Consider the following 128994-nt stretch of genomic DNA (forward strand, 5'->3'; position numbering starts at 1 on the left):
CAATGTGAGATTTGCCTGGGGACACAGATCCAAATCATGTCACCTTGCTATGCCAGGGCCTGCCTCGTCTTGTCTCCTTCTTTGTAACAGTCTTCCCTGGCTTTTCATGGGACTAGTTCCTTCTCCTCCTTTGGGTTTTAGCTGGGGTCACCTCTTGGGAGGTCTTTTCTCTCTTTTTTTTTTTGAGACGGAGTCTCACTCTGTCACCCAGGCTGGAGTGCAATGGCGTGATCTCAGCTCACTGCAACCTCTGCCTCCCGGGTTCAAGCATTCCCTGCCTCAGCCTCCCAAGTAGCTGCCCGCCACCACTCCTGGCTAATTTTTGTATTTTTAGTAGAGACAGGGTTTCACCATCTTGGCCAGGCTGATCTTGAACTCCTGACCTCGTGATCCACCTGCCTCGGACTCCCAAGGTGCTGGGATTACAGGCTTGAGCCACTGCGCCCCGCCCTGGGAGGTCTTTTCTAATCACCCTCCTCAACCATCCTAGTTGCAAGTTAATCTCAATCGTTTTATTTTCTTTCAACGATTCATTATCATCTGGAATTATTTTGCTTATTGTCCTTCAACAACTCATCACAATTATCTTGTAAAATTATCTCATTTATCAGCCTGCTCCAACCACAACGTAAGTTCCCGTGTCAGTCTGGTTTCCTCGTATATCTTCGTATATTCCCCAGGATTAAACTAATCCAGGGGAACCTCTGGGGTCTGTGGATAGAGTTTGGGCTTTACGAATTTCCATAGAAAAATAAAACCCGCATCTTTATTTTCACTAATCCCTAACTGAAGTTTAGTATTTCCTCTGTCATGAATGTAGGCAACAAACCACAGTCGTATGAACTGGATTTGGGACTGTGTCACACGCTACAGGTTTATAGATATCTTGAAATATCATTTATGCTGATCACTACTATGAGGTTATAGTATTTGTTAGACCTATTGCTAGATCTTGTTATTTACTGCAATAAAGAAATATGTAAGGCCAGGTGCGGTGGCTCAAGTCTGTAATCTCAGCACTTTGGGAGGCCGAGGTGGGTGGATCACCTGAGGACAGAAGCTTGCGACGAGCCTGGCCAACATAGTGAAACCCTGTCTCTTCTAAAAATACAAAAATTAGCTGGGGGTGGTGGTGAGTGCCCATAATTCCAGCTACTTCGGAGGCTGAGGCAAGATAATTGTTTGAACCTGGGAGGCAGAGGTTGCAGTGAGCTGAGCCGAGACCGCTCCATTGCACTCCGGCCTGGGTGACAAGAGCAACACTCCGTCTCAAAAAAAAAAAAGGAAGTTACTATATCACAATTTAAAAATACCTTGGTAACTGTTTCAATACATTTGGCTTCTTTTATAAGCCTCTCTGTTTATTTTATGCATTTATAAAGCCTTAGCCTGAATAAAGGGTCCGTAAGTTTTCACCTGGTTACTAATAGGATTCATGGTACAAAACAGCTTAACTACCTTGGTGGCCTAGAACAGTGTTTGGCACATACTAGGAGCTTGATAAAAATGTTTTTGAGTTGGCTGGATGAAGGGAGGTGGAGAAGGAAAGACCTAGGCTGAGGAAACTGGGGAAAATTCAAAAGCAGAGAATTTTGTCCTGGAAACAGAAAAACTGGTGTGGTTTGTACTTAGAAATCCAGTGAGAGGTTGGGCGCGGTGGCTTATGCCTATAATCTCAGCACTTTGGGAGGCCGAGGTGGGTGGATCACCTGAGGTTGGGAGTTTGAGACCAGCCTGGCCAGCATGGTGAAACCCCGTCTCTACTAAAAATACAAAATTAGCTGGGCATGGTGGCACGCACCTGTAATCCCAGCTACTCGGGAGGCTGAGGCAAGAGAATCGCTTGAACCTGGGAGGTGGAGGTTGCAGTAAGCTGAGATTGCACCACTGCACTCCAGCCTGGGCAATAAGAGCAAAACTCCGTCTTAAAAAAAAAAAAAAGAAAACAGAAAAAAAGAAAAGAAATCCAGTGAGAGTGTTGTAAGCTAAAACTAACCAGGTGGCTGATTGGACTTTGTCCTGACACTGTGGGAAACAATGGAAGCCATCAGGCAGGGACAGGAATGATTACAATTGTGTTTTAAAAAATGTATTTGGCTGCCAAGAGGAGAGAAAAATGAGAGGGCCAATGTGGATACCAATTAAGAGGCTACTGTGGGCGGGTTGAAACAGGCTGGTGGCAGTGGAGGTGGGAAGAAGTAGATGAATTTGAGAGCAATTTTGGAGATGAAATAGACACAACTTGAAAGCTGATTAGACGTAGGGGGTAAGGGAAAACAGGAAGGACAGAATGACTGCGGTTTTCTTGCCTGAATTGCTGAGAGGATAGTGGGTAGCTTACTCAGAAGGGACACGGGGGGAAGGAGCAGGGAGGTATGAGGTAGCCTGAAACTTCAGTATCAGTGTTATTATTTTGTTCTCAATCTGGTTTTGCAAAAATGTCTTGGAACTCAAATGATGGAGACTGTAGTTTTACTTCTCGTTCTGCCACTAACTTGCTATCTCAGGCACTGCTATGGTCTGTTTATACTGGTCCCTGCCAAATTCATAGGTTGAAATCTTCACCTTCCGCCTCATCCCCTTACAGAGGTGGAGGCTTTGGGAGGTGAGGTTCTGCCCTCATGATGGGATTAATGCCCTTATAAAAGATGCCCCAGAGAGACCCTTCACTCTTTCTGCTGATGGGGTTGGATTATGAAGGCAGCTGTCTAGGAGGAAGCAGTTTCACTCCATCTGCTAGTGTCTTGAGCTTGGATTTCCTATTCTCCAGAACTGTGAAAAATAAATTTCTGTTGTTTGTAAGCATCCAGTCTGCAGTATTTTGTTATAGCAGCCTGAATAGACTGACAGGCACCTTTCTCAACTTTGTTTTCTCATCTGAACGATGGAGCTCCAGATCATGTCCTGCACACCTCACATGCTGGATCGAAACCCTCCTGCCCACCCTCCTTCCTCAGGTCAAGTAAGAAACCTTTGAGCATATGACGTTGCCAAAGGAGCCTCAAAGTTGGTGATTTTTGTCTGAGCCTTGAATTATAGCTTGGGTCTTATATGCGTACTAGGATGAAATTCGTTAGCTATCATTAACAATAAAGGTGAATTTTTTCATTATCATGTATCAGGCTGAAACTGCCATTGCAAAATTATAACTGAGACAGTGAAAGCGATCTGACCTAACCAACTTGATATTGCTTCTAACCTCCAAACTGTCCTTGTTCATTCCTGGGTGTAGGCTGAACTAACTTTGGGAGGAACTATAGTTTAAAACAAAGATGATAACAGCCCTTTCTCAGAACAAACCTCCTTTTTGCCTGGGGACTAGACTGCCTTTGTAGGACTAACAAATTAGCCACAAGATTAGAAATTATGGTTTAGGAGTCATGCAGCTGGAGGCTACAAGATTGTGACCCTCCCTAAACTGTTCCTGACATCAGTGCTTGAGATATTTTGCAGACTCTGCACTTGATGGATCAGCTGACATCACCTGGATCCATAAACTGGCTCATCTGATCTTGCGGTCCCCATTCAGGAACTGACTCACTGCAAGAGGACAGCTTCAACTCCCTATAATTTCATCTCTGACCCAAACAATCAGCACTCTCAACTCACCAGCCTTCCCCCACCCACCAAATTATCCTTCAAAACTCTGATCCCCAAATGATCAGGGAGACTGATTTGAATAATAATAAAACTCTGGTCTCCCACACAGCTGGCTCTGAGTGAATTACTGTTTCTCTATTGCAATTCCCCCATCTTGAGAAACTGGCTCTGTCTAGGTAGTAGGGAAGGTGAACCCATTGGGTGGTTACAAGGCATTCTGCTCAGTCAAGCACTCTGCTAAGTGCTTTACATGCTTTATTTATATTCTTCATTTTATTTCTCTATGACAACACTATGAGGTAGATATTATTATTATACCCAATTCACAGACGTTCAAGTAACTTCCCTCAAGTTACATAATTGTAGGTGGTAGTGTAGAGATTGGAACCTCAAGTCCAACTCTAGAATCTGTACTCTTAATTCTTACACATTCCTGCCTTCTTGGATTAATTATTCTGTTTTGGCCCAGGTGTCCATCAGGGTTCTCCTGTCCCCTGTGACTTAGATTGGATTGGAACATTCTTCCATTTCATATTCTGTGCAAAGTCCATGGCCTCCCTGATTTCTGTGAATTCAGGTGAGCTCCTATCATCATGGAAATCTTTGGCTTGGAGCTCCTGCTTCTGTGAAATTATTTCAGTTTCTGGCCCATCCTGCATGTGTCTTCCCCGATCTGTGCTCTGTCAGCCCAGCTGTGGAAACCAGTGTCTTTCCTTCATTTCTACCAAGACTTTCACTTGCATAAAGCCCTTATGTTTGTAACAGATTTTGCCAAAAGTCAAAAGATGGAGGGATTTACCATGCAGATAATGCACATTTTTTAAAACAAATTAGATTTATTTCTGTTTTTCTTTTCTTTCTTTCTTTCTCTTTTTTTTTTTTTTTTTTTTTTGAGATGGAATCTTGCTCTGTCGCCCAGGCTGGAGTGCAGTGGTGCAATCTCGGCTCACTGCAAACTCCACCTCCCAGGTTCAAGCAATTCTCCTGCCTTAGCCTCCTGAGTAGCTGGGACTACAGGCACCCGCCACCACGCCTGGCTAATTTTTGTATTTTTAGTAGAGATGGGGTTTCACCATGTTGGCCAAGATGGTCTCGATCTCTTGACCTTGTGATCCCCCTGCCTCAGCCTCCCAAAGTGCTGGGATTACAGGCTTGAGCCACTGTGCCCGGCCTTATCTCTGTTTTTCAAAAACTCCATAGTGATTTCTGCCATTGTGTTAGTTGAGATTTAGGCTAAGATGTTGAAACAATAATATCCCCCTCCCATTCCCAGCAACGTACAGTGGTTTTATCTCTCTCTCTCAGCCCAGAGCTTAACAGTCCAAGTGAGGGGAAGGTCTACTGCCCACAGTCACTCAAACCACTGTTCCTTCTATCTGGTGTGTCATCATCCCCTAGGAGTGGTTATGTCCTCATCTGCATGGTCAAAGCTGAGTCAAATCACATCCACAAACAGCCCATCAGAAGGGGAGAAAAGGAGGGAATGGAGGCCAAGGATTTCCTTTCTAAGGAAGAGGATGTAGACATCACTTCCATTCTCATTCCATTGTTGCAACATAGTCACATGATCACACTGGCTGCAATGCAGTCTGGGAAGTGGAGTCTTTCACAGAGCCATGGTGTGCCCCGCTGGAAAGCTTTTACTGTGCAGGAAGGGAAGAGAGGGTTTTCGGGGGCACAAAAATCCCTCTTTGCTTCAACCAACTGGATTCCGGGGTTTGCTTAATCTTGTACTTTCTCTTCATTTTCTCTTTCCACTCTAATTTTATCTCAGCTCTCTCCCTCTGCTTCTTGCCCCCGATTCATACTTATTTCCAAAACAGAATGGTTCTCTCAAATCTCAGGGTCTCACTTTCCATCCCAAATGACCTAGAAAGCTATTGTCCTAAACAAAGATATTTCACACTCAAATTGGGAGTCTGGCACCAGCTGTTAAGATATTTTTCGTATCTGGCTACATGGTGAAAATAAAGCAAGACACTATTTTAAGACACTTTTCCCAAAAACAATGAGTTAAAATTCACAGAAATCAATTGGTCTGTCATGTAAACATCCCAAATCTTAAGTGATTTAACAAGCTCTTAAGAAGCACAGGCTGTTTATTGCTTAAAATGAAATAATTTCACACTACAGCAGAGTGTACAATCTAGACTTCCTAGAAAAAGTTTCAGAGGGGGCAGCTGATACTTTTTTTGCCAGAAAAGTAGAAAAATCTTCATGAGTTCTACACTCTTTTCCCCCACCTTGCTAGAGGACACCTGCCCTTTGTTCAGTCAAGCCACACAACCATTTAAAGTTTATGCTAGGATCGGTGTAAGTCACGTCTGATTACATTTTATTGGGCAAAGCAAGTTGTGTGGACAAGCTCTACGTCAATGGAGTAGGAATGTCTAATTCTCCCACGTGGGGCCTGCAAGTAACAGGGCAAAGGATGTGAATGCACAATCTTCTTAGGGGGACACAGTGAACACTGGGGCACAGTAATCAATCTACCAATTGTAAAAGGAGGGACCAGGAATAGAGATTGAATCCAGTGCACAGAGATCTCTGAATGTTAAGCATTATAACTGGAATGTATTTAAAGGTTGGCCGGCACAGTGGCTCACGCCTGTAATCCCAGCACTTTGGGAGGCAGAGGCAGGTGGATCACTTAAGGTCAGTAGTTCAAGACTAGCCTGGCCAACATGGTGAAACCTTGTCTCTACTAAAAATACAAAAATTAGCTGGGCGTGGTGATGCTGGATGGTGATGTTATCAGAGGACTGCCAATTAAGAGCATGGCCTGCTCCACCTTTTGAGCCCATTGTTTGGGGAGGAAGTGTGAGGAGGTTGAATTAGTAAACCATTACAGATCAGCACTTTATTCCTCCCTCTACTCTATCCCCAGCTAACTGGACAATGGGGCAGGCCACTGCATTAGAGCTCACCAGAAAAACAGAACCAATAGGATCTATCTCCATCTCCACCTCCATCTCCACCTCTATCTCCACCTCTCTCTCTCTCTCTCTATCTCCATCTCCACCTCCATTTCTATCTCTATCCCTCTCCCTCTCCATTTCCACTCCCACCCCCACCCCCACCTCCATCTCCATCTCCATCTCCATCTCTATCTCTATCTCCCTCCACCTTCACCTCCATCTTCACTTCCACTTCCATCTCTGCCTCCATCTCCATCTCCATCTCCACTTCCATCTCCATTTCCATCTCTGCCTCCATCTTCATCTCCACCTCCATCTCTATCCCCACCTCTATTTCCATCTCCATCTCCATCTCTATCTGTCTCCATCTCCACCTCCACCTCCATTTCCATCTCCCTCTCTATCTCCACCCCCACCTCCATCTCCATCTCCACCTCCACTTCCATCTCCATTTCCATCTCTGCCTCTATCTCCATCTCCATCTCTGCCTCCATCTCCATTTCCATCTCTGCCTCCATCTCCACCTCAGTCTCCATCTCCACCTCCATCTCCATTTCCATCTCTGCCTCCATCTCCATCTCTGCCTCCGTCTACATCTCTGCCTCAATCTCCATCTCCATCTCTGCCTCCATCTCCATCTCCATCTCTGCCTCCATCTCCATCTCCATCTCTGCCTCCATCTCCATCTCCATTTCTGCCTCCATCTCCATCTCTGCCTCTATCTCCATCTCCATCTGTGCCTCCATCTCCACCTCTATCTCTGCCTCCATCTCCACCTCCATCTCCATCTCCATCTCTGCCTCCATCTCCACCTCCATCTCCATCTCCATCTCTGCCTCCATCTTCATCTCCATCTCTGCCTCCATCTCCATCTCCATCTCTGCCTCCATCTCCATCTCCATTTCTGCCTCCATCTCCATCTCCATCTGTGCCTCCATCTCCATCTCTGCCTCCATTTCCATCTCCACCTCCATCTCCATCTCTGCCTCCATCTCCATCTCTGCCTCCATCTCCATCTCCACCTCCATCTCCATCTCTGCCTCCATCTCCATCTCTGCCTACATCTCCATCTCTGCCTCCATCTCCATCTCCATCTCTGCCTACATCTCCATCTCCATCTCCATCTCTACCTCCATCTCCATCTCCATCTCTGCCTCAATCTCCATCTCTGCCTCCATCTCCATCTCTGCCTCCATTTCCATCTCTGCCTCCATCTCCATCTCCATTTCTGCCTCCATCTCCATCTCCATCTGTGCCTCCATCTCCATCTCTGCCTCCATTTCCATCTCCACCTCCATCTCCATCTCTGCCTCCATCTCCATCTCCATTTCTGCCTCCATCTCCATCTCTGCTTCCATCTCCATCTCCATCTCTGCCTCCATCTCCACCTCCATCTCTGCCTACGTCTCCACCTCCATCTCTGCCTCCAGCTCCACCTCCATCTCTGCCTCCATCTCCATCTCCATCTCTGCCTCCATCTCCATCTCCGCCTCCATCTCCATCTCCACCTCCATCTCCATCTCTGCCTCCATCTCCACCTCCATCTCCATCTCCATCTCTGCCTCCATCTCCATCTCCATCTCTACCACCATCTCCGTCTCCATTTCTGCCTCCATCTCCATCTCCGTCTCTGCTTCCATCTCCATCCCCATCTCTGACTCCATCTCCATCTCCATCTCTGCCTCCATCTCCACCTCCATCTCCATCTCCGTCTCTCGCCACCTCCACCTCCATTTCTATCTCCCTCTCTGTCTCCATCTCCACCTCCACCTCCATCTCCATCTGTCATCTATTCCCATCTCTCTATCATCTACCTATCAATTGATCCATATTAATTTTAAAGAATTGGCTCACATTTTAGGGAGTCTGGCAAATCCAAAGCTTGGGAGCAGGCTAGAAACACAGGAAGAGTTAATGTTTCAGTGCAAGTCTGAAGGCAGTTCGCAGACAGAATTCCCTCTTTCTCAAGGGAGTCAGTCTTTTTTCTCTTAAGGACTTCAACTGATCGAATGAGACCCACTCACATTACAGAGGGTAATCTGCTTTACTCAAAGTCCACACATTTAAATGTCAATCTTATCTAAAAAATACCTTCACAGCAACATCCAAACTGCTGTTTGACCAAATATCTGGGTACCATGGCCTAGCCAAGTGGACAGACAAAATTAACCACAGCTGCATACATTTTTTTTTTTAGGTGAGTTTTGCTCTTGTTGCCCAGGCTGGAGTGCAGTGGTGTGATCTCAACTCACTGCAACCTCTGCCTCATGGGTTCAAGCAATTCTCCTGCCTCAGCCTCCCAAGTAGCTGGGATTACAGGCACCTGCCATCATGCCTAGCTAATTTTGTATTTTTAGTAGAGATGGGGTTTCACCATGTTGGCCAGGCTGGTCTGGAACGCCTAACCTCAAGTGATCTGCCCACCTCGAGCCTCCCAAAGTGCTGGGATTACAGGTGTGGTCCATGGCAGCAGGCCAGCCAACCTAATTTTATCTACTGGGTTCTTGCATATAATTTTTTGTTTGTGGAAAGGATTCTGTGGGGAGGGAAAACATTTGAAGGGTTCTCTTTTGGTAGGTAACTGCTCATAGTTTACTGCATATACCATGTCATTACTCATCCTTTGATGTGGACTGAATGTTTATACCCCCCTAAAATTCATGCTTTGAAGGCCAGGTGTGGTGGCTCATGCCTGTAATTCTAGTACTTTGGGAGGCCGAGGCAGGTGGATCATCTGAGGTCAGGAGTTCGAGACCAGACTGGCCAACATGGTGAAACCTGTCTCTACTAAAAATACAGAAATTAACCAGGTGTGGTGGCATGCACCTGTAATCCCAGCTACTTGGGAGGCTGAGGCAGGAGAATGGCTTGAACCCAGGAGGCGGAGGTTGCAGTGAGCCAAGATTGTGCCATTGCACTCCAGCCTGGGCGACAAGAGTGAAACTCTGTCTCAAAAAAAAAAAAAAAAAAAAAAAAAAAAATTCATACTTTGAAATCCTAATCACAACATGATAATATTAGAGGGGGGATGCCTTCGGGAAGTAATTAGGTCATGAAAATGAAGCCCCATGGTGGGATTAGTGCCCTTTTAAAAAGAGGAAGAGACACCAGAGCTCTATCCCTGGGCTGCTGCCCTGGCACCCCTGCTGTATGAGAGTACAGCAAGAAGGTGGCTGTTTGCAAGCCAGAAAGTGAGCCTTCACCAGATACTGAGTCTACTGGCACCATAATCTTAGACTTCCAACCTTCAGAACTGTGAGAAATAAAAGCTGTTGTTTAAGCCACCCAGTCTATGCTATTTTGCCATAGGAGCCAGAGATGACTAAGAAATTTCTCAATAAATTCCACTTCTAAGAATTAGCCAATCCGAAGGCCAGGGTGGGCTAATATACTGTGCCTGTGCTCCTACTGAGCCACGTGGCTGAGCATTAATGTGTGGCTGGTGCTATACTAAATACTTGCTGTATTAAATTAAAAGGATGCTTGTTTATGTGTGTACTTTGCACATTAGGAAATTCCTCAAGACAGGGATGGTTTCTTTATTGCCTCAGCATCTGGTGTAGTTGGAGATCAAAACAGTGTGAATGTCCATGTATGCATCTGTGTGTGTGTGTGTGTGTGTGTGTGTGTGAGAGAGAGAGAGAGAGAGAGAGAGAGACAAAGAGAGAGAGAGAGACAAAGAGAAAGAGAGAAGAAAAGTGAATGGAACCAGTCCTTGGAAAAGGCAGCTATCCTCCCATGTCTATCTTGAGCACCACCACCCCTAAGAAACCTATCCTGACTGTTGTAGTCCTCACTGATCTCCATCTAACAAACCTCTACAACATCTTGCATCTGTACCACATGGCTGAGCGTTAATTTATCCTCCATCTTTATTTTCCTAGACCTAAAAATCCCACTGATTAAGTCAATTTAAAAAATATTGAACGTTAAAAACTAAATTTAGAGTGTTAAAAAGGTCCCAGAGATAACCACAGTAACTCTTTGGAGTAATTTCTTTCAGTCTCTCTTTTTTCGTTGTTTGTTTTGAAACAGGGTCTTGCTTTGTCACCCAGGCTGTAGTGCACCCTCAACCTCCTGGGCTCAAGTGATCCTCCTGCCTCAGCCTCCTGAGCAGCTGTGACTATAGGCATGCGCCACCACACCTGGCTAATTAAAAACAATTTTTTTTTTGTAGAGATGGCATCTTGTTATATTGCCCAAGCTGATCTCGAACTTTTGGGTTCAAGTGATCCTCCTGCCTTGGCCTCCTAAAATGCTGGGATTACAGGCTTGAGCCACAGTGCCTGGCCTTCAGTCTCTTTTTTATGTGTGTACATATATGTATGGATTATTGTCATAATTTATATTCATTGAGCATGCTCTATTCGATTGCTCTTAGTATTTGAAGTTCATTTACATATCAACACTTGTATGAGGAAAGTATTATTATCTCCACTTTAGACATGAAAAAACCAAGACAAAGAGAGTTTACATAATTTGTTCAAGTCACAGTTAGCAAGGTAGTAGAGCCCTGTGTGCCTGTGTGTTTGTCTGTATATATATGTGTATTAGTCTGTTTTCATACTGCTATAAAGAACTGCTCAAGACTGGGTAGTTTATAAGAAAAGAGGTTTAATTGGCTCAGTTCCACATGGCTGGGGAGGCCTCAGGAAACTTACAATCATGGCGGAAGAGGAAGGGGAAGCAAAGACTTTCTTTACAGGGTGGCAGGAAAGAGAGAGTGAGCAAGAGCAGGGAAAACTGCCTTATAAAACCATCAGATCTCATGAGAACTCACTCACTATCACAAGAACAGCATGGGGGAATCCACCTCTATGATCCAATCACCTCTCACCTGGTGATCTGGAGCTGCTGAGGCTTGCAATGTTCACTTCCACAAGTGTCAAGGGCCAATAACTTTGCTAACACTCCTGGAAAATGCTTGGTGTTGCCTGATGGTTTGCTGACAACCTCTGTGTTAGTATTTACAGCCTGACATGCTGCACCTGCCTAGGGATCAGGCTCTGCTTCTCTATTGGCCCCAGTCTTGCTTCAAAGAGGCCTTCAAGGGTCAATCCATGACAAAGCTTTCCTAGTTTTGATGGCTTAGGGAGCTAAAGAATACTTCTCAGGCTTATTCCAATGGAAGGCTACCTCGCCACTTTTTCCTCAGGAGAAAGCATAAAGTGACTCCTATTTCTAGTTCTTATTACAGTTATTTTTATTTCACTTACTTAATTTATTAAGAGAAAGGGTCTTGCTCTGTTGCCCATGCTAGGGCACAGTGCTGCCATCACGGCTTACTGCAGCCTCAAGTCTCTGGACAAAAGCAAGCCTCCTGCTTCAGCCTCCGGAGTAGCTGGGACCACAGGTGTGTGCCACCACGCGTAGCTAATTTTTTTAAAATTTTTTCTAGAGATGGGGTTCTCTCTATGTTGTTCAGGTGGTCTCAAACTCCTAGGCTCAAGCGATCCTCCTGCCTTGGCCTCCCAACATGTTGGGATTATAGGCATGAGCCACTGCACCCAGCCTATTTTAAAATAAATTAATAAAAATGAGTGTTCCAAGTATTTATTGCAGTATAACAAACGACTCCAAACTTAGAGGCAAACACAATAATTATTTCTTATTGATTGGGTTCAGGAAGTGGTTCTCACTTGGAGCCTCTCATGAGGTGCAGTCAGATCGTGACTGAGGCTGGGGTCATCCCAAAGTCTGGCTTGTTCATTAGGACTTCTCCTGGGACTGAGGACCAGAGCACCTATACCCAACCTCTCCATTGTCACGTGAGTTTCCTCCTACCATGGGAGGCAGAATTGAAAAGCAAGCATCCTGAGAGATAGCCAAGGTAAATATCCTTTGTAATGTAACTTTGGAAGTCACCCAGTGTCACTAAGCCCAGCCCATATTCAAGGGTAAGGGAATTGGACCGCACCTCTCATTGTGGGCAGAGTCAAAGAATTTTGAGACCGGTTTTAAAACCATTATATGTAGAATTTCTGCAAACTTTATGGTTCTCATCAAGGAGTGGGCATTCCTCAGTTCACTGCTCACAGTGAACTCATTCTCTGAAATGTCCTGGGGCACATGTAGATCTTCAGCACACTGACTGGTTCTCAGAGGTCTATGATGCCATCTATCTCCTGGATTTTGTCACTGTCTCCAAACATCCTTGATGGCTCTGAAAGTGTTTTGTAGGGCCCCCTGCACATGCGTGGGGCATGCAGCTTTGAAGGGGAAAGACCACTTGAGGAGGATGAGTTTTTCTCTGTCTTGTGGGCTTCCCCTGCCCAGATCAGCCACAGAGAGGTGGCTGATCCTTTGGGATATGATGATGTTGCTAATAATACTTACCATTTATTGAGCTCTTCCTGCAAGCGGGACACCATGCAAAGCATGGTACCTGCATTACCTCATTTAACTTCTCTTCTTACCAGCCGTAAGTGGTAAGGAATATTTTTATCCATTTTTACATATGAGAAGATGGACATATGTAAAGTGACCATCTGGCCAGAATGGTCAAGGGATTTGCTCAAGACACACATCTCTACTAGTAGATAGAGCCTGGATTTGAATGCAGGTATATTTGCCTCAGACGGCAGCATAGTGATTTTGAGTTTGAACACTGAGGTCAGACTACTTGGGCTTGATTCCTCGCTTTGGGCAATCTTCGACAACCTCTTTGTATTTCAATTTCCTCTTTGGTAGAGGGGAGACGATAAACATATATATATCTCAACCTCATGGGGTTTTAGCATTAAATGGGAGCTATTTAAGGTATTTAGTATTTGGCAAGTATTAATTATTTCTCCTTCTTTACGATTTATGTCAGGTGGGGGTAGTGATTTACTCAAAAGAATAATATGCCAGAAATCCAGAGGTCTAAGGAAATACAGCATAAGGAACTGCCAGAGACCTGCTGTCAGACCTCAGCATTCAGTGACTCATTTCAGCCTCTGAGTTCCCATCTGCAAAATGGGCACAAGACTGGGACCTTTTTTTTTTTTTTTTGAGACCAAGTCTCACTCTGTTGCCTAGGCTGGAGTGCAGTGGCACGATCTTGACTCACTGCGACCTCTGCCTCCTGGGTTCAAGCAATTATCCTGCCTCAGCCTCCCAAGCAGTTGGGATTATAGGTGCCTGCCACCACTCCTGGCTAATTTGTTTATTTATTTTGAGTAGAGATGGGGTTTCACAATGTCGGCCAGGCTGGTCTCGAAGTCCTAATCTCAGCCTCCCAAAGAGCTGGGATTACAGGCATGTGCCACCGCGCCTGGCCTAGACTGGGACTTCTTGTGGATGAACAGAGGAAACACTTCTCCACGTGGCATCCCAGTCCTTTCTCTACTTCCAGAGCCAATTAAATCTGCCGACCACTCAGCAATCCAAATACAAATGATACATCATGGAAACTGACTGAGGAACACAGAGGCAGAAAGGAGGGTTGGTGAGAAACCCTCTCCACCTTCTTATGGGACTCAAAACACTGTCTAATTCACAGAGTGACTAGATATTGGTCTTGTCTTTTGGGGTTAAACCCTGGACAGTGGGGTATGACTTCTTGAAATGTGTCTATACTGCAGCCAAGCTCTGCAATCGGTGCAGTAGGATTTTATCTGTTGTCTATATAAGTAACATGATGGCTGGGGCTGGAAAGGGCCCAGTGCACAGCCAGGCAGGTGGGGTGGCCCACACTTGCCTGTCGCTGTTGCTCAGCTCCGGATCAGCACTGTCTTCCGAACCCAAAGAGGCTGGGAGATATTTTTACAAAGGCCCTGGGTCTATGTGTGTGGTTGAGCCCCCTCCCAGACAGGCTGATTTGTGAATGTGCTGAACTCCAGAGCACCAGTAGCCTAACCACAGAGCGGTGTTTTGTTTCTCTACCGGATACACCTGCCAAAAAGGCAGGGTTCACTTGTGCTGCAGGCTCCGGTTTGTTTTACTTTTAAAAAGATTGCACCCTCTAGATAAACCAGGGTGCACAGTTGTGTTATGGAGAACCAGTTGAGGTTGGAGAGTAATGAAATTGATTTTATTTTCTTTTGGGACAATTCTATACAATTTTTCCTTATTCAAATGAGCATTCTCCATATTCATATCAGTCGTTAGTTCCCAAATTGTACCCCGACAAGAGGATTTTAGGGATACAAAGGATCAAGAGCATTGAGTCACACACTGAGAAAGTTAGTCCCTTTTCAAATGTTTTCAATCTTTCTGGTTTTGTCAAGAAAAAGTCTTCGTTTGAAGCTATCTTTAACACCTAACATCTACTTCTCTCCCTTTATACATAACAAAACCAAAGTGAGTGCAGACCTTGGAATTAGTCTTTAGTTAGATATAGTGTCTAGTTAAATGTTATAATATTGTCTAAATAAAATTTGACAATATTGCTCTCTCTTTGTGATAATTATCTTTAGGATTACCTTAAATGTATGGCAAGGGATAGCAGTCTACCATTTACCTTAGGGCTACTGTGTTTCCTTTTAAAATAAACATGTTCTAGTTTTCAAAATCAATTAATTTAAAGAAAAATAGGAAGTAAATAATTGTATGAGTGCTATTCATAAATAATAAAAGTCATGAGGATAGAGTGTGGTGATAGTTGAAGATAGTAAAAACTGGGAAGGGAGTACATGGATATTTGATGTATGAGTGGCTGGGGAGCCATATTAACTTGGGTTTGAATCACTGCCTACCACCTGTGGGAAGATGAGCAAGTTATTTAACCTAGTTCCACATCTGTAAAATCAGGAGACCAGAAATTCATCACCTACCTGAGGACTTTTGTGAAGACAACTCATGCAGGGCTGAAATACATGGTACTAGAACACAGTATGTGCTCTATAAAGTTAGCCATGATTATTATTCTTGCCAGAGACTCTAGTTCTATTCTCAGAACTGTGCACAGAGTTAGCCCCTAGACGCGCTGCTGCTGTCTTTAGCATCATGTGCTAGTTGGGAGTCTGCTGAGAAGCAGATGCCAAGATGGTATTAGAGGTGCAAGAGATTTATGAGGGACACACCTGTGAAGGATAAAGGAGGAGGCCAGAGAAAGTGGGGAGAGGAGTTCTGACATCTGTACCAGGAAGGAGAGAAGGAGGCCGGGCGTGGTGGCTCATGTCTGTAATCTCAGCACTTTGGGAGGCTGAGGAGGATGGATCACCTGAGGTCAGGAGTTCAAGACCAGCCTGGCCAACATGGCAAAACCCTGTCTCTACTAAAAATACAAAAATTAGCCAGGTGTGGTGGCGGGTGCCTGTAATACCAGCTCCTCAGGAGGCTGAGGCAGGAGGATCGCTTGAACCCGGAAGGTGGAGGTTGCAGTGAGCTGAGATTGCACCACTGCACTCCATCCTGGGCAACAGAGCAAGACTTTGTATCAAAATAAATAAATAAATAAATAAATAAATAAATAAATAAATGGAAGGAGAGAAGGAAGGAGGATTGGGTTGGAGGAGCCTGAGACTGCAGTCAGTTTACAAGAAAGGTTTGGCCAGGCTGGTAAAGAATCCTGGAGCCAAAGTGGACTATTGGAATTGTCCCTCTTCTGTGCTCAGTCATTGGTTGGAGCAGCTGGCAGGAAGTGCAGCCTCCCTGTAGCCATGGTGTTGGATCCAGAAAGGCAGCTTCGGGGTGACCATCAATCACGCTCCCCACAGCAGGAGATCCAGCGGCATTAGCATGGCTGCCATGCATATCATTTCCATCTCACACATGAAACATGTTGAAAAATTGAACTTGAGAGTTTCTTCCAGTTCATTTTCCTGGTTAAGTAACTACTTGGACATTGTGACCCATTCAAAACCAATTTGTGATTTTCTTGTGTTTCAGTGCCCGACTAACAAGCCAAACAAATTAAGTACTTTGAAGGCTTTGTCTTGGTAACAGCTCTTTACTAAGCCTATTTGCCTTTTAACTCTAATTTTGGATTCCCAAAATTTTGCATTTTAGGCAGAGTTAAGCACAATGGACATTTTCATGCAAATCGAATCAATATAGAGCCCCAAATGGCAGCTACTGGGCCATATCCAGTCCACAGATCTGTTGGGCCCACACAGAATCTAAAAAAAAAATTGAACCAACATTCTAAAATGGAAAGATTTTATATTTTTATTTTATATTTTATTTTATTTTATTTTTTTTGAGAAGGAGTCTCGCTCTGTTGCCCAGGCTGGAGTGCAGTGGTGCCATCTCAGCTCATTGCAACCTCTGCCTCCCAGGTTCAAGCAATCCTCCTGCCTCAGCCTCCCGAGTAGTTGGGACTACTGGTGTAAGCCAATGCACCTGGCTAATTTTTTGTATTTTTTTTTTTTTTTTTTTTAGTGGAGATGGGATTTCTCCGTGTTGGCCAAACTGGTCTCGAACTCCTGACCTCAGGTGATCCACCTGCCTTGGCCTCCCAAAGTGCTGGGATTACAGCATGAGCCACCGTGCCTGGCCAAGATTTCATTATTTTTTAAAATGTTGATTCCTGGCTTCTTTTGAAAACAGCAGAGTTGAACATGGAGCCTGAATTTCTGCATGACCACATCATCTAAGGTGAAAGGGGCTGCTGCTTAAAATGGGGCTCTCCCTGTTTGCTCTGTGCTCCACTGCCCACAAAAGATACACATATGTCCTTACACCTGGCAAGAATCACTGGTTTATATTCCTGTCTAGTCCTTTGTGCAGAGTGCTAGCTGTTCCCCAATATTGCATTCTGTTCTTCCATAGTAATGTTCCAGATGGACTCATGATGGTCCCCCTAGGATTACAATTCCAGCTTCCCTTGCAGCTAGGTGTGGGCCAGTTACTAAGTTCTGGCCAAGGAGATGATTGTGGAATTGATGCTTGGAATTTCCAGACTGCCTTTAATGGAAAGCAGGATGTCTTCTCTTGCTCTAGTTCTTCTTCCTGCCTGTTGGAGTGTGGATGGGATAGTGGCAGCTGGGGCAGCCATGTGCTATCACAAGATGGAAGCTGTGTATGGAGCATACTAGAGCAAAAAGACAGGAAGAAACTACATCCCCAACATCATGGAATCACATGGCAGCTCTGGAAGGCTTATGCTCACACTCTTACCTAAGAAAAACAAAGTTCTGTTTTTATCTCTCATTTTTACAGCAGCCTCAGTTATATCTTAAAGAAAACATCTTGTTTGTAAGGGGGCCTGTGGCCCCTGGCTTAGACCAAGAAACTCTGGAACTGTGCAGGCAGCATCAAACCAAATTTCACCGAGAACCAAGATGAGCCATAATCCTTTCTATGGTAAAAGCAATATTGGAAAACCCTTTCTATGTCTCAGAGGCTCTGTTTGCAGGTGGCACATTGCATGTAGCTGTGAACTGGTTTATACAAATGGCTCCTTAGGGGCCGCTATTTCCCACCGCTGCATATCTCAGGTTCACAGACTACTGCACCACATTCTCACCTCTTTTTCTTCTCCACTTTGTCTTTAAAGGCCACACTTGAGCAGGCAGCCCTCCCACCTTTTCTCGGCAGTGCCATCTGAGTAGAAGCGAAGTAGAAACTTCTTGGTTGGTACTGTTCCGGTTTCCAAGGGACCAACGGAGGCTGGTGCTAAGTGCGAAACCATTGAGGATCTTGACAGTTTCGGTCTGAGCCCACCCTGTGGTATTATGTGAGGGCAAAGGGCCAGTTATGAAAATGATCTATGAAAAAATGACGCTATTACTTCCCCAGAGGCAGATGCCAAAAATGACATGTTATTGTGTTCCTTAGAATGATGAATGAAAGTATTGAATGAAATCTGAGTAATAATAATACCAAACTATTTAGTGTAGCCTGTGACAATGAGTCTTCCCAGCCAGGACTATTTTGGGAAATAGAAGCGGGAAAAAAAGAGTTGCTATTTACTGAGCACTTAAGGTGCTGCAAGTCTTATGCACATTTTCTCATTTAGTTATCTCAAAAATCCTACGATTTAGTATTATAGCAACTTTTTTTAAAAAGCAGAAGTGCTAAGAAAAGTTAAGGAACTCAACAAAGCTTGCATCGCTAGGAAGTAAAAAGCCAGAATTTTGATTTAAATCTAATGACCTATGTTTATTCCATATTATGCAGCCTCTTGGATGCTCTAATGCTGGCCTAATCAGGAGAAAGAGGCAAATGAGATCACGGTCAAAACTGCTGGGGAAGTCAGGTGCAGTGGCTCACGCCTGTAAACCCAGCACTTTGGGAGGCTGAGGAAGGAGAATCACTTGAGCCCAGGAGGTCAAGGCTGCAGTGAGCTATGATTGCACCACTGCACTCCAGCCTGGGTGACAGCGTGAAACCCTGTCTCAAACAAACAAGCAAAAACTACCAGGATTGAAAATATCTGAGTGAGGAAGATGGTTTGTAATGGAGGCAAGCTAGCAAGAAAAGAATGTGGGGGAGGGGTTCTATACCTGCATCAGATCATCTGAGGGCCCACAGTGCAGCTCCGTGGGCTCTGAGGGATTGTGTAAGAGGCAGCTGGCAGATATGCATGGGGTGGGCTGATCTGGCAAAAAGACGAGATAAATCTGAAAAATACATTTTACAGTGCTCTTTACACTGAAGAATCTTGCAGAGTAACTGGTAGATATGATAAGGGATAGAGAAGGAATTACTGCTTAATAGCTAGCCAGACACTGGCATTAAGGTTTCTGCATATTTAAATGGGTGTGCTTTTCCCATCCCTGACAGATTCTTTTGTTTTCCCCTACGTCCTTAGGTTCCTCTTTTATACAAATGGCCTCTATGTCCATTCACACTGTTCTGCAAGATCAAAGGAGAAAATAATTCCCAAAGCAATGTTCTGGGACACTGAGGGTCATCAAACATCAAGTGAAATTTGATCAACTTGCATTTTTATGTATTATCTCTTACCTTTTGCATCTTCAGAAAGGCAGTTTATCTTTATTTTCATTTAGTGGTAAAATATTTTCTAATAGCATCAGTGAAATCCTGTTGAAAGTCAATGGCCAGCTTTTTAGACATAAGACAAATGAGAGTTCTGTTGGGCACAACAGAACTGCTAACAGGTCTTTCACTATATTTCTTTCTCTCTCAGCCATTGATGGGTGTCTGACACCTCCAAACTCCCTCTATGCTGGGCTGATTAGAAGTGGAGGAGTTGTCTAAGATGCAACTGTTTGAACTTCAGCGGTGGAAGGTTGGGCAGCTGGGCCCCAGGTGTGTGCATTCAGACTGTAGCAGGAGTGATGCCCTCTCCCCGTGGTCCATCAAGCTCTATCTATAAGATGAGTCTCAGGAGACTGAGTACCAACCTCTAGACAGGAGCAGGGAGGGATATAAAATAGAAATGTTGACAAGGCAAAGAGAATGATGCCCCCAAGGCCACTGTGGTTCTACAGACTTATGTTTGTGCTCGAGTTAGAGCAGGATGAGGTTGGAAATGAAGCTTACAGAGTTACAAGGGACGGCGGTAGTTCCAGAAAGGACAGGGTCATCTGGTTTTTGGAAGGCATCTTGGAGATTTCATCGTACGTAAGCCATCCAGAGCTAGTATGTGGGCTGCATGATGTTGGGGACTTGCTTTCCTCCTGTCTTTTTGCTCTACTGTTCTCGATACAGAACTTCTCCCTGTGAGGTCCGATGGTAGTTAGGGAGCAATGGTGCTAATAGGAGGCTTTGTTAATGAGAACAGGGATGCCTGCTAGATTTGGGGTTAGAAAGGAAAACAAAGAAATGTGATGAGGTCCTAGTGTCGTTGGCAGCTGGCAAATTCATTACATCATCAAGCTCTCTGACTTAAGTCTCTTGCCTACCTTGCGCTGGTTAAAACGAAAATGTAGCCCTCAGCGCCGCAGAAAACAATTCTCCAGGGCTGTGACCATGGGGTGCCAGGGAGGAAGTGAAACTAATTGGGCAAAGACTCTTCCTGTCTGTCCATTCCTCTGTGTGGCCCTCTGGTAGAAGCAAGGATTTATGCATGTTGGGCTAGATATGAGTGAAAAAGGGGAAACATGGTCTGAAGGAGGACTTTGGGGTCAGGAATAGTCTAAAGTTTAGCAATTTTCTTTTGCTTTAGGAATCGCTCTTTGACCTCATTTTTTTTTTCTTTTTAAGTGAAGTTTCCAAGCAGAAAAGGCAGTATTTGCCAAGTGCTACAATTCACTCTAAGCTGATTGGGTTCTGAACACGAAGGCCCTTTTTACTCTCACAATCATTTAAAAACAGTAGTAGTAAGTGGGGTGTTTTCGCACTAATTTACAGGTTCCTCATTTGTTGCTATGATGACCCCCTGAGGCCGGAATTGTTATCCTCTTACAGATGGGGCAGTTGAAGCTCAGAGAGAAGTGGCTTGACCAAGGCCCAACGGCAGGTGAGCAGCAGAGTCTAGGGTTTTATCTTTCTATCACACCTGTCACCGTGGTGCCCGGGGATGAGCAGTCACTTCAGATAAACGTTGAGGTTTCTGTTACCAGCCGTCCTCCGGGCCCAGTGTGATTAGTCTACTTTGCTCAGCTTCCTGTAGGTGTGTTGTGATACTCTGTAGATACTTTATTTCCTCTTCTCCCCTAGTTCGTCCAGAAATACAAACTGTTGAATTTCTTTATCATCATTTTAGAAGTGATAAACATTCCCAAAAGGTATGTTATTTCTGCCATGGAGTTGGCAGTCTTTATTCATGCAGAATGCATTCTGGAGTGTTTTGTTTTAGTGAAAAGAAGACATTCTTAGAAATTGAAGACAAAGAGGAGAGGAAGTGAGCCCGCAGGGGGCATGTTCCCATGGGATTGGGAGTCAGGCATCTTTAGGTATCTCTGCTCCCTTCTCCTCGGGAGAAAGCAAGGACCACTGCCTTCTAAGTCAAGCAGACCTTGGTTCAAATCCCAGCTCTGGCGAAAATTCTTGAGGAAGATATTTAACCTCTCTGAGCCTCAGTTTCCTCATCTAGAAAATGGGGAGAATAATATCACTTTCTTCATTGGGTCATTGGGGGGAATTTAATGAAGTAATGCAACATTTTTCCAAGTGTGATATACATCCTATAGGTGATAGATGATTTTCTGGTGATATAGATATTCTAATGTAATAATTATAACATACACACACCAGCACACCAAAATCATCATTTCACAGGTCTGATTGCTTAGGGTGTGGCTAGGTAAGAAGCATATATAACCCACATTAAAGACTATTTTAATACAATGTTAAATGTGTGATAGAGATGGCATCAGTGGACTAGAGAGGGGGAACGACCATCACCAGGAATCCCTGAAGGAATGTGTATGAAAGTGGGCCCTGCCCACTTTGGTTGAAGTCTTCCACCCTGGTTGACTTTGGACAAAGGAAACCAGGCAGATCCAGGTTGGATGGGAAGGCTGGCTCTCCCTGAGACCTGAAGCCAGGGGCCCTGTGAAGAGTCCCTGTTAATTTCATCTTGCGCTGCTGCCCTCTGGTGTTCACGCGCTGTTCCCAGTGTCTTGAGAGCAAGTCAAAGCCGAGCCAGTGCGATTTAGAGCGTGAGCGCGACCCTGTCTGGCCCTTCTCCCACTTCTTTGTTTCCCTGCTTTCAGGGACTTTCCGAGTCCCATCAATCCCACCACCTTGGCCTATCCTCCCCCAAGTGTCACTTCCTCCTGCAGCCTAGTCGCAACTCCCCTTCCCCCAAACTCCTTACTAATCAGCAGAGGATGCTCTGGTTCTCAGGTGTGAACAACAAATGAGCTTAGTTTACTGAGGGGACATTTGTTTTAAAAGAGAAACCAGTTTAACAAAACAAAAACTCAAGTCAGCAGGAAGTGAAGTGGCTATATTTTTGAAATGAGGGTCTTTCCTTGTCTCCCAAGCTTCCTCTACAGAATGGAACCTGCTCTTTAAGCAGGCAGCCACATCCCGGGAATGAAATCCTTCAAAGGGAATGAATTGCCTTTCTTCCCAGCCAATTCTACAAGAAACTTTCAAATAGTTTCACTTTCTGTGTTCGAACATAATACTTATAACTGAGAACCCCAAATATAAGTGGTTTTTGTTAAATCACTGGATATAATAAAGGCTGGGTGTGATGGCTCATGCCTGCAATCCCAGCACATTGGGAGGCCGAGGTGGGTGGATCACTTGAGGCCAGGAGTTCGAGACCAGCCTAGTCAACATGGTGAAAGCCCATCTCTACCAAAAATACAAAAATTAGCCAGGCCTGGTGGCAGGTACCCATAGTCCCAGCTACTCGGGAGGCTGAGGCAAGCGAATTGCTTAGGTGGAGGTTGTAGTGAGCTGAGATCGTGCCACTGCACTCCAGCCTGGGTGACAGAGCGATACTGCATCTCAAAATAATAATAATAATAATAATAATTTATTTACCTCTCATGTAAACAGAGACAACCCAAGACTGTTATGGCGGCTCCCTGATCACCAGGTTTCTTCCATCTTGTTCCATTCTCTTCAACACATGGCTTCTACCTCGTGGCCCAAAATGGCTGCTCCAGCTCCAAGCTTGGTTCAGCGTTTCAGTCACTGGTCAGGAGGAAAGGAACAGAGAAGGGTACATTCTAGTTCTTTAAAGTGCTCACTGGCCAGGTGCGGTGGCACATGCCTGTAATCTCAGCACTTTCGGAGGCCAAAGTGAGAGGATCACCAGAGGTCAGGAGTTCGAGACCAGCCTGGACAACACAGTGAAACCCCATCTGTACTAAAAATACAAAAATTAGCCAGGCATGGTAACACATACCTGCAGTCCCAGCTACTCAGGAGGCTGAGGCAGGAGAATCACTTGAACCTGGAAGACGGAGGTTGCAGTGAGCTGAGATGGCACCACTGCACCCCAGTCCCCAGCAACAAAGCGAGACTCTGTCTCAAAAAGAAAAAAAAAGAAAAAAGAAAAGAAAGAGAAGTGCTCACCACTCTCCCTTACATCCTGCTGACCAGTCCTCAGACATGAGTTCACTGTCAGGTATACTGGGGAATGAGGCAGAGCAACCATGGGCCTTGGTAACATTTGACATTTTATTACTGAAGAATTAGAGAATGGATTTTGGAGACAATCAGCAATCTCCTCTATAAGCCGATGGCTGGCGTTGTGAAAGATGTTCAGACCCAAGAAGGATCAGATCCCAGAACTAAAAAGAAGCTCTAGCATTTCCCTCCTGTCATCGAGGAAATGCTGCTGGAACAACGGCTAATACTCTAAGCCTCGGCCGGGACGCGGAGATTGTAGTCTGGCTCTGCCTCTCGCCACTATCATGGCCTTGAGAGAGTTACCTAACATTCCAGAGCTCAGTTTCTCTCAGATGAGGTTACTTCCTGCTCTACAATGATGACTATATATACTTGTCATGGCATCAGGCAGTTAAATAGACAATGAATGTATTTTTTCTTCCTTTCAATCGTGAACATTTAATGTTGTGAATAATTAAGAATACACATAACTGGCTGGGCGAGGTGGCTCATGCCTGTAATCCCAGCACTTTGGGAGGCCGGGCGGGGGTGGATTACAAGGTCAGGAGATAGAGACCATCCTGGCTAACACGGTGAAACCCCATCTCTACTAAAAATACAAAAAAATTAGGAGGGTGTGGTGGCGGGCACCTGTAGTCCCAGCTACTCGGGAGGCTGAGGCAGGAGAATTGCTTAAATCTGGAGGTTGCAGTGAGCTGAGATTGCACCACTTCACTCCAGCCTGGGCAACAAGAGTGAAACTCCATCTCAAAAAAAAAAAAAAAAAAAAGGAATATAGATAACCAATTTCTGGCCCCCAGTTATCCTTTTAACCTTGCAAAACTCCTTCCTTTTGGCTAGAAGTGAAGTCTTTGGCTGGGAGATCCACTTTATGTTCCTATTGAGCTTTGGAAGCAGAAGGTCTGAAGGAACCGACAAAGACCCTCACAGTTGTGAAGTCTCTGTTTATACCGAGCAGTAGCGGCTGCCTTCGCCCGTCTCAAACTGCGGGGACAGGAAGCATATGGAGCCAGTTGATAAAGAGGGTATCAGCTGTGAGCACACTAATCTCGAGGAAATGGGGATCCCAAAGGCACCTGGATTAGCCACAGACCAAAGGAGCCCTCTTACAATTCCTTTCAGTTGCTAAGACACGCTATGTTTGAAAGAACACCCCCCAACCACACCCAAGAAAGAAAAACATAACCTGCAATTGCTCAATTCCTTACAGATAGCCAGCAAACCCTAGCATCTGGGCCTTAATAAAGAGCTAAACTGCAAACAGAAAAGCTACTTTGTCTGCTTCTTGCGGCCAGAGAGCGAACCTGTGTGCTAGTTGGTCACCATGGCTACAAGATGTGACTTTTCTAGTTCTGTGTGATAGAGTGGCTGAGCAGGGTGGTGGCAGGAAGAGGACAAATCAAACATCCAACTAGGAAATGGGGCACTGGGTGGCACGTCTCCATCCCAAGCTGAGCCTTGCTCTTGTTTTGACAGAGACTCCCTGGAGACTGGCCTTGTGACGAGGAGGACAGGTACTCCTGGTTGCAGCATCTGGGGTACCATCTTCCCTCTTCCTAGGATGACTTTCAGCTTCAGGCAGACCAAGCCTGAATCAAAGGAGAAGGGATCCAGAAAGTTACGTGATCTGATTTTAAAGCAAGGACACAGGAGCCAGTGTGAAGGGGCTACCCCTGGGCAAATCGGACACAATTTGAGCACCAAAGTAATTAAGGACAGCAATGGGATGTGAACTATTGAAAAATAGGAATCCCCAGCCTAGGCTATATCACTAGACCCCATCTCTACAAAAAATTTAAGAAATTAGCCAGGTGTTGTGGCTCATGCTTGTAGTCCCAGCTACTTGGGGGGCTGAGGTGGGAGGATCACTTGAGCCTGGGAGGTCGAGGCTGCAGTGAGCTGTGATTGTGCCACTGCACTCCAGCCTAGGTGACAGAGGGAGACTCTGTCTCAAAAAAAAAGGGGCAGGGGAAGAAAAATGGAAATCTACATGTGCATACTGATAATAAGTAGATAAGGAGGAGGTGGGGGGATCTTGCTTACAGTAGAATCCTGCAAAGTGCTAACTGGTAAATGTGCAGGGTGAGCTGGAGTTAGAAAATCATCATTTGCCACCATCCAAGTGAAAGCTGGCTCAGGCAAGGATCATTAATAGTTGCTAAATTTAAGTGGAAATTCTGATGAGGAGCAGGATATTTGCATGATTTTTAAAGTACCTATTCACAGATTGCTTATTGGTTACAAGAGAAAAAATAGTAATTCTACAGTGGAGAAGTCAAACAACACGTTGATTGGGTGATCAAAATTTATGTCACCAGTAAGGGGCAGATGGACCTTGTGTGCTTCCAGATGTGATGCTCCAAAAAGGACACAGTATCACCTATTTAATGTGCTGTCCAGGAATGCATAACCTGAATTTAATGATGGGAAACATCAAAAAACCCCAAATGAGAAAATTCTATTTAAAAATAGAAAAGAGGGGACTAGTATTCTCCAAAAATGATAGTATTGTAAAAGACAAAGAAAGGCAGTGTAAAATCTTCCAAATTAAAGTAGACAACAGTTGCGGCAGCTAAATACGGTATGTAACCCTGATCTTAGACTGTATTCTATACTAAAAGGGAAAAAATGATATATAAGACATCATTGGGTCAACCAGAAAATGAGAAAACAGATGGTAGGCTAGATAAAACTACTATATCAATTTTTTTTTTTTTTTAAATATAGAGTCTCTCTCTGTTGCCTAGGCTGGAGTGCAGTGGCACGATCACCGCTCACTCCAACCTCCACCTCCTGGATTCAAGCGATTCTCTTGCCTCAGCCTCCCGAGTAGCTAGGATTATAGGCATGTGCCACCACGCCCAGCTAATTTTTGTATTTTTAAAAGAGAGGGGATTTCACCCTGCTAGCCAGGCTGGTCTTGAACTCCTGACCTCAAGTGATCCACCCGCCTTGGCCTCCCAAAGTGCTGGGAGTACAGGCATGAGCCACTACACCCGGCCTTATCAATGTTACATTTACTGAGGTTTGTAACTGAACTATGGTTATGGAAGAGAATATTCTTAAGAAATACACACTGAAATGTTTAGGAGTAAAGGGCCGTGAAATATTAGTATTTAGAGAGGAGACAGAGAGAGAGAGCTGGGTAGGTAGATAAAAGACATGCAAAATGCTAACTATAGGTGGCTATGGTGTAAGGGAACAGGCTATTTTTTGTAGTATTTTTATTCTTGTAACTTTCTGTAAGTTTAAATCTTTTCCTAATAAAAAATAATTAAAAAGAATACAACTCTTAAAGGACACACACATGCTGCTGTGATGCACAGACCATGGAGGGGAAGGGCAGGAACCGGCCACATGGTCAGGCTGTCATTTCGGTATTTCAGGCGAGAGAAGATGGTGGCTTAGACCAGGACAGTGATAGGAAAAGGGACACGGGGCATTTGGGTTCTGGATATGTCTTGAAGGTACAGCTATTAGGATTTTTTGATTAATTCCATGTGGAGTTGAGAGAAAGGGAAGGGGCAATGGAGAGCCCCAAGTTTTCTGGCCCGAGCAACTGGAGCCTGGAGTTGTCAGTAACTGGGATGAAGTGGAGGGAAATGCAGATTTGAAGTGGGAGATTGAGAGTCCGCTTTTGGATATGGGCCTGGGTAAGTGGATTCAGGGAACATATTATTTAATTTTAATTAAACTAAAGTGCATAAAATGGATACTTAGCTTTAAAAGATTTCTACAAAGTAACCACAAATCAAAGATAAACTGAATACTGTAAGTGAAGGTGAATTTCCAAAATACTGCATTTTTGGTTGGTGAGATTGTAAGATTGGTGAACAATACTCTTCTTTGTTTAGATCTATGTATATTTGTGAGGAGTCTCTTCCTGCGACGACAACCTTACATTGACAATTAAAATATGCTGAATTTAAAATCAGACCTCAGAGTAACTGTAATACAAGATGTTAAACCAATATTTTAAAATATAATGAAGCATATTCAGTCACATTGTGCTTGTCAAAAAGAGCAAAATTCTTTTATTATATTGTATACAATTGTTATTATATAAATAAATAATTTAATATATTTATTTCATCTTTAATTCAAAATGGATATTCACTAAGATATCCTTTTTGGTGTCTGTCCTGTGAGATGAACAATAATTTAGTCATGTCACTTAACGATGTGGACATTTTGTGAGAAATGCATTGTTAGGTGATTTCATCATCATGTGGACATCATAAAGTGTACTTACGCAAACCTAAATGGTATAGCCTTTGCTCCTAGGCTATCAACTTGTACAGTATGTGATCTTACTGAATATTGTAGGCAGTTATAACACAATGGTTACACAGTATATGGGATCACAGTATATGTGGCCACTTCGCGTTGACTGAAATGTTTTGTAGCACGTGACTCTATTTTATAAAGTCATATATATGTATGTAATCTATAAATTTAAAAAATACATAAATAGGGGAGCATGCTCAAAATTTGAATCAGTAAATGGAGAGATCAGAAAAGTTTGGAGACCTCTGGGTTAGAATATAACACTAATTCCAGCCAGATAAGGCAGTTACCTTTGCCATCATCTGTTCCCTTCCAGTAAAGGTGTGGTGTGGATGGAACAGTATAGATTCAGACCCATTGCTAGGGACCCCAGCTCACTGCATATGTGTCCAGTGCATTAAGAGGTTTTGTCTAGGGCAAATAAGTGATAATACATCATCTAATGGAATATTCTGCAAATTCTAAAAAGAATGGATCAATTTGAATTGATATGGAAAGATGTCTGAGATACAATAAGTCAAAAAAGCAAGTGATAGAACAATGTACAGTGTCAAATAGACAAATCATACACATGTGCTGTGTATTCACAGAAACAGGGGCTACCTGTAGAGAGTGGAGAAGGAAATTTGTTTTTAATGTACTGTTTAATAAAAAAAAACATAAACATGTATTTGTTCAATATTTAAAAAGTTTTGAAATGTTTATCCTCTTTGAAACTCCTTTTATGATGTTATCCTGGAGAAATAAAGATATAATAACTATTTTGTATTAAGTTGATCATTGTGACATTATAATGGTGAAAAATTAGAAATAACCTAAACATCTAGCATTTAGAGAATGATTAATATTGGGAAAATGAACTGTAATATAATGCGGTCTTTTAAAAATCAAGTTTCTGAAAATTTCACCAGATGGAGAAATACTGACAATATGCTAATTAAATTCACTATTAATCTTGATGTAAAATCTGTGTTAATCTCCATGATGTTAAAAATGCATAGAAAAATAAAAAGCCTAGAAGAAAATATTCCCAAATGACAACAGAAGTTGCCTCTGGTAGTGAGATTACAGGAGATTCTTTATTTTCTGAACCTTTGTATTTTCATATTCTTTTCACTTTTTTTCTGCAGTAAGCATGCATTATTTTGTAATGTGAAAGAAAAAGAAAGTAAAATACTGAGAAAATTATGACGTGCATTCCTGGCATGAGTCAGGAGCTGAATTTTCATGTTTAAATTAGTTTCAGAAACACAGGAGTGGTTTCTAGGCAACCTGCTTGGGAAATTATGTTCATTTCCATTGTTGCTGGAGTGTGCGTGAGTGTCTGAAAGAAAATGTAAGAGACGAACCTTTGCAAAAGCAGACTCCTGCTAAGGAAAAATAAGCTTTGCCACCCAGTTTTGGTCATGGGGACTTGAGTTACTGTGACCTCAGAGGCCCCTAGGGGCCTGATCATTTTTTTTCTTTCTTTTTTCCTCCATCTTTTCTTTTCTTTTCTTTCTTTCTTCCTTCCTTTTTCTTTGCTTGCTTTTTTTTTTTTCAAATGAGTGATTGATTTTAATGAGGATTGCTATAGGATGCTATAGGATGCTATAGGAATGTCTAATGTACAGTACATTAGACATTCAAGCCTCTGCATAAGGTGTGGGAAACTGAGAGGGGAGAGAGAATCAAGCAAAAACCCCCACTCTGTGCCTCTGCTGAGAATCCAGGGCTGTAATTGAGGCCGTTGCAAGGCTTTACAAGACGGATTGTAGCTCAGGATGTGAAAAGATTGCCTCATCATCATGTGAGTCATTTACCATTATTATAGACAATCCTGCTGTGCCAAAGGGCTTTTAATCAGAAGGAAACACTGAAAAATGGAATCAGGGCTAAGAAACGCTTGGCCCAGCCTGATGGGCTGTGGAGGATGGTCTGAGTTAAGAATATTTTTTAGCCTCAAGGGAGATGCGTTCTTCACTAAGCGTTTGCAGAAGGTGCAGAAGGTATTGTTCTCAGCCCACGGTGTGTGTTTTGTTGACCTTGACTGCGTTTTTCAGCAAGAAGGAAAGGCTATTTGCCTGATAAATGGAATCGGAGCTCAGCGTCTCGCTCCTAGGCCCCCTAGTGGTTGTCTTTTGCAATTAAAAAAATGAAGTGACGTGAGGTCAACAGCAGGCTCTTTGGGTAACGATCGCAGGTGACTAGAGTGTGCTGCCTTTGACGCTGGCTCCCCCAGACTTCATCAAAGCTCAGGGGAGAAGCCTTGAAAATCAGGAGCTCCAGAGGGACAGACGCATTTCCTCACAGAACGCGGGACAGGAAGGCAGGAACCTTCCGTTGTGGATGGTGAAGAGCTTGTTCTGTCTTCAAACTTCTGAACCAATGTCCTGCATTCCATGTATGTGGCTCATGGTTCTGACCACTGCTGCTTTAAAATGACAGACCTCTGGGCCGGGCACGGTGGCTCACGCCTGTCTGTAATCCCAGCACTTTGGGAGGCCGAGGCGGGCAGATTACGAGGTCAGGAGATCGAGACCATCCTGGCTAACACGGTGAAACCCCTGTCTCTACTAAAAATACAAAAAAAAAAAAAAAAAAAAAAAAAAAAAAAAAAATTAGCCGGGCTTGGTGGCGGGCGCCTGTAGTTCCAGTCCCAGCTACTCCGGAGGCTGAGGCAGTAGAATTGCTTGAATCCAGGAGGCGAAGCTTGCAGTGAGCCGAGATCGTGCCACTGCACTCCAGCCTGGATGACAGAGTGAGACTCCATCTCTCACACACACAAAAAACAAAACAAAACAAACAAACAAACAAACAAACAAAAAGACAGACCCCTGGAAGGTAAATGAAGAGAGGGACCAACAGTGACTGCCCCTCCTTCTCTGGCAGCTCTTGAGGGCAGGCCCTTCTCTTTTCATCTTGTACTCCAGGGCTTATCAAAAGGGCTTAGTATAAGTAGACTCCACAGATGCTTGTGGTCTGAATGATATGTGGAGCCCAGTGGGGTAGATAATATTATTCCTTTCACCCATGAGGAAACTGAGGTGCAAAGAAGATTTTTTAAAAATGCCTGAGATCTCTCACTAATAAATGACAGAACAGAAACTCCAGTCCCAAATCCCAAAGGCTTTTTTTCTACCAAGATGCACCCCCACGCCTCCACCATGCACTCCATCTTGCTGGTCCAGTCCGTCAAGTGAGAGCCTCGTTTTTGGTCTCTGCCTCCTATGGATCAGTCCACCCTGGAGGCACAACCTTCTTTCCCTTCTCTGAACTTCTGGTTCAGACCTCTCATTTGGCAGCGAGTCACGCCTTTAAGGAATAGTTGGCAGGGTGCAGTGGCTCACGCCTATAATCCCAGCACTGTGGGAGGCTGATGTGGGCAAATCGCTTGAGCTTAGGAGTTCGGGACTAGCCCGGGCAACATGGTGAAATCCCTGTCTCTACTAAAAATAAAAAAAAAAAGTAGCTGGATGTGGTGGCGGTGCCTGTGGTCCCAGCTCTCTGGAGGCCGAGGTGGGAGGATCGCTTGAGTCCAGGAGGCAGAGGTTGCAATGACCTGAGATTGCACCATTGCACTCCAGTGGGTGACAAAGCAAGACCCTGTCAAAAAAAAAAAAAAAAAGAGTCAGGTGCAGTGGCTCACGCCTGTAATCCCAGCACTTTGGGAGGCCAAGGCAGGTGGATCTCCTGAGGTCAGGAATTTGAGACCAGCCTGGCCAACATGGTGAAACCCCGTCTCTACCAAAAATACAAAAAAATTAGCCGGACCTGGTGGCAGGCGCCTGTAATCCCAGCTACTTGGGAGGCTGAGGCAGGAGAATCTTTTGAACCCGGGAGATGGAGGTTGCAGTGAGCCGAGACTGTGCCATTGAACTCCAGCCTGGGGAACAAGAGTGAGACTTCTCTCAAAAAAAAAAAAAAAATAGTCTTCTTGCTTGCATTACTTATTTAACTTTTATTGTTATTCAGCTTTTCTTAGAAATTTGTCTTTTTCCTCTAAATATTCCATAATCACCTTGAAGGATGAGATGATGTGTAGTTAATTCTTGTGAACTCTCTGCCCAGCATTCAGTAAATATTTGCAGTATGAGTGGATTTTGCAGCACTATTCTGATCAAAACTCACCTCTCAGTGCCTGTTTCTACTGGGAAACTAGGAAATATTTTTTTTGTTTTGTTTTGTGTTGTTTGAGACAGAGTCTCGCTCTGTCACCCAGGCTGGAGTGCAGTGGCCAGATCTTGGCTCACTGCAACTTCTGCATCCCGGGTTCAAGCGATTTTCCTGCCTCAGCTTCCCAAGTAGCCGGGACTACAGGCGCCCACCACCATGCCAGGCTGATGTTTGTATTTTTAGTAGAGATGGGGTTTCACCATTTTGGCCAGGCTGGTCTCGAACTCCTGACCTTGTGATCCACCCACCTTAGCCTCCCAAAGTGCTGGGATTACAGGTGTGAGCCACCATGACCAGCTGGAAGTGGTTTTAATATTTATCTTAAAACATGTATTCTCATCAAAAAGGTGATCCACTCCCCTCTGCTGAGGGGCTTACAACCTAAGTTAAGTTAAATACAGTTCTCTTTTCTCCAGAAGCTTAACTCTTGAGCTTGTACTTATCTTACTTATCTTGGCTATTACTACACTGGATTTAGGTCAAAGGTAGAATTTTTTTTTTTTTTTTGAAACAGAGTCTCACTCTGTCGCCCAGGCTGGACTGCAGTGGTGCGATCTCGGCTCACTGCAACCTCCACCTCCCGGGTTCAAGTGATTCTTTTGCCTCAGCTTCCCGAGAATCTGGGATTATAGGCGCCTGCCACCACGCCCAGCTAATTTTTATATTTTTAGTAGAGGTGGGGTTTTGCCATGTTGGCCAGGCTGGTCTCGAACTCCTGATCTCAAGTGATCTGCCTGCCTCGGCCTCCCAAAGTGCTGGGATTACAGGCATGAGCCTCTGCATCCAGGCTAGGTCAAAGGTGGAATCTAAATTCATTTAGGTCCTTCCATTTTGACTGGAATCTGTCAGCTCCCAAACACAGCACATCCGTTCCGCAACGGGGATCCACTCTGACAAGCTGGGTCACAGTGGGGCTAGTTTCTCTGCCAGGCGCATTTACATCCAAGGTTGTTTCATCTTGCTCTTAAGGCTGCCCTTTAGGGAGCCATGCTTGGCACAGGTGTGTGCACATTAAGGTTAAGACACTCAGCTGCCACCATCCTCTCACCGCGGACACCAGAAGCGTCACTGCCCAGGGAAGGCCAGCCAAGACTGCCTGGGGAATTGTGGCATGGGAGGAGGGTGACTGCCAATCAAGAGATCTCTGTCAGGCCTGGCTCTCACCACTACAATCATGTATTTCATGAGCATTTATTGGACACCTCTTGTATATCAAATACTGGGGATACCAAGACAAATGGAGCATCTGAGAGATGCTCAGTCTGGCCGGGGAGACAATAGGTAAACAGTTGAGTAACGGGATGGGCACTGTGATAGAAGTATGTACCAGAAACCACAAGAACATAGGAGAGGAAGCACGGAATTCTGCCTGGGAGGTTGGAAAGGGCTTTCTCGATTAGGTGATTTTCAAGATGAGACTTGAAAGAGAAGCTGTTCACTGGTTGGGCATGGAGGGGACAACTATTCCAGGCTGAGGGACAACATGGAAACAGCATGGAGGCCCGAGAGAGTGCAGCAAATCACCTTGCTATTAGAGCTATGTGGGGCCGGGTGCGGTGGCTCATGCCTGTAATCCCAGCACTTTGGGAGGCCTAGGTGGGCAGATCACCTGAGGTCAGGAGTTTGAGACTAGCCTGGCCAACATAGGGAAACCCCGTCTCTACTGAAAATACAAAAATTAGCCAGGTGTGGTGATGCATGCCTGTAATCCCAGCTACTCAGGAGGATGAGGCAGGAGAATCACTTGAACCCGGGAAGTGGAGGTTGCAGTGAGCCGAGATCGTGCCACTGTACGCCAGCTTGGGCGACAGAGCCAGACTCCGTCTTAAATAAATAAATAAATAAATAAATAGAGGGGAAAAAAAGAAAAGAAAAGAGAAAAAAAGCTATGTGGGATGGCAGGCGATGCACCTGGTGAGGAAGGCAGGACAGAGAGTTTGAAGGGTCTCCTATGCCATGATTTAGAGCAGGGCCTTCATCCTGTGGGTGATGGGGGACATGGGAGGATTTCATACAGGCAGGGGAGTGTAACATGGTCAGAGTCCAAAACATTGAAGTAACAGCAGTGTGAGTGGGGACTAGAGGAAAAGGAGACTGAAGGAAGAAGGAACAGCCCCAAGATGGTTTTCAATAGTCCAGGAAATACTACCTTGTAGGGGTTTGGGGTGATAAGAGGGATGGCGTGGGCTTAGCAGACAGGATTGATGGAGCCTGGTAGCAGATGGGATGTAGTAGTATGTGAGGGGAATCTGGGACAACTCCCAGTATCTGGCATGGGGGACTGGGAAATGGTGACTTTCTTCATCAAAACCAGGAACCCATGGCAGGCCAGGGGAAGATAGTGAGTTCCACTTGACCACATCTGAAATGCTATGGAATCTCCAAGCAGAGCTGTCCAGGAAGTGGTTGGTATGTGAGAGTCTGAGCTTTGGGTAGATACTGGTTTTGGATGTAAAAAGGCTGGATCAGGTTTCTCTCTCTATAGACATTCAATAAACATTGTTTTGAGTAGCTAATTAAGAATTACAGGGCACTGGGAAAACAGAAGGATGTTGCAATGTAAATGTGGATGCTCTTACAGTAATGGACTGATGGTTGCAGAAAAGCTCAAGCTAAATAACACTAATTTTTCAGCTATAAATAAACCTGCCTCTGCAGTTGGGGTTTTCAATTACGCAGGAAAAAGAAATGCAGCCATGGAAACGAGGAAGAGAGCTACGCAGAGGGCAGCTCGTGCCTGCAGGGCAAAAATGTTAGCACATTCTAGCCAAAATGGATGGTGAAGTATAGTCTGATCCGGTGGAAAAGAAATGCAAGTCTAATGTCCTGGGTTCAAGTATGAGTTGAGCGTCTGTCACAGAGTATCAGACATGAAGCAAATGTTTGCTCTCTACTTTTAGAGATGTCGTCAGTGTTGTAAGCTTTTTATGTGTATCACCTCATTCAATCCTCAGAACAACCTCATGACAGAGTCTTTGTTCTGCCCCCTTTAGAGATGAGTAAACTGAACACAGAGAGTTTAAACAACTTTCCCCAGGCCACCAGCTAAAACGTGGCAATTCGATGATTTGAACCCAGACAGCCTGAACCCAGAATCCTTTCAGGGACTCTTCACTACTCCTAACTATGCTATGCTGCCTTTCCATGCAAAAAGCTAGGAAATATCACTTTGCACAGCCTTCATTTTCTTATCAGTCCATGGATTTTTGTAAAGAGCAAGGGGCATAATTTATATTAAGGCCTAAATGACAGATGTATATTTTCATTGTGTTTTCTATGATTGGCTCTTCAAGGGAGTAGTGTTTAAAGTTTTGCCCCAAATGTTCTTTTCAAGGAGAGCTCTGGGAGGTCCCATAATTCTGTGACTTTGCGTTTGCAGAACACAGCAGATGACCTGAGCAGCATTCAATCAGTGATCACTGTTTATTGAACTCAGTGTCACAATAATGTTCATGGACTCACAAGTAAGAAAGACCTCGGTTCTATCCCAGCACTGCAACTTGGACATGCTACTTAAAACTCTCCAAGCCTGCCTTCTGTAAATGGGATAATACCAGCAACCTTTGCAGAGGTATAAAGATTACCATGGTAAACTGTTTCCATGGTCACAGAATTCACAATCCAAGATAAAAGAGTCATTAAGCACACAGACACACAAATAGGCAAGCAAAGGTTGGAGAAGCACATTCTAGGAGAAAGGAACTGCAGAAATCTTGCGTTGGCAGGAACTTGACACGTTTGATATACTACAAGGTCGGCAAGACCTTCTCATAAATTTGTGAAGCAATTAGCATTCTTTTAGTCAACAGTCAGCATTTCTCTATGTGTGTAGTATATTTATAACTAATAAAGTAAAACTTATGCTTTTAAGAAAATATTTTTTCCCAAACATTTAAGTGTTAATTGCATGCCTAAATTAAGTTCGTTTTTTTGGTTTTTTGCTTGATTAAAATTACAACACAAATCCATTGGATCTTAAATACCTTAAAAGCCTTTAAAAACTGGCAAAACATACTAGTTATCACAAAGATTACAGAAATTATGACATAACATTGCTTTTTTTTTTTTTTTCAGACAGAATCTTGCTCTGTTGCCCAGGCTGGAGTGCAGTGGGGCAATCTCGGCTCACTGCAGCCTCTGCCTCCCGGGTTCAAGCAATTCTCCTGCCTCAGCCTCCTGAGTAGCTGGGATTACGGGCATGCACCACCACGCCTGGTTAATTTTGTATTTTTAGTAGAGACAGGGTTTCTCCATGTTGAGGCTGGTCTTGAACTCCTGACCTCAGGTGATCCGCCCGCCTCGGCCTCCCAAAGTGCTCGGATTACAGGCGTGAGCCATCGCGCCCTGCCACAATCAATCTTTAGGTTGGGCCCTTTGAAAAAACAGAATCTTGTTTCTGATTTCATGGAACTTTTAGGTCCCTTTTCTCTTCGAATAGATTTTGAGTTTTGGAAACCAGAAGCATATATTCTTTAAATTTTTCAAAATCAGCTTCCCTATCCCAGTTCAGCCATTATTATATATTGATTTGATCTGTTGGTGTGATTGATAATTTAGGTATGTTTTATCAATATCTCATTATAATTATATGATCATCTAAACCTTGCTACTCAATGTGTGGTCCATGGGCCAGCAGCATCTATATCACGTGGGATGCAGAATCTCAGCCTCAGTCAGGCCTCCTGACTCAGAATCTGCATTTGAACGAAACCTCCTGTGATCTGATGGCCATTTAAAGCCCAGATGACTCATAGAAAGGATGCAGCTACCTAGATATGAGGGATGGAGCCTGTGGCTGGCAATCCTCTTCAGGACATGCAACTAATTTGGCATCATGGAACCCACTATTACTCCCTCTTTTCTTATAGTTTGAGGTTTCATTATAACTGCTAAGATTTTCTTCTACCTTGACCAAGAGAAGAAGGCTTGGGACTGAATCCTGAGAAATCCAACATTGAGGGAAGAAGCAGATGAGGAGGAATTGCGTAGGAAGTTAAGAGAAAAGCTGGAGTTTTCCTGCCGTGGAAACCCAGAGAAATGACTGTACTAAAATAAGTAGTGAGCACCTCACTGTGAACATTAGCCATGTTCCTATTGGGATTGTTATGAGTAGCAATTTTAAAATGAAGAACAAATGCTATCTTAGACGGGCTAGAGAAGCTCATGGAGTCTCATCACAGAGGTCTCTCCCAAGAGTCATTTTCCCGGACCTTTGGAAGAAGGATCGATGGTCCCCCACGGTGTTGAACGAAGTGCTTATTTGCAGAATTAACTCACAAAAATGTTAAATTCAGAGGAAATGGTCTGTTCACTGAAGTGTTACATTTTCTTCTGAGGGGTGAGGTGAGGATGTGAAGGGAAAGGATGACAACAAGCCGAGGTAAACTTACTTTGAAAGAATAGTACAACCTTCCCACTACTTTGTTTTCTGGGCCTCCCATAGCACTTCATGCACTGATTTTTTTTAAACATAAACAAAAGGTTTAAATATTGTTTTCAAAATTCCCTACCCAGGACTGGGCACGGTGGCTCACACCTGTAATCCCAGCACTTTCGGAGGCCAAGGCGGACGGATCACTTGAGGTCAGGAGTTCAAAACCAGCCTGGCCAACATGGTAAAACCTTGTCTCTACTAAAAATACAAAAAATAAAAAAAATTAGCCTGGCGTGGTGTTGCGCGCCTGCAGTCCTGGCTACTCGGGAGGCTGAAGCAGTAGAATCGCTTGAACCCGGGAGGTGGAGGTTGCAGTGAGCCGAGAGCGTGCCACTGCACTCCAGCCTGGGCGACAGAGTGAGACTCTGCCTCAACAAAAACAAAAACAACAAAAAATTCTCTACCCTAAAGAATTGGGTAAAATCCAGTCCTCCAAACCAGGGGAAGAGTTAGTTCCTGGAATACTCTATTTTGATCTTGCAGAATTATACTCCGTTAGAAATTAATCCAGATAAGATACGAGAAAACAATAAAGCAGGAACATTCTAGAAAGTGTATTGATTAGGACAACTTGACTCTAATAATCTATTTCTTAGCTTAAATCTGTTAATAGATTTGATTATCATAAGCACTTGGCTATTAGCCAGAAATCCTGGATAAATGGACGGATCACTGTAAATTTGGTATTTGAAGCTGTTATATTTCAAGCTGTTTTTTTTTTCTTTGTATGTGCTGTCTCTTTAGAGCTGGTTAAAAACAGCAGATTTCACATATGACGTTATCTGCAGTGCCCTGTGCAGAGGCCTGCAGGGAGTTTACAGAGACACCTGGTGGCTGAGAAGGTGAAGTACCTTGGCTTTGTCAGAAGATAAAGGATTTGAATTGTGTCTAAATTTGGTTTCTTTTTGTGGCTGAGAATTTCACTCCTTTCTTAATTATTTTAGTAGAATTGCACATTTAAAAAAATAGACTTTGATTTTTAAAGATTATTTTTAGAGCTTTCACTCTTTCTTTCTGAAAAAAATCATCAACCAGGTGAATTGACCAGTTCCATCAGCTGGGCTGAATCTCATCAGGGCCAGGACCAGAGTGAGGCAGGAGAGGCACTTGCTTCCAGTGCACATTTAAGGGGGAGCCAAAAATATTAGTAATGAATATAGATAAATTTTTTTGAGACAGGATCTCTATCTGTCACCCAGACCAGAGTGCAGTTGTGTGATCATAGCTTACTACAGCTTTAAACTCCTGGGCTCAAGTGATCCTCCTGCCTCAGCCTCCCCCATGTAGGAGGGACTGCAGGTACGCATCACCATGCCTGGCTAATTTAAAAGAACTTTTCTTTTCTTTTTTTGGTAGAGATGGGGGTCTCATTTTATTGCCCAGGCTGGTCTTGAAGTCCTGGCCTCAAGTGATCCTCCCACCTCGACCTCTCAAAGTGTTGGGATTACAAGCATAAGCCACCATGCTTGGCCTTAATACAATATTTCTAAACATCAAAATTAATGCAAAATATTTCATTATAAATAAAAATACCAAAGTTTAAAAACAGGATTAGTGGCTGGGCATGGTGGCTCATGCCTGTAATCCCAGCACTTTGGGAGGCTGAGGCAGGTGGATCGCCTGGGGTCAGGAGTTCGAGACCAGCCTGGCCAACATGGTGAAACCCCATCTCTACTAAAAATGTAAAAATTAGCTGGGTGTGGTGATGCATGCTTGTAGTCCCAGCTACTTGGGAGGCTAAAGGAGGAGAATTGCTTGAACCCTGGAGGTGGAGGTTGCAGTGAGCTGAGATCATGCCATTGCACTCCAGCCTGGGCGACAGAGAGAAATTCTGTCAAACAAACAAACAAACAAAAAACCAATAACAACAACAACAAAAAAAAACAGGATTAGTATTGCCAATATTCTCTCTCTCTTTTTTTTTTTCAGGCTCCAATATGGCTCAGAAAGGCACTGAGAAAACCTAGCCTTAGCTAGGCTAAGAGCCTAGCTTCTGGCCTGGCTTTTACGTGGTCAGCGGATGTGCGTCCATCCCCCTGCACTGGTTCCCCTTGTCCTTTCTGTGGCTCTCCTGGATTCCTCTCGTTCAGCTCCTTGGTGTACAGAGCCTATGTCAATGGCAATGGTGAGGTAAGTGAGAAGAAGAAACGGAGAAAGTTAAAAAGTGTCTTTGAGGAAAACACTTGGGAATAAAATCTTCCAGTTCTCCTGCTTTACCTTTCAGTACCCTCCCTGCTTCCTTCCAAACATGCTTCCAGAAGCAGGCACCTAGGCCATTCATACCCACGGGGCTGCTCTCGGCTAAGTAGGCCTAGCCGAAGAGACACTGAGGGCAGGTGGGCAGGTGGGGTGGGAGATGGAGCAGCGCGTTGCTGACTGGGAGAAAGCACCTCCTTGCCTCTTTTCAGTTTTAACATGTCCCTTTAGTGCCCACTTTCCAGAACAGGGCAGAGGATGGGGGAGCGGGAGATGAGTGAGGTCTTGGGGCCATGGGGCCATGCTGCTTCTAAGGGGGCAGAAGCTGTGGGAGAGGTTGGGGGCTGGTAGCTCTCAGAATAGCCTGGGAAGGGTATCAGCTGGGTTTGCACAGTGTTGTCTCCGAATCTCCCAGCTCCCCTTCTCTATGATTAGCATCCTTGAAGTAGCGTGCTACTGTTAACAGAAGAGCAGAGTGTGCCCCTTCTGCTTTTTCCCATGCTTGTCATTTGCCTAACTCTTACAATGTTAGCAGAGAGACAGTGTTTGCAACGAGCAGGGAAATATTGCACAATTGTGACTGCAGGGTCTGCTATGAGAAGAGGAAGCAGAGCCAGTGGGGTGAGAACCTCCTGGGATGAGAAGGGGTCGGAAACTCAAGAACAAAGGAAAATGTCTGAGAAGTCCCAAGGAGCAAGTGGGCTACCATTGAGGACAGAAATCTCCCATGGATGAGGTCTCCTCTGTGCAGCAAAGAAAGACCCCAGAAACAGGAGGAAGCCAGGAGATACTCACCCTATACCACACTGTACAGTTTTATAGCTTTCAAATATATTCCCTCAGGGGATTTCAGGGAAAATAGTATGCACCCTCTGACAAAGCACAGACATCAGAGCCCGCTACAGTCCCCAGATCACTCACTTGGACATACTGGATACCCTGGATCATATATCAGCTGCTCTCCTGACCCAGAAAACTGCATGTCTCTTATCACCCACTCATGTCTCTTCATGAACTTGGCTCTTCTGTTGGCAACTTTATGAGTTTCTTTTTACCAGTGGGTGCTTTCTGACTACCGTAGCCTGTGTGGTTTGGCAAGGGGAATCATAGTGGCATTCACTGAGAGTCTTGCTTTGTGCCAGGTGTGTGCTTGGTACTTTATCTGCTTTCTCTTGAATCCTCACAATAACCCTTTTGGGTAAAATATTATAATCTTCCTTTATACAAATGAGAAAATGAGACTCTGAGAAATAATTACTACTAACATGACTAGTAAGTGGTGGTCCTAGGACTTGAACTGGGGCCATAGGACTCCTCCTGTGTCCTTAGGTCCTTTCTGTTGCATTAGGTCAGCAGAGACATGGGGAGATGCCTCCACACCCTCCCCCTGCATCCTTGGCAGATGCTGCTAACTGGATTTGGTGGTTGTTTCCCTTGAGCTAGGACTATGTATAAGGGAAAAATTATGGTCCATGTTCTCAAGGAATTTTGCTTTGACATAGGTTAAAATATAACACAGCAGTAGACTGACAATGTAAGGCTGTAAATAACATCCTGGCCATGAGTGCTAAAAAAATCAGGTAAGCTTATGAATCATAGGAAATATACCCACCATTCTTTGTCTGAAAGCTGGCCTTTCCCTTACTTCTTAATTCCTTAGATTTCTCATTCTAGATATTACTCATTTATGCATCAACAAATATCCTCTAATATCCTCTCTGTATCTGGGAGAATAGCACAGAACATGACAAAGCCCCCACTTTTGTGGAACTTAATTTTAGTAGGGAGACAGACGATAACTACCAAGTGCAATGCATACATGCAGGTCAGCTGGTCCTAAGTGCGAGGAAGGGTGGATCCCAGAGATGGAGAGAGGGCTGGGATGTTACTCTACGTAACATCATCAGGGAAGGGCTTCTGATAAGGAGGCACTAGGCAGAACCCAGGAGGAAGAAGAAGGGGAGTCAGGAGGATATGCTAATGGTGCTCCAGGCAGAGGGAACAGAAGGAGGGGCGCAGTGTGCATGTGGAATGCAAGGAGGCCAGCACGGCTGGAGCTACATGAGCGAGGGGGAGAGTGTTGGAGAAGGAAAGTCGGGGGAGACATCACGTACGGCCTTGTAGTTGCCAGTAAGGATTTTGGCTTTTATTCCAAATAAGGTGAGAATCCACTGGAGAGAATCCACTGGGCAGAGGGGTGACATGATCAGATTTGTGTTTTAAGATGACCACCTGGCTGGGCTTGGTGGCATGTACTTGTAGTCCCAGCTATCTGGGAGGCTGAGATGGGAGGATCTCTTGAGCCCAGGAATTGGAGGCCACAGTGCACAATGATAATGAGGGAGTGCAGTGAATAGCTGCTGCACCCCAACCTGGGCAACACAGTGAGACCCCCATCTTATAAATTATTTAAAAATAGGCTGGTCATGGTGGCTCATGCCTGTAATCCCAGCACTTTGGGACTCTGAGGCAGGTGGATCGCTGGAGCTCAGGAGTTTGTGACCAGCTTGGCCAACATGGTGAAACCCTGTCTCTACTAAAAATACAAAAATTAGCCAGGCATGGTGGCAGGCACCTGTAATCCCAGCTACTTGGGAGGCTGAGGCAGGAGAATTGCTTGAACCTGGGAGGCAGTGAGCTGAGATTGTGCCACTGCACTCCAGCCTGGGTGACAGAGTGAGACTCCGTCTCAAAAAAAAAAAATTAAATTAAAAAAATAAAAATAGAAATAAAAAATAGATGAAATGAAATAAAATGACCGTCTGGCTCTTACCTGGAGAAGGGAATTCAGGGGCACCGTTGGCTGCTAGGAGGCAAGTGTGGTTGGTGCAGATGGCAGTCAGCAATGGCTTAGACCAGGAAGACAATAGGGAAGGTGGGGAGAGGCGGCTGGGTTCCCGATATGTTGTGAAGGTGGAACTGCTGGGATTCATTCACAGATTGGATGTGGGGTGTTCCAGGTTGAATTGCATCCTACAGAATTCACACGCTGAAATCCTAACCCCCAGTACTGAAGAATGTGACCATATTTGGAGATATGGTCTTTAAAGAGGTAATTAAGGTTAAGTGAGGTCACTGGGGCGGGACTAATTTCATCTGAGGAGACAACGGGTTTCGGTACAATCGGGGAATAGGGTCACAACCTAGAAACCAAACAGAACTCTGGGACTCTGTATCTCTTAGGGAAATTGCCAGAGCCCTGCCCTCCAGGCCTGTCCTTATTCATGGGGATCTGAGAAGAAGAGATTAGGACCCAGACATGCACAGAGGAGACCCTGTAAGGACACAAAGAGAAGACAGCCATCTGCAAGCCAAGAAGAAAGGCCTTGGGGGAAACCAGCCCTGCCCACACCTTGGTCTGGACTTCCAGCTGATTCTTGGATGAGCTGGTCCTTAGGCACGGAGGCAGGACTGTGAGAAAATAAATTTCTGTTTTTAATTCACCTGGTCTATGGTATTTTGTTGTGGGAGTCCAAGTAGACTAATACATGGGGTTTGAGAGAGAAGAAGCGAGGATGATGCGCAGGAGTTGGATCTGTTTGAAGTTAGGTTAGGAAAGTTCATTTCCTTCACGATGCCCAGAAGCACCAAGAGAGATTGTCCCGCTGGGTTTCACTCAGAAGAGTTTTCCAGTCCACTACACACCACTGACAGAGCCAGAGTACAGTGGGACAAGAGTGAGACACAGGCACATGCAGTCACAAAAGGAGAATCGGCTCCATGCCCAGTGTGATCACCTTCAGGTGCCCACACCATAATGAGCTCCGGTCCGACGTTCCTGTTGGCCCAGAGGTCCTCCTTCCTCCCCTTCCTGAATCGCTTTTGTTCTGATCTAACCTGCACTTCCCCAGGCCAATGGATTTGAGTACAGCTGGGGAAGGGAGTTGCTAGGATTTCTAGCAATCTAGAAACAAAACTGTGTTCTGGGACTCTGTACTTCTCAGTGAAACTGCCAGAGTTCTGCCCTCCAGTCCTGTCCTTATTCATGGGGACCCCAGAGAGACTCACTTGAACTTCTGACCCATTCCCCTGCTGCTCACCCTGCCAGCCCCTGGCCTGGCTGTAGCCACAGTTCCCACCATCACCTATATCTGGAAACTCTAATTCCTCATCCACGACACTATCACGGTCACCCTGTGGAAGTGAGGAGGCTTGCCCAGCCTCCAGACATCCAACAGGGTTGCTTCCTACTCTTTCCAGTTCTCTTACATTTCTGATTCCTTATTAGAAAGGGTTCTTCCATGCCCAGAGCCTCCGCTGGAAGGCAGTTTGAGTCTCACTGGCTGAGCTGCAGTGGGAGTCAGCCCTGGCCCTGCCATGCGTCTGCGCATGTCAAGCTCTTTTCCCTGCAGGCTTTGCCCCTTCTTCATCTGGAACGCTGTTTCCTATTGCAATTTTCATGAGCAAAGTGGATTTATGGATCTGTTTATCTATGTCAGGGGTCAACAAACTATGCCCTGCCACCTATTTTCGTAAATAAAGTTTTATTGGAACATAGCCACACATTCATTTTGCTATAGGCTGCTTTCATAGTACAATGGCAGAGAAGAGTAGTTGGTACAGAGACCATATGGCCTGCCAAGATGAAAATATTTACTATCTAGCTCTTTGCAGAGAGTTTGCCAATCTCTGTGACGGAGTTAGATTGTGTAACTCTCACAAAATGGATAAGAGGATTAAAAAGACTACTGCAGAAATAAGTAAGTAAATAAATAAATCCACGGTGGACTGACAATAATATTAACATCACAATAAAAAAGGACAACAAGAAAATAGTAGGACTGATATTCTTCCACCCACAGTACAAATTGCTTGTCACATAAAACAATTATCCTCTAACCAGGTCTGTCAAGAAGTTGGGAGAGAGATTGGGTGAGGGAGAGAGATGGAAGGGGGAGAGGAAGAGGGGAGGAAAAATAAATAAATTAAATAAATAAATATATAAATAAACAAATAGTGGCATTGAGCTACAAATGACATGCTTAGCATGTCATTTTCCCCTTTAATGATCATTTATCCAGCAATTTTATGGTCAAGCACTATTTTTAGGGTTCCACATGCATTAACTGATTCAGTCCTCAAAACAACCCCAAGAGGTAGGCACTATTTATAATTGTCCCCATTTTATAGATGAAGAAACTGAGGTCGAATAATCTGGCTGAGCTTACACAGCTAGTAAGTGGTGGGGTTGGACTTGAATCCAAGCAGTTCAACTCCAGGGTCTGTGCTCTTAAACTCTACATTATACTGCTTTTGATCAAGAATACGAAGTGGCTGGGCATGGTGACTCACCTGTAATCCCAGCACTTTGGAAGGCTGAGGCAGGTGAATCACGAGGTCAGGAGTTCAAGACCAGCCTGGCCAAGATGGTGAAACCCCATCTCTACTAAAAATACAAAAAAAAAAAAAAAAAAAAAAAAAAAAAAGCCGGGCGTGATGGCAGGTGCCTGTAATACCAGCTACTTGGGAGGCTGAGGCACAGAATTGCTTGAACCCAGGACGTGGAGGTTGCAGTGAGCTGAGATCACGCCACTGCATTCCAGCCTGGGCAACAGAGCAAGACTCAATCTCAAAAAAAAAAAAAAAAGAAGAAGAAATAGAAAACAAAGACAGAAGTAAACCCTAAAATGTTTGGAGAGTGGTGCCATGGGCAGCCCTTTTGGCATGACTTTGCGTCCTAACTACCAATCTTATCCTAAACTCTGGTGCAAGGTGAAGGAATTCATGTAGCTGTCTTTTAAAGGAGCTTTGAGGGGGTTTTTTTGTTTGTTTGTTTTGTTTGTTTGTTTTTCAAGACACATATCTAGGATAAATCCAGCAAATTTAGAAAGTAGAAGTGAAATAGGTCCTTGGGGATGGCATCCCATTGAGGTATCTCCTGCCATTTCAGTGAGTTGTGAAGCATTGGTTAGCATGCGTCATGGCTCTGAGTGCCTAGGACAGCACTCCTCTGTGAAGAGCCCAGCCTCCTGGGGAGGTTGAGGGTCTCTGGCATGGTTCTTGGTGGAGAGTCAGCATCCTTTACCCACCTTCCTGTGGGGCAGATCGAAGTCCCACCTGCCCTTGGCTGAAAGGAAGTGCATTCCCAAGCCTCCTAAAGGCACACTTGACCTTGATTTCCTCTGAGCTTCCTCACCAGATGAACTGGTGTTGTGTAAGGAGCACTGTATTGAGTCAGGACGATGGGTTATGTCCTTGCGAAGGCTTCTGACCTCTCTAGTCCTCAGTTTCTTTATCTGTAACATGAGTGACCTTAGCTAGATGGTCCTCAAAGAGCTCTTTACAGGTTAGAAGTGCTCTGATCCTGTACTTAATGAAATGGAGAAAATATTCATGCCATATTCATTTGCAGGGAAAAAATCCTTTGCAAAACATGATGTTTGACTCTTGTAATTTTTGTTTTAAAAAACACATGTAGCAGAATGAAGGTATTTGTTCTTCCCATCCCCACTCTGCTGCTGGGCAGAGGATATTTTAGCCATAGAATTCACTAGGATTCTTTGTCAGACAGGACTCTATTCTAAGGAATGGGAGCACTGCCATCATCCTCCTGGAATGGAGTCAGGGATGCCCCCCAGGACACTGGACCCCAATGGGCAAAGGTTCTCAGCAGCTTCAACCTAAAAGAGGCCCCTGAGGGGAGAAGGGACCCTGAAGGGAGGGGAGTGGTATAGGAAGGGAAGGGACACCATTCAAGGTAGGCCCTGTGTCAACTACAATTCAACCCTGTGAGTGCTGTAAGGAATCCAAGACATATGAGGTAAAGATCCTCTACACACAAGGAAGTCACCACCCAGCTGGCATCAAAAGCCATATTGATGAAAGACAACGAGAAGGAAGAGATGCATTGTTAGTGTTGCAGGGAGCACAGTGGATTGGGGCAGGTGGCCTGGATCCTGTCTCTGGCCGATCACTGCTGGAGGGAAGCCACTCTGCATCCCTGGGCCTCAGTTTCCTCATATAGAAGTGAGGCATTAAACTCAATTTCAAAATTACCTTCTGCCTCTGAGATTCTGGAGCGGATGGTTTGCTGAAGGAGGACTGAGCGTGGGCACCCGGAATTGTGTCATTTGATGAATGAGTCAGACTAGGGGCGTCAGAAAAATAATGTCTTCACAATCAACACAATGGGATAGGCAATTAAGAAACACTTTGCCGATGGCTTGAGTGTCTGTTCCACTCAGAGGATACATTCCCGAAGAGGGATGGGGTGACTCATCAGGCGGCTGTAACCTGATGAAACAGAGCTATCCAATTTCCTCGCTCCAATTCCAGGCAACCAAATTATCTTAATATGGTTTTCCAAAGCAGTTTCCCCAGGCAAGAGGAGAGACAGACATGAGTTTCCAGACTAAGCAGCAATTGAAAATTGACATTTTTTTATAGGAGTAAAATTATATCACATATGAGAAATGACTGAAACTTTATATGAAGTAGCATTCAAATGCAAAGGGTGTCATCATTAGCAATATCACCATTGGTTATTATTCTCATGCTGATTTGGTCAGCCTTTGAACCAGTTTTTCTTTTTTTTTTTCGAGCTGGTAAATCCTGGGTGACTTGGTGAGTATAGAAATTCTGGGTATGCAAAGCTGATCAAAGATGATAATTACTGATATTTAGAAAGTGCTTTCACATACAGTTATCTCAGTAGCTCTAGAGAGAGAAAATATTATTTTCCCCAGTCTGTAGTTCTGGAAGGCTCAGAGAGGTTAGGTGACTTTTACAGAATAATAGAGCTCGTCAGGGTTTGGCTGGCAGTCAAACCCAGGTGGTCAAGTCCAAATCCAACTCACAGTGTTGCTGCTTCTTAAGCGAGTGATTATCCGCCCATCCAGCACACCCCCTCACATATATACTCACAAACATTTACTATGCAAGATCCATGCCCAGTGGGACAGCTGCAGGAGGGATCAGAAGCTGAGGCAGAGAAAAAACCAAAATGCCAATATATTCTGGAGATCATAGAACCGTGTCTCTTTCCCTCTTCAAATGCTGCTAAAAGCACGTAGAGTCTTTCTGGACAGCCGTCCCATGGCTCAGTCTTTTAGGCTTCCCTTAGTCCCTGGACTCAGGCTGACTCTGCTCATGGTGGGTGTAGAAATCTCCCATTCTGCTTAGATGGAGTCTCTGGGGTGTCAGGCATACCCCTGTTGCCTGCATCTACCTCCTTTTCTGTCTGGTTGTTTCTGCTGAGGGTGGCTAGGGACCCTCAACTGAGATGGCCCCCCACAACAGCACTGTTGGACCTAACACACCCTGGGTTCCCGGCTTCTCAGCCACTGGAGCTGCCAGTCTCAAATTACCGGAGGGGAGGGAGGGCAGGCCTGGATCTCAGGATCTCGGTCCTGCATGCAATGCAAGCCTGAGCTCTCCCGCCATAAGGCTGCAGCGGTGTGGGCTCCTTGTGCCCAGATCCTTTGTATTCATAGGGGGAAGTGGAAGACCACGCTGCCTGACTGAGACTTTATTATAGAGGCTCAGGAAAAAGATGAACTGGTCCCATTCCTGCATCTCCTTTTGCTGGATCTACTTTGCTGCTTCCAGACTGAGAGGTGAGAGGCTGGTGACACGTAACCTATCTTGTCTCATCTGGGGCTATTGCTTTGGTGGGAGGTGGGGCAGGACAGGGAAGACAAAACAGATGATTCAACCGCATGGAAGTGTTCTGTGCTTCCTACTGACTCTGATCTTGGTAGGGCATGCCAGAAAAACAACTCATCCATCCACCCAAAGCTTGTCCCTCGCCAGTGTTGGGCCATCCCCCATTTTAGACCTCAGTCTTGTGTTGTTTGTCTTGAAATACACACAACACTCTGAATGTTAATCCAGATCCCTCTTGTTGAGTAGCTGCAGAGACGGCAGATGGAAAATATGCTCAGAAGTTGTTTAATGACCTTTTTGAAGATTATTCTAATGCTCTTCGTCCAGTGGAAGATACAGATAAAGTCCTGAATGTGACCCTGCAGATTACGCTCTCTCAGATTAAGGATATGGTGAGTAACACATGGTGCTGACTCTGTGGAATGATTCTTAGAGGATAAACAACCATGCTTTCTGAAGAGAATGTCTTAACTGGGAATTTGAGAGGGAATGATAGCTCCTTAAGCAAGCTGGTGGGAGAAGAGAATGTCGGGAAAAGGAAGCTTTCTACAAAACTAATTAATTTCAAGAAACGTTACCTAATCCTGGTCATTAACTGTAACAGTCTTAGATAATCTAAAGAAAGATGGGGTTACATACTGTATGCAGCCATTTATATAAAATGTCCAAAAGAGGTAAATCCGTAGAGACAGAAAACGGCATAGAGGTTGCCGGGGTCTGTGGGGAGGACGGGGAAAACGGCCAGTGAGTTCTTAATGATTACGGCGTTTCTTTGCGGGGGGAAGAAATGATCTTGAATTAGGCAGTGGTGATGGTTGCACAACGTTGTGAATATATTGGAAGCCGGTGCATTGTTCCCTTCGAAAATGATTAAAATGGTGAGTTTTAATGTGAATTTGATCTTAATTTTTTTTTTGAGACGGAGTCTTGCTGTCACCCAGGCTGGAGTGCAGTGGCATGATCTCCGCTCACTGTAAGCTCTGCCTCCTGGGTTCACACCATTCTCCTGCCTCAGCCTCCTGAGTAGCTGAGACTACAGGCACCCGCCACCACACCCGGCTAATTTTTTTTTTGTATTTTTAGTAGAGACAGGGTTTTACCGTGTTAGTCAGGATGGTCTCAATCTCCTGACCTCATGATTCGCCCGCCTCGGCCTCCCAAAGTGCTGGGATTACAGGCATGAGCCACCGCGCCCGGCCAATCTCAATTTTTTAAAAAAGGTAGTGTTTTAAGATGGCATAGCTTATTAGTGCTTATCTATGTTTAATTACACAATGTTATGAAACTTGAAAGATTTTCCTTCTGCACATTGTTATTTCCTGACTTTTGCTTTCAAGTACATCATTCATTGATCAATTTTCAGGAAATATAGGCAGTTGATCTATGCAAAGATATCAATACTAAAATATTTGTCCACTTTACATTCTGAACACTAAATCTAGGAGGAAAAAAAATATGATCTTGGCAGTCAATCAAGGGGATAGAATAAATAAAGAATAAAGCTCTCACTTTACTTATTGAAATTTGATGAGTGTTTGTGAAATTCCTATTGTGAAGAACAAGTGTCCTATCAGTGGAAAACATTTCAAGTGTCTGCTAGGTAAAGCGACATCTGGATTCATTGTGTAGGATGAAAGAAACCAAATTCTGACTGCTTATTTGTGGATCCGCCAAATCTGGCACGATGCCTATCTCACGTGGGACCGAGATCAGTACGATGGCCTAGACTCCATCAGGATCCCCAGTGACCTCGTGTGGAGGCCAGACATCGTCTTATATAACAAGTAAGTGCAGCTCAGAACTGAGGCTTTTCAGGCATGAACGTGTTGATTTCATAGAATTTAAACATAATGAAAAAGGAATGTTTAAAACATGCATGAAATTAAATATTAATCCATGTTCCTAGGACTTACTGAAATAAGAGACATAGAATCTTAGATCAGGAAATAATATGTCATAAAAGCTTAGAGCTGGAAAGAAACCATCCATCTACATGCCCCTTTTTCAGGTGGGAAAGTGGAGGCTGCATTAGTTTGCTAGGGCTAACTTTGCCATAACAGAGTAGCACAGATTAGATGACTTAACAAAAATGTGTTATCTCACAGTTCTGGAGTTGAGATGCCTGAGATGAAGGGGTTGACAGCGTGGTTTCCTCTGAGGGCTGTGAGGGAGGATCTGTACCAGGCCTCTCTTCTAGCTAATGGTGGTTTGCTGGCAGTCTTTGGTGTTCTTGGCATTATAGAAGCGTCACTCTGAGCTCTGCCTTCATCTTCACATGGCATTCTCCTGTGTGTTCCCTGTGTCCAAATTTCCCCTTTCTATAAGGACACCAGCCATATTGGATTAGATGTCCACCCTACTCCAGCGTGACTTCATCTTAACCTAACTAATTACATCTTCATGATACTATTCTCAAATCAAGTCACATTCTGAGTGTTGGGGGCTAAGACTTCAATATGTGAATTTTTCAGGGACACAATTCAACTCTTAACAGTGACACTCACCATCCAAGATCATGTATCAATAATTAATTAAACCGGAATGGGCCATCTAGAAACTGACCTGTGGATTTGGGGCTTTGTGTGGAGTGGAGGATGAACCAGTTTACGGGATACAAAGTGACGTTTTCCCGGTCTCAGAGCAAGGGGCATTGTATAACGGGTAGGTAAAGTTTATGTTTCGCAAGCTGTAAGGTGCATATGAATCGCCCAGGGAGTTTGTTAAAATACAGATTGTGATTCCATGGGTGTGGGGCGGGCCTGTGATTCTGCATTTCTACAAGCTCCGGAAGACGTGGGCACTGTGGGTCCATGGGCTGCATTTTGAGAAAAATACCAGATCTCTGGTCACAGTTCAAGCTCAGTGGCCCCGCCTGTTGTTGAAAGAGCTTCTCTCTGTTTTTATTCTGGAACCCAAGTTTCTGTGGAGTGGGAAGAGTTCCTCTGTGGCTCAGACCTATGTGAATGAGGGGCAGCTCAGGGGGCTCCCCTGGGTGGAGGCTTCCAGTGGGCATGGATTTCCTTTAAGGAAGCAGCACGGGTGGGTTGCAGCCTGGATTTTAGTCTCACTCCTTACTCAGAGAGCTCATCTAAGGGTCATGAGCTCTGGAATCATAGCCCTGTTTTTCTGTCCATTCCCAACTCTGAGTGGCCAGAGGAATCATCTGTATTCCTTCCCAAGGAATATAACAGGAAGATAACATTCAAATACTGGGCTTTATTCCTCCAGTTTACCCTCCCTCCCCGTGCTCGCTCTCTCTGTCTCTGTCTCTGTCTCTCTCTCTCTCTGTCTCTCTCTCTCCCTCTCTCTCTCACACACACACACACACAGAGCAAGAAAACAAACCACATTGTCCATTACCACACTCTCGTCTGCAGAGTGCAGGAGAGTAATATCTGATAATTTCATTGACACAGGCAGGGCGTGAGGACTAACCCCTGTAATCCCAGCACTTTGGGAGGCCAAGGCAGGTGGATCGCCTGAGGTCAGGAGTTCGAGAACAGCCTTGCTAACATGGTGAAATCCGGTCTTTATTAAAAATACAAAAAATCAGCTGGGTGTGGTGGCGGGCGCCTGTAATCCCAGCTACTTGGGAGGCTGAGGCAGGAAACTCACTTAAACCCGGGAGGCAGGGGTTGCAGTGAGCCAAGATTGCACCACTGCACTCCAGCCTGGGCGACAAGAGCGAGACTCCATCTCAAAAAAAAAAAAAAAAAAAAAAGAAAGAAAAAAGAAAAAGAAAGATAATTTCATTGACACAGATGATCTCTTACAGAATTCTGTAAGTTCTTTTTTTTTTAATTTTAAGACAGGGTCTGGGGGCCAGGCATGGTGGCTCACGCCTGTAATCCCAGCACCTTGGGAGGCCGAGGGGGGCGGATCATGAGGTCAGGAGATCGAGACCATCCTGGCTAACATGGTGAAACCCCGTCTCTACTAAAAATACAAAAAAATTAGCTGGGTATGGTGGCAGGCACCAGGAGGCTGAGGCAGGAGAATGCCGTGAACCCGGGAGGCGGAGCTTGCAGTGAGCCGAGATCGCGCTCCAGTCCAGCCTGGGTGACAGAGCTAGACTCTATCTCAAAAAAAAAAAAAAAAAAAGGCGGGGTCTCACTCCTATCGCCCACGCTAGAGTGCAGTGGTGTGATCATGGCTCACTACAGCCTCAACTTCCCGGGCTCAGGTTATTCTCCCACCTCTGCCTCCTGAGTAGCTGGGACTACAGGTGCATGCCACCATGCCTAGTTATTGTTTTTTTTAATTTTTAGTAGAGACAGAGTCTCATCATGTTGCCCAGGCTGGTTTCGAACTCCTGGGCTCAAGTGATCCACCCAGCTCAGCCTCCCAAAGTGCTGGGATTACAGGCATGAGCTGCTGTGCCCGGCCAGCATTCTGTAAGTTCTAAAAATTCTCTCCAGAAGTCAAACAGAACGGTGGTCCCCCTCTCCCTCCTGTTTTGATAGGCTGAGGTGGTGACCTTGTCTTACTGAAATGCTTCTTTGCAAGCTTACAAGGCATCCTAAGTTAAGCTGACCCCACTGCTCCCTTATTAGAGAAGCCAGTTATGTACTCATGAGTTCACACAAGCCTAGTGTGGCTTTGGCTGGTTCTGTCCACATTGTCCCTTCCCCACTCTCCACCCCTTTACACAGAGCCTTTCACCACACTGATTCATCATCTCCTTTTTGTTCCTCTGGTTGACTCTTTAGTCATCTCTGTGCTCTTGTCATGGACAATTCTGTTTCTGCTCCTCTCTTCTCTTTTGCCTTCTCCTTCTCAGTAAAACTTCTCAGAGTTTTGCTGTGTAGAGGAACCTCTAAATGGAGCTATGGTTGGATGACATCTTCATGCCTTTAACAAATTGAAATGAAAATGGAAGAGTGTTGCAGGATCAGGCAAAGAAGGGCCCTTAGTCATGGCTATTTCCCTGAGCTCAGTCCTTCTTGCTGAATCCCTGACTCTGTAGAATCTTCTGATGCCAGATACAATATCATTGCTTCTCAGAAGCAGGTACAGAACATCATAGGCAACACAATGGGCTTCCTGAGTTGTGGCAAGAAGGAGAAATAGGGTTAGGGGGTAGGTGAGTCAGTCCAGTGTGATAAAGACACTCAGGCAGGAAGATGCTTAGCATCTAGAGTCACCATTGGTGCCCAAATCCATGGGGCTAGACTGGTTAGGGAGTGATCAGGAAGGAGATGGGCCTGGATGCCACTTCACAGAACAGTTGAATTTGCTGATGCTTAGTTTGGAAGAGAGAAGACCTTGAAGACTTGATGATGGTTACCTTAGGTAATCAGAGAGAAAGTAAGGTAGAAAAAAGAGAACAAACAACGTTCCAGAAGACAAAACCCGAGATAATCAGTAGAAGCCAAAGGGAAGATAAGCTCTCCAAAAAAAAAAAAAAAAAAAAGAACATTTCCCTAATAACTTCGGCAATGAATTGTCCCAAGAAATAGTGAGCTTTTTAGCAATGTAACAGTTCAAGTAGATACTGGCTCTTTCAGTAAATCAGTAGAGAAATAAATGAATTGGGGCTCAAAGTTCTGGCAGGAATGTTTAGTATTAGTATATGGTTAGTATAGTGGCTGGTATAAGAGGCTACAAGGATTCCTGACATTTTTAGATTAGGTAAAATGCAGATTACAGAAATTTTAAATTTGAATTCATTATGGCAGGGTTTTCATGGTCAGGTTTTTTTTTTTGTTTTTTGGCGGGGGTGGTGGCGGTAGTTTGCTCTGTCACCTAGGCTAGAGTGCCCTGGTGTGATCGTAGCTTACTGCAGCCTTGACCTCCTGGACTCAAGTTGAGAGAGTATTCTCCTCAGTAGGGTCTGGAGACAGGGAGCCTTCACTTCAGCTTCCAACTCGTCACAGACCAAGTCTTCATTGCATGAGGTGTAACTTCACTTCAGCCTCTGATTGGTTGTAGGTCACATCTTCATTTGCATAGGGTATAACTTCACTTCAGCCTCCAATTGGTTGTGGGCCAAGTTTTTATTTACATAGGGCGCAACCAATGGGAAACGTCTAGAGGGTACTTAAACCCCAGAAGATTTTGTAACTGGTGGTCTTAAGCTGCCTACTCGAGCCCATACCCACTCTGTGGAGTGTGGTTTCGTTTCAATAAATCTGAGCATTTATTGTTTCTTTCATTGTTCTGTACTTTCATTGCTTTATTTGTGCATTTTGTCCAATTCTTTGTTCAAAATGTCAAGAACGTGGACGACCTGTAGTCAAGACCCTCCATGTGTAACAAAGTGATCCTCTCACTTCAGTCTCCTGAGTAGCTGGGACTACAGGTATGCACTACCACACCCAGCTAATTTTTACAAACCTTTTTATAGAGATGAGGTCTCACTATATTGCCTGTTGCCTAGGCTGGTCTTGAATTCCTGGGCTCAAGCAATCCTCCTGCCTTGGCCTTCTAAAGTGCTGGGATTACAGGCATGAGCCACCATGCCTGGCCCCAGTGGTTGGATTTTAATGAGCAGTTTTAATGGTTGGATTTTAGACCTGGTGAGGAACTGGGTGCCCTATTGTATTCAAAAGAATTTGTCTAGAATTTAGCTTTAAGGCCAGCTTATGTATCTATCTTTAGCCATATAAGATGATTTAGAGAATGGCAAGACTTCCAGAAGAGACTGGAAATAAAGGAGGGCGAGGAGAAACAGGTTTGGAAAAAAAGAGGATGAATTTGATGTTCAGTTTGGGGAACCAAAGAAACATCCTCATGGAAATGTCCAATAGTGAGATTGCAAAGGCAAATCTGAAACCTGGAGAAACAGATAGGGCTAATAGAGATGCCAAAAGCCCTTAAAGTCCTATAGAACTACTCATGGAAGGAAAGAAAATGGCTGAGAATAAAGTTGAAAAAACCTCTACATTTAAGGAATTTACAGAGGAAACTTAGAATTAGTAGTTAAAGAGATAGAAGGAGAAGCAAGAGAGTCATGTCATGAAAACCAAGGGAAGAGAGGATGTCTAGGAATAAGCCATAATCCCAATGTTTGGGAAGAGTTGAAGAAGATGAAGACTTAGGAGAAGTCTTGAGATTTGCCTAGTTGTACTTGTCGGAAAGACATCAAAAAGCAGGAGTCAGGAAATAAAAGCAAGAGGAAACGGGACAATAGCAGGTATCAGTTACTTTTGAAAGCAGTGTGTGGAAGGAGATGAGAGAGGTAGAAGGGCCAGGGAGAAAAGGAGTTTGGCAGGAGAGACTTGCGAACAGAGTTGGAAAGTGGCTAGAGGGGCCAGAGAGAAGAAGAGGGACCAAGGGAGGCAAAATCCTGAAGGAGGCATGGGAGGAGAGGACTCACACGACCAGAAGGGAAGTTAGCCAGGAAGAGAGAGGGGGGAACTTCTTTTTGATATGGAAAGGAAGGAAAAGTGAATATGTGAAAGAGACATTGGAGATGGAACGAGGAAGGGATCCTGGGACTGAGTAAACAGACAAGTCTACGCTGAGGTTCCAGGCACTCTGGGGACTGAAAACACTGGGCGACTCTCCCTGCTCCCTCATTTACCAGCCTGCTCCTCTCCAGTTCCCAGGAATGGGCTTCTTACAGCCAAGGCTGGGAAAGTCATTTTCGCTCAATTGCAAAACAACTAAAGTTAGCTCAGTCTTTGATCAGATACAGAAGAGGAGAGGGGGCTGCCTGTATTGGTCTGTTTTCATGTTGCTAATAAAGACATACCCAAGACTGGGTAATTTATAAAGGAATGAGGTTTAATGGACTCACAGTTCACATGGCTGGGGAGGCCTCACAATCATGGCTGAAGGCAAATGAGGAGCAAAGTCACATCTTACATGGTGGCAGGCAAGAGAGAATGTGCAGGGGAACTCCCCTTTATAAAACCATCAGATCTCATGAGATTTATTCACTATCACAAGATCAGCACAGAAAAAACCCGCCCCCATGATTCAATTACCTCCCACCACGTCCCTCCTGCAACATGTGGGAATTATGTGAGCTACACTTCGAGATGAGATTTGGGTGGGGACACAGCCAAACCATATCACTGCCTGAAGGCCACTGAGTGGCTGAGGAAAGGGAAGGTAAGAGGAAAGCAATTTAAATATTCCGTGAGGGTTATATTATTAAACATGCCTTCCCAACCTCCGGCTTACATTTTGTCCCTGTAATTTTTTCATGTTTTAGTTGAGAACAAGAAAACACAGTTAGAAACAGAGGGAAGGGGAAGAAATTAATACATATTGGCCACTTACTATGTGTCTGCATGGAGCTGGGGCTTTACAAAGTGTGATAGATAGAATAATGCCCCCCTTAAAGATGTCCACATCCTAATCCCCAAGACCTGTGAAGATTTATCTTACATGGCAAAAGAGACTTTGCAGGTATGATTGAATTAAAGATTTGAGATGGGGGAGATTATCCTGGTGGGCCTAATGTAAACACAGGGGTCCTTGTAAGAGGGAGATGAGATGGCCAGAATAGGCGATACCACAAAGGAAGCAGAGGTTAGTGATGCAAAGAAGGGGCCCTGAGTCATGGGATGCAGGTGGCTTCTAGAAGGTGGAAAAGGAAAGGCAACAGATCTTCCCCTGGAGTCTCCAGAAGGAATGCAGCCCTGCTCACATTGGTTTTAGGATTTCTGACCTCTAGAATTGTTAAGACACTAAATTTATGTTGTTTTAAGACATTAGGGGCTGGGCACGGTGGCTCGTGCCTGTAATCCCAGCACTTTGGGAGGTTGAGGTGGGTGGATCACTTGAGGTCAGGAGTTTGAGACCAGCCTGGCCAACATGGCAAGATTCCCGTCTCTACTAAAAATACAAAAAAATTAGCCAGATATGGTGGTGGGAGCCTGTAATCCCAGCTACTCGGGAGGCTGAAGCAGGAGAATTGCTTGAATCCAGGAGACGGAGGTTTCAGTGAGCCAAGATGGCACCACTGCACCCCAGCCTGGGCAGCAGAGTGAAATGCCATCTCAAGAAAAAAAAAAAAAGACATTAGATTTAGGTTTTTGGTAGTTTGCTACAGCAGCAATAGAAATTAATATATATAGTTTGTTTAATATAAAAAGAAGCCTTAAGGTATTATAATGCCCATTTTTACAGGTGAGTGACAGAGATATAACCCACCTAAGGTTATGAAACTTGAATCAGGTTCTGAACTCAAATCTCCATGATATTTTTATGAGAAGTAAATAAGAATTTTAAGACCCAGTCTCTGACCTCAAGGAACAATCTAATAAGCTATATATGTAAAAACTATAGTGCAAGGTAAAAATGCAAGTCCCTTATAACACAGAAGTGAAGTGCTGTGGCCCTTTAAGGATGGAAAGATATCTGACTGGAGAGGCAGGGAAGGCTTCACAGAGGTCGCCTCTGAGCAGAGTCTTGAAGGATGTGTTATACTGCTACATGCAGAAAAGGGGGACTATTATGAGTTGAAGAAAGAGTTTGAGTAAGAGAAACTCACAGGGTTTGTTGGGATTTCAGCCTTGATTGGTGGAGTGGGAGTGAAGGAGACCAGCAGAAGGCACACAGCTAGAAAGTGAGGTGGGAATAGATCATGGAATATCTAGAACACTAAACTGCGGAGGTGCAGAAGTATTGTTTGGGCTATAGGAAGCCACTGCAAGTTTTGAGCTGTGTTATGATCAAAAATCTAGGGAGATAAACAATAAGATATTGGTCATGAAGTGATTAAATAATAATGTCTTGGCTGGGCGCGGTGGCTTGTACTGGTAATCCCAGCACTTTGGGAAGCCAAGGTAGGAGGATCGTATGAGGCCAGGAGCTCAAGATCAGCCTTGGCAACATAGTGAGGCATGGTCTCTACAAAAAAAATATATTTTTAATATAATGTATTTAAATTACTCAAGGCCGGCGTGGTGGCTCACACCTGTGATCCCAGAACTTTGGGAGACCCAGGCAGGCAGATTACCTGAGGTCAGGAGTTTGAGATCAGCCTGGTAAAAATGGTGAAACACTGTTTCTACTAAAAATACAAAAATTAGTTGGGCGTGGTGGTGCGTGCCTATAATTCCAGCACCTCGGGAGTCTGGGGCAGGAGAATTGCTTAAACCTGAGAGGCGGAGGTTGCAGTGAACCAAGATTGTGCCACTGCACTAAAGCCTGGGCAACAGGGTGATACTCCATCTCAAAAAACAAACAAACAAACAAACAAACAAATGGCTGGGCACGGTGGCTCACACCTGTAATCCCAGCACTCTGGGAGGCTGAGGCGGGTGGATCACCTGAGGTCAGGAGTTCAAGACCAGCTTGGCCAACATGGCAAAACCCTGTCTCTACTAAAAGTACAAAAATTAGCCAGGCATGGTGGCTGGCACCTGTAATCCCAGCTACTCAGGAGGCTAAGGCAGGAGAATTGCTTGAACCCAGGAGGCAGAGGTTGCAGTTAACTGACATGGCGCCACTGTACTCCAGCCTGGGTGACAAGAGTGAGACTCCGTCTCAAACAAACAACAACAACAACAACAACAAAAACCCACAACCTACTCCAAAGCAGCTGGGGTGATGTTTTTGGTCAGCAGGTTCCCTTGCCCTTTGGCTTGGGGTTGGGTTTGGCCAATGTGGAGCACCAGTGGGCAATTGCAGGGAAAAGAGAGAGTGAGGTTAGCATGTGTATTCCCTCGCTGTCTTCCTGGGAGGTTATCTTCGGCTGGATGTGTGCCCTGAAAGAAAGTCATCACTCCTATCATGGTGACCTACTTCATGCAAATCTTTCCTTCCAGGTTCTGGTAACTGCACTTTCTCCTCACCTCTTCATGTCCAGGAATGGTTTCTCTGCATTGTTTCCATATCTTTATGAACAGTCCCTTTCTTAAACTCTCCTCAGGTTATCTAATTGGAGTAGGCCATCTATTTCCTACAGGGATCATGCCCAGTGCAAATGTCCTAGCCCCAAACAGATTCTCTCTGATCCCCAGATCTCTCTTGCACCAAGGAAGTAGGATGGGTGAGCAGTGTTCTCAGTTCACGTCTAATTCTCACTTCTCAGATAGCTAACTGTACACATTTCTCACGGTTACAGGAGGAAGCTTCAGGCATTTTCAAAAAATTCATTTTGTTATCTTCGCGAACACTCACATTAAAGATCCTCTTGGGTATGGAGTGAACTCAGTCAGACCATTAAAGTTAATATTGTGGCACCCATTTCTAATGAGTGGAAACAATAAAAACCTTAAAAACATGCCTGTTCTTTAAAAAATATATATAGACATATATTATTTTATTTTATTTTTTTGTTGTTGTTGTTGAGATGGAGTCTCACTCTGTCACCCAGGCTGGAGTGCAGTGGTGTGATCTCAACTCACTACAACCTCTGCCTCCTGAGTTCAAGTGATTCTCTTGCCTCAGCCTCCCGAGTAGCTGGGACTACAGGTGCGCGCCACCACGCCTGGCTAATTTTTGTATTTTTTTAGTAGAGATGGGGTTTTGCCATGTCAGTCAGGCAGGTCTCGGACTCCTGGCCTCAAGTGATCTACCCACCTCGGCCTCCCAAAGTGCTGGGATTACAGGTGTGAGCCACCACACCCAGCCAATATATTTTTTATTTTAATAGCTTTTGAGGTACAAGTCTTTTTTAGTTACATGGATGAATTGTATAGTGGTGAAATCTGAGATTGTAGTGTGCTTGTCACCGAGTAGTGTACACTGTGCCCAATATGTAGTTTTTTTATCCCTTACCTCCCTTCAAAAACATGCCTGTTCTGACCCAGCACATCCTTTTTCAGCAATTTAACTTAAGGAAAGGGTCAGTGGATAAATGTAAAGACTCAGCTACAGAGATGTCCACTGCAGCATTGCTTATAAATACAAAAACTGGAACCAACCATAATGTGAAGCCTCAGTAGATTGGTTAAATAACTATGGTGTATCTAATATAATGGACTATAATAGAATGCTATTTAGACATGAAAAGAATGTTGTAGAAGAGTATGAACAAATGACCACGTATTTTTAAAAATTTTGTCTCATCTTTTTTTTCCCTTTTATTTTTTTGCAAGTTAACTTTAAATTTGGGGATAATTTTTAGATTTATAGAAAAGTTGCAAAGATAGTGCAGAATTCCCTTATACCCTTCACCCAGTTTCCCCTAATGTTACCTCTTACGTAACCATAATATACTTACCAAAATTAATACAATGTTATTGACTAAACTACTTTATTAAGATTTCACCAGCTTTTCCATGAATGTACTTTTTCTGTTCCAGGATCCAATCCAGAATACCACATTATATTTAGCCAAAATATACTTTTCGGGGAAAAACTTGTAAGGAAGACTTCAAAAATATGCATCCAAATGTTAACAGAAATGTACCAATTAAGGCTCTTTGGTTGTAAGCATCAGAAACTGACTTTGGCAACCTTGTGAAATAGGAATTTGTTAGAAGGATGTGGCACATCTCATTGAATTAAAGGAAAAAGTAAACAACCAGCTCTTGGAAAGGACAGAACCAAGGCTGCTCTAGTGTTCAAGGCAGGAGGGACTGTCTGTTTTTTTTCAGCCATCACTAGGGTGATGCTTTTGGTCTCTGGATCACTCTGCTTAAGATCTAAACTCTGGAGAGGGTGAATCTGTTGGACCAAGCCTGGGCCACCCAGCCGGCCTTTGGCCAGGGACACTGGGGCACCTTGACCAACACTTCCTCTGCCTTGCAATGGGAGAGGAAGTAATGGGAGAAGGAGGAAGTAACGGGAGAAAGAGTAATTCCCTAGAGAAAAATAGAAATTCTGTACCCCAAAATACAAGGCATAAATATTGATAAAGCAAAAGAAGATATATCTGGAATAAGTGACTATCTCTAAAGTTATGGGTGAACAACTTTTTTTCTCTGAGTTTTCCAAATGTTACAAATAAACATGTACAACTTTTATAATAGCAATAAAGTTATTGCTTAAAGGCATGACCCCAGGCCTTTATTTTTAGAATATATTATTTTAATATTCTAGTGCCTAAAGTTAACAAATCAAGTAAGCAGATTTTAGTATCGACAGGCTTACTTTTTGTCTGCGTGTTCAAATCATTACACCTGGACCAAGAAAGTGACACTGGGAATGGACAGGAAGGGACAGAGAGAAGAGATGCTTTAAAGGAAGAATCCAAGAGAACTTGGCCCTGACTAGTTACAGGAGATGGAGGAGAAGGACAAATTAGAGTTGATTCCAGACTTCCGAGCCACAGTGACAGGCAAAATGGTGGTCCATTGCCAAAACACTGAAGTGATGGGGACAGTGAGCTGTCTGGGGTAAGGAAGGTGGCAAGTTCTCCTAGCATGCGGCTTTCATTTTCCTTATCTGACCTTCAGGGCTGATGATGAATCTTCAGAGCCTGTGAACACCAATGTGGTCCTGCGGTATGATGGGCTGATCACCTGGGATGCACCGGCCATCACCAAAAGCTCCTGTGTGGTGGATGTCACCTACTTCCCTTTTGACAACCAGCAGTGCAACCTGACTTTTGGTTCCTGGACCTACAATGGCAATCAGGTGGACATATTCAACGCCTTGGACAGCGGAGATCTCTCTGACTTCATTGAAGATGTGGAATGGGAGGTCCATGGCATGCCCGCTGTGAAGAATGTGATCTCCTATGGCTGCTGCTCTGAGCCTTACCCGGATGTCACATTCACCCTCCTTCTGAAGAGGAGGTCCTCGTTCTATATCGTCAACCTCCTCATCCCATGCGTCCTCATATCTTTTCTGGCTCCTCTGAGTTTTTATCTCCCAGCAGCCTCCGGAGAAAAGGTCTCCCTGGGAGTGACCATCCTGTTGGCCATGACTGTATTTCAGCTAATGGTGGCAGAAATCATGCCGGCCTCAGAAAATGTGCCCCTGATAGGTGAGTCCAAGTGTCTTCCACTTCAAGCCCAGCTTTGTAGTGCCTGGGGTCATGCCTTTAAGGTTGTGTGTGTGCCTTTAAACTTGAAAAAATGGAGCCAATTTCGACTCAATACAGACTGTCTCAAATTTTTCTGGTGGTTGCAGTTAGCATCTTTCAATATAGATGAGCCTTTTGCAATCAAAACTGGTCTTATGGTCTCTGGGTTTACACGAAAGAGCAATGAAAGACATTATACTTTAGAGCAGTAGTTCTCAAAGTGGTGGTCCCCAGATGCACAGCATCGGCATCCCCTGGGAACTTATAGAAACACAAAACCTCAGGGCCCACCGGAAGCCTACTGAATCAGACATTCTGGAGATAAGGCCCTGGCATCCTGTTTTAACAAGGCTTATGGGTGATTCTGATGCATTTTCTGTTGAAGTCTGAAATCCACTGACCCAGAGGTTAAGACCTGATTTTGAAGTCAAAGAAACTTGCATTTGAACGCTGACTTCACTGCTCACTCCTTGATCAAACAGGCAAGTTACTTGTTCTCTTAGTCTCTGCTTCATCATCTGGAAAATTTGTGTGATTGCTTCCTTCTGTGTCATTGCTTAGTGCACACCCTGGCATATGGTAAGTACTGAGTAAACAGTGACTACTGTTATCATTTCACGTGACAAGGGCTTTCTTCTTGGGAAGAGTGGCAAACATGGCAGAAAGATGTGCTTTTTAAGCCTGACATCTACCCTTAACAGAAAAATCTCATCTTCACTGGGTATAATAGCAGTGGGAGAGTGTATTAAAATGCAAGTTCCTACACCCAGAGAGTTTGATTTAGCAACTTGGCCGAGATTTGGGAATCTGAGGTGATTCCAAAGCAGACTACATTTTCAAAAATCTGCAATAATGAAATATCCCTCCAAGGGTTGGAGTGCAGACTGAGGGTACCACCCCTGCCTCCCCTATCCTTGCCTAGCTTGTTCTGAGGGCTTTCCTATCCCCTTTAACATCTACTTTCTGCCTCCAAGGATACCCTTGAGATCCAACACCTCCATCTCGAGGAGTTGCTGTTGTAACAGATGCTTACCAGAATCAAGCTAGATCTAAGTTTGAGTTCCTTAAAGTAAGCAACAAGGAGAAATTTTAGAACACCAACGAACTTAGAGTCCAATATCAGGAGATGTTGCCTTGCCCTTTTACTCTTTACTGAGTCCAGTTACCCAATATTGAGATGATACTACAGTGGCTTCTCCATTTGGAGATATCTTCCTTTTTATGTCTCTCTTTGCAAAATACACACACACACACACACACACACACACACACACCTCTCTTTTTCAGAATTAAACACAGAAGGCTTTTCCACCTCTAATAAAAAGGAGATGTATTGGCATTTTATTACCTCTCCTGAGGCAGAAATGATTGGCAGTGATGACATCCAATCATAGCCCTGTTTGAGGAAAGATCATGGGGCGGTCCCACTCTCTTCTTGGGTAGTGACATTATACAGCAAGCTGGCACAATTTCTAAAGGCAGATGTCTCACAGGAATTGCTTGTTCTGTTTTTATGATAATATGAAATTTATCTTTTAAAAATTAAATTAAATTTGTATTTTTAAATTTTATTTTAATTTATTTTTATTATTTAAAAATGAAGGCCGGGCTTGGTAGCTCACGCCTGTAATCCTAGCACTTTGGGAGGCTGAGGCAGGCAGATCACCTGAGGTCAGGAGTTCAAGACCAGCCTGGCCAACATGGTGAGACCCCATCTCTATAAAAAGAATTAGCTGGGCATGGTGGTGCGTGCCTGTAATCCCAGCTACTTGGGAGGCTGAGACAGGAGAATCACTTGAACCCAGGAAGTGAAGGTTGCAGTGAGCCAAGATTGCACCACTGCACTCCAACCTGGGGGACAGTGTGAGACTTCGTCTCAAAAAAAAAAAATTGAAAAAAAATAAGAAAGATAGGGTCTCACTATGTTGGCTAGGCTGGTCTTGAACTCCTGGGCTCAAGTGATCCTCCCACCTCAGCCTCCCAAAGTGCTGGGATTACAGGTGTGAGCCACCGCAACTGGCTGAAATTTATCTTTTTAGGAAAAGTGCCCACAGATCTCTTGAGAACATTTATTTAACAATTAAAATTTGTTATTCATAGCACCCATGGAGTGTGCTCACAATATTATAGAAATATGTTTAAGTTTTCTGCATCAAATGTAGCCCTTGATATCGGTTTCTGGCCCATGGCCTTTACCATTTTAAGAAAGGTCTCATATATTAACTCAGACAAATAAAAAAGATGATAAACATTATCAAATACTTTGTCTTCATCTATTAAGATAATCATGTGAGTTTTCTTTTACTCGTCAATGTCGTGAATTACATCAATAAGTTTTCTGATGTTGAACTCTTTTGTATAACTGGACCAAACTCCTTTCTTATGATACATTATCCTTTTAAGACACTGTTGGATTCAGTTAGCTAATATTTTGTAGAGCTTTCTCAAATATGTCGATTAGTGAAATGGCTTTAATATTTCTTTTCTTGTCACTTTTGGAATCAAGGTCAAATTGACTTCACAAAATGAACTGGACAGTTTTCCCTCTTTTTCTATTTCTGGAACAAGTTGCATAAGATGGGAACTATTTGTTTCTTGAAAGTTTGGTAAAACTCACCTATAAATTATTTTTGGGCCTGGAACATTTGGTAGGGGGATGGTATTTGATTGATTCCCATTTCTATTAAAGTGTTCTTTATTCTTGCACTAATTTTGACATCTAACATTTTTCCAGCAGTTTCATCTAGATTATCAAATATGTTATTATACAGCTATTTTTATTTTTTAAGACATAGTCTAGCTCTGTTGCCCAGACTGGAGTGCAGTGGTGTAATCTCAGCTCACTGCAACCTCCGACTCCTGGATTCAAGTGATTCTCCTGCCTCAGCCTCCTGAGTAGCTGGGATTACAGGCACGTGCCAATACACCCAGCTAATGTTTTTTATATTTTTAGTAGAGACGGGGTTTCACCATGTTGGCCAGGCTGGTCTCCAACTCCTGACCTCAAGTGATCCACCCACCTCGGCCTCCCAAAGTGCTGGGATTACAGGTGTGAGCCACCGTGCCCGACTATACAGTTATTTATAATATTGTACTATTTTATAAGTCTTTTCCATCTTCTCTCTCTCTCTTTCCCTTTCTCTATTTCTCTCTCTATCCTGTAAGTGGTCTTATCAAAAGTTTATCAATTTTATTACTCTTTTCAAAAGTTTGCTTTTGGTTTTATTCATCTTCTTGGCTTTTTGTTCTATATTTCATAAATTTGTAGCCTTATCTTAATTGTTTCCTTCCTTAATTTCACTTTTTCATCAACATGTGCTTTATATAATCACATTTTGAAGACTAATAGTGATACAGTCTCCTTTCTTACCTAATAGAATTGGCTTTCATATTAATGAGGTCTGAAGACAATTCTGAGAACTGGTCAAGTTCATTAATTGTTTGTTCGTTGAGTGTGGAAAAATTTTTCACCTCATGATCTCAGCAAACATTTCCAAACTTTTTAATTTCGAGCCAGGAACAGTGCTGAGAACTTCACATGTATCATCTCAATTACGCCTCCTCATATTCCTGCGAGTTAGATATTATTATTACACCCACCACTTTACAGAGTAGGAAACTGAGGCTTAGCAGGATTATATGCCTTGCTGAAGGCCGAAAGTCCAGGATTATATGCCTTGCTGAAGGCTGAAAGTCTAGGGAGTGATAAAGCTGGGATTTGAATCCAGGAAGTCAGATTCAAAAGTCTATACTATAGCCCGGCGCGGTGGCTCACGCCTGTAATTCTAGCATTTTGAGAGGCCGGGGTAGGCAGATCTCTCAAGTTCAGGAGTTCGAGACCAGCCTGGCCAAGATGGCGAAACCCCCTCTCTACTAAAAATACAAAAATTAGCCGGGCGTAGTGGTGGGCGCCTGTAATCCCAGCTACTTGGGAGGCTGAGGCAGGAGAATCACTTGAACCTGGGAGCCAGAGGTTGCAGTGAGCTGAGATTGCACCACTGCACTCCAGTGTGGGTGACAGAGCGAGACTCTGTCTCAAAAAAAAAAAAAAAGTCTATACTATTAACCACTAGGGTATAACACCTCCTTAGAAAGGGTGTTTGTTTCTTTTTAAGCCAAACACAGTCATGTGCCTCATAACAATGTTTTGGTAAATGACAGACCGTGTATACAACAATGGTCCCATAAGATTATAATGTCAATTTTTACTTTATCTTTTCTATGTTTAGATACACAAATATTGACCGTTTGATAATCATGTGTACAATTGCCTGCGGTATTCAATACAGTAACATGCTGCACAGGTTTGTAGCCTAGAAGCAACAGGCTACACCATTCAACCTAGGTGTATAGAAGGCTAGACCATTTAGGTTTGTGTACATACACTCTTATGATGTTCACACAACAGCAAAATCACCTAATGACTAATACCTTTCTCAGAATGTATCCCTGTTGTTAAGTGACTCGTGGCTGTATGAGGACCATTTTAAAGCAAATTCAGTTACGGTTGTTATTTTAATTCCAGGTAAATACTACATAGCCACGATGGCCCTGATCACAGCCTCCACTGCGTTGACCATCATGGTGATGAATATCCACTTCTGTGGGGCCGAGGCCCGGCCGGTGCCACACTGGGCCAGGGTGGTCATCCTGAAATACATGTCCAGGGTCTTGTTTGTCTATGATGTGGGTGAAAGCTGCCTCAGCCCGCACCACAGTAGAGAGCGGGACCACCTCACGAAAGTTTATAGCAAACTCCCAGAGTCTAACCTGAAAGCAGCCAGGAACAAAGACCTTTCCAGAAAGAAGGACATGAACAAACGCTTAAAGAACGACCTGGGCTGCCAGGGTAAGAACCCTCAGGAGGCCGAGAGTTACTGTGCACAGTACAAAGTGCTGACGAGGAATATTGAGTACATCGCCAAGTGCCTCAAAGACCACAAGGCCACCAATTCCAAGGGGAGTGAATGGAAGAAGGTGGCGAAAGTCATAGACCGATTCTTCATGTGGATTTTTTTCATTATGGTGTTTGTGATGACTATTTTGATCATAGCAAGAGCGGATTAGTCACAGATATTGGCTTTGCTATCTGGGTAGAAATTAATACAATTCCCTGTGATCTATTCCAATGTTCTTCCAAGATTTTTGTTCATCTATAATTTAGGGGTTATGTTGTCTGTGCTTTTTATTTTTAGCTTCAAATGAATGTCGAAGCTATCTGCTCTGTTAAATTAAGCAGAAGAACCAAAATTTCAAGGGTAGGAAGATGGAAGAAATAGGGAAAGAGCCCTTTTATAGCCCACCGTAGTGGTGGGTGACTGGCCTCTAGTTTATATAATTATTTACCTCTTTGGCAGTACAGATAACAAAATACACTTTACTGGTAAAATTTAAAACAAAAAAGGCAAAACAAAACAAACTCATTTTCCCCTTAGTTCCCATTAAAATATGCATTTGAAAAATGAAATAGTCATATATATATTAGTGTGATTTAAGTCTCAATGGTACCTTATTCAGGCATAGTGCATTTGAAGTCATATCTCAAATAGTGGAATAAAAGGTTTTGTCCCATGTAAAGAAAGTCTAAGCATCAGCTGTTTAATGGGGAAAAGAACTTTCTTCATAATGGTGATGTCGTATATGTTGGTTATGTTTTATATAAACCCAAAAGATGAAGTCATTCCTGCATTTACCCTTTGATTAAAATATGATAGATGAAGCTGTTCCTGCATTTAGTCTTGTATTAAAATAAGGTGATTAGCAAGCTGGGCTCATCCATTCATTCATTGAACTTTTCACCAAACATGGATCACGTTTTTTCCTGCATGTAATAAAAGCAATATGATTCACATTTGCATGGGGTGTCACAGCAATTCTTATGCACAAGCCTGATCACTTTGATCCTCACAACAACTCTGTGAGTTGGGAAGGCGAGCGTTACTATTCTTTCTCAGAGAAAGAAACCGTGGCTTAAAAGGAGGATGTAAGTGACCTGCCTCCTCAACATCCAACACGGTGTAAGTGGAACTGGGACTCACCCCTCAGCACTGGGACTCAGAGTTGGGCTACATCTGCTAAAGTCACCCTGCTTTTGGCCATGACAAATTATGATTTAGCACAGGAGAGACTGAGAGATTCTTATTCTTAATTCTGAACTTTCTGCCCTAATTTACTTCCTGTATGTCTCAACTTCTTTCCTACTTTCAATAAAATGTGACTTCAAATTCACCCCCCATTCCCACCTAGATTAAAATGATCCAAGGCTGGGTGCAGTGGCTTACATCTATAATCCTGTTTTTTTGTTTTGTTTGTTTGTTTGAGAGGGAGTCTCACTCTGTCACCCAGGCTGGAGTGCAGTGGCACGATCTTGGCTCACTGCAATCTCTGCCTCCCAGGTTTAAGCAATTATCTTGCTTCAGCCTCCCTAGTAGCTGGGACTACAGGCGTGTGCCACCACACCCGGCTAATTTTTTTGGTATTTTTTGTAGAGACGGGGTTTTGCCATGTTGGCCAGGCTGGTATGGAACTCCCGGCCTCAAGCGATCTGCCCACCTTGGCCTCCCAAAGTGCTGGGATTACAGGCATGACACCGTGCCCAGCCCTATAGTCTCAATATTTTGGGAGACTGAGGTGGAAGATTGCCTGAGCCCAGGAGTTCCAGAGCAGCCTGGGCAACATGCAGAGAACCTGTCTCTACAAAAAAGTTAAAAATTAGCCGGGCATGGTGACAGACAACTGTGGTCCCAGCTACTTGGGAGGCTGAGGTGGGAGGATCACTTGAACCCCAGGAGACTGAGGCTGCAGTGAGCTGTGATTGCACCACTACACTAGCCTAGGTGACAGTGTGAAACATTCCCTAACTGCCAACTCATTAACTATTCTTTTTCCAGTTAAACAGAGGTGGAGAGAAAACAGGAGTCAACCTAGGAAGGGGAGGATGATGTTTGGTTTAAACATATAGACATTGCTTTTTGTTTGTTTGTTTTTGTTGTTTTTTTTTTTTAGACGGAGTTTCACTCTGTCACCCAGGCTGGAGTTCAGTGGCCTGATCTTGGCTCACTGCAACCTCCGCTTCCTGGTTTCAAGTGATTCTCCTGCTTCAGCCTCCTGAGTAGCTGAGACTACAGATGCGTGCCACCACGCCTGGCTAATTTTTTGTATTTTTAGTAGAGACGGGGTTTCACCATATTGGCCAGGCTGGCCTAGAACTCCTGACCTCGTGATCCGCCCGCCTCAGCCTCCCAAAGTGCTGGGATTACAGGTGTGAGCCAAAGCACCTGGCCGGCATTGTTTTTTAATTCTTGTGTTTACTCATTCCAGAAAATATTTGTTGTGCACCTATTATATACTTAGTGGTATGTATGCCAGCTGCCTTGGAGGGAACAAGTATGAAACGTGGCTTCTACCCTCCAGTTGCTCACATGTTGCTCACAGTTCAGTGGAGGAGATACCAAGGAAATAGGCAAACATAGTCAAGTGTAAAACGTGCTATCACAGAATCACGGACAAAACACCATGGGCACAATGATGATGAATCTGTTTGAGGGAAAGCTTAGGAAAGACTTTGCAGGGTATAACATTAACATTTGAGTTGAGGTTTTTTATTGTTGTCTTTTGCTTTTGAGATGGAGTCTCACTCTATCACCCAGGCTGTGTAATCTCGGCTCACTGCAACCTCCACCTCTTGGGTTCAAGCAATTCTCCTGCCTCAGCCTCCTGAGTAGCTGGGACTACAGGTACGCGCCACCTCGCCTGGCTAATTTTTGTATTTTTGTAGAGATGAGGTTTCGCCCTGTTGCCCAGGCTGGTCTCAAACTCCTGACCTCAGATGTTCTGCCCGCCTCGGCCTCCCAAAGCACTGGGATTACAGGCGTGAGCCTCTGTTTCCGGTCTTAAGCTGAGTTTTGAAGGTTGAGTAGGAGTTTGCTAGACAAAGAAAGAAATGAGGGTAAGGATTAGAAGGGATTGGTGAAAGAAGAGTGTGGGCAGAGCTTAGAAGAACAGAAACCAGGCTGGGTGCGGTGGCTCACACCTGTAATCCCAGCCCTTTGGGAGGCTGAATCGGGTGGATCACCTGAGGTCAGCAGTTTGAGACCAGCCTGACCAACATGGAGAAACCCCGTATGTACTAAAAATACAAAATTAGCTGGGAGAATCGCTTGAACCTGGGAGGCGGAGGTTGCAGTGGCCAAGCCTGGGCGTCATTGCACTCCAGCCTGGGCAACAAGAGCTAAACTCCACCTCAAAACAAACAAACAAACAAAAACAAAAAAGGAAGAACAAAAACCTTGTTTAGTCACGGAATGGAATCAGACAACTTTTCTTCTTATTTTATTTTAATTACAGAAGTAATTTTATCAGTTAGAGTTGTATTTGGCTGTGAATAACAGAAAACCCAGTGAGCCATAACTTAAGCAAACAGAGGTTACTCATCTCACACAAAAATAAATCCAGAGCTGCAAAGCCCAGGGATCTTTCCATCTTTCCTCTCCTCCATTTGGAAGTGAAGCCCAACAGCCTGAGGCTTGATGCTTCGCGGTCACAGAAAGGCGGTTGCATCTGTAGGCTTTGCAGCCACATTCCAAATGGGAAGAAAAAAGAATGGAAGGCCAAAGAGACATACCAGCCGAACTTCCCTCTTTAAAAAAATAATAATAATAATAAAAATTTTTAAAAATGCTAGGCTGGGCGCAGTGGCTCATGCCTATAATCCCAGCAGCACTTTGGGAGGCTGAGGTGGGCAGATCAACTTGAGGCTGGGAGATCGACACCAGCCTGGCCAACATGGCAAAACCCTGGCTCTACTAAAAATACAAAAATTAGCCAGGCGTGGTGGTGGGCGCCTGTAATTCCAGCTACTTGGGAGGCTGAGACATGAGAATTGCTTGAACCCAGGGGGCAGAGGTTGCAGTGAGCTGAGATCATGCCACTGCACTCCCCTCCAGCCTCTGCGACACAGCAAGACTCTGTATCAAAAAGAAAAGAAAAGAAAAGAAAAAAATCCTAGAAGCAGAAGCACATCCATGACTTTCTTCTGTAGCTCATTAGCTAGAAATGAATCACATGCAAGAAAATCTTGGAATAGTTTTACCTTCCCAAAGACAATCAATGTTATCTTTATAAGAAGGAAAGAGAGAGTAGATGTTGGGTAGATAACAAGCAGTTCCTGCCTCAATTATACAGCCACACTATAGTAAGGGCAGGATATAAAAGAATAACAGGCCAGGCACGGTGGCTCATGCTTGTAATCCCAGCACTTTGGGGAGTCGAGGTGGGTGGATTACCTGAGGTCAGGAGTTTGAAACCAGCCTGACCAACATGGAGAAACCCCATCTCTACTGAAAATACAAAATTAGCCGGGTGTGGTGGCACATACCTGTAATCCCAGCTACTCGGGAGGCTGAGGCAGGAGAATCGCTTGAACCCAGGAGACAGAGGTTGTGGTGAGCCAAGATTGCGCCCTTACACTCCAGCCTGGGCAACAAGAGCGAAACTCTGTCTCAAAAAAAAAAAAAAAAAAAAAAAAGAATAACAATTACTCAAGTTCCACAATCATAGCAATAACAACTATTCATTTACTATTATTTTCCTTCAATCATATTTATGTGTCTAGTTTCTCTGCTATAATTATAATCATTATGTATTTACTATTTTGTCCTGCTATATTTATTTATTTATTTATTGAGACAGAGTCTTGCTCTGTTGCCCAGGCTGGAGTGCAGTGGCTCTCTCTCGGCTTACTGCAATATCCGCCTCCTGGGTTCAAGCGACTCTCCTGCCTCAGCCTCCTGAGTAGCTGGGATTACAGGTATGTGCCACCACACCCGGCTAATTTTGTATTTTCAGTAGAGATGGGGTTTCTCCATGTTGGTCAGGCTGGTCTTGAACTCCTGACCTCAGGTGATCTGGTTGCTTTGGCCTCTCAAAGTGCTGGGATTACAGACATGAGCCACCGCATCTGGACTTATTTTCATTTTTGAGATGGGGTCTTGCTCTGTCATCCAGGCTGGAGTGCAGTAATGCAATCACGGCTCACTGAAGCCTGGACTTCCTGGGCTCACGTCATCCTCCCATCTCAGTCTCCTGAGTAGCTGGGACTACATGCATGCATCACCAAGCCCAGCTAATTTTTTAATTTTTTATAGAGATGGGGTTTTACTATGTTGCTCAGGTTGGTCTCAAACTCCTAGGCTCAAGCAATCCTCCCACTCAGTCTCCCAAAGTGCTGGGATTACAGGTGTGAGCCACCTGCCCAGACAGCATTCAATTTTTAAATAATTTTTTGTATAGATGGGGTTTCATTTTGTTGCCCTGGCTGGTCTTGAACTCCTGGCCTCAAGTGATCCTCCCACCTCAGCCTCCCAAAGACTCTGGTATTATAGGTATGCGTTCTTCAATTTGTACTGAACCTGTGGTAGGCAGAATAATGGTCCACCAAAGATGTCCAAGTGCTAATGTGAAGGACTGGTGAGTGTGCTAAGTTACCCCGCAATGAGAAGTTAAGGTTGCTAATCAACTGACCTAGAGGTGGGGAGATAATTTTAAATTATCCAGCTGGATAAAGATCCTTTTAAGTAGAAAAGGGAGGCAGAAGAGAGAGAACCAAAGAGATGGTATCATGAGAAGGACTCAGCCAATGTTGCTGACTTCGAAAAATGGAGGAAAAGAGCTATGAACCAACAGTGTGAGAAGCAGCCTCTAGGAATCGGAAAAGTCAAAGCAACAGATTGTCCCCTAGAGCCTCCAAAAGGAAAGCAGCCCTGCTGATATCTTAATTTTAGCCCAGTGAGATCCATTCCAGACTTTTGACCCTCCCAAACTCCAAGATAACAAATGTGGGTTAAGACATGAAATTTATGGTAATTTGTTATAGCAGCAATAGAAAACCAATTCAGTATCCAATGTTTAAGAAATAAGACTGTGGTGGCAATTAAAAGACTGTAGAGAAAAGTGGTAAAAGGCAGGGAGATCTATTGGGATTTTTTTTTTTTTTTTACCTGTTTAGGAAAGTGATAATGAAGGTTTGACCCAAGATGGTGGGAATAAGAAAATGGATAAGATTACAGATCACAAAATATTTATGACCTAGAATAGACAGGCTAGTTGGATACGGGCTTAGGGAGAGGATGGCATTGAGAATAATGCAGACAATCAAGGTGAAGAGTAAAAGAGAACCAGGTATTGGAGGAAAGAATTCTTTGTAGGGCATCTTGAGCTGGAAATTCTCATAGGAAATCCTGGCAGAGATAGCTAGTAAGTAGTCGACCATGCATTTGAAACTGGAGAAAAGTGAAAGCTAAAATAATTTTAAAATGAAAAATATTAGGTGGGGTGTGGTGGCTCATGCCTGTAATCTGAGCACTTTGGGAGGCTGAGGCAGGCGGATCACGATGTCGGGAGATCGAGACCATCCTGGCTAACACGGTGAAACCCCATCTCTACTAAAAATACAAAAAATTAGCCAGGCGTGGTGGCAGGCAACTATAGTCCCAGCTACTCTGGAGGCTGAGGCAGGAGAATGGCGTGAACCCAGGAAGCAGAGCTTGCAGTGAGCCAAGATCACGCCACTACACTCCAGCCTGGGTGACAGAGCAAGACTCTGTCTCAGTTAAAAAAAAAAAAAAGAAAAAGAAAAATATTAAAGAGATGTTATACTCAGGTTAATTGTTAAAGTATTTTTAACTGATTTCAGTGGGTAAGACATGGTGCTACAAACTGTGAGAAACTCAATAGAATAAAATCACATTCCTTGCCAGAATTCTAGAAACTCACAATCAGTCTGCATCATTAAAGCTTTATCTTGTTATGCGGTCATTTCTTCATTTTCATGTCTACTTCCCCAAGTATATTCAGACCCTCTCCAGACCTGGGGCCCAGAAGCTCTGTCATTATTCTCTCCGTCATTGTGCACAATAACAGGCCTAGTACACAATCATTAAACAGTAAACAATTGTTAAATGAATGACCGGGTGAAAGGAAGAGCTGTTAGAGAGTCCAACAAATCACTACAGAAATGCTGACCATGAAAAGCCTCCTATATTATGCAACAGACTGCCTTCAAAATAACAGCAATTGAGTTGGCAACAGACTTCTCATCTGCAACTATAGAAGCCAAGAAACATGGAGTAATATCTTCAAAATGCCAAAGAAAATTGACTGTCAACATAAAATTTGAACACTCAGCTGAACTATTCACAGTTGCAGAAAAAAATGTAGACGTACAAAAAAATAACAATACTTACCTTGCCCTTACCCTTGACCCTTAATTTAAATAACTTCAACAAGAACAAAAGTGAACTTAATGGAAGGAAGAAAAATACAGAAAGCAACAATGAGAAAAACATCAATAAAATATAATTTGTGGCAGGGCACGGTGGCTTATGCCTGTAATCCCAGCACTTTGGGAGGCCAAGGCGGGTGGATCACCTGAGGTCAGGTGTTTGAGACCAGCCTGGCCAACATGATGAAACCTTGCTCTACTAAAAATGCAAAAAATAACCAGGCATGGTGGAGCGCCCCTGTAATCCCAGCTACCCGAGAGGCTGAGGTGGGAGAATTGCCTGAACCCAGGAGGTGGAGGCTGCAATGAGCCTAGATTGTGTATAGTGTAATTATTGCAATAGTATTATTAATAATACAAAGACATGTTTCATATAAGGTAGAACAAAAACTCTATGTAATGATGTGGAAATTAAGAAGGGGAAGGTAAGATGGAACCTAAACCACACTAAGGTCTTTGTCTAGATAACAAATTACTTTTTTTTTTTTTTTTGAGATACGGTCTTACTCTGTCACCCAGGCTGGAGTGCACTGCTGCAATCTTGGCTCGCTGCAACCTCCGCCGCTTGGGTTTAAGAAATTCTCGTGCCTCAGCCTCGTTAGTAGCTGGGATTATAGGCGCCCACCATTATGCCTGGCTAATTTTTGTATTTTTCCTAGAGATGGGGTTTTGGCATGTTGGCCAGGCTGGTCTCGAGCTCCTGACCTCAAGTGATCTGCCTGCCTCAGCCTCCCAAAGTGCTGGGATTACGGGCATGAGCCATTGTGCCCAGCCACAAATTACTTTTAATATTAGTAAAATATATCATATTTGAATAGATGCCAAAAATTTAAGGAATGGCCTTAAAAGTATAGAAATATTAGTTGTGTCTTCTAAATTGAAAAAGGAAACACGAGGAAAGGTAAACTATTTCCAACACAAAAGAAGACAGAAAAGGGGAAAAATAGAAGAGATGCTTCATTCAACTGCTCTTAGCCATGCTTTGGTACAGAGTTCCCTGGATAAGCAATGCAAGTAAAAATACAAACAAAATACAAAATACTACAGCAAAGCGGGAAGGTAAATGTTGTATAGCTATTGAGACAATCAGACTACTGTATACAAAAATAAGTTTCAGACAGATTAAAGACATAGATGTCAAAACAAAAACAAACAAACAAACAAAAAAGCTTGTAAGAAAATTAGACTTCCTTTTTTTTGAGATGGAGTTTCGCTCTTGTTGCCCAGGCTGGAGTGCAATGGCGTGATCTCGGCTCACAGCCACCTCCGCCTCCCGTTGGGTTCAAGCAATTCTCCTGCCTCAGCCTCCCAAGTAGCTGGGATTACAGACATGTGCCACCACGCCTGGCTAATTTTGTATTTTTAGTAGAGAGGGGGTTTCTCCATGTTGGTCAGGCTGGTCTTGAACTCTCAACCTCAGGTGATCTGCCTGCATCAGCCTCCCAGAGTGCTGGGATTACAGGTGTGAGCCACCACGTCCGGCCAAAAATTAGACTTTCTAAATAAAATTCTTCACCTCCATGCATTTTAAGAAGTGGTAGCCACTATGGAAGAGGAGCCAGGGTGCTCTGGAGATAAAGCAAGGGACTGCTTTGGGTTGGGTGGGCAGCCTGTGGAGAAAGTGGTGTTTCAGATGAGACCTGAGGGTGAGAAAGAGCTGGCCGGGGTTAGAGGTGGGAGAAGTGCCAGGTTGCAGGTAGGAGCTCAGGCTCAAGGGCAGAACACAGCTCCTGACGTTGGAGAAAGGGAGAGGAGGCCCCTGAGGCAGAACAGTGAAATCAGATCAATGACCCAAGAGACATAAGAGTCGAGATTGGCAAGGTGAGCAGGGCTGGGTGATCCAGAGCCTTGCAAAGTTTAAGAAAACACCAACTACTTTGTTTATTGTCTGACTGCCTCAGCGCGCTGAGGTGTGTCCAGGTTTGTTGAGGTCCTGACCTTTGTTCTTTCTCCTTCTTTAGCCTCTGTGTCTCCTTTTCCGTCAGCTTAGGGCTCAGACCAACGCTTTACCAATGCAACCGGGACAAACCTGGCAACTGGACTGTCTTGGACAAACTGGAAACACAAGTTCTAGAACATCTGAAGCAATTGTGGTGAGGCCACTTGACATGTCACCAACCCCAGAGAGCAAAGAGCTCTCTGCCTTTTCTTCCTTCCTCTCAGATTACGCCTTTGAAATAAGACCTGACTGTTAAAACTTCATGAGCTTATCAATATATCCAAGCCACTCCAACACTTAAAAAATAAAACCCCATGACAAAACCTCTTTTGCCTTTGTGTATTTCTGTCTCTTTACTCTTGTCAGTCAAATTTCCCTCCTGGATCATTCAGGCTTCCAGCAGGACACAGATGGTGTGTTCATATAAAGATAATTTGAGGAAGGTGTAATAAAGGAGTGTCTGCAAAGGTGTAGGCAGGTTGCAGAGAAACACCAGGGGCAGTAGAAAATCCCAGGCCTAGAAAAGCAGAGCTGTTACCACTCTAGGCCTGAGAGGAGGTGGGAAGGAGTGGTTACCTGGACCCAGGAGGAAAGCCATGACTTCTGGTTGAGCAAATGTGGCAGAAGCCTTAGGGAAGGAGTTGGGGGATATATATATATATCCCCATCTCACCCTCCTTCCCTCCAGTCTCCTCCTAGGGCTCACCGTTGGCCAAACTCAACAGTCATGGGAATCTGTTGGTGCTGCCTGTGTGCCCAGGACAGACAGCAGAGTGGCAAAGCATTGAGTGTGAATCTGGAAGGACAAAGGGAGACATCTGGCACATTCCCTCATTCTTTGTCCTCACTCTGTGTTTAAAACCTGATTTATTTTCTCCACAGTCAACTGGAACTGCTCTGACCAAGCTCACCATGGACTTGGTAACTGCAAATCCACTGGATACCGCTGAGGCCTCTCTGCTGCCTTCAGCACAGTTGACTGCTTTCTCTTTCCTGAAACACTTCTGTCTTATCTTCTGTTACCCCCTCCCCACTTTTTTTTTTTTTGTTTGAGACAGAGTCTCACTCTGTCGCCCAGGCTGGAATACAGTGATGTGATCTTGGCTCACTGCAATCTCCGCCTCCTGGGTTCAAGCAATTCTCCTGCCTCAGCCTCCCGAGTAGCTGGGATTACAGGTGCCTGCCACCATGTCTGGCTAATTTTTGTATTTTTAGTAAAGATGGGGTTTCACCACATTGGTCAGGATGTTCTCGAACTCCTGACCTCCAGTGTTCCACCCACCTCTGCCACCGCAGACGCATAGGCAGGAGCCACTCACCCGGCCTGTGTTACCCCTTTCTGCTTCTTAAGTGGCACGTTCTCAGAACCCCTGGCTGGCTCCGACTCCTCCTCTTCTGGTCAAGGTTGGTGTCCCTCCATGTTACATCCTCAGCTCTCCTGATGATTATGTATGTCCTGAAGGTTCTCAAAACCGCTTGTCCAATCTTGAGCTCCCCTTAGCTCCAAACCCAATAGAATCTTCAAGTCCTCTGAGTATCTCCACTTCTCACAGGCCTTCAAACTCAACACATCCCAAACTAAGTTTATTATCTATATTGCCACCCAGGTCTCCTCCTCCTCCTGTGTTTTCCGTGTCATTTAGCTGTATTACCATCACCTCCATCAACCAGCCTAGAAATCGGGGAGTCTTCCTAGATTATTGTCTAACCTAAAATCAAACCTCTCACCGATCCTGACAATTTTACTTGCTAAGAGGTTTTCAAATCTGTCCACTTTTCTCTTTGACAATTGTGTTATTCTAGATCTTTATCCTCTTTGCCTGGCCTGTTGCAGCGCCAGCCTAACTGGGCCTCCAGCTGCTTCCCCCTTGACTCCATCCTAGTCAAACTGATCTTGTGACTCCTTTGCCTAAAACTTTTAAAATGGCTAAATACCTACAGGATAAAATCCAACTTCCTTAATATGACACAGCAGAGATTAAAAATGTGTGTGTGTGTGTGTTTTCTTTTCTGCTGTTCTAGGATGCCTTTGCATATTTCACTCCCTGTTCACCCCAGGAGTGTAAATCATGTTCTTGGCTTAGAGAGTAATCACCCTTCAATCTCTTTCAGGCAAAGTAATCAGACCTGTTCTGTTGCGAGGGTCTGAGACGCCCTGAGAGCAGTCAGGGTCTTCAGCATGGAAGGGGGTATGGAAATAAGAACTTTGGTGTTTAATGGTTTAAAAAGGAGAAGCCAAGCTGACTTGCCTCTCTGAGCATGTGACTCAACTGCTGAGCTAGACATGGACCTTCACCTGAGACCCTAAGCCTTTTATGGTTTATATGGAAAGATGAATACCAAATGCCAATAGCCAAAAAAAAAATATGCAAAAGAAGGCTGTGAGGGGTTCTTGCTTGAGAGGAAATTGGAGGTCATGGTAAGCAAATCAAGTTGGGACTGGGCTAGGAATAGACTCACCATTACCATCAAAAGAAAAAGAAAGAAAGAAAGAAAGAAACGAAAAAAAGAGAAAAAAAACAGTGGAAATGAATAGAGAAAACAGAGAATCCAGAAATGGCTCATAGTGCATGTGAGAATTTAATATATGGTCATGAGAGTAGCTGAAATCAGTGAGGAAAGGCTATCTATTAAAAAATAAAATAATTTCAGGCCCCTGTTTTATATAAGATATAAAAATTAATTTAAGATAGATCAAAACTTAAATGTAAAAAACAAAATAATAATATATAAATTCTATGAGAAAATCTAGGAAACTACATGTAAGAGGCAGAGGAGATTCCCTTATCAAATACTGGAAACCAGACGCTATTAAAAAAAGAGATAGACATATTTGACTGCATAAAACCCCAAAATGTCATGTGACAAAAGATATAATTAAAAATGGTCAGTTGGGTCTGGTGGCTCACGCCTGTAATCCCAGCAATTTGGGAGGCTGAGGTGGGAGGATCATTTGAGGCCAGGAGTTTGAGACCAGCCTGGCCAACATGGTGAGACCCTCTCTCTTTAAAAAAAAAATAAAGTCAATGAAAAAGCCAAATGAAAATTGATAGACTTAAACATACCATAAATACTGCTAATATTCAAAACACTTACAAACTGATCCAAAAGAGTAAACAACTCCATCAAGGATAATTAGCAAACAGTATAAAAAGATAGTTCACAAAGAGACAAAGTTTCATGCCTGTAATCCCGGCACTTCGGGAGGCTGAGGTGGAAGAATCACTTGAGGCCAGTAGTTCAAGACCAGTCTGGGCAACATAGCGAGACCTCGTCTCTACAAAAAACTTTTAAAAAGTTAGCTGGGCACGACGGCACATGCCTGTGGTTCCAATCACTTGAGCCCAGGAGTTCAAGATTACAGTGAGCTATGATGGCACTACTGCACTCCAGCCTGGGTGACAGAGCGAGACCCTGTTTCTTAAAAAAAAATAATAAAAGAAAAAAAAATTAAATAATTGGAAAAATTCATCTTTTGACCAGGCGCGTTGGCTCATGCCTATAATTCCAGCACTTTGGGAGGCTGAGGCAGGTGGATCAGCTGAGGTCAGCAGTTCAAGACCAGCCCGGCCAACATGGCGAAACCCCAGGCTACTAAAAATACAAAAATTAGCCAGGCATGGTGGCGTACTCCTGTAGTCCCAGCTACTCAGGAGGCTGAGGCAGGAGAATCTCTTGAACCCGGGAGTCAGAGGTTGCAGTGAGCCAAGATTGGGTTATTGCAGTCCAGCCTGGGTGACAGCGAGACTCCGTCAAAAAAAAAAATTATCTTTTTTCACAAAGCTTCTCCTGTATACTTCCAGTGTGTTAGTTACCCCCTTTTTTGCATTGTCTCTATAGTGTGGACAGAGTTTTATATTCACACTTATGACACACTAAAAATCTGTAATTTAAAAATGTCCACAGCTGTGCCTTCTAGATTGTGGCCACTGTGATGACAGGAATTGTGTCTTATTTATCTTCACATTCCATCATCACGGTGGACATTGTCCAAGGGCTGTAGCAACCAAGTACCGCAAACAAGGTGGCTTGAAACAACCGAAGCATACTGCCTCACAGTTCTAGAGGCTAGAAATCCAAAATGAAGTTGTTGGGAGGGACGTGTTCTCTCTAAAGATTCTAGGGGAGAATCCCTCCTTGCCTTTTCCAGCTTCTAGGGGACCCCTGAAACCCTTGGTGTTCCTCCACATTCTAATCTCTGCCTCTGTCTCCACATGGGGTTTCCCTACGTGTGCATCTGTCTATGTGTTCAAATTTCTCTCTTCTCATAAGTCTGTATATTTCTACCAGTCAAGATTGACTAAGCTTCATTTCCTGCCGTTTGGCTAATGAAAACAATCGCCATGTGGAATATTACTTTTTGTACCAAAGGTGCTTCTCTGGTCTGCCGGGTCCCCTAGATGTAGTGCCTTTTCCCTGATTTGAGAATGTGTGTTCTAATCCTGAATAATCCTAATTAGGATTGAATAAGGCCCACCCTAATACAGCATGATCTCATTTTAACTTGAATACACCTGCAAATTTAAGGTCAGGCACGGTGGCTCATGCCTGTAATTCCAGCACTTTGAGAGGCCAAAGTGGGCAGATTGCTTGAGCCCAGGGGTGTGAGACCAGTCTGGGCAACACGGCAAAGCCTTGTCTCTACAAAAAATACAAAAATCAGTGGGATGTGATGGAGCGAGCCTGTAGTCCCAGCCACTTGGGATGCTGAGGTGGGAGGATCCCCTGAGTCTGGGGAGGTTGAGGCTGCAATGAGCCATGATTGTGCCACTGCACTCAGCCTGAGTGACAGAGGGAGACCCTGTATCAAAAAAAAAAAAAGAAAGAAAGAAAAGAAAAAAGAAAAATTTATAGAACTTGTAACAAGCTATAAAATGTTAGTGATCTAAGAGAAAGTATACTAAAAGCAAAATGTACACCGATACGTAGCCAACAATTCATGTCAATTGCAGGGAGTGAAGTAATAATAATAAAATAAGTAGGCTGGGCCTGGTGGCTCACGCCTGTAATCCTAGCACTTTGGGAGGCCGAGGTGGGTGGATAACCTGAGGTCAGGGGTTTGTGACCAGCCTGGACAACATGGTGAAACCCCGTCTCTACTAAAAATACAAAAAATTAGCTGGGCATGGTGGCAGGCACTTGTAATCCCAGCTACTTGGGAGGCTGAGGCAGGAGAATCGCTTGAACCCGGGAGGCGGAGGTTGAGGTGAGCCGAGATCGCGCCATTGCACTCCAGCCTGGGTGACAGACTGAGACTCTGTCTCAAAATAAATAAATAAATAAATAAATAAATAAAATAAGTAAATATGGGGGGTGTGAGAGAAGATTTCATTCCTTTTTACATTTCCTTATCCAGGTTACAGAAACTAAAATAAAATAAAATTCCTGCTTTACACGGTTTGTACCTTAATTACATTTAGAAATAAATGACTCACCACAGGTTGAAAGTGCAAAGATTAGGATTATTCAGGACTAGAACACACATTCTCAAATCACGGAAAGGTCACTATGTCTAGGGGACCCCGGAGACCAGAGAAGTGCCTTTGGTTCAAAAAATAAATTCTACATAGTGATTGTTTTCATTAACCAAACCGCAGGAAATGAAGCTGCGTCAATCTTGACTGTCAGGAATATATAGACTTTGGTATGAGAAAGCTTTGAAGGAGACTTGAGTTTTTAAAAAATTGAGAAATTCTAGTCAAGAAGAAGAGACAATGGTGTAATTCAGACATGTGAACTGTAAAACAATTCAATATTTTCATAGAAAGAATGAAAGCCTGATTCTTCTTTGGGTCTGGAAAAACAGCATTTTGACAAATACTGGCTGGGAGGTGGGAGGGCCCCCTTTCTGGCTACAAACCAAAGAAGGATTTTCTTTACTCCGTCTCTGGCCCAAAGACTATGGTTAGAGCCTTCTGGGTTCAGTCATTTACAGAATAGTGACTCTACTTGCAGGCCCCAAGGTTCGAAGGTTGATACAGAAACCCAAAGTGAGAAAATGGCCTTGGTTTCTGATCTTGGAGATTTGAAGCAGGGCTGTCTATCTCTAACCCTGAGAGTCTTGGGCCAGGTTGAAATGAATTCCAAACCAAAGTTGATGCCATCATCCATGTTTTGTTAATTAATTCAATTAATAAGTGGTACATGACTGGTAGTAATTGGGCAGTTGCAAAGGCTCAGATACAGCCCACAGGTGTCCCTGTAACCCAGAAAATCCCTACCTACAGAAAGGGATTTGTCTTGTTCTGCACCAGCTATATTGAATTCTGAATGGGTGGTTTTGCAGGAAGTAATTTAAGCTGTAAGACTATCTGAGCCTTCATAAGTAATATAGCTGTAGAACATATAGCAATTGAGATTCTCACATTAGATAACTGGGCCAAAGTCCAGAGACCAGCTCGTAGGAGAGAGATGGCTGACATCCAGGAGTTCTTTGTCCCCAAGAATGGACTCTGAGCATTCCAATTCTGGCCCCATCTTGGGCAACTGCTGTAGGGTCAAAGCTACAGGAGTTTTTCTTTTCATGGGAACTAGTTCTAACATTTGTTTCAATCCTTTCTAGGAGAAGTAGATAGTAACTTATAGTATCCTGAAAAATGTTCTGCAAAAGAAACAAGTGCTATAAAAAAAGATCAGCAGTAAGGAAGAATTAAGAAGTAGAATAGGGCAGGGCGTGGTGGCTCACGCCTGTAATCCCAGCACTTTGGGAGGCCGAGACGGGCAAATCACGATGTCAGGAGATTGAGACCATCCTGGCTAACACGGTGAAACCCCATCTTTATTAAAAATACAAAAAATTAGCCGGGCGTGGTGGCAGGTGCCTGTAGTCCCAGCTACTCGGGAGGCTGAGGCAGGAGAATGGCATGAACCCCAGAGGCGGAGCTTGCAGTGAGCCGAGATTGTGCCACTGCACTCCAACCTGGGCGACAGAGCGAGACTCCATCTCAAAAAAAAAAAAAAAAAGAAGAAGTAGAATAACTTTTGTTACTTTTATCAGGGCGCAAAATCTTCCCCAGAGGCCCCAGCAGTATTCCTTCTATATCTCATTGGCCAGAGTTTGGTCACATGTGCACTCCTAGATCAATCACTGACAAAGGTGTAGACTACCATGACTCGCTTGAGAACAATCAAATTGATTCCCTGGAGTTGGGGAAGGGTTCTGCTTTCCCTTATCACATTGCTGCACTCCCAATACCTGAATAACAGCAGGGCTCTGTAGGCAAGGAAGACTTTGGATGGGTAGCAACAGAATGGACCGCAACAACACTGAAAAAAAAAAAAAAAGCAAAAAATAGGGGACCATTTAATTCCGGTCTCTGTACCTGACTCTTTATGTAACAGGACAAATACAAATTTGTCCCTATCTTGCCAAAGTAGACATCAACCTTGAATGGGGAGTAAAAACTCTTCTCTAGGTCCATGTATGCTCAAGTAGCACAATTATAGGCCCCATCATCAACTCTGAGGTCAAGCGGCCAACAGTAACATAAGGTTGGTTCCTAGAGCTGGCTGAAAGTCTCAAACTTAAATCCTTTACTAGTTTTTCTCAGAATTTGTCTGGCTTGATAAACTGTAAAACAGCACAGAAAGCAGAAAAAGAACTTTAGAAATTGAGGAGATGTTGGCCGGTACAGTGGCTCACGCCTGTAATCCCAGCACTTTGGGAAGCTGAGGTAGGCAGATTGCTTGAGGCCAGGAGTTTGAGACCTGCTTGGCAAACATGGCGAACCTCCGCCTTTACAAAAAATACAAAAATTAGCTGGGCATGGTGGTGGGCGCCTGTAATCCCAGCTTCTTGGGAGGCTGAGGCATGAGAATTTCTTGAACCCAGGAGGCAGATGTTGCAATGAGCCGAGATCTAGCCACTACACTCGAGCCTGGGAAGCAGAGAGAGACTCTGTCTAAAAGAAAAAAAAAAAAAAAAGGCAAGGAGCTATTATGCCAACATCAGAATCACAAAGGACAAAGCAAACTTAGTAAATTTTGAACAAAACTTTGAAACTTAATGACTGTGAATGGCCAAATGCTACTCAACTACGAGTGACAGAAATAAAATAAAGCAAAAGACACTGCTACAGAGGTTAAAAAGTTAGGCTATGGTGAGTAGTTCTATTTTCTTTTTTTTTTTTTTTTAACAGACGGGGTCTCACTATGTTGCCCAGGCTGGCCTCAAACTCCTGGGCTCAAGCATTCCTCCCCGGCTCAGCCTCCCAAGTAGCTGGGACTACAAGCATGTGCCACTGCTCCCAGCTAATTCTATTTTTGAACATAAAGATAACATGTGTGAGATGTATAATTTTCTTAACAGAAATTCAATTTCTCTTGCCTCCACTAAAATAAACAACAAATATTTACTGAACATTGCTTTAAAGAGGTGCCCTATTACTACCCTGCCTACAGCACCTATCCTCGTTCTATCAGTGTGGCAGTGGGATGCAAGAGACAGGGGCTTTGGCATTCAGGAAGCTGGCCTGGAATACAGGCTGTGAACTTGAACGAGTCCTCAGTCTTGTTAGTGCTCAAATCCTCAGCTGCAAAATGGAAGCAACCTCTCTCAGAGTCCTTCTGTTCTTGATTTGTAGTAGGTCCTCAAGACATGGCAGTTACCTTTAAGTTTGTTGGGAGCAGTGGTTTTGAATGTGTGGTCCCCGGACCAGCAGCATCAGCACAGCGAGAATGCTCTGCTGCACATTCTGGGGCTCCACCCCAGACCACTGCATCAGAGACCCTGGAGGGGAGAGCTTTCACAGGCCCTCCTGGGATTCTGACATGTACTCAGGTTTGAGAATTACTGGTGAGGAACATGGGCAATAAACCAGACCGCCAAGGGTTCAAATCATCTTGCCTTCCCACTCTCTGTGTGAACTTGAGCAAGTTATCCAACTTCCCCGTGCCTCAATTTCCCCATCTGCCCAATGAGGATAATAGTTATATCTAACTCATAGAGCTGCTATGAGGATTGAATGAGATAATACACATAATGGACTTTAAATGGGACCTAGCCCACAGAAGGTGTTTAATAGATGACAGCTGGTATAATTAATCGTTAGTAGTTTCATTGTCGTTCTTGTTCTGCTATAAACATTTCCCAGGCAAAGGCTAGTGGGGTGAGGTGGCAGGCACACCTGGAATGATGTTTTGACATCCCTAAACCTTCCTCCTGTTCTCTAGCTTCTGCTCTACTCCCACCCAAACTGGTTTGAGGAAACTTGGGAATGGAAAGAGGTGAAAAAGTAAGTCTTTGCCAAGACATTGCTAAGTCTTGTCATGTTGAGACATCCAGTGAGCTGCTTAAATCACGTCTGAACTGTTTATTGTTGGGCATCATGGGATTTAACAAGGCTGAACTGGTTCTCATTAGTTTAATCTTATTTTTTAAATACTAATTTTTTTTAATTTAAGAGGTAATTCATTGAAAGGATAAATACTGCATGATTCCACTTATGTGTGGTACCTAGAGTAAACTTCATAGAGACAGAAAGTAAAATGGTTGTTGCTGGGGTTTGGGGGAATGGAGGATGGGGAGTTAGTGCTTAATGGGTGCAGAGTTTCAGCTTGAGAAGATGAAAACAGTTCTGGAGATGGATGGTGGTGACAGCTGCACAACCATGTGGATGTACCTAATGCTACTCATTTGTACACTTAAAAATGGTTAAAATGGGCCAGGTATGGTGGCTCACACCTGTAATCCCAGCACTTTGGGAGGCTGAGGTGGGCGGACCACCTGAGGTCAGGAGTTTGAGACCAGCCTGGCCAAAAAGGTGAAACCCTGTCTCTACTAAAAATACAAAAATTAACTAGGTATAGTGGCACGCACCTGCAATCCCAGCTACTTGGGAGGCCGAGGCAGGAGAATTGCTTGAAGCCGGGAGGTGGAGCTTGTAGTGAGCCGAGATTGCACCATCGTACTCCAGCCTGGGAAACAGAGCAAAACTGCATCTTAAAAAAAAGGTTAAAATGGTAAATTTTATGCAATGTATATTTTAGCACAATAAAAAATGAAAAAAGAAGTAATTAATAGAAAGATAATACCTGGGTTTGGAAGCATAGAATATGAAGAAAGTGTTTTTATAAAGAATCTCATAATTCTGGGGTGCAGGCAATATTCTACTCCTTGACCCGGATGGTGGTTACGTAGGTGTTGATTTTGTAATATTCCATTAGGTTCTTCATTTATGCAATTTTATGTCTCCGTTATATTTCACAATAAGAAGCTGGAACCATATTTGGGAATGATAAACACTTAAAAATAATCAGTTATGTGCCTATGAATCTATCCAGAGAGAATCACTATCAATGATTTTGAGTATCTTCTTTCTTTTTTCCTCTGCATATCTCTATGTATTTGTTATTCACTCATTTATTCAACCAGTATTTAGAGAGAACTATTCTGTGTTCTGGGTGATGTTAGTTCTCTATCGCTGAGTAACAAATTATCCTAAAACTTAGCAGCTTAAATCAACAAACATTTATCATCTTACAATTTCTGTGGGTCAGGCACAGCTCGCTTGGATGCCTCTGATTTTTGAGCTCTCAGGAGGCTGTAGGCACCATGGGTCATGGTCTAATTTGAAGACTCAATTAGAAGAGGAGCTACTCCAAGCTCACTCGCCTCATGGTTGTTGGACTGAGGACCTCAGTTCCTTGCTATCTGTTGGCTGGAGGCTTCCTTCAGCTTCTTGTTACCTGGAAGTCTTTACAGGGTTACTGGTCTCCTGGCTTCTGATGTTGCAAATCTAGAATCTATTCTCAACCCAGAGATGCTGTTAAATGTAAACCAGGTGTTAGAGACCAAATTGTGACCCCCTTCCCCAAATTCATATGTTGAAGCCCTAACTCCCAGTACCTCAGAATGTGACTATAGTTGGAGATAAGAACTTTAAAGAGGTAATTAAGATTAAATGAAGGCCTGGCATGGGCTCGTGCCTGTAATACCGGCAGTTTGGGAGGCAGAGGCAGGTGGATCACTTGAGGTCAGGAGTTTGAGACCAGCCTGGCCAACATGGCGAAACCCTGTCTCTACTAGAAAACAAAAAACAAAACAAAAAAAAATAGCCAGGTGTGGTGGCGGGCACCTGTAGTCCCAGCTACTCAGGAGGCTGAGGCAGGAGAATCGCTTGAACCCTGGAGGTGGAAGTAGCAATGAGCCGAGATCGCGCCACTGCACTCCAGTATGGGTGAGAGTGAGATTCTGTCTCAAAAAAAAAAAAAAAAAAAAAAAAATTAAATGAGGTCCTAGCAGTTGGACCCTAATCCAGCAGGACTTGTGTCCTTATAAGAAGAGGAAGGGACACCAGGCCATTCGAGGGAACAGCAAGGAGGCAAATAAAGTCTGCAAGTCAAAGAGAGAGGCCTCAGAAGAAATGGACCCTTCTGACATCTTGATCTTAGACTTCAGAACTGCGAGAAAATACATTTCTGCTGTTTAAGCCACCCAGCATGTGGTATTTTGCTATGGCAGCCAGAGCGAACTAATACATTAGATTACACCATCGTCTCTCGAAAACCCTCCGTGGCTTCCCGTTCTATTCCTTGCTAAACCTGAAGTTCTTTAATAAGTTCTCTGAAGTCAAAGTTGAATGACCTTCAGGGCGCTAGGCCATCTAGCCCCACTCTCTTCCCCTAACCTTATCTCCTGCTGCTCTGGATCATTCGGTGCTAGCCGTGCAACTGTGAAAGGAAAATAAAACTTAGGACGCCAACTCACTCTACCAAAAGAAAAAAATTAAACTGAAAGTTGAATCATGCAAGAAGCTGCCTTTGCTGTTGTTCCTAAGCAGATAGCGACAGATGAAAGGCCAGGTATCTCCACAGGTATGCTCACTTTACCTTGAAGTGCCAATTTACTGAGGGCGAGATGAATACACAATTGGCAATTCCCCTGCCTTCTCCTTTCCTCTTGCAACAGGTGGATTCAGCAATGTGACCATACTCATCCTCTTTCCCCTCCAGCCCACTTATTCCCTTTAAATATGAAGCCCTCAAAATCATCTCTGGAAAAAGGCATGGACCACAGACTGTGCCTGTGATTTTGTGTTCCTGTTTTTCAGGCGTGTCCTTAATCCTGGCAAAATAAATTTCTAAATGGACTGAGACCTGTCTCAGATACTTTTTGGTTTACACAACCTCCACATGTTTGCCTCAGGGCCTTTGCACTGGCATCTCTGCTGAGAAGCCCTTTTCCCAAATACTCACCTGGCTCACTCTCTCACCTCTTTCAGGCACTCGCTCATTCCTGGACATCCTATCTAAAAGAGCACCCCCACTCCCCAACCCTAATGCCTTCCTCTCTCTGGTTTTCTTTTTTTTTTTTTTTTTTTTTTTTTTTTGAGGCAGGATCTCACTTTGTTGCCCAGGCTGGATTGTGCCCAGTGGCACAATCATGGCTCACTGCAGCCTCGACCTTTTGGGCTCAAGTGATCTTCCCACCTCAGCCCCCAAGTAGCTGAGACCACAGGCCTGTGCCACCATGCCCGGCTAATTTTTTTTGTAGAGATGGGGTTTCACTATGTTGCCTAGGCTGGTTATTATTATTACTTTTTTTTAGCACTTATCACCCATCTAACATACAATGTATTTTACTATTTGTTTTTCACTGTCTGCCTCTTGCACTAGAATGACTTTTCCAAGAGGGTGGGATTTGTGTCTGCTTTTTCACTGCAGATGTCCCAGGGTCTGAACAGTGTCTTGCACAAAGTACATAAAGTCTGCAAGTCAAAGAGAGAGGCCTCAGAGAAATGGACCCTTCTGAAACCTCGATTTCAGAACTGTGAAAAAACAAATATCTGTTGTTTAAGCCTGCCAGCGTGTGGTATTTTGTTATGGTAGCCAGAGCGAACCAATGCATTAGATTACACCATCGTCTCTCAAAAACCCTCCGTGGCTTCCCACTTCACTCCTTGTTAATGCTGAAGTTCTTTAATACATTCTTTGAACTTTTTTTTTGCATAAATGAATACATGATTTGACAGGCAAATGTAAATTTATTTAGTTATCAATGATGCAGACCATTTCTTCCAAAAATGTTTTAGTAATTTTACTCTAGGTTTTGTCTATTCATGTTCTTCAGTTATTTTAAAAGTTAGGGTCCAGGCCAGGCATGGTGGTTCACGCCTGTAATCCCAGCATTTTGGGAGACTGAGATAGGAGGATCGCTTGAGGCCTATAGTCAGAGATTAGCCTGGGCAGCCTAGTGAGACCCCATCTCTACAAAAAATGTAGAAAATTGGCCAAGCGTGGTGGCACGTGCCTGTTAATCTTCTTTGGGAGGCTGAGGCGGGAGCATTGCTTGAGTCCAGGAGCTCAGTTGTGCCACTGCACTCCAGCCTGGGCAGAGAGCAAGACCCTGTCTCTTAAAAAAAAAAAAAAAAGTTAGGGTCCAAAGATAATGCTTTCTCTATATTGCTACTGCCTCTCCTTAGAACATTACTAACTAGTATGAGTTATGTATTAAAAAGATTAAACCCTCTCTCTGCCATATTTTATAACATAATATTTTCAGTCTGTGGTTAGCCTTTTCATGATTTTTTACAACAAAATAATTTATATTTTTTATGTAGTTAAATTTACTGTGAGTACTTTTTCTGAGGTGAGGTTGGTCTTAAAACAGCAGCTTTCAATAATTGTGTCAATTTCCCAAGAAATCTCCCTGTATTTTATTTCCAGAGACTCCTCTGATGCTCATTCATCTGAAACTCACTCACTTGGGACAGGCGACAGTAAGCTGTTTTTCTATAAGGAGTGCAATTTATTTATTTATTTATTTTTAAATAATTTTTAGGGGGCTTTCTGTTAAAAACAGGAAAGTCTGCTAGACAAATTCTAAAGCAGCTGTAACACAAAGAGTGTGAGTTTTTATAGTGGTAACCACACATGGATTTTACCCTCATGAAATTGTAATTGTCAGCAAACAGTCATGTGCGTTTAGGATTTTTTTATTGGTGCCATCCGGGGCCCAGTCCCACTGGATTGGCCTTGGGTTACATGGCTGATGGTCTATCGCAGCAGCAATGTACAGGGCTGTCTAATTTCCTGTGCTGCCTCCCATCCATCCTCCTATGCCAGTCACCAAATTAGTAGCCTCCTCTACTCCAATCCCGCAGGGCCTCCTGGCCTCTGGCAACAAGATGAGGAAACTCAGGCACAAAAATGTTTAAGCAACGTTCTAAAATTTACATACTGAGTAAGAGAGCAATATTCAAAACATTTAAAACTAGCAAGATGTTTCTAGGAAACAGAATAGACACACACACATACACACAGCAAAAAGAAAAAAGCCTGACCAGTCAGAACAGACACCAGTATGAACTCTAACCAGTCAGAACAGAGGCCAGCTGTGAATGACCAGTATGGTCTCACTACCAAGAACAGGCTTTATTCCAGGAGCCTGGCAGCCTCTATTCTTGAATGCATCCCCCTATACTGTCTCATCACTAGACTTCACAGCAGAGAAGCCTGATAGCCAATTTCAAACTCTCCTGTGCCATTGAGGAACCTCTTCCTGTTCCTCCTAAGTCTTCCGCAAAGCTGAAATAAATGACTCACCACAGGTTGAAAGGTTGATACTCACCTCTGTGTATAGCAGAGTCATGAAGGTGAGAGGGAAGAGTGAAGCTGGGCACACAATGAAAAGATGCAGTGTTAGGGGCATTTAGGGTAATCCGTCACCTGGAGAAAAGTTATGAGAAGGCAAGACCAATCCACGAAGCAACCGGGAACCACCATTTATACAAGGAGTCACAGTAATTCAGCATTCCCCAAGAGCTTGAGAAATCTTTGTTAGGGGAATAGATTTCCGGCAAATATATAGAATGTGGTTTCAAGATATTATCATTATTATCATGTTATTAAAGGAATGGGTGAGCCTGGAAGAGTAAAATGTTAGGAATGCTTAGCACACACACATTGAAAAGACTGGGGAAGGTTTAAGAACATCATCTTCAGAGTCAGACAGACCTCTAGGTGTGGCTCTGACATTTACAAATTAAGTGACCCAAATCAAGCCTCCTCCCATAAATCTCCTTAATCTGTGCAATGGGTATAATAGTGGTGTCTACTCCCATAGGCTAGCTGTGAGGGCTAACAAGAGTAACATGTGTGTCCAGTGGCTGGGCACAGTGAATGGAATGTTCAGTCAATGTTGGGCACTGCTGCACAGAGCAATGACATCACTACCGTCATCATCATCATCATGATCTCTGAAGCATTCTTAAATGCCGAAAGATGTACTCACAAAATGAACCTTGCAGCAAGGTGGCCAAAAAGAAGCTTCCAGTGATCATCCCCTTGGCAGGAACACCAAATTGAACAGCTATCCACACAAAAAACTACCTTCATAAGAACCAAAAATCAGGTGAGCAATCATATGTTAAGGAAATCACATCATGTTAAGGAAAGAGGCACTGAAGAGGGTAGGAAAGACATTCTTGAATCACTTACACCACCCACCCCCATCCGCTGGCAGCAGCTGCTTGGTGCAGAGAATCTGTGCTTGGGGGAGGACAGTGCAGTGATTATGGGATGTTGCATTGGCACTCATTGCTGCCCTGTCACAGCAAAAAGAAACAAGGGGCAGAACTCTGCTGGTGCCCACAGGGGAGCATTTAGACGAGCCCTAGGCAGAGGCAAATCATCTATCCCAGTGGTAGGAACCTGAGCTCCAGCAAACCCTGCCACCCTGGGCTAAAGTGCCCTGGGGTCCTAAATAAACTTGCAGTGCAGGCCACAGGGACTGCAATTCCTGGGCAACTCCTCCTGCTGTGCAGGGCTTGGAGCCAGTGAAATTGGGATGCACATGACCTAGTGAGACACCAGCTGGGGCAGCCAAGGTAGCGCTTCCATCGCCCCTCCCCCAACCCCAGTAGCACATCTCACAGATTCAAGAGGGATCCTTCCCCTTGCTTGAGGAGAGGGGAGAGTAAAGAGGACTTCATCTTGCCAGTTGGATACCAGCTCAGCCACAGTCCAGTAGGACACCAGGCAGAGTCCTGAGGCCCCCATTCTAGGCCCTAGCCCCCGGACAACATTTCTAGACACACACTGGGCCAGAAGGGAACCCACTACCTTGAATGGAAGGACTCAGTTCTGGCAGAATTTATCACCTGCTGGCTACAGAGCCCTTGGGCCCTGAGTAATCAACAATGGTAGCCAGACAGGACTCATCACAGGCCTGGGGGAAGACTCAGAGACATTCTGGCTTCAGGTGAGACCCAGCTCATTCCCAACGTGTGGTGGCCACAGGGAGAGACCCCTTCTGCTTCAGGAAAGGAGAAGGAAATGTAAAAGTGACTTTGTCTTGAAGCTTAAGTACCAGCTCAGCCACAGTAGAATAGAGCACCAAGTAGGTGCTTCTAGGCCCCAGTTCCAGGCCTTGGCTCCTGGGTAGCACTTACAGACCTGCCTTGGGCCAAAGGGGAACCCACTGAACTGAAAGAAGAGACTCAGGACTGGCAGCATTCACCACAAGCTGCCTAAAGAACCCTTGGGCCAGCCGGGCATGGTGGCTCACGCCTGTAATCCCAGTACTTCGGGAGGCTGAGGCGGGCAAATCACCTGAGGTCGGGTGTTCGAGACCAGCCTGGCCAACATGGTGAAACCCTGTCTCTACTTAAAATACAAAAATGAGGTGGGCGTGGTGACGCAAGCCTGTACTTCCAGCTACTCAGGAGGCTGAGGCAGGAGAATTGCTTGAACCCGGGAGGCGGAGACCGCAGTGAGCCGAGATCACGCCACTACATTCCAGCCTAGGTGACAGAGCAAGACTCCATCTCAAAAAAAAAAAAAAAAAAAAAAAAAAGAACCCTTGGGCCTTGAGTGAACATTGGTGGTAGCCAGGCAGTACTTGCCATGGGTCTGGGGAGGCGGCAGCCATGGGGAGAGACTCCTCTGCTTGAGGAAAGGGAAGGGAAGAGTGAAAAGGACTTTGTCCTGTGGCTTGGTTACTACCTCAGCTGCAGTAGAATAGAGTACCAAGTAGATTCCTCAGGTTCCCAACTCCAGGCCTGGCTCTTAGATAGCACCTCTGGATCCATCTGGGGCCGAGGGGAACTCGCCACCTTGAAGGGAAGAACACAAGCCTTGCTGGATTTGCCATATTCTGATTGTAGAGCCCTTGGGCCTTGAGGAACAGAAGCAGTAGCCAGGCAGTGGTCACTGCGGGCCTTGGGCAAGACCCAGTGCTGTGCTGGCTTTGAGTCTGACCCAGCACAGCCCCAGTGGTGGTGGACATAGGGGCGCTTGTATCACACCTCCCCCGTCTCCAGGCAACTCAGCACAGAGAAAGAGACTCCATTTTTTTGGAGGAAGGTAAGAGAAGAGAACAAGAATGTCTGCCTAGTAATCCAGGAAATTCTCCCAGATCTTACCCAAGACCACCAAGGTGGTACCTCAGCCAGTCTGCAAGAGCCATAGCATTACTGAGTGTGGACTGCCCACTAAAGCAGATAAGGCTGCAGTGACCAAAGACTTGGACCACAACACCCAAGACCCTTCACATACCTGGAAAGCCTTCTGAAGAAGGATGGGTAGAAATAAGCCCAGACTGTGAAGACTACAATAGATACCTCACTCTTCAATGCCCAAACATTAATGAACATCTACAAGCATCAAGATCATCCAGGAAAACATGACTTTACCAAATGATCTAAATAAGACACCAGTGACTAATCCCGGAGACACAGAGATGTGTGACCTTTTGGATAGAGAATTCAAAAGAGTTGTTTTGAGGAAGCTCAACTAAATCCAAGATAACACAGAGAACAAATTCAGAATCCTATCAGATAAGTTTAACAAAGAGGTTAACATAATTGGAAAGAGTCGAGCAGAAATTCTGGAGCTGAAAAATGCAATTGACATGTGGAAGAATGCATCAGTGTCTCTTAACAGCAGAATTCATCAAGCAGAAGAAAGAATTAGTGAGCCTGAAGACAGGCTATTTGAAAATACAGTCAGAGGAGACAAAAGAAAAAAGAATAAAAAACAATGAAGCGTGCTTACGAGATCTAGAAAATAGGTCCAAAGGGGCAAATCTAAGGTTATTGGCCTTAAAGAGGAGGTAGAGAGAGAGAGATCAGGGTAGAAAGTTTATTCAAAGAATTAATAAAACAGAATGTCCCAAACCTAGAGGAATATATCAATATTCAAGTACAAGAAGGTTATAGAACACCAAGAAGATTTAACGACAAGAGGACTACCTCAAGGCATTTAATAATCAAATTCCTGAAGGTCAAGGATAAAGAAAGGATCCTAAATGCAGCAAGAGAAAATAAATAATAATATACAAAGGAACTCCAATACATCTGGCTGTAGACTCTCAGTGGAAGCTTCACAGGCCAGGAGAGAGTGGCATGACACATTTAAAGTGCTGAAGGAGGGCCAGGTGCAGTGGTTCACGCCTGTAATCCCAGCACTTTGGGAGGCTGAGGCCGGTGGAACACTCGAGATCAGGAGTTCAAGGCTAGCCTGGCTAACATGGTGAAACCCCGTCTCTACTAAAAATACAAAAATTAGCCAGATGTGGTGTGCATACTTGTAATACCAGATACTTGGAAGGCTGAGGCAGGAGAACCACTTGAACCCAGGAGGCAGAGATTGCAGTGACCTGAGATCGTGCCACTGCACTCCAGCCTGGGTGACAGAGCAAGACTCTGTCTCAAAAAAAAAAAAAAAAAAAGTAAATAAATAAATAAATAAAGTGCTGAAGGAAAAAACAAAAACAAAAACTTTTATCCTAGAATAGTATATCCAGAAAAAATATCCTTTAAACATGAAGGACAAATAAAGATTTTCCTAGACAAACAAAAGCTGAGGAATTTCATCAACACCAAACCTGTCCTACAAGACATGCTACAAGGAATTCTTCTATATGAAAGAAAAGGATGATGTTAATGAGAATAAGAAATCATCTAAAAGTAGAAAACTCACTAGTAATAGTAAGTACACAGAAAAACACAGTATAACCGTATAACCCTGTAACTGTAGTGTGTAAAAACTACTCCTATCTTGAGTAGAAAGACTGAAAGGTGAACCCGTCAAAAATAATAACTACAACAACTTTTCAAGAATTAGACAGTATAACAAGATATAAATAGAAGCAACAAAAAGTTAAAAAGTGGGGGATAAAGTTAGAGTAAAACATTTGTAATAGTTTTTGTTTGTTAGTTTGTTTATGCAATCAGTGTTAAGTTGTCATCAGTTTAAAATAATGGGTTATAAGATATTATTTATTTGCAAGCCTCCTGGTAACCTCAAATCAAAAAACATACAATAAAAAACAATAGGCCTGGAGCGTTGGCTCATGCCTGTAATTCCAGCACTTTGGGAGGCTGAGACAGGTGGATCACTTGAGGTCAGAAGTTCAAGACCAGCCTGGCCAACATGGTGAAACCCTGTCTCTACTAAAAATACAAAAATTAGCCAGGTGTGGTGGTAGGTGCCTGTAATCCCAGCTACTTGGGAGGCTGAGGCACAAGAATTGCTTGAACCTGGGAGGTGGAGGTTGCAGTGAGCCGAGATTGTGCCACTGCACTCCAGCCTGAGCAACAAAGTGAGACTCAGTCTCAAAAACAAAAACAAACAGAAAAAAAAACCAACAAAAACCCAATATATTAAAACATACCACTTAAGAAAATCACCTTCACCAAAAAGTAGACAGGAAGAATGGAAAGAAGGAAGAAAAGAAACCACAAAACAACCAGAAAACAACAAAATGACAAGAGTAAGTCCTTACTTATCAATAATAACATTGACAGTAAATGGACTAAACTCTTTAATCAAAAGACATAGAGTGGCTGCAGAGATTAAAACAAAAACATGACCCAGCGATGTGTTGCCTATAAGAAGCACACTTCACCTATAATGACACATGTAGACTGAAAATAAAGGAATGGAAAAAGATATTCCATGCAAATGAAAACCAAAAAGAGCAGGAGTGTCTACACTTACACCAGACAAAATAGATTTCAAGACAAAACTATTCAAAGAGACAAAGAAGTTTGTTATATAATGATTAAAGGGTCAGTTCAGCAAGAGGATATAATAATTACAAATATATATGCACCCAAAACTGGAGCACTCAGATATAAAGCAAATTATTATCAGACCTAAAGAGAGAAATAGGTCCCAATATAATAATAGCTGGAGACTTCAGCACTCCACCTTCAGCATTGGACAGATCACTCAGACAGAAAAATCCACAAAGAAACATCAGGGCTGAGCACAGTGGCTCACGCCTGTAATCCCAGCACTTTGGGAGGCCAAGGTGGGCGGATCACAAGGTCAGGAGATCGAGACCATCCTGGCTAACACGGTGAAACCCCGTCTCTCCTAAAAATACAAAAAATTAACCAGGCGTGGTGGCAGGCACCTGTAATCCCGGCTACTTGGGAGGCTGAGGCAGAAGAATTGCTTGAACCTGGGAGGTAGAGTTGCAGCGAGCCGAGATCACGCCACTGCACTCCAGCCTGGGCAACAGAGCGAGACTCTGTTTAAAAAAAAAAAAAAAAAAAATTAAAACAATTGAACTCAGGGAGATAGAGAATAGAGTGATGATTCCCAGAGGCTGGGAAGGGTAATGGGGATAGAGGGAAGAGGGAAGTGGGGTGGTTAATGGATACACAAATATAGTTACATAGAATTAATAAGATCTAGTATTTGATAATACATCAATTTATTGTACATTTAAAAACAGCCAAAAGAGTATAATTGGATTGCTTGTAACACAAAGAAAGGATAAATGCTTGAGGTGATGGATATCCCATTTACCCTGATGGGATTATTATAAATTGCATGCCTGTATCAAAATATTTCATGTACTCTCATAAATATATATGTCTACTATACACCCACAGAAATAAAAAAATTAAAATTAAAAATAATTTTTAAATCTCACATATACAGAATAAAAACCCAAGTAAGACTGGGTGCAGTGGCTCATACCTGTAATCCCAGTACTTTGGGAGGCCAAGGTGGGAGAATCACTTGAGGCCATGAGTTCAAGAGCAGCCTGAGGAACGTAACAAAATCCCCATCTCCAAAAAAATTTTTTTTTTTTGAGACGGAGTCTCGCTCTGTCACCCAGGCTGGAGTGCAGTAGCGCAATCTCAGCTCACTGCAAGCTCTGCCTCCCAGGTTCACACCATTCTCCTGCCTCAACCTCCTGAGTAGCTGGGACTACAGGTGCCCACCACCATGCCTGGTTAATTTTTTGTATTTTTAGTAGAGACAGGGTTTCACCATGTTAGCCAGGATGGTCTCGATCTCCTGACCTCGTGCTCCTGCCTGTCTCGGCCTCCCAAAGTGCTGGGATTACAGGTGTGAGCCACCTTTCCCGGCCTCTAAAAAAATTTAAAAGAAAATTAGCCAGGAGTAGTGGCATGAGACTACAGTCCCAGCTACTGAGAAGGCTGAGGGAGTGAGATCACTTCCTAGGAGGCTGAGGCTGCAGTGAGCTATGATTACACCAATGCACTCCAGCCTGGGCAACAGAGCAAGACCTTCTCTCAAACAAAACAAAACAAAACACCCAAGTAGGGAGGCTTGCATATATCCTCTTAACTTCCAAATGACAGAGGAATAGAAAGCAATGCTAAAGTAGCCAGGCATGGTGGTGCGTGCCTGTGGTCCTAGCTACTCAGGAGGATGAGGCAGGAGGATCACTTGAGCCCAGGAAAACGAGGTTGCAGTGAGCTGAGATCATGCCACTGCACACCAGCCTGGGCAACAGAGTGAGGCTCTGTCTGAAATAAAGAAGGAAAGAAAAAGAAAGGAAGAAAGGGAGGAAGGAAGGAAGAAAGGGAGGGAGGGAAGGAAGGAAGGAAGGAGGGAGAGAAGGAAGAAGGGAGGTAAGAAATGCTGCCAATCAGGAGTAGGAGAGGCCAAATCAGTGCGTGATGAGATCAAGTTGCTGTGGGCAGGGAAGTGGGCTGTGAGTTCAGGAGATTCCCAAGGAGCTAACCAGGAAAATTACAAAAAATGGGGAGATCCTTAATGTGGCTTGAAGGAAGAAGAGAAGAGAAGCCTTTGGGGCAGGGGTTTGATTGTCCACAGATCGGATAAGAGAATTGGGGAGCAGGTATGTAGTGATCATAAAACAAGGCAGGTAATGAGAAATGCACTGTATAGACTAAGAGGGCACCTCCATTGGTCAGATTTTATCGTTTGCTTTTTCATTGCCTCTCTGGGAAGTGTAAGGTGGTCATTGAGTAGGAGCAGCTGATTTCATCTTTTTACATAGTAACTTGATTAACATGTTTTCTGTGTAATTTTTGTCAGCATTGGTGAGGGGAGGGGAGGCCAGGGGAGGGAAGGAGAGGGGAGGGAAGGAGAGGGGAGGGAGGCTCAGTGGGGCTCAGTAAGATATGTACTCTCATGCCTTGCTGCAGGAAATGTAAATTAGTACAACCTCTTTGGCAAGCAACTTGGCAATATGTCTCAAAACAGCTTAAAAATGGCCATCCAGTTGGGTGCAAACTTTGGAGCAGTATCTTATAGAAATAAATGATCAAAAATGTGACTAATGAAAGGGAGGCCATCAGTGTTGTATATATGAGTAAAAAAAGCATAACATATTAAAAAGACTATAAAGAAACTCATAAAATTTTGAGCAGTTGTTATATCTAAGGAGGGGGATTACGAGAAATTATTATTATTATTATTATTTTTGAGACAGAGTTTCACTCTTGTTGTCCCGGCTGGAGTGCAGTGGTGCGATCTCGGCTCACTGCAACCTCCGCCTCCCAGGTTCAAGTGATTCTACTGCCTCAGCCTCCTGAGTAGCTGGGATTACAGGCATGTGCCACCATGCCCGGCTAATTTTGTATTTTTAGTATGGACAGTGTTTCTCCATGTTGGTCAGGCTGATCTCGAACTCCCGACCTCAGGTGATCCACCCACCTCGGCCTCCCAAAGTGCTAGGATTACAGGCGTGAGCCACTGCACCCAGCCTAAGAAATTATTGACTTCATTTTCCTTTTTTTATTTTGAGATGGAGTCTTGCTCTGTCACCCAGGCTGGAGTGCAATGGTGCGATCTTGGCTCACTGCAACCTCCGCCTCCTAGGTTCAAGCCATTCTCCTGCCTCAGCTTCCCATGTAGCTGGGACTACAGGCATGTGACACCATGCCCAGCTAATTTTTGGTATTTTTAGTAGAGACGGGGTTTTACCATGTTGGCCAGGCTGGAGTCAAACTCCTGACCTCAAGTGATCCACCCACCTTGGCCTCCCAAAGTGCTGGGATTACAGGCGTGAGCCACCGTGCCCAGCCTTCATTTTACTTTTAAGATATTCCTGTTCTGTGAGTTATCAGAAGTAATAAAAATTTTAAAAATGTTTTTCTAAATTTCTCCAGTATGTTACTTGTAAGAAAAATGTATTTATTTATTTATTTGTTTGTTTTTTTGTTTCTTTAGAGACAGGATCTTGCTCTGTCACCCAGCTAGAGTGCAGTGGCACAGTCACGGCTCACTGCAGCCTCAACCTCCAAGGCTTAAGAGATCCTCCTGCCTCAGCCTCTCAAGTAGATGGGACCACAGGTGTGTGCCACTGCATCTGGCTAATTAATTTTTTTTTTTTTTTGTAGAGATAGAATCTCCCTATGTTGCCCAGGCTAGTCTCGAGCTTCTGGGCCCGAGTGATCATCCTGTCTCGGCCTCCCAAAGTGCTGGGATTATAGGTGTGAGCAACTGCCTGGCCAAGAAAAATAAATGTAAAAATAAATGGATTTTTAGGGCAGCAAAATATTCTGTATGATACTGTAATGGTGGATACATGCTATTATACATTCGTCCAGACCCACAGAATGTACACCACCAAGAGTGAACTCTGATGTAAACTGTGGACTTTGGGTGACGATGAACTATCAATGTGGGTTTATGCGTAACAGACGGACCCCTCTGGAAGGGAATGTTGATACACTGGGGACTATGCATGTGTATGGGGAGGGGTATGTGGGAACTCTCTATAGCTTCCTTTGAATTTTGCTGTGAGTGTAAAACTGCTTTAAAAAAAAATCCTACTGGGAGTGGTGGCTCATGCCTGTAATTCCAGCATTTTGGGAGGCTGAGGCTGGCACATGGTTTGAGGCCAGGAGTTTGAGACCAGCCTGGCCAATATGGTGAAACTCTGTCTCTACTAAAATTACAAAAATTAGCTGGGCACGGTGGCACACAACTGTAGTCTGAGCTATCTCGAGAAGCTGAGGCAGGAGAATCGCTTGAACCCGGGAGACAGAGGTTGCAGTGGGCCAAGATTGCATCACTGCACTCCAGCCTGGGTGACAGAGTGAGACTCTGTCTCAAAAAATGCAGGAGGCGGAGGTTGCAGTGAGCCGAGATCACGCCATTGCACTCCAGCCTAGGCGACAGAGCGAGGCGCCATCTCAAAAAGAAAAAGAAAAAGTGTACTAGTGCCCTCAGTTGTATTTATCTTGGTTGATGAAAACCTGTTTAGTCTTATGGACCCAGAAGAGAAGGTGTTTGAGCCAACATTTTCTCAGAAAAGGATCATTCATTTGTTCATTCATTCCCAGCTCCTCCTCTGTGTCAAGCACTGTTTTAGGCACTGGGGATGCACCTATGAGCAAATCAGGAGACCTCTCTGTCATGATGGAGCTTATGTTCTCCAGGGGATGAGACTCAATAGTCAACAGAGCAATGAAGAACAATGAAGCAGGGCCGTGGAGACAGAGAGTGATGGGGAGAGGTGTGTGTGCTCCTTTAGACAGAGTGCTTGGGAAAGGCCTCTTAATGAAGAGTTATGTGAACACAGACCTGAAGGAGGCGGGGGAGTGAGCCATGTGGCTGTCTTGAGGAAATGCTTTCTAAGCAGAGGGAACCGCAAACGTAAAGACCCCAAGGACAAGCTTGCTGCGTGTGATTGAGGCACAGAGAGGAGGCCAGTGTGGCTGGAGATGAGGTTAGAGAGTTAGGGGAGGGTTGGACCGTGTGCAGGTCTACAGGTCTTTTTTTTTTTTTTAACTAAAAACAAAACAACAACAACAACAAAAGTGAAAAGAGTATTGAGCTTGGAGTCAGAAATCCTGGCTTCAAGTCCCTGTTCCGTCACTGGCTAGCTGTGTAATAATCTCAAAAAATGCACTCTACTATTCTGAGCATCCATTTTCCCAACTGCAGAATGCCAGTGGCAAGGGAAGACTGTAAATGCCGTAATACATGTGAAAGTTTTCACAGCCTGGAAAATGCTCTCTCTCTGTAAGGGATTGCAACCACTGTGAAAGGATGCAAAATAACCTTTCATAGTTAGTGAACCAAAGCGCGAGTCAATAGAACTCCAAACTTCAATCTCTAGGACTTTTCATAAATGGAGAGACTACCAAAGGAAAATAATAAAGCAGCCAAATGCATGATGACTCTTCGAGACTGCCCCGTTGCCAGTCTTTCCGGTTCTTTTTCTGTGATGAATTGTTCTGGAAGTATAGAGTTCAGTGACATTATTCCCTTTTGCAGATGAGAGGAGTGGCTTTGATATCAAAGAGCAGGCCCAAGAACTGGGAGAAGAAAGATGGTTAAGTACATTCAATCATTCTGTAAGAGTGATTACTAGATTTAAATTGCGTTGGAACATATTTTGTTCAATTGTTTTAAAAGAATTTGATTTACCCTCAAATACGACCATCAGGAAAACAGGGTGGAAAAAACATAAACACTGGAAAAAGACACTTAGCACACCTGCTAAAGAAGCCCATGTGATACTGGGATACAGAATCATAAACATTTTAATATTTGTGAACACCATGTTTTTCCATATTTACTTCATTTGACTTTGTTTCTGATAACTCTAACTTTGCTAGTGTCCTCACAATCCGACTCCCCATCTTCCATTTCACTTTTCTAAGAAGAGGTCTCAGCCAGCCTGGCCAACATGGTGAAACCCTGTCTTTATTAAAAATACAAAAATTAGCTGGGTGTGGTGGCAGGCTCATGTAATCTCAGCTACTCGGGAGGCTGAGGCAGGAGAATCGCTTGAACTCAGGAGGCGGTGGTTACGGTGAGCGGAGATCACGCCGCTGCACTCCAGCCTGGGTGACAGAGTGAGACTGTCTCAAAAAAATAAAATAAAATAAAAAAGTGTACAGACTTAGAATTAAAGAGCAGAAGACAGAACTTCTCAGATTTACAAAACAACAAAAATGACAACAATATCAATAAAACCATCTTTCCCAATTCCATCCAGTAATATGTTATCTACAAGAGATGTATTTAAAACAAAAGGGTATAGAAAATTTGAAAATAAGGAATTAAATACCACAAGTAAGGTAAACCAGAAGAAAGCTAGGGTAGCAACAGATAAAATAGAATTTAAGATGAGAAATGATCATGAGGGACACGGGGCACTTTAAATGTTGGTTAAAAGAACTGTAAATCAAGAATCATGAACAAATATGCACCTAAGATAGCCTTGGAACACATAAAGCAATAATTCACAGAATGGTAAGCATTTAAACATCTCCCAAAGAGACAGATAAATCAAGCAGGCTTTGGTGATGATCAAGCTGACCTGAGCTCATATCCCTTTTCCAGCACTTACTGGCTATGTGACTTCATTACGTTATTTAGGCTCTGCAAAGCTCAATATTTTCATGTGAATAACAGGAATGATAACATCAGCCTCCCATGACTGCCATAAGCTTTAAGCGAGATAATACATATACGTTATCTAGTACAATGTCTGGACAACAGTTGGTATTTTATAAATGATTTCAATAAAAATTATCCTTCAAACCCCTCACCCAACCCCACTCGATCACCAGCTATGTCCCTATTAGGCCTCTTTGATTTTGAATATAGGTTATATCCCGTATCCCTGGCTTTTCCACCATCAAAATTCTAGGGATACAGCAGAAAGCTGAGACAGAGTCTAGAGCAACACAACATCTTTGTACAACTTGGGAGTGATACTCAACTAAAACGCACCCAGTAAGGGTGTCATGTTTTTTCTACCTACATCCACGCTGACTGATGAGCGCCTGTGCCACTTGTCACTATGTTGTCTCTCAGTTCCAATTTACATGGCCTTGTGATAACAGAGCCAGACCCTGGAAACATTTCTCATCAGCTGTAATCCCAGCTACTCAGGAGGCAGAATGTTAGGTTTCATCAATGAGGCACTGGAGTGACATCGAGAGGACATAGCTGCAGAAAGATCATCGCCTTCTAGGTTCTGGCCCTTTATTATTATTATTTAGCCTGAGAGCCTAACAACCCATGTGAACAAAGTTTCTGCTGCACTCTCACACCTTGCTCTTCCTACTGTGAATTTTTTTTTTTTTAGATGAAATCTCACTCTGTCGCCTAGGCTGGAGTGCAGTGGTGCAATCTTGACTCACTACAACCTCCGCCTCCTGAGTTCAAGTGATTCTCCAACCTCAGCCTCCCGAGTAGCTGAGATTACAGGCATATGCCATCATCCCCAGCTAGTTTTTGTATTTTTAGTACAGACAGGGTTTCACCGTGTTGTCCAGGCTGGTCTTGAACTCCTGGCCTCAAGTGATCCACCCGCCTCGGCCTCCCAAAGTGCTGGGATTATAGGCATGAGCCACTGTGCCTGGCCACTACTGTGACTTTTAAGCAGCTCTGGTCTGCTCACCCCCTCTGACAATGGAGGGCTGCTTCTAGAGACCAGCTCTAGTCTATGCGGCCAGTTTCTCCCAGTGACAGGTGTGTGTTCTTATAGTAGCCAAACTCTCTTAAAGAGATCTCCTAAGTCCTAAATTCCTCCTCTGTCTCCTCTTGTCAGCCTACGGGTAGAAGCTTCTTTTTATTGCGCTGGCTACTTTTGAACCCCTTAGAGGCCTCTCTTACTCATTTTGGTAGTTAATCACCTTCTACTAGTAAACAATTTTTTATATTAAAGTTTCCCTATTCAAATAACTGGTGTGGCTTCCTTCTCCTTGCTGGAGATGGATCTGATATGTTTCTCCACTAAACTGCAACCGTTATCAATGATAAGTTACTGTGAGTATTCCTTAAAATAACTACCTCCCTTGCCCACTAAAGAAGAATCATTGACAGCTCAGTTTGGTAGATCTTTTGTGACCAGAGAGAATAAGGAGAATAGGTAGAAATAGACAAGATCTGAGAAGTGAGAAGAAAGGGAAGGAGACTTAACAGAAGAAGCCAAGTTGATCCGTATGTTGAAGAGCTAGCGGAGAGGGAGAAAGATGGAAGGATGAAGAAAAACATCATGGCAGAGTGTGGGAGGGAATTTAGATTTTAGAAATTCGGTGGGGCTTATGAATTGCATTAATATTTCTATTTATGTTCTTGACGAGATATGAGTAAAGATTGAAATTTGGGTTTTATTACTTTTGGTTGCAGGAATATGCTTCCTTATGTGTGCCTCTTTGCAAAGACTTGGCCACAGAAGCACTTGGCTTTTACTAGATTTTTACTGATTTCTCTTTCATGTTAGGGAAACATCTAATTTGTCTGTGCTTTTGTTTTCTGATTTCCAAGCTCTAATACTATGACTGCAGTCTCCTGTAAAGACATCTAGCAGGTTCTAGGCAATGTTAAAAAGTCTTCATGTGGGCCAGGCGTTGTGGCTCATGCCTGTAATCCTTGCACTTTGGGAGGCCAAGGCGGGTGGATCACCTGAGATCAGGAGTTCGAGACCAGCCTGGCCAACATGTTGAAACCCCGTCTCTACTAAAAATACAGAAAAATTAGCCAGGCATGGTGACGCGTGCCTGTAGTTCCAGCTACTCAGGAGACTGAGGCAAGACAATCGCTTGAACCTGGGAAGCAGAGGTTGCAGTGAGCTGAGATCATGCCACTTCACTCCAGCCTGGGCGAAAGAGCGAAACTCCGTCTCAAAAAAAAAAAAAACAAAAATAGTCCTCATGTGTCTGTTTTCAACTATCTAAAGAGGCACTCAAGTCCTACAAGTGCTTTCTTATTTGGCTCTGGAAAACCCTTTCCTTCTGACTAAATTGATTTCAAAAAATAAAAAGACAGAGTAGGTATTCAACTGGACATGGCACAGTATAGAGCACCAGCTTTAATCATTGTGTGTGTGTGTGATGTGTGTTCTCAAAAAGAGACACTAGACAGATAAACCAGAAATTAATAGAAATTATTATCTATAGGGGTAGAAGGGATGAGAAGAGAGAACAAGGATGGAAGTGAGCATTATACAAATTTAAATTAAATGAAAAAGAGCAGCAGATATCGAGTCATATAGACATGGGTTTGAATTTCAGTTCTGCAGCTAACCACCGTCTGACCTTGGAAAATTACTCTCTTGGCCTCAGTTCCATTAATAAACTGCACAGGGTTGTTGGGAATATAAAATGAGATGACGCCTCCTGAAACACTTAGTCCAGTGCCTGGTAAATAATAAGTAACTGGTAGATGATAGCTATACTTAGTATTGTCTTGGCTCAGCATGCAAGAACTGTGTAAGATTCTTAAGCCTTGGCCAGGCATGGTGGCTCATGCCTGTAATCTCAGCACTTTGGGAGGCTGAGGCAGGCGGATCACTTGAACTCAGGAGTTTGAGACCAACCTGGGCAACATGGTGAGACCCCGTCTCTAACAAAAATACAAAAAACAGCAGGACATGGTGGTACATGACTGTAATCTTAGCTACTTGGGGGGTTGAGATGGAAGGATTGCTTGAGCCCAGGAGGTGGAGGGTGCAGTGAGCCAAGATTGCGCCACTGCACTCCAGCCTGGGTGACAAAGTGAGACCCTATCTCAAAAAAAAAAAAAAAAAAAAAAAAAAAGATTATTAAGCATTGCAGCTACATCCTTTATATATTTTTTGTCCCTGTTTGTTTTTCTGGAATTTTTAAGAAGAGAATCCTTAAAAGAATAAAGATGTATATTTGTGTTTGGGAGCAGCTAGAATGAGATCTTACTCTGTCGCCATTTTGGAGCAGGAATAAGAACTCAAGGGGGCCAGGCGCAGTGGCTCACACCTGTAATCCCAGCACTTTGGGAGGCCAGGTGGGCTGATCACTTAAGATCAGGAGTTTGAGACCAGCCTGGCCAACATGGTGAAACTCATCTCTACTAAATATACAAAAATTAGCTGGGCGTGGTGGCGGGTGCCTATAGACCCAGCTACTTGGGAGGCTGAGGCAGGAGAACTGTTTGAACCTGGTTGCAATGAGTCGAGATCGCGCCACTGCACTCCAGCTTGGGCAACAGGGCAAGACTGTCTCAAAAAACAAATGAAAACAAAAAACAAACAAATGGAAAAGAACTCCAGGGAACTGAGTGAGTGGGAGCAGCTTTAGAGAGGAAACGGAAATCGGATGAGTCCCTAGGGTTTGTTGCAAAGAAGGAAAGGGGAGCCCAGGGCCCAGCCATAGAAAATAGGAACATAGAGCCGGGCGCAGTGGCTCATGCCTGTAATCCCAGCTCTTTGGAAGGCCAAGGCAGATGGATCACCCGAGCTCAGGAGTTCAAAACCAGTCTGGCCAACATGGTGAAACCGCGTCTCTACTAAAAATACCACAGTTAGGCGGGTGTGGTGGTGGGTGTCTGTAATCCCAGCTACTCAGGAGGCTGAGGCAGAAGAATTGCTTGAACCCAGGAGGCAGAGGTTGCAGTGAACTGAGATCACACCATTGCAGTCCAGCCTGGGCGACAAGAGTGAGACTCCGTCCCCCCACCCGCCCCCCCAAAAAAAGAAAAAGAAAAAGAAAATAGGAACCCAGAAGAAGATCAAAGGGTATTTCCTCAGACTGACCATGTGTACTTCCCTTCTTCCTCTGTATACATCAGCAGAGGAAAGCAGGGAGAGAGAACGGCTGTCAGACTTTCTCAGCGTGGCTCACAAATCCCAGGGTTGCCTTCCTTTTTCCAATCAGGAAACAGCTCTCAAACTCCCTCTCTCTTTCAATCAGTACTTCATTGTTTTTGGAACTATGGAAGCCTCAGTGCCAATTTTATAATCCACGCCAGACTTTTAGCCTCTAATGTCTCTTTTTAAAGGGAACCAAAGCCCCTTTTCTCCTCGATATTTCAAAGCCCAAGCGAATCCATCTGCTTCCAAGCACTCTGCCACTTGGCTACCTGTGTGATCCTGGTTAAGTTCCTAAACCTCTGACCTGAAACAGGGGTCTGTCCCTAATGGAGAGCAGCAGCAGCAGGACTATGGCCTGTCCTGCCAAATCTCTCTCCCGGCATCATAGGAGGCAAGTAAGACAGGTGGTTTTTCTCTTCTTTCTTTTTTTTTTTTCTGAGTTTCACTCATATTGCCCAGGCTGGAGTGCAATGGCACGATCCCGGCTCACTGCAACCTCCACCTCCCAGATTGAAGCGATTCTCCTGCCTCAGCCTCCCGAGTAGCTGGGATTACAGGCGTGAGCCACCATGCCCGGCTAATTTTTGTATTTTTAGTGGAGACGGGGGTTTCACCATGTTGGCCAGGCTGGTCTCGAACTCCTGACCTCAGGTGATCTGCCCGCCTCAGCCTCCCAGTGTGCTGGGACTATAGGCATGAGCCACCGTGCCTGGTCGACAGGTGGTTTTTCAAATGTGTTTCCCAGCATATGCTCTGTTGGGAATTTTAAAGAAAAATCTTCCATGGTGTGGATTCTTACATCTTCTGCCTTAGTAAGATTCACAATCAAGGTGAGTACTGGCCTCTAAAACTCCTCAGCTTTTCCTGTTACAGGTGAGGAATGGTGCTGGTATCAGCCAGAAATCTGTTGGATGCTGGCCAGCAATGGCAGAGGGGTATTTACTGAAAGGTTGATCACAGAGTAAGTAAGAAGGCATGAGAGGCAGGCTCAGAAGCTAGTAGACACAATGCAGCCAGGATGCTGCCACCATGGCCAACTGTGGCCACCATCCTTGGACACTGATCTTAATGCTTGACCACTTCAGCTGCCACCATGGATTCAATATCACTATGTCTATGACTTTGCATGGTGCAAAGTCCTGGGTGGTGGTCTCCTGAGACCTGTGTGATCTCTTTGGCAGCCATGGACAAGAAGGGCAAGAATTTCTGCCTTTTAGCTTCTGTGCTATGCATGCGCTGGCTAACAAGCAGAAGATGAGGCATCATTACACTGGGTTCCCGAACTTCTGGTTAACTCTTGAGATCCTGGTGCCAGAAGAATACTGTCACTCACAGTGGGAGATTCCTCAAAATTAAGAAGGGGGATTTAGATCCTAGGTAGCAAGGAAAAAAAAATCCCATGATTGTGCCAGAAACTTGGATTGTGCTTACAATCCCCGTGAGTTTTTCCAGTCGAGCCCTCTTGCTTTGCCCTCTCCAGTGTCTCTCCTGTGGGGGTAGGGCCTGTCCAAGTCCCGTCATGCTTCAGTACCTAAGCAGGTGCATTCGCTCCCTTCCTGTGCCTGGAGTCCTGCCATCCATTGCTCAACTCCAATCTCTTGTTGTTTTAACATTTGGCCTTCATCCCCAGGGCTTCTCCTGGCTGCAGTTCTTGGAGTCAAGTTTCCTTTCATGAAGCTGCAGTTTGCCAGCTAAGCCAATCACAGATCTTGGGACTTGGATAGAAATGACCCTCTCCCCACCCCCATTTTCTTGACTCTTCCCTCTAAGGGTCTTCTCTGAAATCCCTAGATATGAAAAGAGTGATACATTGAGGCTAACAGGCCCAGATTTGTTAACTGTGGATGTGGGCAAGTAATCTGACCTTAGGAGCCTCGGATTCCTCCCCTGGGAAGAGAAAGGAAATCTTTTGACTACAAAGATTTCTTGAGCTGCTGAAGCACAGTGATCATGATTCTAACCAGAGTGTCTTTTTTCTAAAACTCTACTTCTTGGGTTCTGGACTTCTCTGGCTCTCCTGCTTCTGATTCTGGTCTGCAGTATTTCTATCCTCTGTCCATTTTGACATATTAGTTAGAAAGCCACAATAAAAATGGAAATTTTCTATTTTTCGCTCTACCCAGAGTCCTCCCACTCGTTATGCATGCATTGCCCTGAATCACTCAGCTTTAGGAGTCTGACTTCTCTGGGGTCACAGGAGCACTGTAGAGGGGCCGGGCTTTCAGCATTTGATCTTACCATACTGTATGGGGGTCAAATGTCCTTGTCATTTGCGCAGTAAAACTCAGATGATCCTGGTTACATTATATTCCTTTTTGACAATATGGACTGCAACTTTAGAATCATATCTTTGCTCCTTGGTTTTACTCTGAAGGAGGAAAAAAGCCATACAAAGCAATCTTTATTTTATTTTATTTATTTATTTATTTATTTATTTTTTGAGACGGAGTCTTGCTCCATTGCCAAGGCTGGAGTGCAGTGGCACGATCTCGGCTCACCGCGACCTCCGCCTCCTGGGTTCAAGCGATTCTCCTGCCTCAGCGTCCTGAGTAGCTGGGACTACAGGCGCCCACCACCACGCTTGGCTAATTTTTTGTATTTTTAGTAGAGATGGGGTTTCACCGTGTTAGCCAGATGGTCTCGATCTCCGGACCTCGTGATCCGCCCGCCTCGGGCTCCCAAAGTGCCTAGCTATTTTTTTGTATTTTTAGTAGAGACGGGGTTTTACCATGTTGGCCAGGCTGGTCTCAAACTCCTGACCTCAAGTGATCCGCCCTTCTCGGCCTCCCAAAGTGCTGGAATTATAGGCATGAGACCCCACGCCCGGCCTGATCTTTTGTTTATTTTATATACCAGAGGATCTTCTTGCAGGCTTTCCCACTCTGCCTTCCCTGTACTATTTCTTTTCTTTCCTTTTCTTTTCTCTTCTTTTTTTTTTTTTTTTTTTTGATATGGCATCTTACTCTGTCATCCAGGTTGGAGTGCAGTGGCACCATCTTGGCTACTGCAACCTCTGCCTTCCAGGCTCAAGTGATCTCCTACCTCGGTCTCCTGAGTAGCTGGGACTACAGGCGCAGGCCACTATGCCTGGATTTTTTTTTTTTTTTTTTTTTTTGTACTTTTGGTAGAGATGAAGTTTCACTGTGTTGCCCAGGCTGATCTTGAACTCCTAAGCTCAGGTGATTCACCTTCCTCGGCCTCCCAAAGTGCTGGGATTATGGGTGTGAGCCACTGCCTGGCAAACCTATACTATTTTTTTGGGGTTTTATTTTTTAAGTATGAATTTTAGAGTTATCCAATTTTTTTTTCTTTTTTTTGAGACAAGGTCTCACTTTGTTGCCCAGGTCAGAGTACAGTGGCACAATCATGGCTCACTGCAGCTTCGACTTCCTGGGCTCAAGCGATCCTTCCACATCAGCCTCCCGAGTCCCTGGGACTACAGGCACACACATCCACATCTGGGCTAATTTTTGTATTTTTGGTAGAGAGGGCATCTCGCCACGTTGCCCAGGCTGGACTCGAACTCCTGGGCTCAAGTGATCCTCCGCCTTCCAAAATGCTGGGATTACAGGTGTGAGCCATGGTGCCAGGCCTCTTTTGGGTTTTCCTTAAAAATGATGGCAGTCATAAAAACAGCTACCATTTACTCACAACTTGCTATATATCAGGCCATATGTTGGATGCTGGATCTATGTTATCTCATGTAACCCTCACAATAAACATAAGAGGTAGGTACCAAAACTGAGGCCTATAGAAACCAAGTGATCTTTTTCTCAGGAACCCTGTCTGGCAGGTCCTCTGATGGGCTTGGTTCACTCTTCCTAAAGGCCCCTCAGCTTCTGCAGCTTCCTCATTTCCAGGGGTAGAGGAATCTCTGCTGCCTTTTGAATTTCCTTCTTCCTATAAAGCTCCAAGTTTCCCAAAGTTAACCAAGCTTCAGTAGCCTTGCTGAGAAGAATTGCACAGACACCCTGTAGAGCCAAAGACTTCTTGCCCCCATAATGTTCTGGTTCTCACAGAAGCCACAAAGCTAGGAATGGTCCTGAAGGAACACAGGTTCATGAGCCCCTTTGACCATATGCATATGCTGGACTCCACAAAGAATGGCTGTAATAGCATCTCTGGGCCTTCTTGGGGTTAGGAGAACAGGACGGTGACCTAGAAGAGATTTGTAGGTCTCTGACTTCATCGCTTCACCTTTGGCACAATTAAGCTTTCTTTTTTCTTCTTCTTCTTCTTTTTTTTTTTTTTTGAAATGGAGTCCCGCACTGTCACCCAGGCTGGTGCAGTGGCACGATCTCGGCTCACTACAACCTCCACCTCCCAGGTTCAAGCGATTCTCCTTGCCTCAGCCTCCTAAATGGCTGGGATTTCAGGCGCCCACCACCACACCTGGCTTATTTTTTTGTATTTTTAGCAGAGATGGGGTTTCACTCTGTTGGCCAGGCTGGTCTCGAACTCCTGACCTCGTGATCTGCCCACCTCAGCCTCCCAAAGTGCTGGGATTACAGACGTGAGCACCGCTCCTGGCCACAATTAAACTTTCTTATTCCAATCCCCAAGAATGGTTACACGCTCTGTCTCTCTCATACTGCTCAAAACATTTTCCATTTCAATTTAAACCAAGCTTTCCTTATTCTACCCTGTCAAAACCAGGAATAATTAATTATGATATTCAAAATATTAATTTCCTTCCTTGCTTTCCTTTCTCTTCCCTAAAAAGAATATGAAGCAAGTGCTTTGGGGGAATTGTCTTTGCCCATCAAGAAGTGCACAAACTAGCGTGCCTGTAATCCCAGCTACTTGGGAGGCTGAGGCAGGAGAATCGCTTGAACCCCGGAGGCAGAAGTTGCAGTGAGCCGAGTTCGTGCCATTGCACTCCAGCCTGGGCAACAAGAGCGAAATTCCTTCCCCCCAACCCCACTCAAAAAAAAAAAGTGCAAAAACTGTTACAATGGGAGGAATAATTGTGGGGATTAATGTGCTTTTCTCTTCTAATTTTTTCCTTACTGGCTGGAAGAACTGTTTTATCTGGAGAAGGGGAGAATGATTAGAGTGGCTCCTGAAGGAATTGAAAGAAAGAAAGCTAGTATTCAGTTTCTGACATTCAAAATGGGATTTCACAGCCAGCCAATGACTTGAATGCTAGGTTTGGAGTGAAAGAAAGGATTTTTCTGAATCTCTTTAGCTCCCAGTTGGTCCGGATCATACAGTTTCTCCCACAGGAGAGAGAAGGTAACAGTTTATGATTTAGGTTTAGCCTGGAGTCTGACTACAGGAATAAGGAAGTTATAAGGTGGAGGAAGTAAATGAACTGATTGCCTCTTCTTGTCCTGGGGGATTGTCAGAGGAGGAGGCCATGAACAGATGCCAGGTTAGGAGGGAGGTGTGAGATGTGTGCTCTGACATCCCTGTGAAAGGCGTGTTGACAAGCTGAGAGGCACACGGAAGACATGGCTCTTCCTCAGTCCTTGTTTAGAACTGTGGGAGGAGAGTCCTTTACTCTGGGACTTAAAGCAAGGATGGGGTGAGCAGTCCAAATGGAGCAAAAGGCAGGTCACATGTCAGACAGTGAGAGGGCCTACTCTACAGCCCCATTGGAGAGCCTGCAAGTTAGGCCTGATGACCGCAGTCCAGGATGGCAGAGGGAGGGGGTGCAGAGCTCTGATGGGGCCACTGCTCCAGAAGGAGTTGGGGCGAGGTGAGGACACAGGGGGAAAATAAGAGGGAACCCAGGCAGGTGCTATGCCAGCTGAAGGCTCCAGTCATGGGCGCCAGCTGAACCCATAGGGTTCAGGACCTGCACAAAGCCAAGGTGCCTTCTTCCCCTTGATGATGCCATGAGCCATAGGTTCACACACCTTCTGATGAGGGATGGGGGAGGAGGCAGCAGAAACCAGAGACCCTAAGCAGGACCCAAAGGGACCAATTAAACTGTTGATTTGAACTAAGGTTTAAGCTGAACTGGGCATTTAGCTCTATTTCTTCTCTTTACCTAGCAAATAACAAATGAGATGACAACACAAAATATTTTCCCTGCACATCCAAGCTGTATGGTGAGCATATTTAAGTCTGCCACTGTGTATTTCAATAAAAGAAAATTAGCTGTTCTATCAGGCCCAGTGGTTTCAGGTCTTTTAACTTTTCTTCTTATTTTACCTTCTTGGTTCGAATTGCTAACCTCTATGTAGTTTCTGAATGTTCATATCCCTCTGAAATACCAGAGTATGTTCTCTTCTTCTCCCTCCTCCTCAACATCAGCAACAACAAAAAGAAGCAGGAAAGTGTCGCTGTTCCTGGGTTGAATTGTGTCCCCCAAAATTCATGCATTGATTTAGAGATAGGACCTTTAAAGAGGTAACTAAGTTAAAATAGACATTAGGGTGGTCCCTAATCCAATCTGACTGGTGTCCTTATAAGAGGAGACAGGGGGCCGATCATGGTGGCGCATCCCTATAATCCCAACACTTTGGGAGGCCAAGGTGGGCAGATCACTTGAGCTCACGAGTTTAAGACCAGCCTGAGCAACATTGTGAGATCCCCGTCTCTACAAAAAATACAAAAATTAGCCAGGCGTGGTGGTATATGCTCCTATAGTCCGAGCTACTCAGGAGGCTGAGGCAGGAGGATCACTTGAGTCCAAGAGGTCGAGGCTTCAGTGAGCAGAGATCACGCCACTGCACTCCAGCCTAGGTGACAGAGAGAGACCCTATCTCAAAAAAACAAAAAACAAAACAAACAAACAAACAAAAATGCCAGGGATGCACGCACAGTGCACGCAGAGAAAAGACCAGGTGAACAGGCATCAAAAAGGCAGCCGCAAGCCAAGGAGAGAGGCCTCAGAAAAAACCAAACGTGCCAATACCTTGACCTCACACTTCCAGCCTCCAGAACTATGAGAGTAAATTTCTGTTGTTGAAGTCACCCAGTCTGTAGTGTTTTGTTATGGCAGCCCTGGAAAACCAATAAACTCACCTTTCTTTGTTTTTGCTCAGGTAACAGAATTGTGCCAGTGAGTGCCGCCATGGCTAAACAGAGCCACACCTGGGCAACATGGTGTCTCTACCAAAAATACAAAACTTAGCCGGGCGTGATGGCATGTGTCCGCAGTTCCAGCTACTCAGGAGGCTGAGGTGGGAGGATCGCTTGAGCCTGGCAGGTCAAGGCTGCAGTGAGCCACCGCGCCTGGCCTTTTTATGTATTTTTTTTTTGAGGGGTAGGCATGAAATTAGCAGCACAAAATGAGAGACGGTATAAAAACTGAAACGTGATCCCCGAAAGTTTATCACAGTACAAGCTGAGAAGAGAAAACGTCAGGAAGTTTGTCATTTAGCAGAGTCCTTCCAGCTGCAAGGGCGACAGAAACTCTGTGACTTGTCAGCCAAAGGCCTGGGGTCTTGCGAATGTTCCTAATGAGCGGTGCTTTCTACCAGCTGGAAACCAGCTGCTTAACTGACATCTGGAAATGACTAATGGAAATTAGGGGAGGCCCCAAAAGAAATCAGGCTCTGGGAAAACACGGATTATAGAAACCCTACACATTTCTAGGATTATTATATTCTAGAAATACATAGAATACATATATACATATAATACATTGTATGTATTTCATATGTGTATGTATATGTATGTACATATATGTACACGTATATGTATGTACATATATGCACACGTATATGTATGTACATATATGCACACGTATATGTATGTACATATATGCACACGTATATGTATGTACATATATGTACACGTATATGTATTACATATATGCACACGTATATGTATGTACATATATGTACACGTATATGTATGTACATATATGTACACGTATATGTATGTACATATATGTACACGTATATGTATTACATATAATCCTGGGTTTTACTGTTTATTTATTTATTTTTTAGTTTCAGTTTTTTGAGACAACATCTCTCCCTGTCACCCAGGCTAGAGTACAGTGGTGCAATCTTGGCTCACTGCAGCCTCCGCCTTAGGGGTTCAAGGGACTCTGGTGCCTCAGTCTTCCAAGTAGCTGGGAATACAGGTGCGCACCAGCACGCCTGGGTAATTTTTGTACAAATTTTTAGTAGAGATGGGGTTTTGCCATGTTGGCCAGGCTGGTCTGGAACTCCTGGCCTCAAGTGATCTGCCACCTGGCCTCAAGTGATCTGCCCACCTCAGCCTCTCAAAGAGCTGGGATTACAGGCATGAGGCACCACACCTGGTGGGTTTTACTCTTTTTTAAAACAATGGTTTCTTAAAATGTAAATCAGTTGACCCAAGCTATTCAGGGAATGAGCCAGATTGCTCATCACTTGGATTGCTCAGCATCCTGCCTCAGGGACCCAGGTGTGGGGAAAGGTTTTCCCTCTGCTTGTGTTCAAGGTACTCAATCCTTATCCCATGATATGCCTGAGTTCAGGATTAGGACAGCCCAAAATATTAAGCAAGGCTAAGAACATCGATAGGGTTCCACCTGCCTTCAAACTACCCCTCCATCCCCTCCAACCAGGAAACACAAGCATTGACTTCATCCACCCATCTCTCTCTCTTACTTTATGATAATAATGCACAGGGCCTCATTTGGAGGAAAAAGTTTTTGCCTCATTCAACCAGAGTCCAGAGAGGAATTTTCTTCTGAAAGTGGAGATCCGTCTTATCTCCCCCACCTCTTGCCTTGGGGTTAGAATACCAGGAGACGGTGCTGGGACCCTGAGCAAGTGGTGGCATACCTGTCATGACCTTAGCCCTGCTCTAGGCCGTTCGCAACACACCCAGGTCCTGCTGCCCAGCACCCCTGCCTCCTTTCTAATCCTGTGTTTAGAGAAACACTCCAGTTTGCTCCTTGTCCCACAGCCTCAGAACTCAGTTCAAGGGGAGGGAGTGAACAAGCCTTCTCAGTTGTCAAAGGCCTTTGCTATCTGAGCATTGCAACAGCAAAAGCAAATGGCCTAATCCCTTACTTAGATAGGCAGGGCCAGAGCTAAGGCAAAGAATCTTGTTTGTCGTAGAATAATAGAATGCAGAACCAGTAGATGTCTCCTGGATCATCTGGCCCACAGTGCACAAATGAGGAAACTAAGACGCAGAAAGATGAAATAACTTGCCCAAGGTCACGCAGGCCCAGTATAAATAACACCAGTCGCCCCAACTTATTAAGCTCCTACTGTGTTACCTGCTATAGGGTAAAGCTTTTACCTGCCTTATGTCTCCTCACCACAACCTTGCAGGATAGGTGCTATAATCTCTGATTCACACAAAGAAAATGGAAGCCCAGAGAAGGCAGGTGACTTGCCCAGGGGAGCCCCCCAGCTTAGCACAAAGTCAGGTTTCCTTTTCTTTTCTTTCTTTCTTTGCTTTTTTTTTTTTTTTTTTTTTTTGAGACAGTGTTTCACTCTTATCACCCAAGCTGGAGTGCAGTGGTGTGATCTTGGTTCACTACAACCTCCACCTCCCAGGTTCAAGCGATTCTCCTGCCTCATCCTCCCAAGTAGCTGGGATTACAAGCTCCTGCCACCACACCTGGCTAATTTTTTTTTTGTATTTTTAGTAGAGATGGAGTTTCACCATGTTGGCCAGGCTGGTCTCGAACTCTTGACCTCAGGTGATCAGCCTGGCTCAGTCTCCCAAAGTGCTGGGATTACAGGCGTGAGCCACCACGCCCAGCCAAAGCCAGGTTTCCAACACTCTCTCAGCCACCACTCTCTAAAGTGAGACCCTGTTTTGTTGGTGGGTTTGTCAGAATGCTGGATTTTCCACATCTAAGACATGGCATGACATGATTGGCAGGTTGCAAGCGCTGCTGTTTCGTAAGAGACCAGTACAACAGGGAGAAGAAACTACCTGGCCTCCTCAGAACGAAAGAATTATAGCTCTCAGCTCAGCTTTCCATAGACCTCTCCAAAAAGGCTGTGAAATGTTGACAAACGAGTTAAAGTTGGATCAAGTGCCAGCCACTGTGCACTTACTTCCTGATTAGTTGTATCCATGGCCCTTGTCGCTGAGGACACAGAAAGCAAAGAGAATGTTAGCTTTCTCATATGGTGGTGTGAAATCAGAGGTTCCTCACAGCCCTGGGAGTTGGGGCCGAGCTGGGTTTGTGTCTCTTCTTGCCCCATCCCTCTCCTGCTGCTTGGTGTCTTTTCCTTCCTTCATGTCCCAGCCGTCCCCTGCAAGGCCCTACTCCACACCAGAACCTCTGCCCTAGTCCTCCTTCCCTCTGTCCCGTAAACACTACCTGTCCCATGTGCCTTTCCTCTGGGGCCCTGTTCTCTGTCCTCCGGGCTGACTGATAAGCTGATCCATGTGACGTGCTCAAGGGAAACTTGCTCCACTTAGGTAACACATTTGAGATTTAAAAGGTGGAGTTGTCAAGTTTCTGAGTCATCTGTCAGGGATACATCTGGGGAGCCAGGAAGGCCTTGGAGGGGCCATACAATCACAGGCTGAGTCACTCATTTCTAGGGTTGTCACAAGCTTGATACTCTGCTCGCCCTGTTCCCATACTGCTGGAGAAAAGGTTTCCAGTGCTCTGTCCATGCGAAGTATATAGTAAGCGAAACTTCTGTGCATCTGTTTCCTCACACAAATGCCACACTTAATGAGGGACGTGGTAACTCTCAACTGTACCCTGGGTCACTCCCAATTATCTTTCTGTGTATTAAAGCTGTGCTTAAAGCTATAGCAAAATAAGATTATTCTGGTAATTTTGAACCCTTATTATGGATCAGTCTCTACATATTGATCTCTAATCTTTATCACAACCTCAAGAGGTTAATATTATCACCTATTTTATTGATAAAGAAACTGAGATTCAGTGACTGGCCCAGATTATCTTAAGAAGAAAGTCTGAGAAAGGTCTGTCTGACCCCGTGGTCCTTGCTCTTCCTTTTGTGCAAGGACGTGTCACTTAGCTCAAAGTATGCCTATAGCCCAGGCTGGAGCTGGCTTTTGCTGGTTCCTGAGAGCTGATTGTGAAATTTTCAGAAATTAGACAAGCCAATGGTTAAACACAGCCATTACTGAAAGTAAAATACATAAACCTTACGATGTTAGTTATGGGCTTGTAAATACAAGAAAAATAGAAATAAAAAATATATATAAACTCAGGTATGTCTTTATGAGCAGCGTGAAAACAGACTAATACAGTAAATTGGTACCAGTAGAGTGGGGCAGTGCTGGAAAGATACCCAAAAATGTGGAAGCAACTTTGGAACTGGGTAACAGGCAGAGGTTGGGCAGTTTGGAGGGCTCAGAAGAAGACAGGAAAATGTGGGAAAGACTGGAACTCCTTAGAGACTTGTTGAAGGGCTTTGACCAAAATGCTGATAATGATATGGACAATGAAATCCAGGCTGAGGTGGTCTCAGCTGAAATGAGGAACTTGTTGGGAACTGGAGCAAAGGTGACTCTTGTTATGTTTTAGCAAAGAGACTGGCAGCATTTTGCACCTGCCCTAGAGATTTGTGAAAATTTGAACTTGAGAGAGATGATTTAGGGTATCTGGCGGAAGAAATTTCTAAGAAGCAAAGCATTCAAGAGGTGACTTAGGTGCTGTTAAAGGCATTCAGTTTTTTTTGTTTTGTTTTTTGAGATGGAGTTTCACTCTTGTTGCCCAGGCTGTAGTGCAATGGTGCAATGTCAGCTCACTGCAACCTCTGCCTCCCAGGTTCAAGCAATTCTTCTGCCTCAGCCTCCCAAGTAGCTGGGATTGCAGGCATGCACCACCACGCCTGGCTAATTTTTTGTATTTTTAGTAGAGATGGGGTTTCACCATGTTGGCCAGGCCGGTTTTGAACTCCTGACCTCAGGTGATCCACCCACCTTGCTTCCCAAAGTGTTAGGATTACAGGCGTGAGCCACCATGCCTGGCTCAGGCATTCAGTTTTACAAGGGAAGCAGAGCATAAAAGTTCGGAAAATTTGCAACCTGACAATGTGATAGAAAAGAAAGTCCCATTTTCTGGGGAAAAATTCAAGCTGGCCACAGAAATTTGCATACGTGATGAGGAGCCAAATGTTAATCACCAAGACAATGGGGAAAATGTCTCCAGGGCATGTCAGAGAACTTTGCAGCCACTCCCATCACAGGCCCAGAGGCCTAGGAGAAAAAAAATGGTTTTGTGGGCCGGGTGCAGTCTAGTGATTTGGTGCCCTGCATCTCAGCCACTCCTCCAGCCGTGGCTGAAAGGGGCCAATGTAGAGCTTGAGCCATGGCTTCAGAGGGTGCAAGCCCTAAGCCTTGGCCACTTCCATATGGTGTTGAGCCTGCAAGTGCACAGAAATCAAGAATTGGGGTTTGGGAACCTCCACCTAAATTTCAGAGAATGTATGGAAACACCTGGATGCCCAGGCATAAGTTTGCTGCAGGGCGGGGCCCTCATGGAGAACCTCTGCTAGGGTAGTGTGGAAAGGAAATGTGGGGTCAGAGCCCCTACACAGAGTCCCTACTGGGGCACTGCCTAGTGGAGCTGTGAGAAGAGGACCATCATCCTCCAGACTCCAGAATGGTAGATCCACTGACAGCTTGCACCGTGTGCCTGAAAGTGACGGACACTCAACACCAGCCTGTGAAAGAAGCTGGGAGGGAGGCTGTACCTTGCAAAGCCATAGGGGTGGAGCTGCCCAAGACCATGGGAACCCACCTTTTGCATCAGTGTGACCTGGATGTGAGACATGGAAGCAAAGGAGGCCATTTTGGAGCTTTAAGACTTGACTGCCCTGCTGGATTTCAGACTTGCATGGGGCCTGTAGTCCCTTGTTCTGGCCCATTTCTCCCATTTGTAATGGCTGTATTTACCCATGCCTGTACTCCCATTGTATCTAAGAAATAACTAATTTGCTTTCAATTTTACAGGCTTATAGGCAGAAGGGCTTGCCTTGTCTGGAATGAGACTTTGGATTGGGGACTTTTGAGTTAATGCTGAAATGACTTAAGACTTTGGGGGACTGTTAAGAAGGTGTGATTGGTTTTGAAATGTGAAGACATGAGATTTGGGAGGGGCCAGGGCAGAATGATATGGTTTGGCCGTGTCCCTACCCAAATCTCATCTCAAATTCCCATGTGTTGTGGGAGGGACCTGGTGGGAGGTAATTGAATCATGGGGGCAGGTCTTTCCAATTCTGTTCTCATAATAGTGAATAAGTCTCATGAGATCTGATGATTTTATAAGGGGTAGTTTTCCAGCATGAGCTCACTCTTTACCTCCCACCATCCATGTAAGACGTGACTTGCTCCTCCTTGCCTTCCACCATGATTGTGAGGCCTCCCCAGCCATGTGGAACTGTAAGTCCATTAAACCACCTTCTTTTGTAAATTGCCCAGTCTTGGGTATGTCTTTATCAGCAGCATGAAAACGGACTAATCCACCCTCCTGCTTCTCTGACTGTGGCTTCTCAGATACATGCATGGCTCCTCTTTTTCTAACTGCCCTCTAATTGTTGATGTTCCTCAAAGTTCTATTTGCATCCTGCCTCCTTTGTCATTGTGCATGTTCTTCCTGTCTGATCTTCTTTATCTCATGTTCTTGGCTGCCAAATGTATGTATATCAAGTATTGGTTTCTGAAAGAATCCTGGTAAATAGCACTTGTTTTCCCCTTCCATATTCTGAATAATCTGAGAAATGAAACAAATAACTAAAATGGGTGCTAAAACCACACAAAAATCAGATGTAATTTTATATACTAGAAATAATCCAAAAATGAAATTAACAATTCCATTTACAATAGCATCAAAAAGAATAAAATACTTTGGAATAAATTTAACTAAGATATAGGAGACTTGTACACTGACACTGGGCATGGTGGCTCACACTTGTAATGCCAGCACTTTGGGAGGCTGAGGCAGGAGGATTGCTTGAGCCTAGGAGTGTGGACCCACCCTGGGTAACACAGTGAGACCCTGTCTCAAAAAAAAAAAAAAAAAAAAAAAGGATAGAAACAAACAAAAGACTTGTACACTAAAAACTATAAAACATTGCTGAAATAAATAAAGAACATGTAAATAGGAAAAACATCTTGTGTTCATGAATTGGATCATTTAATTTTGTTAAGAGAGCAATACTTCACTAAGTGATCTACAGATTCAATGCAACACTTACTTATAAAAGTCCCAACAGTTTTTTTTGAAGAAATGGAAAAATTGATCCTAAAATTTATACAAAATTACAAGGGACCCTGATAGCCAAAATAATCTTGAAAAAGAAGAATAAAGTTAGAGGACTCACTCTTTCCAATTTGATTTTATTTTACTTATTTATTTATTTTATTTTTATTTATTTCTTTATTTTGAGATGGAGTTTTGCTCTTGTTGCCCAGGCTGGAGTGCAATGGCATGATCTTGGCTTACTGCAACCTCTGTCTCCCAGGTTCAAGTGATTCTCCTGCTTCAGGCGCCCTAGTAGCTGGGATTACAGGTGCACACCACCACACCCGGCTAATTTTTTGTATTTTTAGTAGAGACAGAGTTTCACCATGTTGGTCAGGCTGGTCTCAAACTCCCGACCTCAGGTGATCCACCCACCTTGGCCTCCCAAAGTGCTGGGATTACAGGCATGAGCTACCATGCCCGGCCTTATTTTTATTTTTGAAGGTACATTAGCATCTTCCCAATTTTAAAACTTACTACAAAGCTATGGTAATCAAGATGGTGCAGTACCAGCATAAGGGTAGACATGTAGACCAGTGAAATAGAATTGAGAATCTAGAAACAAACCCATACATCTATGGTCAATTGATTTATGATAAGGGTGCCAAGACTGCTCAATAGGGAAATAATGGTCTTCAACAAATTGTGCTGGGACAATGAAATATCAAAAAGAATGAAGTTGGACCCTTATATCACACAATAAGCAAAGATTAACTAAAAATGAATCAAAGATCTAACTATAAACTATAAAATTCTTCAAATAAGACATAAGGGAAAATCTGCATGACCTTGGATTTGACAATGGATTCTCAGATGTGACACCAAAAGTACAAGAAACAAAAAAAGGCCGGGTGTGGTGGCTCATGCCTGTAATCCCAGCACTTTGGGAGGCTAAGGCAGGTAGATTGCTTAAGTCCAAGAGTTCCACACCAGCCAGGACAACATGGCATAACCCTGTCTCTACAAAAAAATAAAAATTAAAAAAAATTAGCCAGGTGTGGTGGTGTGTTCCTGCAATCCCAGCTACTCAGGAGGCTGATGTGGGAGGATCGCCTGAGCCTGGGAGGTGGAGGTTGCAGTGAGCTGGGATCGTGCCACTGCACTCCAGCCTGGGTGACAGAGTGAGACCCTGTCTTAAAAAAAAACCAAAAAACAAAAAACAAACAAAAGGAACAAAAAAATGATAAATTGGACTTCATAAGAATTAAAAACTTTTGTGTATCAAAGGACATAATCAAGAAAATGAAAGGACAACACATAGATAGGAGAAAATATTTGCAAATCATGTATCTGACATGGGTTTGGTATCCAGACAACCCAAACCAAGTAGGCAAACGAAGTAAGCAAAGAACATAAGCAGACATTTCTCCAAAGATTACATAGAATGGCCAATAGGCACACAAGAACATTCTCAATAGCATTAGTCATTAGGGGAATGCAAATCAAAACCACAGTGAGATACTATTTCATACTCACTAGGTTGGCTAAACTTTGTTTTAATGGAAAATTACAAGTGTAGGCAAGAATATGGAGAAATTGGAACCCTTTATACCACTGATGGGAAGGTAAAATGGTGCAGCAGCTGTGAAAACCAGTTTGATATTTCCTTGAAAGTTAAACAGAATTACCATAGGCCCTAGCAATTGTATACTTCCATATATGTCCAAGAGAAATGAAAACAGGTGTTCATTATTCATAATAGCTATGAATAATGTGGAAAAAAAGTCACTTTTTTTTTGTTTTTTGAGACAGAGTCTGGCTCTGTCACCCAGGCTGGAGTGCAGTGGCATGATCTCAGCTCACTGCAGCCTCCCGAGCTCAAGTGATCCTCCCACGTCAGCCCCCCAAGTAGCTGGGACAATAGGTGTATGACACCCCTTCTGGCTAATTTTGGCACTGTTTGTAGAGATGGGATCTCACTATGCCCGGCTGGTCTCAAACTCCTTGGCTCAAGTGATTCACCCCCTTTGGCTTCCCAAAGTACTAGGATTACAGGCATGAGCCACTGTGCCTGGCCAAATTACATATTTTTTGTAAAAAAAATTTTTTTTTACAAAAAGTGGAAACAATACAAATATTTATCAACTGCGGAACTGAGAAAATGTGGCGTGTCCATGCAGTGGATATTATTCACACATAACAAGAAATGAAATACTGATACCCACAACAATATTGATGAAACTTGAAAACGTGACACTAAATGAAAGAAGCTAGTCGTGAATGGCCACATATTGTATGATTCTATTTATATGAAACATCCAGAATAGGCAAGTCCATTGAGACAGAAAGCAGATTCATGATTTCCAGGGGCTGGGAATAGAGGATATGGGGAGTGACTGCTTACTGAGTTTGGTTTTTGGTGTTTTTGTTTGTTTTTGCAGGCAGGTGATGAAAACGGTCTTGAATTATGTAGTGATGATAGTTACACAACAGTGTGAATATAATAAAAACCACTGAATTGTATACTGTAAAATGATTACAATGGCAAATTTTATGTCATGTTAATTTTATCTCAATTAAAAAAATTAAGGGGCCAGGCGCAGTGGCTCATACCTGTAATCCCAGCACTTTGGGAGGCCGAGGTGGGTGAATTGCTTGAGCCTATGAGTTCTAGACCAGCGTGGGCAACATGGCAAAACCCCATCTCTACATAAAAAATAAATAATTAAAAAAGGGTAAAGTATCATGTTTCTTACTGATGGAGGAGATTGGAGGGGGTTGGAGGACTTAGCTTATATTGGAGAAAAACGAGCCTGCTAGATGAGGCCCCAAATTAAGCAGATTTACCCCATTCAGTCAGAACACTGGGCTTGAGCAGATTAGGAGAGGGAAAAACAGAGGGGAACCCATCTACTGTTAGACTTCCCCCAAGAAGAAGAGGGACTTGCATAACCAAGAACGTCCAGTCATTCTCAAATTTTTCAATCAGATATGAAAGTCTATCACTCCAGGAGTGAAGAGAAAAAGGGGGCAGAAGAAGGGTCAGAGTTGTATTTATTGAACTCCTTACACTACCTATGAAAGGAAATGTCAGAAGGGATAGCATTTTCCTTGCTATAACAGAATCAGAAATATGCACTCAATATTGAAAATGAATATAATTTCCTTTGTTTTATATGACAGTTTACATCTTTGTTTTCCTGGATAGCCAGAATAATAGCAATACCTGGTATTGCCATTGAAGGTATCTAGGGCTCTTTTAGTCTATAATAATCTCTTTCAGATTAAAAAGTTTCCTTCCAGTAAATATTCAATCAATTTAGTTCACCTCCCTGCCAGAGCTCTTCCTCCCCTCTTGCTCCTTCTCCCCAAGATGGTGCTGTGTTTGCAGGGAGCTTAGATAGCATCGTGGCAGGAGGTGAGGAGCTCTGCATCTTCAGGCTGGTCCATGAGTCTTTGCTGGTTTCTGATGCACTGAGATGATTTAATCCAATTCCTGGGCGCTTTGGTCCTGGTGCCTTTCAATGAAGTCTATGGCCAGTGAAGCTGCAGCAAGTTTTCTTAGCTAGGCATGGGGAGTTTGGCCCCATCCTTCTATTAGATTGGTACAAAAATAATTGCAGTTTTTGCCTTTAAAAGTATGAGCTTAAATCCTGATTCTGCCACTAACTAGCTGTGTAACCTTGGGCAACCTACTTAAACGCTCTGTGCCTCAGATTCTTAGTCTGTAAAATGGAGTTAAGAATATTGTCAACTTATGGAGTTATTAAGAGGATTAAATAAGTCAATTCATGTAAATGCGTGGCACAGAGTTATGGACTGTCAGCTGCATAAAACTGCACCATATCTACCCAATTACCCAGGTGAGAAACTCAGGAGTCATTCTTCATCCACCCATTTGCCTTTAAAAGTAATGGCAAAAACCACAACTAATTTTGCACCAACATAAGAGATTACCAGGGCATTTGGTGGTGTTGGAACTGCAGACCTTTGGTGTCTGTCACATCCTCCACCAGGCCCCTGCCTTGGGTGTCCATGGCAACCTATGCTGTGGGTCACCCTGGTTACCATTCCTTCCCCTCTGGGTTGGGTGTTGTGGGGAGAGGGGCAGAGAGCACGTGGGAACACATCATGATAAGGCCTTGGAGATCCAGGAACCAGCAGCACCATCTCAGGAGCACATCTATCCAGCCACCTGCCTTCAACACATCATTCTGCCTCTCTGGGCCATATTACATGAGAGGAACATTGCACTGGCTGTAATGTTCTTTGACTCTTCTTGAACGAAGGGTATTAGATGATCTCATCCTGTTGCTCTGCACCGACACATTTAAAAAATCCACTCTCATCCACTAGTCAAGTTTTTTTGACTCTGGACCAGAACTTTTGTCACTGACTACCTGTCCTTTTTCCTATATTTTGCCTTTTCTTCCTTTCTTCCTGTTAGAGGGGCATGTCTCTTTAGTCATATCCTGGCTTCTCTGTGTGTGTGTGCACGAACACGTGTGTGATATTAAAAATATTTAACTACCGGTATGACACAGAATCCACCAATCAGAATAGACGCTGATCAGTCAGCCTAGCTGTTGGCTGATACCCATATGCTGTCTACTGACCAATCGTGAGAATGTTCAACAGTCTGAGTTGACAGGACTGGCCCTTGAAAAGGGAACTTTTCAATTTCAAAATTGAAATTTCAAAAATTTCACAATGCAGAAATTCCTTTTCTCCTTAGATAAGACCTGAGTCTCAGGACTATTGTCTCACTATGGACTGAACAGAAACTGACTTGATGGTCAATGCTGAGGGCTGACGGACATCTGGCTGGCAGCCACCCTTCCCTGAATCCCACTGATGTCATGTGTGAGGAGTCTCAGAGCACCATGATTTAAGGCAAATGAAAAATACATCCATTTATATTTTCCAAAAGTAATATACTGTCTTATGGTAAAATGAGTCCTACTTTAAAATTCATAGTTTTACTCCACCTCCTTATATCCAACTACCTTCTAGACTTTGCCTGGATCTTCCACAGGCGTCTCAAGCTCAACATGTCTCAATATGTCCCAGTATGACTGGACTTGTCATATGCTCAACCAAATTTGCCATTCTGTCTGTACTCCCCATTTAAGTAAATCGCAATCCAGTGGTGGGGTTTAAGAGATGAATTCTGGGTCAGGCGCGGTGGCTCACACCTGTAATCCTAGCACTTTGGGAGGCCAAGGCAGGTGGATCACTTAAAGTCAGGAATTCAAGACCACCTTGGCCAATATGGTGAAACTCCATCTCTACTAAAAATACAAAAATTAGCCAGGCATGGTGGCACGTGTCTGTAATCCCAGCTACTTGGGAGGCTGAGGCAGGAGAATAACTTGAACCCAGGAGGTGGAGGTTGCAGTGAGCCGAGATCACACCACTGTACTCCAGTGTGGGCGACAGAGCGAGACTGACTCAGTCTCAAAAAAAAAAAAAAAAAAAAAAAGAAAAAAAAAAGAAAGAAAAGAAAAAGACGAATTCTGTAGTCAGACTGTATGAGTCTAAATCCTGATTCTTCCACTTAAACTAGCTGTGTAACCTTGCGTAACCTACTGAAACTCTCTGTGCCTCAGGTTCCTAGTCTGTAAAATGGAGTTAAGAATATTGTCAACTCATGGAGTTGTTAAGAGGATTAAATGGATCAATTCACGTAAACTGCCCAGCGCAGAGTTATGGACTGTCAGCTCCATAAAACTGCACCATATCCACCCAATTACCCAGGTGAGAAACTCAGGAGTCATTCTTCATCCACCTCCCTTTGCGCTATCACTTACTAGTCACCGGCACTGATCGACTTTAACTTAGCACCTCTTGAGTCCATTTCCTGTCCGTTTGCTATCACCTTAGCCCAGCCCACCATCATTTCTCACCTGCTTTCTGCAACAGCCTCCTAACTGGTCCCCCTCCCTTCAGCATTTTTCCCCTCCAGTCTAGTCTCATGCTCTGGCCAGAACACTCTCTCTAAAGTGCAATTCTGATCAAGCCACTCTTCTGTTGAAAATCAATTATTTGCTGGGCACAGTGGCTCATACCTGTAATCTCAGCACTTTGGGAGGCAGAGGCAAACTCCGGACCTGAGGTCAGGAGTTTGAGACCAGCCTGGCCAACATGGTGAAACCTAGTCTCTACTAAAAATACAAAAATTAGCCAGGCATGGTGGCATGCACCTCTAATACCAGCTACTTGGGAGGCTGAGGCAGGAGAATAGCTTGAACCCAGGAGGCGGAGGTTGCAGTGAGGGAAGATCATGCCACTGCACTCCAGCCTGGGTGACAGGAGAGAAATGTTGTCTTAAAAAAAAAAAAATCAATCATTGACTCCTCACTGTGGTCAGGATAGAATGTTACACTGAGTTGCCAACTGGGCACAGCGTGCACCAGCTCCCTCCCCACACACCGTCCAGCAACTCTCTTCAGCCTCATATCACTAGCCTCACCTCCCATTCTAGGCTTTGCTTATTTTATGTTCTTTACAGATCCATTGCTCCCTTTATCAAGATTCCTTCTGCCCTGTCTGAGCCTTCAGAACTCAACTGAGATGTCCCCGATCCAGGAGCAGCTCCCTGAACCCCAAGTCTGGGGTTAAGTATCGCTTCTCTGTGCTACCCAAGCATCAGGATTTATCTCTGTCCTAACACTTCTCCCACTAGTTTATCACGATCTTTTAACTTGTCTGTGTTCTCACTAGACCAGTACCTTCTTGAGGACAGGACTTTTAGTTCTCTATCTTCAATGCCTAGCCCAAGTGTATATATAGTAGGTGCTCAATAAATACTTGATGAATAAGTGGGAGTTTGTTGGGTGGACACTCCTAGAGGGAAGGGAGCTTTTTTTTTTTTTTTTTCGAGATGGAGTCTCACTCTGTCGCCCAGGCTGGAGTGCAGTGGCCAGATCTCAGCTTACTGCAAGTTCTGCCTCCCAGGTTCATGCCATTCTCCTGCCTCAGCTTCCAGAGTAGTTGGGACTGTAGGTGCCCGCCACCACGCCTGGCTAATTTTTTGTATTTTTAGTAGAGACGGGGTTTCACAGTGTTAGCCAGGATGGTCTCGATCTCCTGACCTCATGATCTGCCCGCCTTGGCCTCCCAAAGTGCTGGGATTATAGGCGTGAGCCACCGCGCTCGGCCGGGAAGGGAGCTTTTTAAAGGAACTGCAAATATTAATATTTCGGAATAATGGGAGAGAATGGTAAGCAGGTGAAAGACAAAATCAAAGTTTTCAGTAACCAGGACAGGCACTGGTCAGTCAGAGGAACATGGGCAGTAAGTGACCAAAATGGACATACCAGTGCATAGTGGATATCCGTTCTGCCCATATGCAACTGGCAGGATATAATTCTGAAGACGTGCACAGAGGCCAGTTTATAAAGGGCCTTGTGTGTTTTAAGCTGGACTTGGTACAGTCAGCAGTGGGATACTTCTAAAGATATGTGACATAAGTGACACTCAGATTTGGTTTTAGGAAGATCACTGTGGCCCCAGTGTGGAAGGCAAATGAAAGAGAAGCAAGAGGCCGGGCGCAGTGGCTCGCGCCTGTAATCCCAGCACTTTGGGAGGCTGAGGTGGGTAGATCACGAGGTCAGGAGTCCGAGACCAGCCTGGCCAACACAGTGAAACTCTGTCTCTACTAAAAATGCAAAAAATTAGCCGGCCGTGGTGGCGCAGGCTTATAGTCCCAGCTGCTTGTGAGGCTGAGGCAGGAGAATTGCTGGAACCCGGGAGGCAGATGTTGCAGTGAGCGGAGAGTGTACTGCACTCCAGCCTGGGAGACAAAGCAAGACTGTCTCAAAAAAAAAAAAAAAAAATTGAATTTTGAGTATCATTGTATCTTGAGCAAGTAACTTATCCTTTTTAGGCCTCAATTTCTCCCTTGATAAAATGGAGATCATGTTCACCATTTTGTCTTTAGGCCCCATCACAAAGCCTGGCACATAAATGCTCGAAAAACAAA

General features: G+C 44.1%; 1 protein-coding gene, 1 long non-coding RNA gene and 1 pseudogene across 3 annotated transcripts, besides 14 other annotated features; 2 read left to right on the forward strand and 1 right to left on the reverse strand.

The window, feature by feature from the left end:
* Nucleotides 12722-12851: an enhancer, noted in NCBI's record as "active region_21482". NCBI's record gives its function as "activates an Ori minimal core promoter by ATAC-STARR-seq in GM12878 lymphoblastoid cells {active_cell/tissue: GM12878}" and the evidence as "EXISTENCE:reporter gene assay evidence [ECO:0000049][PMID:35858748]".
* Nucleotides 17838-17897: an enhancer, noted in NCBI's record as "active region_21483". NCBI's record gives its function as "activates an Ori minimal core promoter by ATAC-STARR-seq in GM12878 lymphoblastoid cells {active_cell/tissue: GM12878}" and the evidence as "EXISTENCE:reporter gene assay evidence [ECO:0000049][PMID:35858748]".
* Nucleotides 17998-18097: an enhancer, noted in NCBI's record as "active region_21484". NCBI's record gives its function as "activates an Ori minimal core promoter by ATAC-STARR-seq in GM12878 lymphoblastoid cells {active_cell/tissue: GM12878}" and the evidence as "EXISTENCE:reporter gene assay evidence [ECO:0000049][PMID:35858748]".
* Nucleotides 18208-18267: an enhancer, noted in NCBI's record as "active region_21485". NCBI's record gives its function as "activates an Ori minimal core promoter by ATAC-STARR-seq in GM12878 lymphoblastoid cells {active_cell/tissue: GM12878}" and the evidence as "EXISTENCE:reporter gene assay evidence [ECO:0000049][PMID:35858748]".
* LINC02265 (long intergenic non-protein coding RNA 2265) lies at nt 19668-42902 on the forward strand. Of its 2 annotated transcripts, NR_121641.1 has the most exons (4): nt 19668-19969; nt 20760-20811; nt 39193-39393; nt 42643-42902. It is a non-coding gene; the product is annotated as a long intergenic non-protein coding RNA 2265 (long non-coding RNA). The 2 variants fall into 2 exon arrangements; NR_121640.2 differs by lacking the exons at nt 19668-19969; nt 20760-20811 and adding an exon at nt 28967-29463.
* Nucleotides 20088-20137: an enhancer, noted in NCBI's record as "active region_21486". NCBI's record gives its function as "activates an Ori minimal core promoter by ATAC-STARR-seq in GM12878 lymphoblastoid cells {active_cell/tissue: GM12878}" and the evidence as "EXISTENCE:reporter gene assay evidence [ECO:0000049][PMID:35858748]".
* Nucleotides 20708-20837: an enhancer, noted in NCBI's record as "active region_21487". NCBI's record gives its function as "activates an Ori minimal core promoter by ATAC-STARR-seq in GM12878 lymphoblastoid cells {active_cell/tissue: GM12878}" and the evidence as "EXISTENCE:reporter gene assay evidence [ECO:0000049][PMID:35858748]".
* Nucleotides 21775-22069: a silencer, noted in NCBI's record as "tiled region #8605; K562 Repressive DNase unmatched - State 5:Enh". NCBI's record gives its function as "represses a minimal TATA promoter and a strong SV40 promoter by Sharpr-MPRA in K562 cells {active_cell/tissue: K562}" and the evidence as "EXISTENCE:reporter gene assay evidence [ECO:0000049][PMID:27701403]".
* Nucleotides 21775-23610: a biological region, named in NCBI's record as "MED14-independent group 3 enhancer GRCh37_chr4:40311945-40313144".
* Nucleotides 21842-22480: an enhancer, noted in NCBI's record as "NANOG-H3K27ac hESC enhancer chr4:40311376-40312014 (GRCh37/hg19 assembly coordinates)". NCBI's record gives its function as "activates a minimal SCP1, AML or CMV promoter by ChIP-STARR-seq in primed H9 embryonic stem cells {active_cell/tissue: H9 hESC(primed)}" and the evidence as "EXISTENCE:reporter gene assay evidence [ECO:0000049][PMID:30033119]".
* Nucleotides 22411-23610: an enhancer, noted in NCBI's record as "MED14-independent group 3 enhancer chr4:40311945-40313144 (GRCh37/hg19 assembly coordinates)". NCBI's record gives its function as "activates an origin of replication core promoter dependent on BRD2, BRD4, P300/CBP and CDK7 cofactors, and independent of MED14, by STARR-seq in HCT116 cells {active_cell/tissue: HCT116}" and the evidence as "EXISTENCE:reporter gene assay evidence [ECO:0000049][PMID:35650434]".
* Nucleotides 22481-23119: an enhancer, noted in NCBI's record as "H3K27ac hESC enhancer chr4:40312015-40312653 (GRCh37/hg19 assembly coordinates)". NCBI's record gives its function as "activates a minimal SCP1, AML or CMV promoter by ChIP-STARR-seq in primed H9 embryonic stem cells {active_cell/tissue: H9 hESC(primed)}" and the evidence as "EXISTENCE:reporter gene assay evidence [ECO:0000049][PMID:30033119]".
* Nucleotides 29057-29895: an enhancer, noted in NCBI's record as "H3K27ac-H3K4me1 hESC enhancer chr4:40318591-40319429 (GRCh37/hg19 assembly coordinates)". NCBI's record gives its function as "activates a minimal SCP1, AML or CMV promoter by ChIP-STARR-seq in primed H9 embryonic stem cells {active_cell/tissue: H9 hESC(primed)}" and the evidence as "EXISTENCE:reporter gene assay evidence [ECO:0000049][PMID:30033119]".
* Nucleotides 29504-29803: an enhancer, noted in NCBI's record as "active region_21488". NCBI's record gives its function as "activates an Ori minimal core promoter by ATAC-STARR-seq in GM12878 lymphoblastoid cells {active_cell/tissue: GM12878}" and the evidence as "EXISTENCE:reporter gene assay evidence [ECO:0000049][PMID:35858748]".
* Nucleotides 37947-37996: an enhancer, noted in NCBI's record as "active region_21489". NCBI's record gives its function as "activates an Ori minimal core promoter by ATAC-STARR-seq in GM12878 lymphoblastoid cells {active_cell/tissue: GM12878}" and the evidence as "EXISTENCE:reporter gene assay evidence [ECO:0000049][PMID:35858748]".
* A 4913-nt stretch (nt 42903-47815) lies between the features above and the next one.
* Nucleotides 47816-67700, forward strand: CHRNA9 (cholinergic receptor nicotinic alpha 9 subunit). Its single transcript, NM_017581.4, has 5 exons — nt 47816-48014; nt 48310-48455; nt 49693-49847; nt 61365-61897; nt 66462-67700. The coding sequence occupies exons 1-5, from the start codon at nt 47951-47953 to the stop codon at nt 67001-67003; spliced, it is 1440 nt and encodes a 479-aa protein (NP_060051.2). The 5' UTR covers nt 47816-47950; the 3' UTR covers nt 67004-67700.
* On the reverse strand, nt 89936-89994 carry RNU7-74P (RNA, U7 small nuclear 74 pseudogene; annotated as a pseudogene).

This window comes from Homo sapiens, chromosome 4, assembly GCF_000001405.40.
Source record: "Homo sapiens chromosome 4, GRCh38.p14 Primary Assembly".
Classification (NCBI taxonomy): domain Eukaryota; kingdom Metazoa; phylum Chordata; class Mammalia; order Primates; family Hominidae; genus Homo; species Homo sapiens.

Excerpts from the sequence above, each read along its gene's own strand:
- CHRNA9 (NM_017581.4), top strand. The coding sequence starts at position 47,951 with ATGAACTGGTCCCATTCCTGCATCTCCTTTTGCTGGATCTACTTTGCT. Across the intron at positions 48,456-49,692 it reads TCTCTCAGATTAAGGATATG|GATGAAAGAAACCAAATTCT; the intron begins GTGAGTAACACA and ends TTCATTGTGTAG. Across the intron at positions 49,848-61,364 it reads GACATCGTCTTATATAACAA|GGCTGATGATGAATCTTCAG; the intron begins GTAAGTGCAGCT and ends TCTGACCTTCAG.